Consider the following 144,179-nt stretch of genomic DNA (forward strand, 5'->3'; position numbering starts at 1 on the left):
TTAGATTTGCTGAGTATTTGAAGGCTACAATGTTATTGGGTGTAGTTCATAAAGCTTGATGTAAATTTATTACTAATAAGGATTTGCTTTTAAACCTTAATGATAAATGTAGAATGTCTCTGATTGTTGGATGAGGCGCCTATTAAAAAAAAGGATAAAGTTAGATACTGGTCTTTTGACCATAGTGTAATATCTTTAAACTATAACAAGTTTGTATTCTTCAGAATGTTACTGCCATGTGTAAATCTGCAGCTGTTTGTGGGCTTGATCAGCTCCTACTGAAGTCAATGATAAAGCTCCCATTGACTTCACTGTTGCCATATCAGGCACTATGTGTTTTACGTGACATTACTGCCATTGTGAAATCCACAAGGTTAAAGATTGAGATCAATAGTACAACTTAAGTGGGAAAGAACATTCAGAGACTAGGGCTATAAATATAAATACAGACTGGCAGCAGATGTATTCAATCTACTGTAGCTATTGCCTTGTGCCTCTGATTTTGTACTATCACCACAAATACATTGGTCATCAGCATTGGGTCATTTTTTCATGTACCAGGCCTTTAAGAGGAACATGTCCAACATTTTTTCATTACTTCATAGTGTCACATGGAAAAGCCAACATGGTGAACAATAAAAATAATGACTGTAGAAGGGAAATGGAGAGCAAAGGGAATGCAAAAGGGGCAGTCTTTATGAGGCTATTGTGTGACCTACTGTACCGTAAGCATATCATGTCACCTAACGCCCACAGTCTCCTTATAAAAATAAGAACAGGTCCCTCACTACAAGACTCTTGCATTTTTTCCATTAGTAAACATTATTCTGTTTTGCAAATCTTGATTTTTGCTGCATTTGTATTTTTTCTGTTCATTTGCATTTATCTAATGAAGTGCTCTGGTTGGTTGCAACTCTTCCTGTAGCATTCTGGGGAACTGCAATAGGTTGGACTAGTGAAGGGAAATGCGAGACTGGAAGGAGATTTCTTCTTCTACCAGAAGAGATTCTGTTTTTTAACACTTTTTCTGTCATTGTTTTCCTATTTCATTATTCATCATTAAATGATGAATTTTTCCTTTTCCTTCTAGGGGTAAGATAGCAAGTGGGCAAGTATGGTGGGCTGCCTCCACAATACTGTCTATATCGCAAACGCACTGACTGTCAATATGGCAATGGTAAAGAATCAAAGAAAGAGTTGTATTTTTCTATCAAAGAACTTTATTAGAATAAGAAAAATAATAATATCCCTAAAGCTCCTCTGCCCACTTGACTGTAGACCTTCTGCCTAGGCCTTCCTCAACCTCTCCTGTCATGTTTCCAGATTTAAAGAAAGAGTGCACATATGCTCAGAGTGACCAGCAAGGCATACTTTAAGAACAAAGCAGAAGACTCTCAGCCCCAGAGCCCAAAGTCAATGTCCTTTCCAGACTGCTGCTAAGTGGGATGGGACTCCATTTCAGAATTCTGACCTTTTGTATGTTACTGAAATGTCCTACTCCAACAAGTAATGTAAATTAAGTTTTATAATACTTCAGTTACATAGCATCATGTGGCTTAGATAACTGCCTATTATCCATAGTCATTTACAAATCAAGATGTTCAGGAGCTATAATAATGCATTTTGGAATTTCATAGGCCCAAAGAGAAGATGATGACCATTTACTGGACTCCGCTTTATTAATATGAAACCATTTTGTCAATGTCAGTGGTCTTTTTATTGTCATCCTTTGTTCTAAGCCTCTTAGTTATTAGCAGAGCTCTCACGTATACATAGTTTTGTGGATCACTCTACTTTAGAATGGAATCCAGCTGTAGAATTGTTTGGAAATTTTCCAGTCTAATGGTTTTTTGTCAGAAAATGCCAATTCATCAAAAGAGAAATGTTCCACAGGAATGTGTCAATTTCAACAAACATTTTGAAGGACACTAGGGAGGCTTCATGTGGAAACCTGAATAGTTTCCTGTCATCTCACCTGCCTCTCTCCCTAGTTCCTGGTGGGCTGCCGAGGAGCTGGGGCTTCCTGGGCTCCCAGGCTCCAGGCTCTTCAGCAGCTCAAGCTCCCGGGCTCTTAGTAGCCAAGTAGTCAAGGAGCATATTTCATTTTGGAAACACCAAAACATTCCCATTGTAGGGAAGTTTTGGGGTTTCTGAAATGAAATATTGAGAATGTAACTTCTGCAAAAACTTTGAGGCTGTGGCTTTTCATCCTGATTTGGGTCAATTCCCTCCCTCCCCCAATCTCAACATTTTTAATGGAAATTAAATTCACTTTCCCAGACCATCCTGTCCAGCTGCCTGTTCTACTGCACCATCACATCAAGTAACATTCTGCAAGCATGTGTGCTTCTCATGAAAATACCCTGTAGTCTAGGGGAAGGTGTACTGAGCTGGAAGTAAGGAGATCATATACTCTGGTCTTATCTCTACTGACTGCCATTTATATTTCTGTGCATTATGACAAATCCAAGTCTCATCCTTCAGTCACACTGCCTTTCGGAACAATTGGACCAAATTTACATATGTTGATTATCCTATCACCAACTGCTGCTGTGATCACTTGACAATACTCCCCTCCCAGAGCCAGGGGGAGAACACAGGATTCCTGTTCTCCAGTATTACTGTTGTGTAGCAAATAGTGTGTAACACCCTTGCAGAGTGTATCTCAAGTCTCCTTTTAGTGACATCCACATAGAGGCTAGCAATTATTCTTGCAACTCAAGTGGTAGATGTCTGTGCTACAAATTTGAAACTCCAGGATTCATCTATGCTAATAACCCATGTAGGGAATGCCTTGTGGTTGCACATTACTGAATATATTTTCCAGTTTTCTTTTTAAAACAACTTGTTTAATTCACACACTGAGAAAATATCCTTTATAATTCATTTAACTATAATAATTTTTTTAATCTGTCTGCTATTTTGATTGCTGGTGTCACACAATGGTGACAACTTCAAAGGTTGAGTTCAGTGCAGTACACATGAAGGAAAAGAAAGATGTTGGATCCAAAAATCAACCAAAATATTGTCAACAACAAAATACTAAAATAACTATATGTGGATTTAAATGTTTTATGAGCTTGAAATAAACTGACAAGCCCCCCATATCTAGCAGTTAAAGAGAAGAAATTACATTAGTATATCCATGCTATTGCTACAGACCTTTGGTTCATTTCATGCTCCTCTATTCTTATATTTCACAATCCTTTCTGTTCATTTGAGGTGGCGTTGTCTAGTGATCTAGCATGTAGATGGGAGGCAGGAACTCCTGTGTTCCACTCCTGGTTTTGCTATTGATTCTGTGTATGACCATGGACAAGTCAGTGATGAGTTGATTTTCAGAGGTACGAAGCCCCCACAACTTCCATTGATTCTATGGGAGCTATGAATGCTCAGCACCTCTGAAAAACAGGTCATTAACCTTTCTAGGTCAAATCTGCCACAAGCAAAAGGTGGGTAGAATACATTAACTTCGAGGAATTGTACCTTCTTAGGCCAGTGGTGACTTTCTCCGCTGTAGCTTCATTTCCACATTTATAAACTGGGGATAACAATATGTCCCTATTTTAAGGGACTATAGCAGTAGGGATATACTATCGACCACTTGACCAGGATAGTGATGGTGACTGTGAAATGCTGAAGGAGATTAGAGAGGCTATACAAATAGAAAATTCAATAATAGTGGGTGATTTTAACTATCCCCATATTGACTGGATACGTGTTACCTCCGGACAGGACGCGGAGATAAAGTTTCTTGACACGATTCTTGGAGCAGCTAGTCCTGGAACCCACAAGAGGAGAGACAATTCTTGATTTAGTTCTAAGTGGAGCACAAGATCTGGTCCAAGAGGTGAATATAGCTGAACCACTTGGTAATAGCAACCATAATAATTAATTTAACATCCCTGTGGAGAGGGGATACCAAAGAAGCCCATTTTAAATTTAAATTCAGAAAGGGGGACTACACAAAAATGAGGAAGCTAGTTAGCAGGCATTCGTCCAGGTATGGGAAAATCAATATTCTCTGCCTGTGCAATTGCGCTGCTACCACCATTAGGGCTTTAGTAAAAGCTTGTGGAGCTGTTGATAGTCTGAATGGCAATACTCTGTATTGGAAGTCTTGTCCCACTGTGAATCATAGGAATCAACTGTGAGCGGGATGGATGGTAATGTGAAAATATGCATCTTGTAGGTCGACGGCTGAGAACCAGTCCCCCTCTTCCAGAGCTGGGATGATTGAGCTCAGTGTGACCATTTTGAATCTGTGGGTATGGACAAATTTGTTGAGTTTTCTTAGATCTAGAATGGGTCTCCAACCTCCAATTTTCTTTTGAGTCAGGAAATAAAGGGAATAAAACCCTTTTCCTCTGTGTTGCGTTGGGACTTGTTCCACGGTCCCTACTTGTAGAAGGTGATATACTTCTTTTCTCAAAAGGTGCTCATGAGAAGGGTCCCTGAATAGGGACGGGGAAGAGGAGTGGGTCAGTGGGATGGCGGTAAAGGGGATGGTATAACCCATCTGAATGATTTCTAAAAATCACTGGTCTGTGGTGATAGAAGTCCACGTATGGTAAAATAGTCAAAGCTGATGACCAAAGGTTGTGATACTCGTCTTATTGGCACTGGTGGTCAGGAGAAATCAGTCAGACCCTCAACCAACGTTTCAAAATTGCATCTTGTTTGGTGGTGCTTGGGACGTAGCAGCCTGAGATTAGCTCTGTGGTCTGTGCCTTTGGTCTCTGATAGCACTGTGTCGTGTTGTCTCTGCTATGATTGTAAGGTTGGTATTTGCGTCTCCTATTAGGGTGTGTGTAGATCCCGAGGGTCCTCAGTGTCGATCTAGAGTCCTTCATGGAATGGAGGACTTCATCCGTCTTAGCGGAGAAGAGCTTGTCCCCTGTTGAAGGGGAGGTCCTCTACTTTGTTCTGAAGTTCCCTTGGGATACCCGATGAGTGTAATCAAGATGCTCCGCACATGACAATGGCTGTCGCTGTCGTGCATGCCGCTGTGTCTGCCACGTTGAGGGATGCCTGGAGTGCCGTTCTAGCAATAAGTTGGCCCTCGTTTATGATGCCTCAGAATTGCTCTCTTTTTTTCTCTGGAATTTCCTGGACAAAATCATTCATTTTGGTATAATTGTCATGATCATAGTTAGCGAGTAATCCCATTTAATTGATCGTGCGGAATTGAAGAGTCGCTGACGAGTAAACTTTTCGCCCCAAGAGGTCTAATGTCTTCCAATCTTTGTCTTGGTGCGTGGATCTGAATTGAGGTTGTTTGCCCTGTTGGTTGACCGCATCCACCATTAAGGAATTAGGTTGCGGGTGTGAGAAGAGGAATCCCATGCCTTTATTTGGCATTTAGTATTTCCTGTCCATATGCTTATTGGTTGGAGGGATGGTAGCAGGTGTTTGCCACACTGTTTCTGCAGGTTCCATCAAAGGGTCATTTATAGGGAATGCTATTTTTGTTGTAGAAGTAGTATGTAAGATCTTGAGGAGTTGGTGTTGCGTCTCTGATACCTTCTCAAGAGTAATATTTTGGCTCTGTGCCACCTGCCTGAATAACTCCTGAAAGTGTTTGAAGTCATCTGTAGTAGTGGAAGGTGGGGGCATTACTGCCTCATCAGGGGAGGAAGAGGAGTTGTGATCAGGGGATGTTTCATGTTCCATGGTCTCAGTCCTGTCTTCCCCCACCTCCACTGTTGCCTCAGAGGGCTTGGGTACTGATCTCATTGCGGAGCGTATAGGTTTCCTGTGAGAAGTGGGAGGTCTGTGGAATTGAGACCTGTAGGCTGCCCATGGGTCCCATTGTGGCCATTGAATGGGGAATGGCATGGGAGGGCACATCCAAGGGTTAGCGAGCTATGGGGGCATGTCCCTGGTGCTCTGTTCCCTGGATCTATGAGATTCTGTGCCTGATGGAGAGCAGTGTCCAGATGAGAAAACTGCCTTCTCCATGTCGTCCTCCTCATCACTTGAAAAAGGTGGAGCACTGGGGGACTCTGGTTGGTCCAGTGCTGTCAGAACCGGCAAGCAGGCGGTGCCGAGCAGTGGAGATCTGGGAGCAGAGGACACTTCCATATCTGATGTGTGCATAAGGGGGATCAGTGCCATCGTATGCAGTACCGTATCCTTCTGCGCTGCCACCTTCGGTGGAAGTGTGGCTGGTGGCGACCCTTCGTTTGTAGTCTTCTTTGGTGCCGGTCTTAGCGGTTCTGCGGTTGGTGCCGATGAGTTCGGTGCTAGAAGGGGAGGCATCACAGGTGGTTGAGGTTGCAGTACAGTGCCCTTTGTAGGGGTAGTCGATGCCATGGAGGAGCAGGGTGCTTTATGCCTGCTACTCGACTCCTTTCTTCTGCCAGCAGAGGTCCTGGAGTGGACGGTGCAAGAGGTGCCCAGTGCATCAAAGGTGCTCACTCTGGAGGAGGTCGGCACCGCGGGCAGCAATCTTGCCGGAGACCATTTCTTTTTCAATGGCTCTTGGCTTGGTGGAGACATGGCCCTTTTCCTTGATTTTTTAGAGGAGTTCGCACTTCATCTGTCCCTGGAAGATGTGCCCAAGAAGTCCCTTGTCGGGTCTGGGGTCCGATGTTGGAGTGAAGGATTTCTCCATTAAAATGAGTTTAAGGTGAAGATCCCTGTCTCTCCTTGCTCTTGTTTTAAGATTGTTGCAGTGAGTGCACTACTGCGGTATGTGTGACTCACCTAAGCATTGGATACATAAGGAATGGCCATCAGAGACTGGCATTGCGTCCTTGCACGAAGTGCATCTTTTAAAGCTGGGGAGCCAGACATATTTGAGGCATCCCTTTTGTGAAAAATGGGGGACGGGGAAAACAAAAGGTTGTTTTTTTAAACAGCTATCTAACTAGGTTTAACGAACACTAACTAGACTAAGTAAAGTAACAAACTGTTAATAAACAAGGGTAAAAACTAAGCTATCTAACTTAACCTAATCTTATTTTAAGGTTTTCAGTGACACTGCTAATGGACTCCATCTCAAGCCGAGGCTGGTTGAGAAGGAAGTGAAAGGTTCGGGCCACGCACATGCTATATGAGGCACCAGTGGCGCCATGAGACTGCTACTGCGCATGCGCACCCCGACCAGACACTGCTACCGAAAATCTCCGATTGATGGTGCTGGGACGCACTGACTCTTGAAGTGGAGCACCCACAGGGACAGCATTTGAAGAATATTCCCTCTCTCATTTCCTCATTAGAGTAAGGCTTGGAGAAATGCTGCTCTCATTAAATGCCTGCAGGATTCTCAGAGAGCTCAGAGAAGTCGTAACAGCCCATATTTGAGAATTATTTTCCTTCAAGACAGCACAAGGTTTAGCTAAACAACTGATTACTAACTGGGGACCTGAAATGATTTCTATAAGGGACAGAAGGCAATTTAGATCCTCACTATAAACAATGGATTAAGAAGCTTAGTTATAAATTAAAAATGTGAAACAAATTATACTAGCCTCATAAAACAATTAAATCATTACCAAAGTATGGGATATGACAGTATCGATGGGCTGTTATAGCACACACCGGGCAGAGCGAGATCAGGAGTCTGTCAGGAATCCTTTCCTAGGCCCAGGACTATCTCCCCATTTCCACTGCTCTTTTTCCCTTTATCAGTTTTTCAAGATAGTTTCTCCTCTCTGTCGTGCCCGCCCCCGCCCCCCCAAAAAAGCAGATGCAAAAACAAACATCACAGCTGCACTGCTCTCAGATCAGTACATTCAAATCATATGGGCGGCTGGCTTGCAGCTGCTGCTAACACTACTTCTCAACCAGAAGTCCATGATTGTTCCAACCATTCATCCGATGTTTTAAGATTCTTATCCATTCAGCAACTCTTGAGTGATATTGACTTTTTTAGACAATGGGCTGGGACTGTTATGTAAACTTCTGTAGCTGCTATGAGCTGTTATCTGCTTGAGTTTTAGAAGGGTCCTTGGGTTCCTTCACTTTAAAAGATCTCTCTGTTCCACAGGGACACATGAGCGTGGATTCAGATTCTCTCTGACATGCTGCAAGCTGTGTGACTGTAGCAGGAGCAGGAGGTATCCATGTACAATAATAACCCCAGGATCCAGATCGAGACTCTGAAAGATCATATGTACCTCTCTGAGCACCAGTGCCAGACTTCACACTCCCAGTGCAATCTCCATTGGGCAGACAGCATACTTCTCTTTACAGTGGCCTCTCTCAGTCTATAAACTAAGCTGTAATGCTAACCCAAGGGCTGCCTCCTTCAGTGGGGAAGAAAGAAAAGAACTGAGTGTGATTTTTCCTAGTAGATTTTGTACAGTTTTGCTGGTAATAACATTGTTGTTTTCCATGTGCTGTGAGAGATGCTGCCAGTTGGATGAGTGGGCCCTGCAGCCCTTGGATAGATCGATCCGATCGATCCCAGAGGCTCCATGGCATGTCCAGGGGATTTGCTAAAGAATCTACTTATGTCCCTTTTTCATTTTCACCAACTCATTACCAGCTGCTGCTGCTTCATGCAATTCAGCAACACCTGCAGGAATGAAACCCTCCCCACCCCACTTCACCCTTTCTAGCCAATTCTGGTTTAGATAACTTTCTTCATAATTAAAAACAAGACAACATTAAAATAACTGATCAGACCCAAAAACTGAAGCCAGGTCACATCAGCACACAAGGTTGGTTCCCCCCACCCTATTTTTTTTAAAGGGCAGCCCAGCTCCAGACTAAGCAACTGATCCCTGGCTTAACTTTTAAATTAAGACCATTGTAAATTTGGGAACTTGAGAAGAGATAGAGAGGACACCCATAATCCTTTGCAAATGTCAAGTGGCTCTCAATATTGGTTACTTTTCAAAGGTAGCTAGGTTACAATGTACTGCAGTAATGAAAAAGCCCTGTCAGGACCACTCCATAGGGTTTCAGTCAATATGCATAATATTATTGGGCTTTGAAAGGATTAAAGATTGTTTCTCCTGCTTCCTCATAATATGGTGATCTCTTGAGCTCCAGGCACAGAAGGTGCCTCCTTGTTTAAAGAGGTACACAGGGAACTTTAGCATTAGACAGGAGGTCAGGATGCCCCTATCAATTGCTCCCCCTGGTGGCGAGATTGTTTATACAGACAATATTTTTCCATTCAAATATTTGTCTCATTGGTTTAAATAGTTTACCTAAACTGCTCTGATTGCTGTTATTGATAGTTTATTTATTCCATTTATTAAGTGATCTTGATGTAAAGAAATTCCACCTGAATCCCTTTATTGAGTGCTTTCCATAGTCTTAAAGGAGAAATGAAATGTTCTTAAAGTAAATTTTAAAAGATGTTTAAGATTCTAATTTAGTAACAGAATATGGGGATGGATTTAGAAATTAAAAATAAATTCTTGAACAAAATATCTGAAAAATCATTTCCATTTTACATAGCTGTCTGAAGCTGAATTCAGGACTGAGTTTCCCCTCCAAGTGTTTATTTCTTGACAAACACCTGATGCAGAATAAGGAATTATAATACTTAGCACTTACATAGTGATTTATATTTTCAGAGACTGATCTCTTCACCTCCATGGAAGTTTTGTCTGAGGAAGGGGTATAGGATCAAGCCCTCAAAGCAATGTAAATATGTATTGTTATGAGCTCTTTGTTCTCTGTGTTAAGCGATTTTGAAGACATCATCTCTTGCAGAAGACACATGAACTGCTGAATTCAGATCGGAATTCTGTCAGATATAATAAAATTCAGTAAAAAATTCACTTCCCCTTCAAGTTTGTATTACCTTGTTCTGGTATTAAATACAATTTCAACTAATCCTGTAACATTTAGCTCCTCAACTGCCTTCTGAATTTTACAGACTTTGGTGATGTTCCCTCTGAATCTACTTTTTACGAATACATATATAGAAATTGTGGGCAAAATTCTGCTCTCACTTACACTGACATAACTCCACTCAAGTCAATGAAATTACTTCAGATTTACCCCAGGATAATGAAGAGCAGAAATTGGTCTATTTGGATAACAATGCTTCTTGAATCTCTGAAGCACGCTGGCTGTACTTTCTCCAGTTCTAAAATATGCTTTTTATATTGTAATGACAGTGGTTCATGATATCTAAATGTGGCCTTACTACTACATTGTATTAGAGTTGGAATCACCCCTCATATTGACTTGATATCTTGAGAACTGCAAAGCACAACTATTTTCTCAGAAGATGATAGTTCTAAAATATCATTGTTTCTCTCTTATTAATTTTATTATCTTTACTGTATACAAAGAAAATGAGACGATAGGAAACCAGAACCTATAAATTTATGTAAGTAAACAGGCAATATCTTTAGCTCAGCCCAGTGAAATATTACAGCCAAAAATGATTGTGTGTTGCAAAAAAATGACATATAATGTCTGTCCTTCACAATGCAAATTGAGCAAAGGCCTTGATCCAATCAAATATGTAGCAAAATCTCCCAATCGGATGTTTCTGGCCATATTCACACCAGCAAAACTTGTGTCATAACCCATGACCTGGAGGTACAGACTGAAAATAACCTGGGAAAGTATAAATTTTCAGTTAATCACAAAATAGTGACAATAGGAAGAGAAGCCTCAGGAAGTATCAAAAGCCTGAATTCTGTTTTAGAATCCCCAGTCCTCCAGTAAGTGCTAAGAGCCAATCCTAACACAGGTGCTTACCCAAATTTCAATACATCAGTCCTACCCCAGGTCACTTCTTCCTTAAGGGCTCATTAAAAGCCCACTAATAACATATCAAAATACTGTCAGGGCCTAAAAATAAGCAATTTTCTTGAGAATAAATATTAAATATTTTATTAAATTAAAAAAGATCAGTTTAGATATATTTCTTTAGTCGCATCGATTTAGCAGGTCTGGTGAAAACGTGATAAGTCGATGGGAGAGTGCTCTCCCTTTGACATCAATACTCTACCTCCTTCAGAGGCAGAAGCTATGTTGACGTAGTGCGATGTAGACACTGCTGTAAGTCGACCTAAGCTAAATCGACTTAAGTTACATAACTTACATCGCTTGACCAACCTCATTAGTGTAAACCAGGCCTGAGAGAGTGCAATGAAATTGTTTTCCAGATCGTTTTTCTTAGCTCAACATGAACTTTTGTATTATAAACAAAATTAAAAATAAATTAAGAAATAAAAGGGTTTTATTTCTGTTTTTTCTGTAGTGTCTTAATATTGTGGAGACACTAGGCCTAGTTTTTCTCCTGTGTTGCAGCTGCTTTATGATGCATCACCCGTGGATACTGGATGTAAACGCTGGCATAGCTGGGCTCAGGAGCATCACACAAGCATAGGAGTGGTATAGAATTAGGGTAGCAGCACCAATAGCCTATTTCCCATCTACTGACACAAAGCTGGCTAGCCGTTTTTGCACACAGCCTCCTGAGTTGTGACTAAGGCTAAGGCTTGCCATATGTAGTGAAAGTAACTGTCCATTTTTAGTGTGAGTTTGGCAGCTCTACAATATCACCAAGACTAAACCAATCAACACAATTTCATAGTTGTGTCCTTATGCCACGGTAGACTTTTGCTAGAAAATCAGGGAGAAATCGGACAAAGGACTAGTGAGATATGAGGGTTCAAAACATAAGATGGCCTGACTTTTTGAACACTGTCTTAAGTTATGCCATGCGTCAAACTTGATCTTGGAGAAAATCCCAGTCTCAGTCAAAGCTAATGCTGTTATGTTGTGGTGGGTTTCTACTGGTTAGAAATCTATCAGCTGCTCCCCAATATTTTCTGGAGGAAAGCCGACAGGTGCGGAGGAACATGTAGTTCGGACAGAGACATCCCTTAAGGGGGGAATCTATTAATGGAGATGCTCTATGTCCTAATAAGGAGGAGAGGATGGAAAATGATAAAATACGGGTAGGATCTAACGAGAAACAGTCAAATGAAAAAAAGTCCCATTCAATTATATCATGTAATGGCAGACAGCTAAAAAGTGACAAGTTTTTAAAGTGCTTATATACAAATACTAGAAATCTAAATAATAAGATGGGTGAATTAGAGTGCCTCGTATTAAATGAGGATATTGATAAAATAGGCATTACAGAAACTTGGTGGATGAGGATTATCAATGGGACACAGTAATACCAGGGTACAAAATATATCGGAAGGACAGAACAGGTCGTGCTGGTGGGGGAGTGGCACTATATGCGAAAGAAAGCATAGAATCAAATGAAGTAAAAATCTTAAATGAACTAGACTGTACCATAGAATCTCTTTGGATAGTAATTCCATGCTCTAATAATAAGAATATAGCAGTAGGGATATATTACCGACCACCTGACCAAGATGGTGATCGTGACTGTGAAATGTTCAGGGAGATCAGAGGGGCTATAAAAATAAAAAAATCAATAATAATGGGGGATTTCAACTATCCCCATATTGACTGGGTACATGTCACCGCAGGATGGGATGCAGAGATAAAGTTTCTTGACACTGTAAATGACTGCTTCTTGGAGCAGCTAGTCCTGGAACCCACCAGAGGAGAGGCAATTCTTGATTTAGTCCTAAGTGGAACACAGGATCACATCCAAGAGGTGAATATAGTTGGACCGCTTGGTAATAGTGACCATAATATAATTAAATTTAAAATCCCTGTGGCAGGGAAAACACTATAGCAGCCCAACACTGTAGCATTTAATTTCGGAAAGGGGGACTATACAAAAATTAGGAAGTTAGTTAAACAGAAATTAAAAGGTACAGCACAAAGAGTGAAATCCCTGCAAGCTGCATGGAAACTTTTTAAAAACACCATAATAGAGGCTCAACTTAAATGTATACCGCAAATTAAAAAGCATAGTAAGAAAACCAAAAAAGTGCCACCGTGGCTAAACAAAAATAAAAGAAGCAGTGAGAGGCAAAGAGGGATCCTTTAAAAAGTGGAAGTCAAATCCTAGTGAGGAAAATAGAAAGGAGCATAAACTCTGGCAAATGAAGTGTAAAATTATAATTAGGAAGGCCAAAAAAGATTTTGAAGAACAGCTGGCCAAAGACTCAAAAAGTAATAGCAAAATAATTTTTAAGTACTTCAGAAACAGGAAACCTGCTAAACAACCAGTGGGGCCACTGGACGATCGAGATGCTAAAGGAGCACTCAAGGACGATAAGGCCCTTGCAGAGAAACTAAATGAATTATTTGCATCGGTCTTCACCAGTGGTGGGCAACCTGCGGCAGGCCGCATGAGACCCATCAGGGTAATCTGATTGCAGGCCGCGAGACATTTTGCTGATGTTTACCATCCTCAGGCATGGCCCCCCTGCAGCTCCCAGTGGCCGCAGTTTGCCATTACTGGACAATGGGAGCTGTGGGAATCGGCGGACAGCACATCCCTGTGGTGAACAGAGAACCGCGGCCATTGGGAGCTGCGGGGGGCCGTGCCTGCAGACGGTCAACGTCAGCAACATGTCTCACAGCGCACAGATTACCCTCATGGTCCACATGCGGGCCACAGGCTGCCTACCACTGCTCTTCACAGCTGAGGATGTGAGGGAAATTCCCAAACCTGAGCCATTCATTTTAGGTGACAAATCTGAGGCACTGACCCAGATTGAGGTGTCATTAGAGGAGGTTTTGGAACAAATTGATAAACTAAACAGTAATAAGTCACCAGGACCAGATGGTATTCACTCAAGAGTTCTGAAGGAACTCAAATGTCAAATTGCAGAACTACTAACTATGGTGTATAACCTATCATTTAAATCAGCTTCTGTGTCAAATGATTGGAGAATAGCTAATGTGACACCAGTTTTAAAAAGGGCTCCAGAGGTGATCCTGGCAATTACAGGCCGGTAAGCCCAACCTCAGTACCAGGCAAACTGGTTGAAACTATAGTAAAGAACAAAATTATCAGACACATAGATGAACGTAATTTGTTGGGGGGAGAGTCAACATGGTTTTTGTAAAGGGAAATCATGCCTCACCAAACTACTAGAATTCTTTGAGGGGGTCAACAAGCATGTGGACCAGGGGGATCCAGTGGATACAGTGTACTTAGATTTTCAGAAAGCCTTTGACAAGGTCCCTCACCAAAGGTTCTTAAGCAAAGTAAGATGTAATGGGATTAGAGGGAAGGTCCTCTTATGGATTGATAACTGGCTAAAAGATAGGAAATGAAGGGTAGGAATAAATGGTTAGTTTTCAGAATGGAGTGTAGTAAATAGTGGTGTCCCCCAGGGGTCTGTAGTGGGCCCAGTCCTATTCAACATATTCATAAATGATCTGGAAAAAGGGGTAAACAGTGAGGTGGCAAAATTTGCAGATGATACAAAACTACTCAAGATAGTTAAGTCCCAGGTAGACTGTGAAGAGCTACAAAAGGAGCTCTCAAAACTGGGTGACTGGGCAACAAAATGGCAGATGAAATTCAATGTTGATAAATGCAAAGGAATGCACATTGGAAAACATAATTCCAACTATACATATAAAATGATGGGGTCTAAATTAGTTGTTACCACTCAAGAAAGAGATCTTGGAGTAATTGTGGATAGTTCTCTGAAAACATCCACCCAATGTGCAGCGGCAGTCAAAAAAGCGAACAGAATGTTGGGAATCATTAAGAAAGAGATACATAATAAGACAGAAAATAACATATTGCATCTATATAAATCCATGGTACGCCCACATCTTGACTATTGCGTGCAGATGTGGTTGCCCCATCTCAAAAAAGATATATTGGAATTGGAAAAGGTTCAGAAAATGGCGACAAAAATTATTAGGGGTATGGAACAGCTGCCATATGAGGAGGGATTAATAAAACTGGGACTTTTCAGCTTGGAAAAGAGATGACGAAGGGGGCATATGATAGGGGTCTATAAAATCATGACTGGTGTTGAGAAAGTAAATAAGGAAGTGTTATTTACTCCTTCTCATAACACAAGAACTAGGGGGCACCAAATGAAATTAGGAGGCAGATTTAAAACAAACAAAAGGAAGTATTTTTTCATACAACGCACAGTCAACCTGTGGAACTCCTTTCCAGAGGATGTTGTGAAGGCCAAGACTATAACAGGGTTCAAAAAAGAACTAGATAAGTTCATGGAGGATAGGTCCATCAATGGCTATTAGCCAGGATGGGCAGGAATGGTGTCCCTAGCCTCTGTTTGCCAGAAGCTGGGAATGGGTGACAGGGGACGGATCACTTGATGATTACCTGTTCTGTTCATTCCCTTTGGGACACCTGGCATTGGCCATTGTAGGAAGACAGAATACTGGGCAAGATGAACCTTTGGTCTGACCCAGTACGGCCGTTCTTATGTTCCCCCACCATACTACCTCTCAAGAACTCTGCCCTTGTAACTGAAGATGAATTTTTATATTTTGAAATGATAGGGAACCATGTATACATTGTGCTGGGAATGGTGACAGCAAGGAGCAGAGGGGGCTGTCTGTTAGCCCTTGTATGACTAAGGCATAGCTTTGCCAATAAAATGTTTCATGTTGCAGAAGTCCATGGGACAGTGCAGGATGGTTAAGTCATTCATCACATATATTTAAAGTTGAATTTGCCGATATTTTATGGTATTGGATATTATTTCTATTAACATTTTATGCTGAAATTACAGAATGATTCGTGAGTACTGAATTTTTGATTGCTTTTACACTTGCTGGGACACTATTAAAGTTGATTTACGTTAATAGCACTGTAAGAAGATATTAACAATGAAATTTCCAAAAGCACTTAGCATCCAATAATTGGAGTTAAATGACAAAAAAAAATGAGTGGATAATAAAGTAAAAAGAGAGAGAGAGAGAGAGAGAGAGAGAGAGAGATTTGACAATCTCCCCTCTAACCTGTGTTTTCAGAAAGAATTCATGCAGGACTGTTTTATAAAAGAATAAAATCACTAATCAGGAAAGGGAACACTAGTTTACTGATTGAGCAATATGATAGCAAATTGAGATATGGGTCAAGGTGAAGGGTTCAAGATTTGGCTCACTAGGCTACTGGAGACATAATGGAGAATTAAGAGGGAGATGCTGATTGTATGTTCCTCCTCCATCTGGCAGCTGCCAATCTGTTTTAAAACGGGGTGCTTATTGGGTAGAAATCTAGGGTGTAGCCATGACAGACTGATGAAAACACCTAGAGATACAGAAATTAAAACTAAACAAATATATGAAGAAAAAGCACCGAAAAAGATTTTCTCTTCCATTTTCCTGGGCAAATCTCAGCATAATTGATCTTTTCAGACCACAATTCAGATGGAGACCAGTACTTTGCTTCATCTAGGGAAGCCAAATTCAAACACTAAAGACAGAAGCACAGAAATTAGAAAGAGAAAAAATATATTAAGTTCTATCTAATCCACCCCCCTAAAGGACAATGCAAGATTGTTCTCTACAGTATATGTACAAGTGCAGGACATATAAGTTTTATTTTTAGTATCATTCCTGAGTCTCTGTGAATCATGTTAGGCCTGTGTCTCTTGTCACTGCAACTAAACCATAAGCTTAGCTGCACTCTTACTGCAGCAACAGGCTAGCCTTATCTGTGTCAGCTATGGAGGCTGCTGATTCTAGTCAACAAATGGAAGCAATAATAATAATAATAATAATAATAATAATAATAATAATAATAACCACGATTCCATGTTTTACTAAAACAACAACAGAATGAAGCCCCTCTAAGGATATGGCCATGAGAGAAATTGATCTGCTTGAGCTAGCACACTAAAAATATGGCACAGGCAATGGCATCAGCTAACTGCCCAAGTATAAACCCACCTGACCCCTGGGTCCATGCTTGCATGGTTAGCTCATGTCACCACCAGTGCTGCAACATCCACACTGCTGTTTTTCATGTGCTAACTCAAACGGAGCTAGTGCATGTCTGTCTATCCAGGCAGGAGAGCACACTCCCAGCGGCAGTGTAGACATACCCCAGAAGTCTTCTCCATATGCCACTTTCTGTACAAAGGTAAAGAGATGAAGCCCCATAGTATACTGGAAAATATTTGCTGTTATTCATTCATCTCCAAGGTCTTTCTTGCCCCCCTTCTACTTTATCAATTTATGTTAGCATTTGGACATCATCAGATCTCACCAGGGGTAAATTTTCAACAAGCTTGAAGAATTAGCTCTTGGTGGCTAAAAACACCCTAAGGAAAAGAAACAGGAGAGAGCATGATGGATGTTTTCAATTTCCCTGTATAAAATCTCTGTAAAAATTGAGTAGTTTTCACATTCCTCTTTCAAATATGTTTGCATCTCAGTATATTCTCTCAATTAAATAATTTAAAAAATAGAATTGGCTCAATGGCATCCAATAGGTTTCAACGTCAGTTGAGGGTGGGTTGCCTGCATGTCAGCCAAGGCCTTTTTTAAGGGAGCATCTGGACAATAAGGAAGATATGAAAAGAAACAACTGTGAATCAGAATGATGAGAGAAGGATGAGAGTTTTTTTAAAACACTTTTTTGGTTTCTTCCTTCAATCACCAGCAAGGAAGAAAAAAACCCCAAAGTTTTCCCCAAAATCCTGCACTGGCATCATCCCATGTTCTACTAAAAAAGGGATAGGAAAGTCATATTGGCAACTAAACTTCACAGCAATTTAATGAATAGTTCCTGTTAAACCTAGATAAACCTAGCTTACATTAAGTTGGAAGTGTGAAATAGAAAGACCAAAGCCAAAGGAGTCTGACATTGGGCCAGATACAACCTAAGTGTAAATCCATTAATTAATTTTAACTGCAATCTAAAAGTTTCATGGGGCAATTTCTGCCTCAGGTCCATGTCTTGTGGTTGAGTTGGAACATATTTGTTTAGAAGAACATAAATCTTAATTTGAAGAATTCAAATAATGAAGAATCCACCATATCACTTGGTAAGTTGTTCCAATGGTTACTTACCCTAACTATTAAAATGTGTACTTTATCTTTAGCCTGAATTTATCTAGCTTCAGCTTCCAGCCACTGGATCTTTGGAGTTGAGAGTAGGAGTGAAGAGTGGCTTCAGCTGATACTAAACAACAAACAATGTTATTTTGAAAATGTCATTTTCTTTTGAAAGAGGGATATACCTTTCATAAGTAGGGAAGACTTGTGGCTGAACATGTTTCTATAGTTAAAAAATATTTTTATCCGGTTGAGACTGTTTCCTTACACAGGGTGTTTGATAGGAGACCACAGTGAATCAAATGGAGCTGATGTACCATGTATCTCAAGTAAACAGAAATTTTGATATGTGGCCTCATTTTGAAATTATTTACCTAATGAACATTTTAATTTTAACAATAGATCTCTATATAAATTGATAGAAACCTAATGACAAATACATTTTTGATTGATGAATGAATGGAGAGATACATGAATGGATAGGCTGATGAGCTGATTAAAAATTGAGAGATGGATAATAGAGATGAATGGTTAAATTAATACATGATTGATAAAAAGATAGATCAGACAAATAAAGAAAAATTAATAGATTAATAGATGATGGATACATACATGGATATACAGCTAGACAGAGAGATATGAATAGACAAATGGATAGCTGAATAAATAGTTGATATATAAACAAATGGATAGATGACAATGCCAATGAGATGAATGGATATATACTGCAGCTTGATGGAGAAATAGAGAGATTTAGAAATAGATAATGGTAGACAGGATATGACGATACAAAATATTCTCTGTATCCATTTGGATGTTCTCCTATTTCCAACTTGCTGTAGCATCATTTCAGGAAATACCATCTCTAGAGGGACTCACAATATATCTCCAGGAAATCAACATCAGAAGTACTATCTCAAGAGAGCAGCATTTCCAGGAATGATACTATGACACCTGTAAATTACCATTTCAGGAGCAGAAATGTCAGTTGCAGGAAAATTATCTTCTAGAAGGCATAGCTTCTGGGAAAGACACAAACAAAGAATAAGGAGGACGCCACTGTAGTCAAACAGTGATTTCAGTAACACAGAATACATTCTGCCCAAGATCAGTGCCCATCTCTGTGTTGTGACGTCCATCACTGGGTGGGGTATGCACTATCTCAAGCAGAAAAAAAATTAAGGTTTCATCTAGCATCACTTTCAGCACTCAAACATAAGGATAAATTTAAAATTAACATTTTCTTAATAAAACCACAGGTACAGAATTCATAATATACTCCTAATCCCCCAGCCAGCTTCTATGTATTTCTATTTGTCAAAATAATGTGCACATCTAGTTCACCTGACACCCTTATCCTCTTCTGAACAATCCACAGGTGCCCTAGCACATCATCAGTGAATCCTTCATGCACACAAAACTCATTCGGTTTTTCTCCTCTTTAATTCTGATATTCATGTGCATCTTCATTTGCAAACCTTCTCTTGAAGGCCCAGAGCTGTAATTAATCCATGTCACAAGGAAGATGTAGTGTCGGCAGAATTTATGACTGGGTCTGAGCTTCTGTGATGAGCAGGGGCACCTCAGCCCCTTGTGATATAAATGCCTCTGCTAATTGGATTGCTGGAACTAATCAGAAGCCAGGGAGAAAATAAAAAATCAGCCTCCCTCCTGCTGGTGCTGGCTGATAAAGCGGACAGCTCCTCTCAGGAAAGGAGACATTGGAATTGAATCCTCACATGGAGGTCTCACTCAAGATTGCTATCTCAAAGGTTACTCATACTTCTGTCATGAAACCAGCAGCAGTGTACATGCATAGGAAAGGAAGCAATGGGAGAGGGTACTGTAATCATACAAAAAAGATTTTACTACCCAATGAGAGAGAGAGAGAGAGAGAGGCAGAGAGAGGCGTGTATGTGTGTGAAAGAAAAATGCCAGACCAATAAGCTATCTGAAGCCAGAGTTTTTTAGATAAATGATGGTGCACCCCACTGGGTCACTTTTGGAAATGACACCAAACACAACAAGCAAAACTGAGGAAGTGCACACTAGGTCCAATGAAATGGCAGCTTGATTTATCAGACATAGCCACAACAACACAAGGAATTAAGGAGACATTCTTCGCTCCCACCCTCAATATTTTTTTCATGAGTTATGTTGCCCACCTCAAGCCTTTAAAAGACTTTGAATAATCAGTGGCCCTGATACTCTAACAGTCAGTATTTTAAACTTGGTTGTTCCATTTCCCAGAAAGACAGAAAATGGGAGAGATAAAGGTGGAAAAAAAGAGAAGGAGAAAATTCCATACAAATAGTGACACTTCCTCACAAAAAAGGGGTAGGGGTGTCAGCTGCACTCAGAGAAATTCAAATGTGTGTCACCAACAGCTTGCCCCCAGATACTCTGGGACCATAGAAACATTTTCATTTAGAGGTATGTCTATGAGGGAATGGTGCCCCAAGAGGGTTTTAGGGTGTTCTCTCAAATCTCACTGACTACAATCTTTTCAGCAAGTTTCTTTCCCTTAATAGTATCATCTCTCAGTTAGAATGGATCAACTCAGCTGAGCTGAAATAGATGGGGGAATAGATATGATTCAAGTAGTTGGGTCTTTTTCATTTCGTATCTCTATCTACCCCCTGAAAAAAGTCCACAGATTTCCCATTGCAGAATTTATGTTTGCAACCTCAGATTCTTCCAGACATTTAATACCCTTCACTTCTCCCTAACTCTTCTTATTGCCACTTTTCTGTATCCCTTTCATCAAGTGCATGGATTCGGAAGTAAATCCTCAGCACTGATAATTAGATAGCAAACCCTCTTTCATATAATAATTTTCTGTGTTTTAAAAATCTTTTTGGCAACATGATAAAATATAACCCAGTATTTATGCAAATTTAAGAGTAGCATGTGATGATGGAAACAAAGCAGTGTTGGCCTGCAGCCAAGGCCTGGCACTGATGGGGCCTATGAACCATTTGCCTCCTGATTCTTCAGAGAAAGCAGCTGTAGAGAAATGAAAATACAGAACCTCACCCCCGCCACCATACGTGCACGCGCACACATATACATTCCAGTACCCGTCACCTCGGAGCCAGCAAGACTCGGGATCTGAATAAGGTTCTGCCTCCAGCTGCTGGTAGAATCACCCTGTCGTCCCCTACGAGCCTCCCCGTCCCCCATTCATGATTCCTTTTTAGGAATTTATAAACATTTCCCACAGATCAATATCTGTATTGATTATTCATTGTGAGCGAGTTGTGTGTCTTTGGTGATCCAACCTGGCAGAGAGAGCAGCCAAAGGCTGCTGCAGTAAAAAATAACAGAAGGCGAGAGGGATCCAGCTCTTGCTGGGTTTGCTGCTGCCGGCAACACAGAGACAGAGAGGAAGAAAGAAAGAAAAGGAAAAAGCATAAAAAAGAATGAAGAGAGGAGGGAGCCAGAGAGAGAGAGACAGCGATAGCAAGAAAGACAAAGTCACGCTGGAAAACTGGTTCCGGGGCATGTTGGTAGCTTGGGGAAATTTCCAGCCTTGTGTCTGCCATTACATACACAGATGCAGTGGACTTATTGCTCTGGGAGTGAAAAGTGACTCACAGATTTGGTATCTGCTACGTAAGAGCTTTGGGGGGATTCCTTGGCTCGCTGACAGGAAAGGAAGAAAGCAGCAGCAGTGAGGTAAAACACGATTCCTTTCTACTGCCTTCCTGGGAATATGCAGTCGACTGGTCTGACTTGAGCAGCTTGCTGCTCTCTTATGGTACGTGAAAGGAGAATAATTAAAAGGGCCAGCATCACTTACAAAGTGAGTAAACACAAAGCCTTTCAAAACGTACTCTCCAGCTAATGAGAAGCTGTAATTCCTTAAACTTAAGGGCAAAACAAGACAGTGATGGGACTCACTGGAGAGAGAGAGAGAGAGAGAGAGAGTGTGTGTGTGTGTGTGTGTGTGTGTGTGTGCATGGAGATGGGGGAGGGGAGATCAGCTAATTGTTGGTGATGTTTAAAAAAGGGATTACGAGAAAAGACAGTGAAACGATGACAGGAAAACGTCTTGGACCAGAGCCAAAATAAAAAAAAAACCCCAAGGACAAGCAAATCTGCAGCTTCAGAGAAAGCGCTGGTTGCTGCCGTCAGGGACTTGGGACAGAATATCCCGGTGCTTCTGAGCTGCGAACGGAATACACTCCTGGCACTAAGGGACAGAACCGAAAGAAGCAATGTGCCAGGAGAGTGGAACAACTGAAGAAAAAACTACAGTTGTGCTGTAATTCAGAGCAGAAAAAGATGTTTCTTTCCTTTTAATTGGAGCCTCATGCCTGCTCACAACTGATTTGGTCTATAAAATAAACAACTTTCAAAATCTGCTAAATGAAAGTAGAAGCTGATGATTCTCCACTTGTCTCTTGGGAACTGCTGCGACACTACAGATACATACGGAAAGGGAGGTTTGGGAAATTAAGTTCTCCTTTGGTTAGAGATCCAGAAAACATACCAGGTTATCATCTGTACCAGCTGGACCTGATCGCATGAACTGGTTCTGGATTGAAACCCTTTTCTAATTCTGTGAACCCCAACCTCCCAAGAATGGGAACTGCAATTCAGGTGCTCCAAAGCTACTTGAAAAAATGGCAACCCCCTGGAATAATAGGAGCTGGCTTTTCTTCAGGGTGTATGTTTGATTTTCATACAAAACAAATGGAACACAGGGCTCTTTTTCACCTGCAGCTGAGGGGTGGGGGGAGAAATCTTCTAAGGATTTTTAGGGTGGGAGGTGTTTACAAAAGGTGTCATTCTTCGGTTTGGGATTTTAACCTCTATGTTACTTCACTATTGCTGAATTTTGGCCCATTACATTGTGAGCTTCTTCAGCAGAAGGAATACATTGTCTGCACAAGTGACCGCCTTTAGGGACACAGAGGAGGAGGAATTAGCCAATCACAGATGGCTTTTTCACATTTAATGTTTTCAGCATTTATAGAAAGCTGCTTGGATGGTATATATTTTGTGTGTGGGGGGGTGGCTAAGAGGGGGAGAGAGAGCACAGCAGGAGCAGACAGAATGTTTGGGTATTTATGTAATTCATGCACAGAATGTTCAATGCTGCTAGGCAGACACCCATTCCTGAGCTCCAGAGCTCTGGAGAGTCTGCCCAGACCTGATCTGAATGTTAAATGCAGAAGAATAAATTAGCATACTAACCAAGTCATGTCAACCACAGGCAATCAGCAAAAGGCCATCTCCTCTCTAAGGCTGGTGCAGCAGAGTCTGCCAGCTACTTAACAATGTCCTTTGTCAGATCTCTTTTTGTGTTTGTATTTTATTTTTCAATCAGAGCCTGGAAATTAATTAATGAGAAGGGAAGGTAGAACTTCAAAGAGCTACAATGAAAAAAAAAAAAAAAGAGAGATCCCTTTAAACACTGTGATGGCCAAAAGGAGGGGACTTGCAGCACTGGGACCAGAAGAAAAGAAAACCCTGCAGACTGGAAAATGTCTGGACATCCAGAGTGTCCATTCCAGCATGAGGGTTCAAAACAGACAGTCAGTAGAATGCCAGGGCTTGAGCATACAGCATTGCCTTCCTGAAAATAACACAGAAGGGAATGGCATCACTCTGCCAAGAGGGAAACTCAATTGTTCCTATTCTGGCTATTATTATTATTACTCAAGCTTTAATCTGAAAACCTTTTAAACTCCTCCAAATGTAGGAAGATTCCTTTTAGATCATCTGACCACACTCACATTTTCCCTTTGGTTTTGAAATAACAAGCATTTGTTTTGTGGTCTAAACGGTCAGGACATCTGCTTTTATTTTGATCTGTACCACACAAGAAAGCACCAGGTAAAGGGCATTGATCCCATACTGATGTACTTCAGTGAGCTTAGATTGCCCACCAGCCATGATTCTGGCCCTGGCTCAGTGAAATCTTTATCTTGTGTGTGTGGTGTATTTTTTTAAACAAATTAAGTCACAAAAATTAAATTGTCCCCTTAACTACCACATTGTGGTGGAGAATAAATAAGTTAAATTCCAGATGGCCTTTTGATAAGAAACATTCAAGAAGGGGACAAACCCAAAGAAAAGCTAAATGTGAGATTTTCTTAAAATAGTGGGGGTTGAATGGTCAAGGAGGCAGGATCTATATTTTTGCAAGGAGAGTGGCTAATACAAAACATTAATGTGAGGAAGGGAGTGATCAGCTCAAAGCTCCTCTTGTAGTTTATGTCTCTATATAAGCTTTGGGTTCTGTCCCTCTAGTTCACTGAGGGACAGAAACACCCTATGCACAACCCAGGGATACGCTCCCTGCTGGTCACCTCTGAGTAAAGGAATCTGAATACCGCATCACAAAAAATAAAACACTGTCTGGAGAATCTTGTGAGTTCAAAATACCTGGATAATTTATATTTAGTGGTAGCAGGGGAGAGAAAGAAAATGTGTGTTCCACCTAAATCACAGCACTCCTATTATTTTCAGGTCCCCCCATTAGATGCTTTTCCTTTGTCCTTATTGATAAAGGTGGCTAAAATGGGTGAAAGTGAACATAAATGAGCAAGGTCCTCATGTGGTGCAACACCCATTTACACGAGCTAAAGATCTGTGTTTTAAATATTTTAAATACTCAGTGACTGATATGTTTTATCTGTTGCATAAATCGATGCATCCTGATTTCCAAGGCCAAAGAAAAAAGCTTAGGTTGAGTAAAACTCCCTGATGCCCATCTAAGCATCTTCCACATGCCCATGCCTTCAGTAGGGCAAAATAACAAGAGCATAAAAGGTGCTGCACTGATATTTAAAAAAAAACAACAACTCTATTTAATATGTGGTCTGGACACAGATGACCTTACTCAGTATTTAGTATTGTTTTACCTGTCTTGGCACTTTCATTAACAGACTGAAAGGTTATCTACTTTCACTGTGGCTTCTGTCCTTGTATCATTTTCCAAAATGATATTTTATAAAATTCCTACAGCACTATGCTTCAGCGATTCCCAACACATACCACTATGCATCTCACAGCAGCCGTACACCACAAAGACGATATGTTCTCCTTTTTCAGTAGTGGAAAAGTCACTAACAGCAGACATCTATCTTTTATACTGATGCCAGTGGACTCTGAAGTACTTAAATTGCAGACCCAAAATGAAAGGACCCAATTTTAGATGGGCTGTGGGTGTGGAGAGAAATGTTTCATTTGAGATGTTCACATTTGTTTAGGTCATCTCTTACTGCTGAATAGCCAAATCAGGTCTTAGGGAAAATTCACCACCTCTGAAATAAATGATGATCTTCCAGGCCTCTACTTTGCTCTCAATGAGATATGGGAAAAGAGAATATTTGCTTTACTGGAACAAACTATTTCATTACATTTATTGGACTAGATTAATATAACCCAGGGCTTAGTTTCTTTGCATAACGCATGGGTCAGAAAGTCCAACCAGAGGATGGTGATGGTACAACCTCCCATCTGCCAGGAATCCTTCAGATGACTAGTGCAGCCCCAACATTGGGTGATGATGGCAAAGCAGGGAGACTGGCCAGGTCAGTCAAAGGGCAAGTTACTTAAGAACATACTCTGGGCCACAGTCTCCACTGTCAGGGCACTTCTAGAAAGCCATGACTGCAAATTAAAACTGTGTTATCATGTTGGAACTCCTGAGGGAAAGTAGCAGTGCAAACATCATCTGCAAGTGGGGGAAGCGAAGGGGAGGGTGAAATCTCCTCTCCACCCTGCCGCCGGTGCAGCAGTCACTGGTTCAGGAAGGTACAAACTGTGCTAGTGGAAGTGAACCAAATCTACCTCTGTAAAACCACAGGAATTATGTCATAGTAGTTCAGAGTAGCAAAGCCATGTGTTGAAAATAGAACACAAGGTCTTATTGAAATGTAGTCAGACAATGTAGTGTCAACTCTTTCTTCTGGGCAGCAGAAGCAGTCTCTAAGATGATTCAATTTATTTCTATCATATTGTTTTCATTCTCATTCAATATGGATCTCCCAAAATAGATTTTTATACAGGTGCTTATCTTTTTAAAAATGTATTTATATTTTATTGTTCCCCTCCTCCCCCCACATAGGGGAGAACAGAAAAAAAAAGACAAAAGAACAAAAAAGGCAAGGGAGAGAGAGGAAACGAAGGGTGGGGCCAGGGAAAGGAAAGGAGTGACATCTCCATGTCCCTCTGCTAGGAATTAATCAAAGGTTCTAAAAAGTTAGACCAAACCTTTTCAAATTTGTCTGAGGTCCCTCTTCTCTGAAACGTTATCCACTCTTCGTGCTTCTCTGAAACATTTCAGTGAAATAGTATCCAACCCACCAACGTTTATGAAACCTTACAGTTACAAGCATTACTAACAAAAGCTACCTTGTACACTTTCTGATTTATATTTGCCTTCTACACTCCCTTAATGCTTGTTCAGCTCCAATAATCGCGTAATTATTTCTATACAATACAACATATGACAACTCTAGCAGAGAATAAAATCAGGAATTTTCCTCCCTTTTTGGCAACTTCAGGTTCTGTCTGGAAAGTCAATGCATGTTAAGCCTTCAGTTAATAATCAAGTCTGTTCAGATCCCAGGAGGAAAAAGAAAAAAAGAATAAAATACCAGAAATCAACAGTATATATTTACAGCTGGAACATAACCCAGTCTTATTGTATCCTCAGCTACTGTTGGATGTTCAGAAAGCTAAAACACTTTTTTCTATTTGCATTCAGCTATGAGATTATGTCCATTCCTGTCAGAGGAGGCCCACACCATGCCCAGTTACCTGAGACCTTGTCATTTCTAGACTGGGTTACTGCTATGTGCTCTATGCAAGACTACACTTGAAGACCATTCAAACTTCACTTAGTGCAGAATGCAAATTACTTTTCAGAATCCCTCAAACCATCGGCCTCTAATGAACTCTCTTTAAGCAATACTTTAAAAAAGTAATTACATTAAGCTCACCCATGCACCCCAACTCCCCTATCCACTCCAGAAATTAACATGATGCATGCTGTATTACCTAAGCAATCACATAACTTTATTCTGTTTAACTCTTTCACCCCATCCTCACCCTCTTGCCCATTTTTTTTTTTAATCTCACCTCGCATCCTGTTCTGGTACAAACAATTTAGATTGTCAGTTCTTCTGGAAAGGCCCACATGAGCTCTGACTGTATAAGCAACATGCACACTGAGGGCTCTAAATACGTAGTCCATTGAAAAAAACCCTACTTCAAAAGAACATCATGCTTGCATGGATAAGCACTCAATAATCATGAAATGCCAGAGTTAAGGTACATTTATTCCCCCTGTATGAGGCTTCATTAAATAATTTTTTTGAGGTGCAGGGAATTATTAAGGCAAGTCAGTGGAAGTGAATTTATCTGCTAGGCCTATGTACTTTCCCCTAGACTTAGGAGGCATTTTACTGAAGAATGAGGCTGGATGAATGAGGATTCCTTCTAGCACAGCCTATGTTTCACTAAAACATTTGAAAGTTGGTTCTAGTCAGTTTTGCGGTAATTTAGGGAACTCAGGAGTTGAGTTTATTGTGTAGCAAAATTCAGACATGTGCTATACAGCTTACCTGTGCTTAGAGATTTGGTAAAATGAATTTAAAACTGTACCAAACACAATTTTCACCAGGACATTCAGAGACACTTCTCTTCTATTAGGGTATTTTTCCTGTCAAATTTCAATCCAGCCAGTTTAGCATTAGAACAGCTTTGAGAAAGTCAAAACAATTGTTTTTGATAATGGAACTGTATATTTCTTCTCTGTCATTCGCAAATATAGCCAAGCCAGTTTTGATCATACTTAAAGAGTAAATCACCCTCAGGCAGTGACCAAATGTCAAAAATCATAGCCTAAAATGAACATTTCCAAGAGTTATGAAAAACTGAAAACAACAGGCTATAATGGAAATGCTTGGGAGCAGCCTTAATTATAGCAGTTGCTCCAGCTTCTGCTATAAGTTAAATATAATATTATTAGTAGTAGTAACAACAAAGACAGAGTTACCTACTTGCTTAGTGGCGCTTATTGCATAAAGCACATTATACCTGTGAACCACAAATTGAACAGGCTTCTATTGGTCTGACTTCTACTGTGTATATATTGCATATGTCTCTTTACCACTATTATAACCTAGCAGTTGAAATAAATGGACACACTCAAGCCAACAGTCATCACCATCATATCTAGCTTTATATACTGCTGTTCATCCACAGATTTCTATGTGCTTTACAAGGAGGTCAGTATCATCAGACCTATTTGACAGATAGGAAAACTGAGATCTGTACAGGATGTTCATTCACCCATCTGTATGTTCACGCACTCCCTTTTCAGACTTCACTCTCTCTCAACTCAACATACAACTCTGTTCTGTGGTCAATTATTTCCACAATACAAAAATATAGGGAGGTTCATATTAAGAACATAAGAACAGCCATACTGGGTCAGACTAAAGGTCCATCTAGTCCAGTATCCTGTCTTGGAGCCCCAGAGGGAATGGGTCTATCCTCCATGAACGTATCTAGTTCTCTTTTGAACCCTGTTATAGTCTTCGCCTTCACAACATCCTCTAGCAAGGAGTTCCACTGGTTGACTGTGCGTTGTGTGAAAAAATAGTTCCTTTTGTTTGTTTTAAACCTACTGCCTATTATTTCATTTGGTGACCCCTTGTTCTTGTGTTATGAGGAGGAGTAAATAACACTTCCTTATTTACTTTCTCCACACCAGTCATGATTTTATAGAACTCTATTATATGCCCCCTTAGTTGTCTCTTTTCCAAGCTGAAAAATCCCAGTCTTATTAATTACTCCCCATATGGAAGCCATTACATAACCCTAATAATTTTTGTTGCCCTTCTCTGAACTTTTTCCAATTCCAATATATCTTTTTTGAGATGGGGCGACCACATCTGCACACAGTATTCAAGATGTGGATGCACCATGGATTTATACAGAGGAAATATGATATTTTATGTCTTATTGTCTATCCCTTTCTTAATGATTCCCAACATTCTGTTCACTTTTTTGATTGCCTCTGCACATTGAGTGGATGTTTTCAGAGAACTATCCACAATGACTCCAAGATCTCTTTCTTGAGTGGTAACAACTAATTTAGACCCCATCATTTTATATGTATAGTTGGGATTATGTTTTCCAATGTGCATTACTTTACATTTATCAACATTGAATTTCATCTGCCATTTTGTTGCCTAGTCACCCAGTTTTGTGAGATCCTTTTGTAGCTCTTCGCAGGCTGCTTGAGACTTAACTATCTTGAGTAGTTTTGTATCATCTGCAAATTTTGCCACCTCACTTTTAACCCATTTTTCCAGATCATTTATGAATATGTTGAATAGGACTGGGCCCAGTACAGACCCCTGGGGGACACCACTATTTATCGCACTCCATTCTGAAAACTGACCATTTATTCCTACCCTTTGTTTCCTATATTTTAACAAGTTACCAGTCCATGAGAGGACGTTCTCTCTTATCCGATGACAGCTTACTTTGCTTAAGAGCCTTTGGTGAGGGACCTCGTCAAAGGCTTTCTGAAAATCTAAGTACACTATATCCACTGGATCCCCTTTATCCACATCCTTGTTGACCTCCTCAAAGAATTCTAGCAGAGTGGTGAGGCATGATTTCCCTTTACAAAAACCATGTTGACTCTCCCCCCAACAAATTACGTTCATCTATGTGTCTGACAATTTTGTTCTTTACTATAGTTTCAACCAGTTTGCCCGGTACTGGAGTCAGGCTTACCAGCCTGTAATTGCTGGGATCATCTCAGGAGCCCTTTTAAAAATTGGCGTCACATTATCTATCCTCCAGTCATTTGATACAGAAGCTGATTTAAATGATAGGTTATACACCAAAGTTAGTAGTTCTGCAATTTCACATTTCAGTTCCTTCAGAACTCTTGGGTGAATACCAGGTGGTCCTATATATACTGCTTACTGTATTTTTCACTCCATGCATCTGATGAAGTGGGTTTTAGCCCACGAAAGCTTATGCCCAAATACATTTGTTAGTCTCTAAGGTAAGGTGCCACAAGGACTCCTTGTTGTTTTTGCTGATACAGACTAACATGGCTACCATTCTGAAACAGGTGGTCCTGGTGACTTATTACTGTTTAGTTTATCAGTTTGTTCCAAAACCTCCTCTAATGACACCTCAATCTGCGACTGTTCCTCAGATTTGTCACCTAAAAAGAATGGCTCAGGTTTGGGAATTTTCCTCATATCCTCAACTGTGAAGACCAATGCAAAGAATCCATTTAGTTTCTCTGCAATGGCCTTATTGGCCTTGAGTGCTCCTTTAGAATCTCAATCGTCCAGTGGCTCCACTGGTTGTTTAGCAGGCTTCCTGCTTCTGATGTACTTAAAAATTTTTTGCTATTACTTTTTGAGTCTTTGGCTAGCTGTTCTTCAAATTCTTTTTTGGCCTTCCTAATTATATTTTTACACTTCATTTGCAAAAGTTTATGCTCCTTTCTATTTTCCTCACTAGGATTTAACTTCCACTTTTTAAAGGATGCCTTTTTTACTTTGTTGTTTAGCCACAGTGGCACTTTTTTGGTTCTCTGTGTTTTGAATTTTGAATTTTAATTTTTAATGTAATATACATTTAAGTTGAGCCTCTATTATAGTGTCTTTAAAAAGTTTCCATGCAGTTTTCAGGGATTTCACTTTTGACGCCGTACCTTTTAATTTCTATTTAACTAACCACCTCATTTTTGTGTAGTCTCCCTTTCTGAAATTAAATGCTACCGTGTTGGGCTGCTGTGGTGTTTTCCCCACCACAGGGATGTTAAATTTAATTATATTTTGGTCACTATTACCAAGCGGTCCAGCTATATTTACCTCTTGGACCAGATCCTGTGATCCACTTAGGACTAAATCAAGAATTGCCTCTCCTCTGGTGGGTTCCAGGACTAGCTGCTCCAAGAAGCAGTCATTTAAGGTATCCAGAAACTTTATTTCTGCATCCTGTCCTGAGGTGACATGTACCCAGTCAATATGGGGATAGTTGAAATCCCCCATTATTATTGAGTTTTTTATTTTTATAGCCCCTCTAATCTCCCTGAACATTTCACAGTCACTATCACCATCTTGGTCAGGCGGTCAGTAATATATTCCTACTGCTATATTCTTATTAATAGAGCTTGGAATTACTATCCATAAAGATTCTATGGTACAGTTTGGTTCATTTAAGGTTTTTACTTAATTTGATTCTACGCTTTCTTTCACACATAGTGCCACTCCCCCACCAGCACGACCTGTTCTGTCCTTCCAATATATTTTGTACCCAGGTATTACTGTGGGCCATTGATTATCCTCATTCCACCAAGTTTCTGTAATGCTTATTATATCAAAATCCTCATTTTATACGAGGCACTCTAGTTCACCCATCTTATTATTCAGACTTCTAGCATTTGTATATAAGCACTTTAAAAACTTGTCACTTTTTAGCTGTCTGCCTTACATGTTGTAATTGAATGGGACTTTTTTTCATTTGACTGTTTCTCATCAGATTCTACCCATATTTTATCATCTTCCATTCTCTCCTCTTCACTAGGACATATTGTAATATGACAAGTACACAACAGAAGCACTACAATGCAAGATAATAACTCAGTATTTCAAGGGAACACTGATTGATTAATACCTAGAAGATGGTGGCAGAATATTCTCAATGGAAAGTCCTCATGTCGCTCCTCTGCCCCATTAGAGCCTCTTTGCATTGCTACCATAATAGTCAGTTTGACTGATTTCCTGGGAAATCTCCCAGCACAGTGAACCCCCACAGGAGGTGTAGGGCTAGCATAGCTGACTCTATATTATCCTGCTCACAGTCCCTTCTATGTCCTGGACACGACTGGGGAAAGGGGCATAACTGGATCACAGTTGTCTTCCAACTCCTTGTAGGGTGTTGCTCTTGGACACAATATAGAACAGGTTTGAGACAGCTTGGAGGCGAAGCTAGACCCATAACAGGTTGACTTAAAGTGCTGCTCAGTTACAGCTAAGGATTGAGCCCCTCAGCTCTGAAATTCACTTCCCTACTACCGAATTCTAACCGAATTTGAATTTGTTGAATTCCATGGAGCACAGCAAAGCATATTTAGTATCCAGGATTTATAAGAGGAGGTGGTTGAGTGAGGAAGGTCTCTGAGGAGTCTTTGAGTTGACATTCTGCCATCTTAAGTATATTTTGTTTTGATTTTTAAATAGTGATTTTTTGAAAGAACAAATAAAATTTACAAAATATCAGAATTAGACAAACTGCAACATAGAGGTCACTGCCAAACACATTCAGACTGTAACCCCGTGCAAATCTTTCAAAAACTCTAAAATATTAAACTCTTCACTTCTTTCTCCATTCCAGCATTTTTTCTTCCTCTCTCTGCCCCATCTCTCCTATCTTCTGTCTCCCTCTTTCTGTTCTTCCTGTTTCATCAGTCTCTCTCTCAGATCAAGGTCAAACATGTTAATTCAAGCTTGGGGAAGGTAAGATTTCCATGTCAATATCCCTTCCTCAAAAGTTTCAATGTTTACAAAGTTTCAGTTTACAAAATTCTTAAAGATTCATATACAACAGATAAAAGGATACAAGGGTTTGAAAAAGTTTACAACATCAATGGGAAAAATGTAGAAGCCTTATTTTGGATTCTGTGGGATATTCAGAAAAAACTTTTGTCCAACACAGAATTTCCCAAGGATTCCATTTATTTAATTAATAGGATGAATCTCAGGAAGCTGGAGTGTGCATCTGATGTTAGATAAAAATATATAAAGGCCTCATTGAAAGTTTTCTTGAGGTGTAACCCTCAACCCCAGTAAAATAAGTTAATAAAATTAAAAAACAAAACCAAACCAAAATCCTTAACCCAGCAGAGATTTTACCGTGAAGAGGGAGAAACTTCAGAGACTTGCACTACTAACTGCTTTTGTTATTGATTTTACATGGAAGGTGCTTGGATGCAACATGGATAGATGGCAGAATAAAACTCCAAGATATATAGATAGATTAAAAGCAGGAAGTTTGGGAGGACACAGGCAACTCCAGAAGCACTGTATCAAGAATAATGAACTGTGGGTGGAACACTGAACTTGGAGAATAGGGGCTTTGTGTTGGAAGTGTAAAACCCTGGACAAATTGCTTTAGAAACTAGAAATAAAGAAAACAGATATATTAACAAAATCAAATAAACTCAGTCCCCAAGCCTAGCTGGAAGTATTGTAAGTATTGTCTAGGGTGATGGTCTTTGAAGCAGAATGGCAGATTCTTTAAAGGAGTGCAAATTTAATGCAGGGCCTGGCTGATTATACACTATGTAGCTGCCATTACTGTAAAGAAGTGTTCTATGTATTCTGCATGGTAATGGCATTGAGAAGCAGCTCACACAACTGAAGGCCAAATTCGCCACTGGCATTAGTAGGTGCACCTCCATTTAATTACACCCGCTTACACAAGTGGTGAATTTGGCCCTGAACTTCTTAATTTACTGCCAAAGAGCAAACTCTGTATCACCACTGAAGAAGAACAGCAACAACATGCACTGGCCAGTAAGGCTAATCCCATAAACTAGCTACTGAAGGCAAAAATCCAATACACTCTTGTATTTCTAAATTAACAGGCACTCTTCAGATGAGAATCACCTCCATGCAAGGATCATCATGGCCCTGAAGGGAATTCCTACGGGGCTTGGCATAGAATTCTGAGGAGCTTGGTCACAGCTTCCTGATAGATGGAAGGTGCTACACTGACATCTCTGGAAACCAAACTCCTCTATTTATCCACAGCAAGTGCAGCAAAAATGTAGGCTATCCCACACATACCTGAGGGAAGAAAATACTTTTTAAGAGCGAGAGATTTGTTAAGTTTGCCCACTCAATATTTAGCCTCTCTGCTGATATTGCCAATCAGGATGCTAAATAACTTCTTTCGTAAGGTTGTGTTTATGAAATTGACTCTGCCACTGAGATGATCAAATTACTGTGTACAGGCCAGAGAAGAGCTACACTCTTGGGCATTACCCATCTGAGCTGGACTGAAACTGGTAACTGACATTGTGGTGAAAGGCTAAGAACCCCATTCTTAATCATCTGAGCTAGCTAAGTCCACCCAAAAGCTCTGGCTTTTATAATGAATCATAGAATCATAGAATATCAGGGTTGGAAGGGACCTCAGGAGGTCATCTAGTCCAACCCCCTGCTCAAAGCAGGACCAATTCCCAACTAAATCATCCCAGCCAGGGCTTTGTCAAGCCGGGCCTTAAAAACCTCCAAGGAAGGAGATTCCACCACCTCCCTAGGTAAAGCATTCCAGTGCTTCACCACCCTCCTAGTGAAATAGTGTTTCCTAATATCCAACCTAGACCTCCCCCACTGCAACTTGAGACCATTGCTCCTTGTTCTGTCATCTGCCACCACTGAGAACAGCCGAGCTCCATCCTCTTTGGAACCCCCCCTCAGGTAGTTGAAAGCAGCTATCAAATCCCCCCTCATTCTTCTCTTCTGAAGACTAAACAATCCCAGTTCCCTCAGCCTCTCCTCATAAGTCATGTGCTCCAGACCCCTAATCATTTTTGTTGCCCTCCGCTGGACTCTTTCCAATATTTCCACATCCTTCTTGTAGTGTGGGGCCCAAAACTGGACACGGTACTCCAGATGAGGCCTCACTAATGTCGCATAAAGGGGAACGATCACGTCCCTCGATCTGCTGGCAATGCCCCTACTTATACAGCCCAAAATGCCATTAGCCTTCTTGGCAACAAGAGCACACTGTTGACTCATATCTAGCTTCTCGTCCACTGTGACCCCCTAGGTCCTTTTCTGCAGAACTGCTACCTGGCCATTCAGTCCCTAGTCTGTAGCAGTGCATAGGATTCTTCCGTCCTAAGTGCAGGACTCTGCACTTGTCCTTGTTGAACCTCATCAGGTTTCTTTTGGCCCAATCCTCCAATTTGTCTAGGTCCCTCTGTATCTGAGCCCTACCCTCCAGTGTATCTACCACTCCTCCCAGTTTAGTGTCATCTGCAAACTTGCTGAGAGTGCAGTCACACCATCCTCCAGATCATTAATAAAGATATTAAACAAAACCGGCCCCAGGACCGACCCTTGGGGCACTCCGCTTGAAACCGGCTGCCAACTAGACATGGAGCCATTGATCACTACCCGTTGAGCCCGACGATCTAGCCAGCTTTCTATCCACCTTACAGTCCAGTCATCCAGCCCATACTTCTTTAACTTGGCGGCAAGAATACTGTGGGAGACCGTATCAAAAGCTTTGCTAAAGTCAAGGAATAACACATCCACTGCTTTCCCCTCATCCACAGAGCCATTTATCTCCTCATAGAAGGCAATTAGGTTAGTCAGGCACGACTTCCCCTTGGTGAATCCATGCTGACTGTTCCTGATCACTTTCCTCTCCTCTAAGTGTTTCATAATTGATTCCTTGAGGACCTGCTCCATGATTTTTCCAGGGACTGAGGTGAGGCTGACTGGCCTGTAGTTCCCCGGATCCTCCTTCTTCCCTTTTTTAAAGATGGGCACTACATTAGCCTTTTTCCAGTCATCCGGGACCTCCCCCGATCGCCATGAGTTTTCAAAGACGATGGCCAATGGCTCCGCAATCACATCCACCAACTCCTTTAGCACCCTCGGATGCAGCGCATCCGGCCCCATGGATTTGTGCTCATCCAGTTTTTCTAAATAGTCCCGAACCACTTCTTTCTCCACGGAGGGCTGGTCACCTCCTCCCCATACTGTGCTGCCCAGTCCAACAGTCTGGGAGCTGACCTTGTTTGTGAAGACAGAGGCAAAAAAAGCATCGAGTACATTAGCTTTTTCCACATCCTCTGTCACTAGGTTGCCTCCCTCATTCAGTAAGGGGCCCACACTTTCCTTGACTTTCTTCTTGTTGCTAACATACCTGAAGAAACCCTTCTTGTTACTCTTAACATCTCTTGCTAGCTGCAACTCCAAGTGCGATTTGGCCTTCCTGATTTCACTCTTGCATGCCTGAGCGATATTTTTATACTCCTCCCTGGTCATTTGTCCAATCTTCCACTTCTTGTAAGCTTCTTTTTTGCGTTTAAGGTCAGCAATGATTTCACTGTTAAGCCAAGCTGGTCGCCTGCCATATTTACTATTCTTTCTACACGTCGGGATGGTTTGTTCCTGCAACCACAATAAGGATTCTTTAAAATACAGCCAGCTCTCCTGGACCCCTTTGCCCTTCATGTTATTCTCCCAGGGGATCCTGCCCATCTGTTCCCTGAGGGAGTCAAAGTCTGCTTTTCTGAAGTCTAGGGTCCGTATTCTGCTGCTCTCCTTTCTTCCTTGTGTCAGGATCCTGAACTCGACCATCTCATGGTCACTGCCTCCCAGGTTCCCATCCACTTTTGCTTCCCCTACTAATTCTTCCCTGTTTGTGAGCAGCAGGTCAAGAAAAGCTCTGCCCCTAGTTGGTTCCTCCAGCACTTGCACCAGGAAATTGTCCCCTACACTTTACAAAAACTTCCTGGATTTTCTGTGCACCGCTGTATTGCTCTCCCAGCAGATTTTAAGTTAAAATCCATATAATAAATAGAATCAATTATCTCTTTGCTTTTTTAGTCCTCTCTCTCTCGTGTGTGTTTGTGTGTGTGTGTATTCTCTCCAGATCCTTGGTTGGGACCTTTCACCTCTATTACAAATCTCTATGGGCCTTATAATCCTTTGCTGTATTAGTCTTGAGTTACTCATCCATCTGTGTATTCACTCACTCCCCTTTTAGCCTACACTTATAGTTTCACTCTCTCCTAACACTATCACTCTTTATCATGGCAAGGGACCTGTGGTCTGTGGTCTCTTACATCCAGCAATTCAAGGGAACAACTATTGATTAATAACCCCATCATGACCTACTAGCCTCAAACCCAGGTCTGCAGGAGAAGCCATGTTCCAACCCTCCATTTTGCAGCCTGCTGACAACTGCTTATACAGGACCCATGAAGCCCAGCCACAGCCTGAGACTCTGCCCAGGAGGTCCCATTGGCGGAATCACAGAGCAGCCAATTGGCAACAGGAAGAGAAAGCTGTCTGAATAACTGGGATCCACCCTGCTCTCTGAACAACTGTGTTTCCTGCTCCCCTTAATTCCTGGCATCCCAACCCAGCTTGACTCCCAGCATTTGACTTATGGTTCTTATCTCCAGTTTGTCTCTTGCCTCTGCCTCCTTGGTATCCTGACCCAGCCTAACTCTGGTTACCGACTTGTGGTTCTGATCTCAAGTTTGTCTCCTGCTTCTGATCTTCCAGTATCCCAACCCAGCTGACTCTCAACTCCTGTCTCATGACTGTGGACTCTGGCTCTGACTGCTAGGTGTGGCTGCCCATCACCTGGCCATGACAGCTTGTTCAGATCACAATAACCCGATGAGACCAAGCCCAGCGTGAGAAGGGTGGACCCAGCTGTACTGCCATAGCTACAGGAAGCACTGACTTGCCCGAATGGGCCCTCTGTCTCCAGGCAGATAATCAAGCACTGCAGCCCAAGTTGTGCAACTGATTGGGGAAAACCAGCAGCTGCAGTAGCAAGTGAGGCAGCTTAGTGCTGAGAAATACTGTGCTGTGAGCATTTCAGGCAGTGCCTTGCCCCAAATAGGGGCATGCAATATCTTTGCCTGAATGGTTTATGCAGAACTGCTGGTAGTTTCAGGGCTTTGTGAACCAATGCCACCTTCTGTTCCTGATGTGTCCCAGAATCTGTTCCTCTGACCTGTCCGAGGTGTCCTTGGTAATCAGCCTGCTGACAGGAGATGCATTAGACTGGGCCTCCCCCCTGCTGTAAGGCCATAGCCTGGTGCTGTCAAACTGGGATTCCTATCTCCAGTCTGCATCAACCATCTTCAATGAACCACACCAAGCTCGACTGGCTGAAGCCACCCTGGGGGAACTCTGGTAGGGGCAAGACATGGCTTCCTACATGGCACACTTCTGCCACCTCGCAGCAGATACAGAGTAGAACAGAGAAGCATAGCTCTACCTGTTCCGGTGGGGCATGCAGGAAGAAATCAAAGATGGACTGGCCTGCATAGAGATGCCCACGAGCCTAGATGCCCTTGGGGAGCTTGCCATCCACATAGACGAGTAGCTATGAGAACAAAGAGAGGAGAAAAGCGGTCCCCTGCAGTCCCTCTATCAGTGTACTGGGACTGCACCTTCTGCATTGCCCACCGAAACCATGCAAGCCAATCTGGCTTGTCAGTGGCTCAACCCTGAAGAAAAAGAACAGTGCTGTCAGCACCACCTGTGCTTCTACTGTGGTAAACTTTGCCACACCATCTCGGCTTGCCCAGTACCAATGCTGAGGAGCTTGGGGAAACAAACTGGTCCAGACATAGTGGGGGGAACTGGCCTGCTCCTTGAGAGAAGAGAATTTCACTGGACCCTCATCCTCATTGAGATGCACCCTGAGCTCCATGTAGGGGCTTCCCATTTACAGGTGCTTATCCAGCTGCAAATCCTGGGGGACCCCCAGCAGGTCCCCTCCAAGAGGACCTCATCAATTCATGAGCAGCGGACAATTTTATGGATGCAGCTATAGCTCGGGCCCTACAGATTCCTCTGTGACACAAGGCCACACTGGACATGATTGAAATTATTGATGGCTCCCCACTGTCTTTGGATCTGGTTGTGGAGGAGACTGTCTCCCTGGAGGCCATTATTCAGGGACACAGAGAAATAATTCAATCTGGCATCATCCATTCCCTGCATTTCCCCCTGAACCTTGGCATTTCCTGGCTAGCCCTTCATGATCCCCTCATCCATGGGTGAGAACAGATCACTTTCCTGTCAGAATTCTGCCAATGGCATGGCAAGGGACCTGTAAGAGTTGCACCCAGGCCCAAGAAATTGCAAGTAGGTCTAGTCACTCGCATTGAAACACTTACTGAGGGAACTATGGAACCCCCCCCCCGCCCCAAGTACTGTGACTATGGTGTTGTCTTTGAAAAGAAAAATGCAGAAAGCCTCCCCCCACATCAGGACTATGACTGCCCCATAGAACTCCAGTCAGGGATAAAGATACCGTTTGGGTGGATATATGCAATGTCAGAGCTGGAACTGGTGGCACTGCAAGAATACCTCCAAGACAACCTGGCCAGGGTTCATCCGCAGGTCAACCTCACCAGCCAGTGTCCCAGTCCTTCTTGTAAAGAAGAATGACAGCCTCCACCACTGTGTTGATTACCAAGCCCTAAATCAGGTAACAATCTGGAACCGTTACCCACTACTCTAATCCCTGCGTTGTTGGACCTGTGACGTTGCGCAGTCTATATGGTTTTATAAAAACTTGATAATAAGTCAATATAATGTAACTGTATAGAGAAAGGAGGGTCAGGACAAAACTGGGAGGAAAGATCAAACCAGTATCTTAGATGCCTATATACAAATGCGAGAAGTATGGGTAATAAGCAGGAAGAACTGGAAGTGCTAATAAATAAATACAACTATGACATTGTTGGCATCACTGAAACTTGGTGGGATAATACACATGATTGGAATGTTGGTGTGGATGGATAAAGCTTGCTCAGGAAGGATAGACAGGGGAAAAAGGGAGGAGGTGTTGCCTTATATATTAAAAATGTACACACTTGGACTGAGGTAGAGATGGACATAGGAGATGGAAGTGTTGAGAGTCTCTGGGTTAGGCTAAAAGGGGTAAAAAACAAGGGTGATGTCATGCTAGGAGTCTACTACAGGCCACCTAACCAGGTGGAAGAGGTGGATGAGGCTTTTTTTAAACAACTAACAAAATCATCCAAAGCCCAAGATTTGGTGGTGATGGGGGACTTCAACTATCTGGATATATGTTGGGAAAATAACACAGCGGGGCACAGACTATCCAACAAATTCTTGGACTGCATTGCAGACAACTTTTTATTTCAGAAGGTTGAAAAAGCTACTAGGGGGGAAGCTGTTCTAGACTTGATTTTAACAAATAGGGAGGAACTCGTTGAGAATTTGAAAGTAGAAGGCAGCTTGGGTGAAAGTGATCATGAAATCATAGAGTTTGCAATTCTAAGGAAGGGTAGAAGGGAGAACAGCAAAATAGAGACAATGGATTTCAGGAAGGCGGATTTTGGTAAGCTCAGAGAGCTGATAGGTAAGGTCCCATGGGAATCAAGACTGAGGGGAAAAACAACTGAGGAGAGTTGGCAGTTTTTCAAAGGGACACTATTAAGGGCCCAAAAGCAAGCTATTCCGCTGGTTAGGAAAGATAGAAAATGTGGCAAAAGACCACCTTGGCTTAACCACGAGATCTTGCATGATCTAAAAAATAAAAAGGAGTCATACAAAAAATGGAAACTAGGACAGATTACAAAGGATGAATATAGGCAAACAACACAGGAATGCAGGGGCAAGATTAGAAAGGCAAAGGCACAAAATGAGCTCAAACTAGCTACAGGAATAAAGGGAAACAAGAAGACTTTTTATCAATACATTAGAAGCAAGAGGAAGACCAAAGACAGGGTAGGCCCACTGCTTAGTGAAGAGGGAGAAACAGTAACAGGAAACTTGGAAATGGCAGAGATGTTTAATGACTTCTTTGTTTCGGTCTTCACCGAGAAGTCTGAAGGAATGCCTAACATAGTGAATGCTAATGGGAAGGGGGTAGGTTTAGCAGATAAAATAAAAAAAGAACAAGTTAAAAATCACTTAGAAAAGTTAGATGCCTGCAAGTCACCAGGGCCTGATGAATGCATCCTAGAATACTCAAGGAGCTAATAGAGGAGGTATCTGAGCCTCTAGCTATTATCTTTGGAAAATCATGGGAGACGGGAGAGATTCCAGAAGACTGGAAAAGGGCAAATATAGTGCCCATCTATAAAAAGGGAAATAAAAACAACCCAGGAAACTACAGACCAGTTAGTTTAACTTCTGTGCCAGGGAAGATAATGGAGCAAGTAATTAAGGAAATCATCTGCAAACACTTGGAAGGTGGTAAGGTGATAGGGAACAGCCAGCATGGATTTGTAAAGAACAAATCATGTCAAACCAATCTGATAGCTTTCTTTGATAGGATAACGAGTCTTGTGGATAAGGGAGAAGCTGTGGATGTGGTATACCTAGACTTTAGTAAGGCATTTGATACGGTCTCGCATGATATTCTTATCGACAAACTAGGCAAATACAATTTAGATGGGGCTACTATAAGGTGGGTGCATAACTGGCTGGATAACCGTACTCAGAGAGTTGTTATTAATGGTTCCCAATCCTGCTGGAAAGGCATAACGAGTGGGGTTCCGCAGGGGTCTGTTTTGGGACCGGCTCTGTTCAATATCTTCATTAACGACTTAGATATTGGCATAGAAAGTACGCTTATTAAGTTTGCGGATGATACCAAACTGGGAGGGATTGCAACTGCTTTGGAGGACAGGGTCATAATTCAAAATGATCTGGACAAATTGGAGAAATGGTCTGAGTTAAACAGGATGAAGTTTAACAAAGACAAATGCAAAGTGCTCCACTTAGGAAGAAAAAATCAGTTTCACACATACAGAATGGGAAGAGACTGTCTAGGAAGGAGTACGGCAGAAAGGGATCTAGGGGTTATAGTGGACCACAAGCTAAATATGAGTCAACAGTGTGATGCTGTTGCAAAAAAAGCAAACATGATTCTGGGATGTATTAACAGGTGTGTTGTGAGCAAGACACGAGAAATCATTCTTCCGCTCTACTCTGCTCTGGTTAGGCCTCAGCTGGAGTATTGTGTCCAGTTCTGGGCACCGCATTTCAAGAAAGATGTGGAGAAATTGGAAAGGGTCCAGAGAAGAGCAACAAGAATGATTAAAGGTCTTCAGAACATGACCTATGAAGGAAGGCTGAAAGAATTGGGTTTGTTTAGTTTGGAAAAGAGAAGACTGAGAGGGGACATGATAGCAGTTTTCAGGTATCTAAAAGGGTGTCATAAGGAGGAGGGAGAAAACTTGTTCACCTTAGCCTCTGAGGATAGAACAAGAAGCAATGGGCTTAAACTGCAGCAAGGGAGGTCTAGGTTGGACATTAGGAAAAAGTTCCTAACTATCAGGGTGGTTAAACACTGGAATAAATTGCCTAGGGAGGTTGTGGAATCTCCATCTCTGGAGGTATTTAAGAGTAGGTTAAATAAATGTCTATCAGGGATGGTCTAGACAGTATTTGGTCCTGCCATGCGGGCAGGGGACTGGACTCGATGACCTCTCGAGGTCCCTTCCAGTCCTAGAATCTATGAATCTATAAACTGGGATAGTTTTAGAGAAAATACGGTAATAAGTGAATGTAACGTAACTGGGATATGCTTCATGCAAAAGGTCTCTTGTAAGGTATCATTACAAAGCTTATAATCTACTGAGTATGATCATCTGATATGTATAAATGTACCACTCTTTTATCTAAAACTAGAAATATAAAATGTAACTCTGAGGGCCTATTGTAATTATGTAAAGTGTGGGCCATTAATGATGGTTTGGAATCTTTATGACTCCCATTGTCTGCAGATGGCAGTTTACCTGTGAGTCTCCCTGTATATGTGTGTGCTGGCAAGTGAGTAATGAAGTCTTGCAGTGACATGTGATCATGTCACCTGAACTGGAATCCATCTCTAACCTGGTGCTTTTCCACTGAGGGGGGGGGGTGGAAACCCAGAGGGACAAAGGGTTCCCGCCTTATGCAAAAGATATATAAAGGGGAGGAACAGAAGAGAGGGGGAGAGGAGCCATCATGAAGAATCCCCTAGCTATCACCTGAGCTGCAACAAGAGCTGTACCAGGGGAAAGAATTGTGCCCAGGCCTGGAAGGTGTCCAGTCTGAGAAAAACTTACTGAAGCATCTCTGAGGGTGAGATTATCTGTATTCAGTTTGATTAGACATAGATTTGCGCATTTTATTTTATTTTGCTTGGTGACTTACTTTGTTCTGTCTGTTACTACTTTGAACCACTTAAATCCTACTGTCTGTATTTAATAAAATCACTTTTTATTTAGTAATTTACTCAGAGTATGTATTAATACCTGGGGGAGCAAACAACTGTGCATATCTCTTTATCAGTGTTATAGAGGGCGAACAATTTATGAGTTTACTCTGCATAAGCTTTATGCAGGGTAAAACGGATTTATTTGGGTTTAGACCCCATTGGGAGTTGAGCATCTGAGTGCTAAAGACAAGCACACTACTGTAAGCTGTTTTCAGGTAAACTTGCAGCTTTGGGGCAAGTGATTCAGACCCTGGGTCGGTGTTGCAGCAGATTGGAGTGTCTGGCTCAGCAAGACAGGGTACTGGAGTCCTGAGCTGGCAGGGAAAACAGAAGCAGGGGTAGTCTTTGCACATTAGGTGGCAGCTCCCAAGGGGGTTTCTGTGAGCCAACCCGTCACAGGACTGTGTGATGCTGCTCACATATATACTAAACTGGATTTCTGGGGAGCTTACAATCTCGTTCATATCTGAGAGGGGAACGAAAGTGTCACGCTGTCTGGAGTGGCTCACAACTGTGAGTGCCAAACTCAGGTCAGACTGTCAGAAAACAGGACAAACACCCCAAATTGGTGGTATATTCTATAATTAGATTTCACCAAGCCAGTAACAAATGTGCACTCCTAGACCACTATGCCAGTATTACCACAAAGTCACAGACAGTCCCCTTAGGCTCTCTAGCTTATCTTGCCACCCAGACAAACTGGATGTTGTAATAAAAGGTTATATAAACCAAAAATCACATCACATTAGGTTACACCCAATCCCAAAGGATCAGTCACGTACCCCAAATCAACTGATACGTTGCATCTTACACCAAAAACAATGTTGGTAGCCAATTCTCTAGTAAACTAACTAAAGATTTATTAGCTAAGAAAAAGATATGAGAGTTATTGAGAGGTTAAAACAAGTAAAATATATTAATAGGTGAGTCAAAGTTTGTAAATCCAAATGTTAGCAGAGATTCAGTAATCTGCCAATCTCCAAAAGTTTTCAGGGTTACTCAGGATAACTCTGGGGATCTCTGTTCACTCGCTCAGTATTTCCACCCTGCTGGAATCCAAACAGTCCAGAGATGCAGGATCATTCCATGAATCCATATTTATAGCTTTTCCACACAGAAAGCAATCTGATAAGTGTTTTTACTCCTCCATGACTCCTTGCTTTGAAATTAGCATTTTCTGTTACAGCCATTAAGTCCTTTGTTAGCATTTCCAAGGTTCCATTCATGTTTGATGAGTTTAGTGACAGGGATATTCACAATGTAAAAGGTAATGTAATAGCAAACAACAATCTTTCATTAGTTTTCATGAAGTTTTAACACCTGACCACAATCTTACATTAACACACCTTTGATCTAGGATTATTTAATTATAGGATATACATAATGTAGTAGTAATGTAATAGCAAACTACAGCATATAGACAGATGAAAACAATACAATCAACATCTTCTTTGATATTCACATGTAAGTGAATTGTCCTGAGAATCTGGCATGCACTGGCACATGGCCTGTCAGTGTCACAGAATGGAAGACTGCCTTTTGGACCCAGTATGGCTACTCTGAATATTTAGACATGCCATTTGGATTGCCAATGCCCCGCAATAGTCCAGCACTTAATTAACAATGAGCTACGAAACCTACTGGACCAGTTTGTAGTGATATACTTAGACCAGAGGTTTTCAAACTGTGGTCCGTGGACCACCAGTGGCTTGTGAGTTCCTTTCAGGTAGTCCACGGATAGTTCCCTCTAAGGTGCGTGCCTGGGTGGCCGCACACAAGAGAATGAAGGGCCACCCACCTAACTAGTGGAGCCGCGCAGTCGTGCCTCCACTAATTAGGTGCCTGGACCCTGGAGAAGACGCACATATAAGGTGAGGTGGTGGCCTTGGGGGAAATAGGGGGTAGGTGGGAGGGGGCACTGGGGTGAGAAGAGGGGGTGGGAGGAATTTGGGACGTGCAGGGCTGTGGCGGCCAGAGAAAGAGGTGACTTTCCCCAGCTCCAGGGCTGCAGCTGGCAGGGAGAGACAGCCCTCATTCCCAGCCTCAGCTATGTGGCTGCTGTGGCGGGGGAGAGACCCCCCTCCTTCCCAGCCCCAGCTCGGGGGCTGCCGCGGCAGGGGAGAGAGGGAGAGATCCCCCTCCTTCCCAGCCCCAGCACATCCATTGCATTAGAAAGGTAAGACTACTGATATTAAAATATGAGTCGTGTGCTTTTATTTGTAGAACAAAAAAACGTTAATTATTATTAAGGGTTTTTTTAATATTGCGCTTTTATCCAAATCACTTTACAATAGTTAGCTAACAGTACAAACAACATTTGAAAAGATCATTATGTGGTCTGCCAAGACCCTCAGTAAATTTTCAAGTGGTTCGCGAAAAAAAAAGTTTGAGAACCACTGAGTTAGACAATATATTGATCTTCTCAGACAATCTGGACGAACACACATCACTCACATCCGCACAGTCCCGGAGAGACTACAACAATACAGTCTCTACTCTAAACTTGAAAAGTACACGATTGAACAGACCTCAACCGAGTTCCTGGGTTCCATCCTGTCCCTGGAAGGAATCAAGATGAATCGGTGCAAGGTCCAGGCTGTCTGCAACTGGGCAACTCCCCGCAATGTGCACAACCTACAACATTTTGTAGGCTTTGCAAACTTTTACCAGAGGTTCATTTAAAACATGCCAAGCACCTCACTGTCCTACTCTGGAAGAATGACCACTTTCAGTGGTTGCCCGAGACCCAGCATGCATTTGAACAAATAATGCTCACCTTCATCACTGCTCCAGTATTGGCCCACCTGGATATGGCACAAGTTTTCATTGTGGAACCTGATGCCTCAAGAAGAGTGGTTGGGCGGTCCTCTCCCAGAGGCATGTACTCAAGCAAATACTGCACTCCACTGCCTACTACTCGAGGAAACTTGCCTCTACTGAGTGAAACTATGAGGTCTTGGACAAAGAGCTCTTGGCAATTAAGACTGCCTTTGAAGAGTGGCCATGTGACTTGGAAAGGGCCCATCATCTGCTCCAGGTATTTACTGATCACAAGATCCTGCAGTACCTGTGCAGGGCCAAAACCCTAAACCAACGGACAGCTCCGGTAAGCCTGATTCTTCTCCCAGTTCAACTACCTTGACCTACCGCCCTAGAACTAGAAATGGCAAAACTGATGCCTTGTCCTGAAGTTATGGCTCTGACTCATGAGGCCCCAGTCTGGAACCAGCCCACAATCTCAAGTCCCATTATTTTCTCAATGCAACCCCCCTCCAATACCTGCTGATGCTCATCCCTCTGCCTCTGTCTCTGGAATTCCACCGGATGAGGTGGCAATTATTGATCGAGAACCACACGACAGCCGGGTGGGGATCACATTCATAAGGGACCATTTCTGTGTTCCCCCCGGACATGCGAGAGTGGCGGTTCTTCAGGACACGGGCCGATATAAAACCCAACAATTAATGTCCCAATACTTCTGCATGTGCCCCATAATAGAGACCTTTGTTGCTTCCTGTCAGGTGTGTGCAGCACCAAGATCCCCCGCCAGAAGCCCTGCTGTCTCCTCCAATCTCTGGAAACCCTATCTTGGTCCTTGGACTTTGTGGTAAAACTACCAGAATCCAGTGGTTTCAGGACAATCCTGACAGTGGTGGATTGCTTTTCAAAAATAGCCCACTTCACTTCCTCTGCAGGAGAAACCACCTGGCTCTGGATAAACAATGTAGTCCATCTTCATTGCCTCCCAGCTCACGTCACTTCTGACGGGGGCCCCAATTCACTGCCTGCTTCTGGCAGGAGGCCCTACGTCTATTAGGAATCTACAAGCACCTGTCCTCTGCCTACCATCCTCAGTCAAATGGCCAAACAGAAAGAATCAACCAGATCCTAGAGCAGTATTTACGATGCTACACCAACTACCACTAGGACAACTGGTCTACACTATTACCACATGCCAGGTTCTTGTACAATAATGCAGACCATGCATCCACAGGCCACAGCCCCTTCTTTGTCTACTATGGGTACCACGCCCAATTTCACCCACAGCTACTGACATCCTCCACGAACCCATCGGTATTGGCCCTAGTACAATATATCCATCACATCCAGGAGGAGGTGAAGGGACACCTTGAGAAGGCAAAGGAGGATTACAAAAAGCATGCAAATGAACATAGGCAACAAGGCCCCCACCTACTCTGTAGGACAAAAGGTATGGCTTTCTACAGAACACTTCTGCACGGACAGACCCTCTCGGAAACTAGACTACTGGTCCTTGGCCCATACTAGATTTGGTGACAAATCAACCTAGTCAACTTTGAAACCCAGCTCCCTTGATCCCCTAGAGTCCATCCTGTGTTCCATGTCTCAGTCCTAAAACCCTACACTGAGAGCACATTACTCCATACAGCCCAATCACTGCCCCCACCAGTGCAAGTGCAAGGTGAGGAGGAATACATTGTCAACAAAGTCCTTGATTCCAAGGTCAAGTGGGATAAATTGTGGTACCCGATTGAGAGGGAAGGTTATGGCCCAAAAGAGCACAGTAGGAAGCCAGCTGAGAATGTTCATGGTCCCGTCCTGGTTTGGGCCTTCCATAGGAGCCATCCCGAGAAACCTGGCCCCATGTTGCCCAGAGGGCACCCCAAGGCGAGGGAGGTGATGTCATGCCCCCATGGCCTCAAACCTGGGTACACAGGAGCAGCCATGCTCCAACCCTCCACTTGGCAGCCTGCTGACAGCTGCTTACCTAGGACCCACGAAGCTCAGCCCCAGTATAAGAATCCACCTATGAGCATGCCTTGGCCATGACTCTCCCTCTCATAGATGGCTACAGCTTTTAATAAAGCCCTTTTCTATTTTAGTCCCTGTAATAGGGTGTAATACCAGGTCTCCAATAAGTAAGGGGTTAATTCCAACTTCCCTTTCCTCTGTCCTTGCACAAGTGCTGAGAAGACATTTTATAGGTAATCATATCCCATGCTAATAGGTGTAGTGTAAGACCCTAGGTAGACTAGAGAGAAGAATGGCTATTGGGGAACCAAACAGGAGAAGTTGCCTGTGAAAAGACAAGCCTGATTCTGAAGATTGGAATGTATACCAGGCTGCATCTTTTTTGTTATGCTTGTTTTTGCTTATGGTAACTTGTTCTGATTTATAGATATAAAGCTTTACTTCAGCTAGATAAAAAACTTGCTGATTACAAACCTTGCTGATTACTGCTTTCTTATTTCTATGAATCACCTCTTCAGTTAGCAGTTCTCTAGTTCCAGGGAGCCCACAATGAAACTTATGAGAATTAAATTTTAAGAAAGAAAGAATTTGTGCTCTCAGCATGGTCAGAGTGCTATAATTAAAGACAAGGTAAAATAATACCAGGATGTATCTACTCAGACATTCAGATGATGGAACCCTCCCCATTTCAGAGCTGAGCTCAAGAGAGCAAGTGGAGAGGTCCCACAAGCAGTGAAACCCCAAATAAAGAGAGGGGTCATATTTTCTCATGTTTGGGAATACTTTCCTTCTGCCAAGTGCCTCAGTTATCATAACCTTTGTGAATATCCAAGTATTAAATGGCCTGTTCAGAAATGATTTAATTCCAATAATCCACATGCAAAAATTAAACAGACTGGAAGCCCTGTTCTCCCTTTCTCACCTCTCCCCGTTAGCAGTTAGACTGTGACAGAGATGAGAAGGTCCAGCTTTCCAACTTCAAATAAAGTAAAGAGGCAACAATCATTTGGCCCATCCTCTAAGGCCAGGAACTACCAGACAATGCTATCGTGAATAAAGAAATAGTGGAGACTTTAAAGTTACTCACCACTTCACACAGCTAGACCCTGACAAGATCTCACCTGGAAGACACCAGGGAAAAAAAACATCATCTCAAGGAAGATCTTATTCAAGAAAAATTTACACTCATTTTATCACAGTCAAAGCATGGAGAATTAAAAGACTCCTATCCAACTGAGATGAGGATGTGGCAGCTTAGGTGCTCAGAGGTACCTTATGCAAATGGTGCTTGTAAAGAGATATAATCAGGAGATAAAATATTAATCAAACATTGATGTTGTTAACCAGCATACAGTATAAATGCAACAAAGAATTCCTTGAAATGAGCGTGGCTGTTCTACCTATATGTGCATTTCTCTGATTGTGTATTATTGACATTACATGTCCTGGGAGGGTTATCAACATAAAAAATCATTTTTACAAGGCTTAAGGCATGTAGGTCACAGAGGAAGATTTCCCTACCTCAGCAAGCAAATGTGACAATAATGTGGTAAGATCAGGGCACTGCCAAAGACGGGAGCAAGGACTCTGGTTCCTATCCAGCCAAGCGAGAGTTGGTATAGATTCTCCAGATCAGCACCTGCAAATTAAAAAAAAATAAAATGAAGCGTGCTGAGATATCTGAAGAAATTGGGATAATTCATGGAAAGAACACACTGGCAGTGCCACTCTCAAAATCAGACCATAAGTCTAGTTATCTAATTCTTACCTTCTGGAAAATCAAAGTTAAAAACTGACATATTTACGCAATGTCCTTTCCAAGATTGTGTAGTTTAGACAAGGACTTAGGAAGGCAATACAGGCTGTGTTTAGTTTGTCTCAGAGCAAGAGAAAATCTTGGGGGGTCTCTCTTTATTCAGTTACCTCAATAAGAACCATCTGTATTGGCACTAAGCACAGATAACAGTCCTATGGTCTTACTCTTCCCTTTATATCCCTTACAGCTGAGTCCTGTTTCTTGTTTGCCACAAGGGACACTAGACATGCGAGTTGGGAGAACAAGTGAATTGTGGAGTTAAAAGAATGATGGGGGTTCAAGGCCAGTTTTAGTCTCCCCAACATCTGGCCTGTGTGAGTGAAGAGCATCATTCTCCAGCACCATTTAATGTAGAATTTAGGAGGCTCAAATAATCACTCAATGAGAGGTGTGATGTGACAATGCAGCTGCATTCAAAAGAAGTAGAAGGGGTGGGACCCTCTCTGCTCTGGGGCTCCCCACTGCCACTCTCACATGAGCAGGACTTAACTTGATAAACAACCCCCCTTCCCCATCCAGAAACATAACAAAAGAAATATTACTCATGAAAGAATGTTTTTCCTTCTACCCATTTTGTCAGCCCCCCTGCTCTCCCTTCCCTATGTTAGGATGTATTTACTGGTTTTATCTCTGTGTGACGTTGTGTTTCGTATACTTGCAAAATGCCATGTACATCCACGATGGAGTTTCTAAATAATAATGTGAGGATAATTATAACAGGAAAAACAAGATTAGCCAACATGGGTGGGTAAATGCCACAAATCCCACACCGGGAAAGACCACGATCCTTAAGTCCTTGCCTCAGAGATGAGGCACCCAACCAGGTACACACAAGCACAAATTAACTTGCACAAACAGCCCCAACCAGGAGTGACGAAAATAGAGGCAGAATTTCTGCCAGACTATCTTCTTTCAACACCAGTATTAAAAAAAATACAGAATATGATTAATTCATTTCAGAGCTCACTAGTTCAAACTGTTAGTGCACAGATAAAAAACTGATGGTAGTCAGGTGTCCGCATCATTAACCCAACAAAATGACTGGCATGACTAGTACCGTTGTCGCAACAGTGGTCCAAGACACGAACTGGCCAACAAGACCAGATTCATTGCATTACTGGTGTTTCCCCCAGTAAAATGATGAAGAACATTGTCAGGACAGTGCATAGAGAAATCAGGCACTGTCAATGCCATGCTACTTCTCTTCAGTCAGAAAACAGAGAACTTCAGTTTCCAGGACTCAGTAACTTCCTAGATATGTACATTCAAATAGAAACGAAAAAGTAGGAAGTAACACTGTGCTAATATGCAGGCCAGGTTTATAGGGCACCATGGGTAGGAAGAAAATAGCACCAGTCTATAGGTCAGGGTATCAGAGCTCTGGTGGGGCAGTCAGCAAGAGGAGTAGATTGCCAGTCTGCAGGTCAAGGTTATGGAGCACAGATATAGTAGTGAGAAGTGAATAGTGTGTTTCTCTGTGGGCCATAGCTAGCTTGTAAATGACAGGTGCAGAGTGATTATCAGGGTTATGGGGCAGGGATATGCTAGTACTTGCAAAATGGTTGGTGAAATCTTACACTACTCACTGGATCGGCCGGCAGCGATTGATCCAGCAGGGGTTGAATTATTGCGTCTATAAATCGACCCCTGAGCGCTCTCCCGTCGACTCCTGTACTCCACCGCCGCGAGAGGCACAGGCAGAGTCGACGGGGGAGCGGCAGCAGTCAACGCACCACAGTGAAGACACCGCGGTGAGTAGGTCTAAGTACATCGACTTCAGCTACGTTATTCACATAGCTGAAGTTGCATAACTTAGATCGATTCCCCTCCCCGCCCCCCCCAGTGTAGACCAGGCCTTAGTTCCTTTCACCCACTGTAACAAAATCATTACCCTTGTGATCTCTCCTAAATCCCTTTTCCAAATTTAATTTGCTACTGAACCTCTCTAGAGTTACTTGTCCTTCCAGCCTTTTCACTACCTCATCACTGCTGCACACTGTTTAAATCTTAGCTCTATGGGGCAGGGATTCTTTTTGTTACTTGTTTGTACAGCACCTAGTACCATGGGGCCCTAATTCCGGTTCAGAATCCTTGAGCACTGCCACAATAGAATTTAATATTAAATAGTTCTTATTAATATCTTTAAATAACCCATTTAGAAAAAAATGCATTTTCCCAACTTTCTGACTCTCTAACTTTAACCCCTGAATATTCCCTTAAGAAATACCTTCTTCCAAGGGCTTTGTGTCCTGGACACACTGAATCACTGTGTTTGTTATCCTCCATTGTTGCCTTTTCTGGTACTTTCTCATAGTCATTACTCTGAAATTTCATTGTCCCTTGCGTGTTCCCTTTGCCTCAAGATGCTCCTCTCCAGGGATAAATCTCTTTGCAAGGAGAGAGGATAAACAGCTCCAAATGCCTCCACAATCTTAAATGGTGTGAAATTGCCCCTTTGTAGTATGCTACAAAGGAGGGTTAATTTGCAAGCTCTAGCAGACCCTGTGGTATGAGGGGTAAATCAATACACCTCTATCAACTGGGAAGACTGAATCCCCCCATATCTGGCAGATTTTCTGTAGGGAGCTAGGGCGAGCAAAGACTAAATCTGTCCATTTGGGGGCATATTACTGGGAAGAGGATTAATTCCTCTGTGTCTGGCAGATAATTTGGGGATAAATCCCCTCAGGATCCAGAATATTATTGGAGACTGGGGTGGGGGGGGGGATAATCATATTGTCCCTGTCAGATTATTGAGAGAAGAATAAATCATCACACGCCCTGGCAGATTAGATTGAAGGGAGGAGTAAATCATCCCCATTTCTGACAGATTACTGAGGGGGCTGTTCCCTCATATTTCTGGCAGACTATGAGAGGTCAATCCCGCCTTGGTTCTAGCAACTTCCCCCATCTCTGGCAGACTAATGGAAGAGGGGTGAATCACCCCCACATCTCTGACAGATTATAAAGTATTATAATCCCTTCCCCCATATCTGTGGTGGGGGAAGGGCAGCGAGATTACGGGGGTAAATCCCGTTCCCCTGTCTCCAGGGGATTATGGGGAGTAAATCCTGCTTTTCCTCAGGTCTGGCGTTGAGACACAAGAGAGTCTTGATTACACTCTGCTCTTTCCCACTCTCTCCAACTGTCACTCCTAACTGCCGTGGAACTTTCCGGCACCAACATTCCATCCGCCTCCTGAAGGGGCCAACACTCTCAATCTTATTTTTCTGTTAATTCAGACATCTTGTTTTCAAATAGACCGTCACTTTAGGGGGAGGTGGCAGGGCTGGGGGCACAGCATACCCCTTTACATTGTACCTATCCCTTGCATGACAACTAGGGTGACCAGATAGCAAGCGTGAAATCGGGACAGGGAGTGGGGGATAATAGGAGCCTATATATAAAAAAAGCCCCAAATATCGGGACTGTCCCTACAAAATCGGGACATCTGGTCACCCTAATGGCAACATACATTCGTCTTGCCTCCCACCGCAGGTCCAAGGGGTGACTGAGCAGTAACCCTGCCAGCAGCACAACTCAGGGAAAGGACAAAGAGCATAGGGAAATGGCCTCTGCTCTCCCTGCTCCTGGGAGGGAGGGAAGGAGTAGTAGTGCTGGCTCTTTCTGGGGTATATACTTGTCTCCAGCAGCCTTCCACAGGCAGACCTGACTGCCCCTGCATCTTTCTCTCTCTCTGGCAAAGGTGGCATGGGGGGAAGGGACGAGGCGTCAGTATTGTGTGTGTGTGTGTGGGGGGGGTGTTTCAGCTGATCCTCCTCTTTCCCATCACTGTTTAACCTGGGAGGTAAGGAATTGCTTGAGCCTGCCTCTTGCCCTCAGGCTTGCTGTAGGGAGCCTTGGGTCTGAGTCCTCACTGCCACTGTAGCTGCTGAAGAGCATCTTTCTTCATGAGAAGGGGTTTCTCCCTCGCTGGTGCCCTAAGACTTCTGATTTCAGCACAGGGTCTTACTTAGTTAAATTCAGGCATACAGCAATGTCTAACAATTTGTAATTGAAAATAAAATGAAGACCTGGATATTGTAGTGCAGAGAGAAAATGGACCTCAGACATCCTGTGACTACTAGAGAAATAGGGAAGAGCGAGAGGGAACCCATGGTTGCCCAGATACGCTTCTGTCTCTCTCCCCTGTCTGCTCTGCCCACTGGAGTCTGACATGCAGAAAACCCACCCCCAGCTGTCTTTGTGCATAGGGCTGTCTGGCAGCTCTTATTGTGGAGCACTGCTCTGAAAAGCTTAGGCATCTGTTTTGTCTTGCTGCATGCCCACATACTGAGGATGCTTGTTTTCATCTGATCACAATTAGCACCGTGCTAAATTCCTTGTGCCCTGCACTAATTCAGGAGGATGAGCATGTCACACCCCACCAAGAATTACAACTAATCACAGAGGACTCTGGGGGCATGCCAACCCTTTCATTATGCTTTTGTTTCAAAAGAGAGAGACGGTGGAAGTTTTAATCTGTGTTTTTTTTGTTGTTGGAAATAACCGTGGAGGCATTGGAGGGTACAGATGCCATCAAGAATGGCCTAGGGGTGCATGTGTGTGCGTGTGGGAAACGCAGCAAGCCAGTTGGTTGCATTTAGACCTCATCCCTTCACCCCAATGGCTGACTGACAGGTTAGAAAACATCCATGTTGGAAATCCCCCAAAACACCCATGCTACAAGCCTGGATTACAGTGTTGTCCGACTGCAAGGCAACTAAAAAACTAGTCTAGCAAGAGCATTACAAGCTGAGGAAAAATATGCAACCAAATGTTATTGCCCTTCTCCACTTTTCTGAAATGGCATGTATGTTTAAAACAAACGTTCTCAGGGCAGGAATGTTCCCAGATTACACTTGTTTGACTATATAAAACAACTTCAAATAAGAGAAAAGAAGACAACCAGTACTGTTAGAGTTTAGTATTTAATGGCATAGATACCTGATACCCACTCCTTTAAACACAGAGAATGTCTCCAACTGTGCAGCTCACCAATGGAGCCATCATTTCTCAGTGCAGAAGAGTGGCCACTGGAGGGAGGGAGAGTCCTCTGACTACCAACTCAGTCACAATGATACTATCACCCATTGTGTGTAGGTATTAGAGAGGTCTCAGAACACTGGGTGAATTTGACACACCTTGAATATACACATAGGTTCACGGGGGCACGGAAAGGACAAATCCTTTATTTTAACTTAACATTTGTTGGCTTTGGTTGTTTTTAATCACCAGTTTATTGTAGTTCATTATGGGAACCTTATGAAATTGCAGAAGATGTGACTCTGGCAAGAATGCAACCCCCAAACTCTGTATGTTAAACTAGCATAATTCCTTATGCTTCTGAGTGGTGATTCCCATAAGCTTGATGACACAGTCACCATCTGACACAGATTCAATGGGATGCTATTTCAAGCTTTTTCAAGCCAATCCAGGGACCTTTCATTTAAATGGATCCTTGCTGGCCTAGTTTCAACATTCAGAAGCCTCCGATTGTTGAATCCCTTATTTTTATAATGTCCCTCAGTAATTCACACTAGTGATGAGGAGATTATTGTGAATTACTGAATTTATCAGATTAGCAAGTATGCAGACAAACATTATATAAAAAAGGCCGAATAATGCATCACAAAATGTACTTTGTGAATTTATTTTGCTAACCACAGTTTACTTATGACAATTCATAATGTAATAGTAAATGTACAATAGTATACTTCTTGGTAAAAATAACGACTTCTTAGTAATACTAGAGACTCGCATATTTCATTGTTTATGTAAGATGCGCTTTGCTCTCCGCTAGGCCCTTGCCCCACTATGACAGACAGACATGTCATTGAGTTTGAGTACAGGGCTTTACTTTACTTGGCCAGTGAAGCCTCATTATTGTATCCTGGGATTAAATCTTTGCTGAAAAGTGGGAAATATATAAATTTTCTGTGCAAGCTATAAAGTGCAACATATAGCAAGATACTGCTATACTTAATCAAGTCTTCTGTAAAATGTCACTCTCTACTCTCCAGTAGACCTGGGAACCTGACAGGTATCATATGGATTGTATCATCTGCTGCTCCATGACAATATTGTGATGTCAGAAATATGTGAGGAGGACACATTGGTAGAGGTACTCAGATAGTGATTACTTAGGAGAAATAAATAGAGAATATCAGAATCTCCAGGAGGAAAGTTACTACAACACAACATTAAATCAGGACATCTAAATGGTAATTTTTACATCCCAGTTTCTATCTCATTAGTCTGTATAATTTATATTCCTTAGACTAGTGAGAGCAGTTTGGTTGTACAGTTTGATTAAAAGAACTGGGCATTTGATCTGTAATTGTTTTTCCAATGGCTGTATCTTTTTCTGTATTATTGCTTTACACGGCTTGGGTTTGTACAATATTGAAAATCAATAAAATGCATGAAAAAAAGTATTTTTTTCCTTAAAAGTGAAATGATCTTGTTAGGATTCTCGTGCAGTCATTCTAAATTGGATAGCCAAATTTTCTTCTTCTTGTGCTCTTATATACCTGTAGATCAGATCTGTAGGTACGAGTGTTAAGGCCAAATGTTGAAGGAGCTCATTGGAAACAGACCATCACCTACACACTACATGAAGATCTGGGGGTTACAGTGGATCACAAATTGAATGAGTCAACAATGTGATGCAGTTGCAAAAAAGGCTAATATCATTCTGTGGTATATTAACATGAGTGTCACATGTAAGACGCATGAGAACTGTCCCTCTCTATTTAGCACTGGTGAGGTCACAGCTGGAATATTGTGTCCAGTTCTGGGTGTCACACTTTAGGAAACATGTGGACAAATTGGAGAGATTCTAGAGGAAAGCAACAAAAATGACAAAAGGTTTAGAAAACTTGATATATGAGGAAAAGTTAAAAAAAAAAAAGGGCATATTTAGTCTTGAGAAAAGAAGCTGGGGGAAGGGGGGAATCTTCATTTATGTTAAGGGATGATATAAAGAGGACTGTGATCAATTGTTCTCCATGTCCATTGAAGGTAGGACAAGCCATAATGGGCTTAATCTGCAGCAAGGGAGATCTACTCTTGATATATACTTTCTAACTGTATGGGTAGTTAAGATCTGGAATAGCCTTTCAAGGAGGCTGTGGAATCCCTAGCATTGGAGGTTTTTAAGAACAGGTTAGACAAATACCTGTCAGGAATGGTCCTGCCTCAGTGCAAGGGGCTGGATTAGATGACTTCTCAATGTCCCTTCCAGCCCTACATCTCTATGGTTCTAAAATACTATGTCCCCATGTCACAGGGTACTAGGCAGGAACTCCTAAGCCAGCCCTCTGTCACGCCAGCTCCAATTAAGGGAGGTAAATTGGAGCTGGCTAGAGAAACCTGCACCAGACTGGCGAATGGGAACAGCTGCCAGACTAATTAGCCTGGGGATACATACAGACCCAGAGCCTGGCCGGGGGATGGGGCTGGCCGCTGGAGCCAGCGCCGCATACACAGCATGCAGCTGCCTAGGGCACCATGAAATTTGGTGCCTCAAATTATGTGGTGCCCTACACAGCTGCGTATTCTGCGTATGCCTAAGGACAGCCCTGACTAAACTACACTAAGGGAACTAAGAATTAACAAGTTTCTAACAAGTATTTACAACAAAGTTCACAACTAGCAGTTGAGAAGAAGTAAGCTTGCCAAGGCAAGGAGACGTTCCAGCACCGTCGCTGGTATTAAGAAGGAACTGAGGGTGGGGAGAGTGGCATATGCGCCAGAGACGATCCCCTATGGATACTGCTGAGGGAAAAACTTCTGGCACCAGTGAATGTGGCGAGCACACATACCTACAATGGAATGGACATGAGCAAGCACTCGAAGAAGAAGAGTTTCTACAGGGCCTTCCCGAGAACATACAAGTATGGGTTAGGCGGCATCAACCGAGTACGGTGGAGGGGGCCGTGAAACTGACGGAGGAGTATCCGGAGGCAGACTTTCCCAGGAAAGAGGGATGGCCGTATAAAGACTTGGAGTCCAGGAGAAAGCCCAGAGAACTCCCACCCAGAAAGGGCCCAGAAAGGAAAAGGGAAGACACCCAAGGAGCTCCCCCAGGTGCCCGACCGATCATTTGCTGGCAGTGTGAGCGACCGGGACATAAAAAGGGGGACAGCCCGTACATGGAGTGTGGCTGTGCCGAGTTTTGCGGCTGGACTAACGCTGGAGGGCAGGGGAAGGGGCAGAAACTGTCCACAGTTCCGGTGGTGGTGGGGAGGAAACCCCAGAGGGGCCTGGTAGATACAGCCTCAGCCTACTCTCTTGTCCAGAGTGGGCTGGTAAAGCCACACTGGATGATTTCCAGAGCCAAGATGAACCTCAAATGTGTCCACAGGGATAGGAGGCAGTATCCTATGGCCCAGGTGCCCCTCAAGGTCCGGGGCAGGTTTCGCTGGAAACGGGTTGGGGTAGTGGAGGGGCTGCCTTATCCACTGGTGTTGGACACGGACTGGGACCCCTTCCCAGGAGGGAAAGGAGGTGGTGGGAGGAAGACTACGGTGGGGAAAAGGGGAGGTCCCCCGAAGAAGGGAGTGGAAATGCCTAAACCACGAAGCCCCAGTAAGGAGGGAGACCAACGTCCTCAGGAGATTACAGTGAAAAGCCCTAGACAACAGAGCCTGAGTCGGGAAGGAAGTGAGGAAGGAGGGATGGGGGAGACATCTGGCCCAGGGCCCTTAGCGGAGGAGAAAGGCCCAACGGAGCTCTCTACAAGGAGACCCCCAGGAGAAGAGACCCAAGCCCTGCTTGCTGGGTTTGAGGAACCTGAAGCCCTGGGTGTCCAGGGGGAATTAGGGACCAACCCTGAACGCCTGCCAGAAGGGAAGGGGGAAAAGGAGGGGAGACCCACCCGGGGGTGCGAATGGTGTGAGGACCTGTGCGTTGCAGTGGAGCTATGGGGGCATCCACCCCCCACACAGTGTAATTTCTGAAGGTGGGGGATAAATGACCCTACAAGGAGGACCCCGGTGGTCACACGAAGGAGGGGGGAGAACTCCCCATAGTGCCCCACCAGTAGAGGGAGGAGAGGATGGGGAAAGATGAACCTGGCGGTTCCTGAGCCAGCCCTCTGTCACGCCAGCTCCAATTAAGGGAGGTAAATTGGAGCTGGCTAGAGAAACCTGCACCAGACTGGCAAATGGGAAACAGCTGCCAGTCTAATTAGCCTGGGGCTACATACAGGCCCAGAGGAAGGCAGCCAGTGGGGGGAGCCAGAGAGTGGAAGGAGAGCGGTAGCGCTTCAATCCTGGGTACAGAAGCTGAGAAGTCCTTAAGGCTAAAAACCCAAGCTGTATATGGTGAGAAGGTGGTGGGAGCACACACTGTAAATAAACTGCACCGGTGATTGCTGAGCCCCAGGGTCTCAGTGGTTTGTGAACGCAGCAGACACAGGAGCAAAGGGGCCCTGCTACATCCCAGTTGAGCAAAACAGTTAACCATGTACTTAATCCCATCCCTATTCTAGTCTAAGGTACTTATGTGACCCACCATTGCCATAGTATCTGAGTACCTCATAATGTTTAATATATTTATCCTCACACCATCCCTGTGAGGTAGGGCTGTACAATTATTTCCATTTTACAGATGTGGAAGTGAGGCACACAGAGAACAAGTGACTCACCCAAGGCCACATACGAAGTCTGTAGCAGAGCAGATAATTGAATAATGCCCCTTGCCAGTACAATACCATTTCTTGTACATTCTGCTCATCACCCTGGCCTGCCTGATTTCTCACTGACAGAGAACACGCTTAGGTCTTAAAAAGGAGCATGACTGAAGCCACTGACCAGAGCAGTGCCCTCTTTTTTTGTGGCTTCCTCTGGGGTTGTTCAGCAGAATCATATAAAATAAAAGTACAACATTCACTATTTACCCGTCAACCCCAGATTAGGATTAGGATATAGATGTTATGTGAGGTAATGACCATGAGGAGATGAGAAAAGTGTAGCTACTTAAAGAGATTAAGGGATTCACTGCTCAGTAATTGAAAGGCCCAGCAGTCTCACTGTGACCATTAATATCTAAAAGGAAAGGAGACCAGTCCGTTATAGCATTAAACAACAAAATCAACACAGCGATAATGTGCAGGGTGTGACACAAATTGACAAAAGGCAGGACATTCGTAGGCAAGGGTGACAACTTGGCACTAACACACGATGATACAAAATGACCCAACATGGTAAATCAAGGACAGGATGTCAGCCCGACTCTGCTACCATTTGTGAGCATATGTCTCAGCATAATGTTATTAGACCTTTGTATGGAAGGCTGTAAAATGTATATTGTTTACATGTCAGTAGAGCTGGGCTAAATTTTTCAACCAAAACTTTTGTTGGCATAAAACAGAGATTTGGCAACACAAACATTTTGCAAAGTCATATTAAGTTCACCAAATTGTTTCGGTCGAAAAACCAACCAAACAAAAAAAATCCAAAAATATTGAAATCTTTAGTTCAGACATTTTCAGAACAGAATGTTTTGATACAAAATGACTTTTCATTTAAAATTTTCCTTTCATTTACAAACATTTTGTAATGTTAAAAATGCTCATAATTGAAACAAAATATTTTGTTTGACCCAATTGTTTTTTGTTAGTTTATTTACTGGATTTTTTAAAAATTGGTTTTGGTTTTACCTGAAAAGTCCATTATTCTCACATCTCTGCTAGTGAGGCTTTTGTAGCTGTACCAGACCATTAAAGAAATATGTATTTAGGAAGAGTTTGATATATTTTCCATATTTACATTTTTTGGGGAACTCAATATTATTTCCCTGAGATTCTGAAATAAGAAAGGTTCTAGAGAAATAGATATACTTGGGAATCTAGGATTTTTCTTTTACTTGTAAGATCCTTCTACAGACTAGTCTCAAGTCACTACAGATTTATATCATACTTTGCACGTATAGGCCAAGTTCTCATCTGGTGTAAATCAGTGTAGCTCCTTTGAAGTGAATGGAGTTATACCAATTTATACCACCCAAGGATCTGGCCAAGTCTTTGGGATTCTTCAGAAATGAAAGATACCACATAAATATCTTACTTAGTTAACTTTAGTATTGTATTATAAGATTTTAAATACCTTTTTAATGTGTACTGTCGTCTTTTTTAATGCACTCTAATCACAGACTTTTACAGCTATATTTATTCTGTTGCAGTGCATCACAGCAATAGATATGTAGATAAACAAAATAGTATAGAGTGCTATGTGGCACCTTTCCCAGGTTCATAACTCACTTTCCAAACTGCCAGCTGCAGTGAAGACATGCAGAATGAATTGTGGGACAACTTATATATTTTTTAAACTACAATATTTTTCAGTTAAAGTATCTGAGTTTAAAACACAGCATAATTATTTATTCATTTGTAGTTCCCTTTAAGTAGTTGGAAAATGTCTACATTAACTGCTTTGAAAAGTTTTCCAAAATTTCCCCCTAGCTGTGACCTTGTGGCTAAGTTAAGTCTAAAAGCAAATTCAAAAGAAGCGTTTATAACCAAAATGTCAATTGGCAGTAAACACTTAGCTTTAGAGGATTGACTTATTCTTTTGCAAACTAGGGTTAACAGCCAATTTGAGGTCTTTGGCCTGAGTTTCAAACATGGGCTCTTCACCAGGATGCCAAATTTGGTGTTACCAACTCTCAATGTTTTATTGCAAGTTTTGTGATATTTGGTGATTTTCTTAAAGTCCTGGCTCCTGGAGTCATGTGACAATGTCAGAATCTTAGCTTTTGTTAAAAACAGAAAAGGAAGTTTCTAGACTGCACAGTTGTGGAGAAAAGCTTGAAAATGTGTGTAATAAAAGCTCAGAAACCAGAAGGCAAATAAAAAGGATACAAAATTTAATTTCTTTTTATATCAAACTTGAGATTTTTTTGGGGGGGGGGAGGGGTCCAACATGATTTTTGAACACTTGGTGTTGGCAATACTGCAAATCCCACATCACATTGGAACTTGTGTGCAGAAAATGGACATTTACACACCAATCCGCTGTACACAGGGCTGTCCCTGGGGGGGGGGGGTGTGCAGGGCCTGAGGTGGAAGTGACTGATTCATCTCGTCCGGGACTGACCGTGGCAGCCAATTGCACCAGCCTGCGGGGCCCCCCAAAGCGTAAGACCCAGGTCCTTAGAGCGGGGGGGCCCGGGGCAGAAGTGACAGATTCATCTCTTCCAGGACCGAGCGCGCTGGCCAATCGCACCAGGCTGTGGGGTCCTCCAAAGCGCGGGGCCCGGAGCAGTCAACCTGATTCGCCCTACCCAAGGGACAGCTCTGGCTGTACGTCTTGGGGTAAGCTGTAAGTGATCTTTCCTTCCTCTGCCACCACCAACCTGGTTTCTGCTTATACACTGAGGACTAAGACATTTCATCACACTTTTCAGTGTGAGAAGCAATGCTGCAATTAGAGATGTGATGAAATGCCTGTGCCACACTACTGATCTGAACCTTTGCATTAGCCCAGTGTATTCAATCTCAGCAAGAAGGGGATATGCTTGGAGCTAGTGAGAATGATGGATGTTCTGACTGTATCCCTGCTAACAGTCATCCCTCCATCATCCCACAAGGGAGAGTAGGGGAAGGCTTCCTATGGTCTTTGCCTGTTGATACAGCCCTTCATTTTTGGTTTTTATCTTGTTTAAAAATTTCTGGGAATTTATAAGTGCTTATTGTAAACATTTTAAAATGGGTGAAAGATTGGTGCAATTGGTGCAAAAACATCACAGTTTTCTGGGTAAATATGGGGGTTAAAATTGGGGGACATGAGGACAGAAAAAAGCAACAAATAGAGAAAAGTAAGAGTACTGGAAGTAAAAGCAGTTTAATGCTGTGGTTTATTTTAACAGTACACACACATGTGTGTATCTTCCACTACATTGCCTTACTTTAACAGACAGCCTTGCATTTACATTTAGACTAATTTATTATTAACATAAACACATTTACCTAATTCAGTATATTGGATTTTCTTAACATAATGAGTATTTTCATACACTTGAGTGGCCCCAAAATCAGCAGAAAATAGGTAAAAACCAAACAATAGTAGTTGTAAAACCTGGGATTTTTTTTTTATAAAAATCAGTAAAAACAAAAAATGAAGTCCCTTAAATATAGAGAATAAAATGAGGGAAAGAGAGATAAAAGGGGGTCATTAAACATGGAGCAAAGTAAAGGAATCAGAAGTCTCCAGCCACCTGCCCTCTCCTGGAATGGAAACTGGGTTAATGAAGAAACCAGGTAGATTTGTTTTGTTTGCTATTTCTTTAACCAGGGGAAATGTGTAGGTAGGATTCCAAGTCTCTGAGACTGGGCTCCCCATTTTATTCTCCATTCACGCATTCTTATACATACAGCTCTGGTGAACTAACTAGAACTTGCCATCTGCCTACCTGAATCCTCCCTCTCTTTCTCTCTGCAGACATTTATTGCCGTCATCTTAATATTGCCAAACTCTAGGATTTTTTCACTACCTCAATCCACACAGCTTCATGGACTGACTTGTGGGTTGTGCATGTCTCTACAGCAGCAGCAGCAGCAGCAGCAGCAGCAGCAGGGGTATTGCTGTACAAAAGGAAGCACCAAGAGCCAAGATTATGTCTTCAGCATTTTACGGGCTCATGCAGTGCGTCTATATCTTCTGTAAATAACCTCAGTTTTCACATGGATTATTTAGAATTTCTGATGAAACTGCAGAAATGTCAATGCAGAGTGTGAGCAACCAATCAGGGAGCAGCTTTCTGACCTTTGCCCTTCTCTTCTTCAGCACGACTGCTATTATCTTCAAGGGGAAAAAACCCTCCTTGTCTCTTGTTATACCTTTTTATGATCTAGGATTCTCTTAATAATGACTCCATGTTACATAAAACAGCTACATTAATGTCACCAAGTCCCAAAAGTACTGAATCAACCCGACTCCTTCAGAAAGGAAGAAAGTAACAGATATACGGAAGGCAAAGCCTTAATAAAGGCTCGGATCCTAAAGAAGAGAAGAACTCCACCAGACCGCTTTTTCCTTCCTATTTGAAATGGGATATTTAAAGGGCCATGTGGCCAAAGAAGATCAGAGTCTTCGCAAGATAACTGTGTCTGACTGAATGCACCATCAAAGTGAACAAATCAAATGTGTGATTTTAGCTGGTGCTGTAAAGAGCTGCTCACCCTCTTACACTTGCATGCTCCAGTCCCAGCTACTAATGGGGAAAGGAGAGGGGGAGGCTGGGTGGCTCAGTAAGCAGGCATTCACCTTTCATCTCTGCAATGTGAATGCTGGGTCAGACCAGCATCTTCAGTGAAATGAATTGTTTGGTCTCAGTTTAGTGACAAAAGTAACTCAACTTTCAGCCTTGTGCATCTTGCCACAACTGTTTTTGGTTCTATCCAGTTGGGAGAAAAAGCAAAGCCCAATATATTGGTAGCACTACACAAATAACTAATAATAATAATCATAATAATTTCTTTGCTTTAGAGGAATGAAGAACTTCAAGTGCTAGTCTGTTAATATCCACAAGCATCAGATCTCTTAACAGCCAACCCAGGCTAGTCTGGTCAAGGACATTTGCTATAGAATGCAACACTAATGCCTGATGTGAGCAAAAAGAAAAGGTAACGGCTCACAGTCCCAACCCATCCGCATTACATATCTGGATGTGAATGTGAAATTTAAGTCAGAAGAGTTGTGAATTGTGTTTGGGGGGAATGAAAGTGAATTAACACATTTGTAAGTGGTCAGATCATAAAGCCTAAACACAGAGAAAAAGCTGCATGTTAGGTTTGCTGAATTCCTGATGAACATGGCATCTTTTCTTCCCACCTTCCCGATTCTGGGACTTGGCAAAGTCCAAGGGCCAAACTAATATGTGCTATAAGCAGGTGGAACATCCCTTATGGAGTCACACCCACTCACAAAAGAGCTAAATCTGGTAGAGTGGGAGCAGAAGAAGGAAAAGGACACGCACACTTTGTGGATAAAGAAGTAATCTAAAATAGGAGGGGGAATCGCACAGCACCTTGAACTTGTATTTCTGAATAATTGTGTTCCATTGATGAGGGAGTGTGAACTAAAAATTTGCTGAAAGTTGAATTTGTCCCCTAGTTGGAGGTTTATTAGCTTCTCATTGGTTGAGAGATTATATTCCAGTTCTCCAGGGATACCAGGTTGAGATCATATAAATCCTGTATTCTGGCAGCAGCCAAAAACTACTAATTTTTATATTAGCAACATCTCAACATGGAGCTGGTTGGAAAAGCATCTGTTATCTCCTGATTAGGCACTCAGAAATATGGCTGACATATGCTCTTCTCACCTCTTCCCCTCTCTCTCACACAAAGGGTTCAAAACCTCCAGCAAACAGGTATGTCAGTCCTGTTGCCTTTAACAGTTTACTTGCTGGGACTCCGTGCACAAGCAGGTATTGGTATTCATGCCAATACAAGGAGCCATTGCTTATTTTCCAAAGTAAATCTGCATTTACGACATCTGACTGTACCGAACTTTGTCAGTGCCCTGTCAATGTATTCAGATACTGTCCCTGGAGACAAAGCCAAGAAATCAGCTTTGTGGGGAAAACTTTCAGGACGTGGTGATCGGTGGAGTTCTCTCATTTTTTTATTGTAATACCATCAGCTATGGAGCTCAATAGCCTCTCACCTTCCATTCTGGGTCAGCATGGAGTATGTTTGGAAATCAAGCAGTTACCCATTAATCCAAATGGATCGGGACACAGTGGTGCTGTTTAATGATCAGTTCAACATGTTACTTCTCTGACAGAAAGCTGGGCGGCTTTGAAAAATATGCCCATTGCCATTTGTAAAGCTAGAAGGGAAAAGGAATCTATTATTAATGGCAGAAAGAGAGGTTAAATCAGGGCAGGGAAATAACATTAGCCATGGTTAGTGTGGACATGCATATAGAACAGGACAAAAGGTAAAGTAATTTCAAGGGTCTGAAGCCAGGAAATTCTATCCTTCACCTGCCCTGTAGCGCCTGGATACTGTAGCCCATATGCTAGCTAATAACACTCATTAAGCAAAGGCAGGCATAACAGGGTGATGGGTTATGGATGAAAAGTCATCATTTCCGGGAAGTATCCTGGAAGTTGTGGTTTATGATCACCTTTGCTTTGATTCCAGAACTTATAGGAGTTTAAGTCTCTCTTTTCTAATATGATGCTATCCAAATAAAAGGTGGAGGGTGTAGCCCATAGGGCTAGCCTGCTTGCTTGCTTATATATATTTTCTTATGGGTTTGATTTGTTGTTTTATTATAATAGATTTATAGATTTGTACTAGAGTATTTTTGGCGATAACGCAAGGAACCTATGGGCCACATCTTGTATGTTGAGCTAAAGCAGGTTAGCATACATATGCTCAGGACCTTTAGCCTAGATAAGTGATGATGAGCTAAAGCATAAAGTTAGCATATATATGTTCGGGATCTTTAGCATAGATAAGTGAGGATGAGTTAAAGCACGTTAGAATTTTGGCATAGATAGATGGCTACCTCAGTTCATGCCCTCTTTAAACTTAACAGGCACACCACAAAGAACATGGAAATAAGGGGTTAGTTCAGAAACAACAGATGTGAGAATGAGCTAATGGTCATTAATACGTATGAATATGCCAACCTATAAATTAAGGAAACCCTGATATTTTGTGGGTGAGGAACTCCTTGCAAACACTGTGTAGCCTGATTCTGGGACAAGAACCTTGTTATCTTTTGATCAGATTAATGGGCAAGCCTATAACCCATATTATATAAACAATAATATTAATCCCCTAAAATCAGGCAATGGGGAGGAGGTAGTAACAAAATGATGAGTGGAAATTCCATTGGTAACAGGCTTGGGGATGGAAGTCCCTTCAAATCTGACATCCTTCTAAACCCCGAGAGTGAATTCTGCAATTCACAGCATCTATCCACAGCATCCTCTAGAGCATCCACACACGTACCCATACTTTTCATATTATTAGGGATTCATAGTATTATGATAACTACTTAATGACAACTCTTCTGGAAAATCCTCATTGCCTATGCACAGTAGCCATCTTGAAACTTCAGTATCTACAGCTTTGTACAGCCTGATATGGAAATGGCATAACCAGCTGGGTCATATTACAGGCAAAACACCTACAACATTTCATTTGAAAAAACACAGCTATAGAAACACAGAAAGGCACAATAATTCTCATGCCCCCACCTTCCCAGTCAAGCAGAAACTTTGTATGCTAAGTTTAGCTCAGAATGAACTGTTATTATGAACATCTCAGAAAGAAGTTCAAAGAGAAAGAGCTCACAGACTGCACCATAATGATGCTGATATAAACACTACATGGAAAATTTGCTTCAACAGAAGTTATGTTACTCAACCTCCATGCTGCACAGTGAACAATACATCTCTGATTTGCATGATATATGCTAGATATCATTGTATATTCACAGTATTCTGATAAATGGCCAGACTTTAGATGCCCAAAGTTGAAAGTTTTGGGTAATTCTATCTAAATAAGAATTTAGCCAAGAGACCAAACAACACATCATTTATTATATTCCATGATTTTTAAAAATATAAACAAGCAAACATGAATACCTAAAACAACAGTTGTAATATAAACGGAGAAAGCCAAGAAATTCTAAGGTAAGTCTGCCACAGCCCAAACTCCCACCAAATAATGGTTTTCATCGCAAAGGCAGACAAACTACTAGTACAAAGAGTGTGTATGTTTGCTTGTGTCCCCACATATGAGTTGCCCACCCAAATGGGATTATTTCATCCACAATAAATATGCATCCATCGTTGGGGCAGAAAATGAAAGTTGATGTGCACAACAGTTTACACACACGTAACATGACAAGGCCCCTGTCCTGAGGATCTGACAACCTAAATAAGACAAATAAGACACAAAGAATAAGAGTGTTGGGTGGGAGAGGAGATGAAGGACAAAAGGTTGGAAGCTGGTCTCTGGGGAGCCTTATTTAGGGCCTGTTTAGACAGCAACTTTTAAAGCACTGAGGGCTTGTGTTCGAACACAACAGACCCCTTCCAACCAAGACTGTGGAAAGATTTTGTAACAGGTTTGAAGCACATTTTAGTCCTGTCTGCCCAGGCAAGCCCAAACAGTGATAACACATTCAAGGGAACACCATTCCTCTGACAGGGATCTTCACGTGAAGTAGATCCATTAATTAATGTTTTTCAGTTTCTTCAGTTTGCCCTGTTATTTATTTATATTTTATTTTTAAATTACATGGATAGAGCATTAGGCTTCACTTGAAATTCTCTGGTTTGGTTATGTTGTATCACAGTTTTTATGTTCTTTAAAAATGTAATACAATAATCATTTACTTTGATTGGTTTGGTACAGTGTAGGTCAGCTCACTAAACGTCTATTAATGGAGCAGAAATCTGGCTTAATAAACAGAAGGGGGAGACAAGTAACACTCATTCTTCTGACAAAGATCCTTTTAAGAGCTACAGCAAATCTTGCTGACTTCTCAATTACATTAAAAGCCTGTGAGATGAAGGCAAGGTAGTGTGATCTGTTGGACTGAGCATGTGTTTGGGAGCCAAGGGCTCCTGAATTCTAATTCTGCTGTTATTGCCAACTCCCTTCATTGCCTCAGATGAATCATTTAATATCTCCATGTCTCAGTTTCCTGATCTGTAAAATGGAGCTACTACTACTGACCTCATGGGGCATATGGGATTGATTTGTGAATAGCTGTAAGCATTTTATAAGTGTAGGTATTTTATTATGAAGCCAGTTGGGAGTGAGATAGGATTGGACTGTGGTTTTATTATTTTTATTATTTAGACCGGGGTATCACTCAAAGTGTGCTAGGCATTTTCCAAACACAAAGGAAGATACAGTCCTTTCCTTGAGAGCAAATAGTTTACAAAGAGAAAGACGAGAAGAAGGGGAAAGGGATACAACATAGAAAGGTATCAGCAAGCCACAGATTATTGTTTTAATTAAAATATACTAAATTCCCCCCTCCATCCTCTCACCACAAGTCAGACTACTTATCTTTTCCATCCCTACTCCAGTTTGCAGCTTCAGTCCAGTGTCCTTATGCCTCTCCCTTCTATCATCCAACTCTCTCCCTCCACATAAAGGAGCAGTTCACTCATGAGATAAATCAATGAAATACACAAGCAGAGGACAGTAAACTTCCTCATAGTAACAATGTGGGTAGGACAAAAGACCTTCCAGTCTGGGCATCAAACTGCTCCAGCTCAAACACAATTCACTAACCTCCCAAGAGAACAACGCAAGTCGCTGGTGCCCTGCTGGCAGCACCCCTTGAATTCAGGGAGCTTTTGTGACTCACAATGGCAAACGAAAGAAGTGGACATTGTAGAAAAAAATATCAATATTTGATTCCTGATTAGGAAACTAACTGGGAATCAGGCTCTCTCACAGCCCATCCTTAGCACAAGAGAGAGAGTCCTGCTCACTCTCACAGACATATAGTCTTCTTGCTTACACATGCAAACACCATATCACCTTCCACCCCATAAGTATGCACAACTGCACACACACACACGAAGTATCAAACACACCCTTCTTTTCCCAGATGATGCAGACCTGTCCTCAAGTGGACCTTCAAATCTCCTGAGCGAGATAAATAAAAGTGCTCTTTTATTAATGATAGGAGAGTGAAACAAAAGTGCCATGCTGGTCTAATTCCTTCAAGAGTTTTACTGGGGGTAAGAGCTTTTCTTTCCTTTCTTTCTTTCTTTCTCTGTTTCTCTCTGTCTTTTTTAATCCTTTCTATTGGCTTGCCCGGCAACCTTATGGAAACTTCTCTCAAGTGCAGCCTATTGAGTTCGGCACTCAAATTGCTCCCAGAGCCTACTGGATATTCCTTCAGATGTCTAACAAGCGTCGAACACAACTGAGGTTTACAGAGACACAGAAATCAATAACGCGGCTTCCACCAGTCACGCTGAGGAATTAGTCATCCCAAGGAAAAGCACAGACAGTTGAATAACAGAATCATGACTCCGAATAACCTAAGAGGTTTATGAAGCTAGAAAGCAGCCTATGGCCTTGATAACCTCCAGTTGGCCTGGAAAAAAAGGAGACAGAGAAAACATTCACTTAGCTTCCTCCTCTTTGGTATCAATGAGGGCAAGTGCTAGACCTCAAGGGGTCAACAACAGCTCTCTCAGGAGGCCCGGTGAAGTGTAATGAGCAGAGTGACCATTTGGATTCTATGCTGTCACAATGAAGAATATAAAGTTGTCAATGTCCTTCAGACTTATAGCATGTTCTATGGCTTCATGCCACAGGTTTAAGTTACGCGACATATTCCAGCTCTGAAACCTGAAAAGGGACAATTTCTACAATCATAGTTACTATAAAAGGTGACGGGAACCAGCCAGATACACAGGGGAAAAATTGAATCATTGGACTCCTAACTGTATTTGTAACAATGTGGGAAGAGAGGGAGAGGAAGAGAGATGTGCTGCTAGGCTCTTGCCATTAAGACGGGGCCTCCTTGGATGAAACGGAACCCAAAAATCTCCAGTGAAGAAAGAGAAATACTGGAATCTTAATTACTGCTATCAAGTAGCTTTTCTTCTGAAATATCCCAAATCTTTTGATCTTCAGGGCATGCTGCAAAGACCATCTGTTTGGGAGGTCTAAGGGTATGGCTGAGACGGGGAGTTAGGATGGAATATATTTTGTTGTTTGAATTACTGCCTGGTTAACATCATTTAATTTTTGTTGTTGGGGGAGTGGATTTGCTTCTTGCTGACCATTACTCTTTGTCAGGCTTGTTTACGGATAAGGAGTCTTCTTTGTATATAAATTGCAATGATTAAATAAAATAATGAACAGGAGTGGGGAGGCTGTGTTCAGAATACTTGCAAGGTGCAATGGGGCAGTTGTCATATATTTAGATAGTTTGAGAGAAAAACAGGTATGCATCTTTAATGTCTTTAATGTCTCTACAGTTTAAAACCCAGCATAAGGAGTTAGGAATATTGTGAAGTCAGAATGTCTTCCTGAGCAAGGATGTTCTCAAACCCATCCCCAAGCCTCTACGCAACAACAAAGTCACACAGTTTGCTTCACTGCTCGGGAAACAACACTGATTGTCAATGGAACTTGCAATTAAATTCTGTGAATGCAAATGAATTCCCTAGAGTCCAACACTCACCCATGGTGAGGAACAAGCTCTGAGATAGATGACATTGCAGAAAACACTGGGATGGTAGACTCAAATTAAACAATAGAATGCTCCCAGGTAGCCTTTGCTTTAAGTGGTCACAGGCCTCCAGGAGTGACTATTCTATTTTGTAGTCTTCTTATTTTTTAAAATGAAAGATTCCAGGATGACAGCCATGATGACTGAATTTCTTAGTTTATTCACAGAACAGGCATAGAATGGTAGGACTGTGCAAGCTGCCCATACACATCATTCCCTGCAATGTGTCCCATCTCTGACCTGCACCCCTAGACGGTTTCAGTATCCATATCTATTCATACGGCCCTTCGTTTTCAGTTTTTATTTTATTTTATTTTTACTGGGAATTTATCAGTGTTTATTACCACCACAACAAAACAGGTGAAAATAATTGCAACAAACTATTAATAATTTATCTGGATAAATATCAGGATTTATTCTGGTGGATGGAAAGGCAGGGGGGAAAAGTATTCAGTAGATTAAGGCTTTGAATTCCATTCATCAGTGTGCTGCAGACCTGAAACAGAACTCAAAACACAATGCCACCTCTGAATTGAAGAAAACAATATATCTCTAATCCCCATATAAAACTTTTCATTTGAATAAACAGTTTACTATTAGCTTATAGAACTATTAGCTTATAAATATTTTCATTTAATAATTGGGCCACGCCATTTGTAGTGCATACACTCAACTTCATCCTTTTCTCCTGTTTTTTTTAACTTTCGAATACTTCCTTGTGTTTTGAAATGTATTCTGATACAGGTTTTTGGTTTCTTCCCCTTTTAGTGTGCCAAATCTTTAAACTGTTATCTGGTAACAGTTTGAAATGTGTATGTGGTGGGCGTGAGATTCATCAGTATGTTCAGATCTGCATGCACTTCAGAGCTTGCGTGCGTGCCTGTTTATTGTGTGTATCTTCTAGACTAATACATAGCCTTACTTCAACTGGCAGCTTTGCACATACACACAGACTCATGTATTATCATAATACAGTCATCTCATGCAATGGATTGTATTTTCCTACTAAAACAAGTTATTTTTATATATTTGAATGATACAAAAGTAGGGTGAAAATCAGAAAAAAAAATTAATAAAACTTTTTGTAAAACCTGGGAATTTTTCAGTAAAGATTGGTTTAAACTGAAAACGAAGGGGCTTACCTATTCAGTATTGTCCTCTCTCCTGACACATCCAGTCAATAAGAGCCAGCTGTGGTGGTGGTTTCTGAGGTGAACACCTATGGTACTCTATGGGGTGCTTTATGCTCTGAGAGCCTCCCTCCAAATTTCATTTCACATAGGTCATTAAACATCATTAGATGGTAAACTTGTATTCGCTACCAGCATACATGAGATTCAAGTTAGTGGCTTAGAAGAGAGAGGCCCTGTATCCCATTGCTCAGTCACCTATGACCTTTAAGAGATGAGTTCTGAGCTTCATCTCAAACCTTCCCAATTGCTTTAGCCCTAGTTTAGGAAAATCCAACAGTTTTCTATCTAATCCTTCTCAGTGGAGACCCAGAACACCAGCCTGTAGACAAGGTGGAAGCCATGCCAGAACTACAGCTGCCCATCAATACAACTGACACCATAAGGAAGGAGTTCAGGCCTTCACTCATATGATATCAGCCTTCTGCTACTGAGGTTACGTTGAAATTTTACACCGTTAACTGTGCGGTGGATCCTACTTACCCTGATCCTCTGTTGCAGAAGCTGTCCTGAAGCCCTGGCTCAATGTGCTGTCAGCCCAGTCACCCCATGGGCACCACATTTATAAGGCTGGTTAACCCTGATGCTTGGTGGAATAACACGATTTTAATCTTGCTGATGACAAGCTTATTAAATACCTGCTCAAGCCTGCAGGGTTTGTAAGTAAAAGTCTCTTCTCTTCCCTATTTTAGACAACAGTGAGGTCAAATTGGTCAGGTTAGGTCTTAGCATATTATTCTGTGCTGAGATCAGTGTGTGTGTGTGTGTTTCCCCCCTGCCCTCTGGCCCGGTGAGTATGGCTTTCCCTCACAAGATTATCTATCTGTCCCTGTCCCCATCCCCTACATTAACCTCAAATATGAGCACATACTCTAGTCCCCAGTGTTTCTGCTCCCAGAACTCTCCCTGCCCCCTCTCTCCAGCACTCCTTATCTAAGGCAGTATGTCACTGCAATTTTATGGTCAACATTACCAGCTAAAGTCCTCCTTTGAACCAATCAAACTGCACTGAATGCGTCAGAGAGAAGCCAGGCTTTCAGCAAGAAGCTTGTTTCCTGCATTGTGCTGCCTGACCCCCTCCACCAGCAGCCATCATAAATCTGCCTTACCTGATGGGAGATGGGCTTTTTAGGATCTCTCAGGGTGCTTTGAGGTAGCACTTCTATGAACTCTGTCCACAATAAATAATGCTACCTGCAATATGTCTTTGGGAACGTGTCAGCAGCTGCTGTCCTGCCATGAATTTTTATTCTTTTGCCGTCTGGAAGATAGATTCCAGATACAGCATTTCCCCGCACTTAGTGTCAGATCTCTTTACCCCTTTGCCCCGGCAGAATGACAGGGACCACAAATAAAATAAAATAATAAAAAAGCAACATAGAAAAAATGGCCTGAGAGTAGAGGGAAAGCACTGAACTCACTTCTCCCCACAGCTGAGCAGCTTCAGAGATGACAGCAATGTCTGCATGACAGGAACAAAGTTGGATGGGAAGAAGGTATTTTTTGTATCATACAGAATTCAGATTTTCTCAAGGGGCTTCTACAGAAAAGGATCTGAAGAGAAACCTGACAGAGAAAGAGTAATATACACACACTTTCAGGAAAACACAGAAAGGGGGGTTCAAATGCCATCATCCCAACTTCATGAACTGTTGTGCCAGTGATGTGGAAAGCATAACACTGGTCCAACTGAAGGTTGTCTTGGTGAGATAAGAGCCTATGCCAACAGAGAGGGAGAACATAATACAGAAACACTAGTCTCATTGATCTAAAAACTGAAGATTGGCAAAAACTGAAATGAGCAGGAAGGGGATGAAGTGAAGTATATGAAATCAATTTACAATGTGAGGTCCACTCTCTCCAGCAGAAATTAACTGGCCTGAGACTTTTGTAATCCACTCAAGCTAACTCATATCACTTTAATTTATAGTAGTCAGCACATATAGTAAATGGGGATATCATTGGTGGGACTAAAGAACAGGTTCTCGGCTCCTTTTACTCTTTTACAAGTAGGTGAGATATTACCAGTTGTAGCAATATACCCAGTTTGGAATATGAGAAATACCTGCTCAAACAGCAATAACTTACCTATCCATAAAAACTGCACCCACTGTGGTCCATCTCTGTACAAGATTTAAAATGGCAATTCCAGCTAAATAGGACATCATCATGTACCTGGAATTTCTCATCCTGTCTATTCCTTTTTTCCAGCTCAGTGACTTATATAAAGATAAAATACTGCCCAGCCCGCTTTCCCCCACTGAATGCTGCCTGAATGGTTATTTGAGAGTAGCAGCTCACCTTATTTCAAAGGATTATTTTTTCTTCTTCTTTTACCTTTATGAAAGTACCAGGATTCACATTCCCAACATCTCAGCTGTATTGGGATCCACGCTTTAATGTCAAGATTCACACCCCCTAGCCTTGAAATGTAGTAGGATCTGCGCATCAGTGTTCTAGCAGGAGGATTCACAAGGCAGTCATCAAGCACTTTGTAATGTATCAATGACCCAGTGCCAGGTCTGTTCCCTTAGCTTCTGAGTGTAGTATAATCAGCTCACCAACACACCTATACCCTAATTCACATTATAAAGCACTACTGTTGTGGTTAGAATATGATTATACGGCAACCTTAGCTAAACCACCTTGCCTGATCCCTCTCTTTTTATAATTGCACTTTCAACAGTTGAACTGAGCCCTCACTAAATGCACATTGCTGAACAGCAGGGGGTCTGGAACACCCCGCCCCGAACCTATCTTACCCCAGAGACTTCAGAAGCTGCTTTTGCCACACAGCAGAGTTAAAGTGTAGATGATTTACAAGGTCGTTGACAAATGCAAGTATTGATCGGGTATTAAAGTGTCTTGTGATTAATATAGCCTTCGAAGTAATTAGTGCAGAAGATCTCATATCTCAACACGTTTAAATAATGTATCTGAGAACACACAGGTCCCCTGTCAATCATGCTGACTGAGGCCAAACATTATATCACCTGATAACTAATTTGGCAATTGGGCTTCCTGCCTGCTGCATATCTTTCAAAAACAGGAACTCTCTCCTAATTGCCTGGGGTGACCTATATTTAGAGTCTTGCAATTCACGTGGGGGGGTGGGGGGGGGGGGAGAAAGGGCGGTGAAAGCCGGGGAAGAGGCTGCAATTCTGACAGTGGCAGTGAACCCCAGGAGGAAAACTAGAGGCACTGGAGAGAGTTGGTGAAGGACTCCTTAGACATTACATGCAAACAACTTGCACTCCATCAAAATGGCCTGAATGGTGGCACCTGCTGCATTCTGTTCCCATATCTGATCGAGCCATGCGATCCATGACCCGCCCCTCCATAGGAGCCCTATTCTTTTCATGCAATGTCCTAGCTTTGCTAAAACTGCTCATCTTGGAAACAGTATTTTCTTAATTATAAAGAAAGGCACAAGCTGAGCTGGAAGCAATTTCTCCAGAGTCCCCCATACATTAAGTTGTGGGAGGGTCTGTTTGAAGTTAACACCAGCTGAAATAACTTCTGAGTCTGACACTAACAAGCTGGTGTTCACTCCATCTAGCAGTATCCCAGACTTTAAAGGCAGTACAGATTGGTCTAATGGGAGGATGATTTTGGATACCTCCTAATTTATTCAGATTTGCAATTATTCTGTTCTGCACCAGCCCACCTCGCTTCTGCAACTTGTGTTACACGAAGTCACAGAAAACGGTGAGTCCCTTCCTCTCTACAAAAGTGGGTATTCACCCAGGAAAGCTTATGCTCCAATACATCTGTTAGTCTTAAAGGTGCCACAGGACTCTGTTGCTTTTTACAGATTCAGACTAACACGGCTACCCCCTGATACTTGACCTTCCTCTCTACAGTTGCACAGGGTCAGTTATGCCTTCCTTGGACCCTCTTGCTCCCATAGAATATCAGGGTTGGAAGAGACCTCAGGAGGTCATCTAGTCCAACCCCCTGCTCAGAGCAGGACCAACCCCAACTAAATCATCCCAGCCAGGGCTTTGTCAAGCCGGGCCATAAAAACCTCTAAGGAAGGAGATTCCACCACCTCCCTAGGTAACCTATTCCAGTGCTTCACCACCCTCCTAGTGAAATAGAGTTTCCTAATATCCAACCTAGACCTCCCCCACTGCAACTTGAGACCACGCTTCTTGTTCTGTCATCTGCCACCACTGAGAACAGCCGAGCTCCATCCTCTTTGGAACCCCCCTTCAGGTAGTTGAAAGCTGCTATCACTTTCCCCCTCACTATTCTCTTCTGCAGACTAAATAACCCCAGTTCCCTCAGCCTCTCCTCGTAAGTCATGTGCCCCAGCCCCCTAATCATTTTCGTTGCCCTCCGCTGGACTCTCTCCAATTTGTCCACATCCCTTCTGTAGTGGGGGGGCCCAAAACTGGACACAATACTACAGGTGTGGCCTCACCAGTGCTAAATAGAGGGGAATAATAAATTCCCTCGATCTGCTAGCAATGCTCCTATTAATACAGCCCAATATACTGTTGGCTTTCTTGGCAATGAGGACACATGGCTGACTCATATCCAGCTTCTCGTCCACTGTAATCCCCAGGTCCTTTTCTGCAGAAATGCTGCTTAGCCAGTCGGTCCCCAGCCTGTAGCGGTACATGGGATTCTTCCTTCCTAAGTGCAGGACTCTGCACTTGTCCTTGTTGAACCTCATCAGATTTCTTTTGGCCCAATCCTCCAATTTGTCTAGGTCACTCTGGACCCTATCCCTACCCTCCAGTGTATCTACCTCTCCCCCCAGCTTAGTGTCATCTGCGAACTTACTGAGGGTGCAATTCATCCCATCATCCAGATCATTAATAAAGATGTTGAACAAAACTGGCCCCAGGACCGACCCCGGGGCACTCCGCTTGATACCGGCAAGAACAATTTAAACTCAGGAGAGCTGTTCAATTGCCATAATCACTATGGCTTGGAAGTTCTTAGTTTGAATATTTCTCAAAGGACAGACTCTCTGTTCCAGTTTTCACAGAAAACCAGAGTAACAAATTATGTTTCCTTCAGGATGGAAGGACAACAATCTCGATGTTGAAATCATAGCAACTGGAGATGGCGAAGGTCTATTTGCTCACTAGGTCCATGGCCTGCAAATGTATGATTGTTCTCTCCAGCGTATTCTCCAATATTTTGTCTAGTCATTTTAAATTACTCAGAGGTAAAATTTCTACCTTGTCTCTTGTGAGACTATTCTACAACCTAATAGACCTAAGTGTTAGGAAATGTTCGGCCTACATTTTCATTGGCCCAATTTCATATTTAAGCTTAGTTATCCAGTCTTGGACCATCTTAAACAATTCCTCTGCTCTTTGGCAAACCTCTATTAGGGAACCAAAACAAAAATATTAAAGAAAAAGGAGACTAGAAATGGAGCACAAGGTTTAATCTTAAAAACAAGTTGAACTGAAAGATAAAAGAACATTTCTGTGGAAAATCTTTCAGAACAAATAGTAAAATAAAAAGTAGAATTAGTGGTGAGAGAGAAAGGAGAGGTATATAAAAATACACAGGTGATATGGAAACATCAGGGAAGAGGATGCAATACCAATACTAAAAATGATCCTTTGCTGTATACATCAACCTACTGCTGAAGAAGACTGCATTGTGGAAGGCGATGGCTCATCTTATTTCCTATTTTCCTATTTTAAGTGAGATCACTTTAGTTCCACATTCTGTCCTTGTACACTGAGGCACCAAGCCTGGATTTTAATTTTTTTGGGGGAAGAGTGTGTTACCAATTAATTAAGAGATGGGAGGATTGTAGGAACATTCACGAGGGCTCACTCTGTTCCTCCGCTCCTGAGGTATTGACCCAGTGAAATTAAAGAAGCTGTTTATTATTAAGCGCATGTTCTTCAGACATACTAGCATCTACTTGCCTTCCACAGTGGGAATTTCACACTCCAAAGCACATCGGAAATGATAGAAAATCCTGGGAATTCAGGGAATTTCCTGTTCTTTTCTCATATGCTCTGACACAAGGTTGAGAATAAGAAGTGAAAGTTTCCAATAGGTTCTACTGTACTAAAGAAGAAAGGTCGGAGAAAGGCAAAATTCTCTCAAATACTGGGAAGGAACCTCAATCCACTGGAAAGAGCTTGGTTAGTAGCTCCTTTCCAAACCCTTGCAATGGAATTATGACCTCCCTGGTGTCTGCTGCAGAACAGGAATTTGGGGAAGGAACGTTCCTTTCTGTGGCAGAGAGATATCTCACATTGAAAGAGAATTCAAGAGTACAGAAGAAACGTACCATTTATAGGAACGTCTGTGGATTCTTTGAGCTTAGGCAAACCAGAGCTTATGAACATCTAAGTGTGAAGCTGTAAAAGAGTCCTCAGTGAGTCAGGTGGTCTAGTGGTTAGCATCTTTAGTGCCACCTTCCTGTGGGTAGGTCTTGCAGACCAGGCCCTCTTTTACTCAGAGGTGCAGTGAGGTGGGCAGGAGATTTATGTTCCTCCTGTAATAGGGGCAGTTGATAGGGGAGCCCAGGCCTGCCCACTGTGACCCAGGGCCCTAGGAGGGTCAACAGTGTCTGGCCCCCAAAGGTGCCCTCCAAGTTACCCTCCCCGGGCCACTTCCTACCATCTGCTTTTCTCCACCAGCCTCCAGTCCTATCTAAGGTAAAAAGAAAAAAGAAAAGGCAACCAAACCATCAGCCCCAAGTAGGCTCAGCATATGGTCTTATTCCCTCGGGAAGGCTTCTGCAACATCCTTCGCAGGAGCCCTCAGAATAGTCTGTCCTCCTCCCCAGCCTCCCCGCTTCTGAGCTGAGTCGCTCCCTTTTCAACCCTTTCGCTAGTTGAAGCATGCTCTGCAGGGCTGGAGGAGTGGGGTACCTGGGCCCACTACTGTCCTTTAACCCCTTCAGGCCTAGTGTGGGGTCTGTACATCCCATCACAGAAGCCTACACATTGTACAGCTGCCATTGTATAGCTACTTTCATTCATACAGAATTACTAGCCTGGAGCCAAACAGAGCCCAGTGTTTAAACCTGAGAGTACACATTGGGATGACCAGCAGAAAATTTGTTTGTTTGTTTCTTTGTTTTTTTAAGAGACATCAGGAATTTTTGTTTGTGAAAAATGTGTTTTTCCCCCCCTTCTTCATCCTCTTCCCCCATTTTCAGTCAACCCCTTTGGGTGCTTACACTGTATACCAGCACCAAAATGTCAGTTTGAGCACCCAAACAACACAGAACTGAGCAAATACCTTAAATACCCAAGCTTGAAAACTGGACCCAAGGCACAGATTCATGTGGCATAATTTTAGATTCACTGGATGTTAGAAAGGCAGATTTGTGTGTTTGGCATAGAAGACTATTCTGTGTTGAAGAGAAACAGAGATGAGACTCTCTTAAAAGGAAATTGCCGATTGTTTTGTGGGGAGAGAATCACTCCAGGATTAATAAATGCTTGTATGTGCAGGGGAATAAGGAACCCCCTTGCTTGCCTGTGCCAGCTTCCTGCATGGCAGAGGTGAGAAGCAGCTTCAGGAGAACTGCTACAGCCCCTCCTGCATACATGAGAGGTTTGGGCAGGCAAAGGGTGAAGCTTTGGCTCCAGCCCCCTCCCTCCATTATGCCAAGCAGCATAACTGTGCTGTCATGCCAGGGAACGTATGCACCTGGTACAGGATATGCTCTTCCCCTTCTCCTCCCCACCCCACAAGAAGGAACAGGAAACCAGGAGGCAGACTGTGACTTTCTGATTCACAATGTGCTTCTTGGGCTGCGCCCATACATGGGGCTTCTGGAAAAGTCACAATTCTGCCTAAATTTCTAAAACACACACTGTCAGTCTGATCCTGAAATAGTTCTGCATTTGGAAACCCTGTTTAAGATGATGTGTTTAATGTCTGGAAAACTGGGTCCTATCTTCAGTTTAACAAAAGAAAAGTGTCATGGGATGAATAAACTACCCCCTTTTTACAATTTACATTTAAGTGGTTACAGAGACAAAATATGTAGAGTTTAACCTCTCTGCTGCTCAATAAAATTAAAATGGTTCTTAAGATGCACAAAGAACAATAGAAAAATACTGATTTGACAATTTTTCTGACTGAATTGGTTGATGGTGAAAGAAATCCCGATTTAAGGGTAGTGTTCAGTGTAGCTGTACTTTAAAAAGAAGCTGGGAATATTCAGCTGCATTCAGTGTTAATCTCATTTTCCTTCCTCTTGCACCTGCTAATGTTACCTAACAGAGTCATACGACTTTCTTCCCCTCCCCCTTCCAAGTTTATTTATTGTGGCTATTTTACCAGCTATTGGCTCAACACACTCCACTCAAATATTCATAATTTAGTTCTCTGGGTAAATCGTATTTAATCAGCACAGGAGAGAAAATAGCATAATTATATATGCCGGATGCCATTACACTCAGAAGAAATTAAACCTTGTCTTAAGCCGTCCAGTGGTGCCTCTGATGAAAACAAGCAGATTGCATTACCAGTGGGGTTACTGAGAGGTTAGTGGCCATACAAAGCCAAATGCACCTTGTAGGATCTCTGACCCTGATGAGTATTGGGGGGGGGAGGGGGAGTGAGAGGAGAGAAAGAAACACACACACACACACACACACACGCACACAGCATCAAAAACATCAAATTGCAGCCAGTAAATGAATCTTTTATTGTTTTGAGAATGTGATAAATGATAGAGTAATAAAGCAAGGTTAATACACAGAGATGTAACAATTGTAAATAAACTGTGTCCACAGAATCTAAGCCTCAAGTGCCAACAGACAGAATTCCAATTCCCAGCCTATTTTTAGAGTACAGTGTTTTTCAGCCAGTTGACTCATGGTAACATAAGATATTGAAAGAGGAAAAATTGAGAGCCTGTGTCATGTTCCAGGCTGGGAAAACCATTAATGTGGGTTTTTTAGATCTTGCAAGCAATATGCTGAGTTCCCATTTCTTAATCTACTTCCCTAAATACATACCCCAAAGGATGTAAGGAGAACTCCAAACCAAGTTAACCTAGTCAGGGCCTGGTTCAGCAAAGCATTTAGGTGCTTAACTTTAAACACAAGCTTATGTCTAATTAATTTCAGTGTGATTTAAGCATGTGTTGAAGTGTTTTGCTGAATCAGGACCTTGATGTTTATTTACAATAATTAAAAACATATTAATATGTTTATAATGGACATATTTTGAGTGTCTACATATCTCTCATCCCTCATACATTGCTTACCTTGCAAGAGGGTAAACTCTTTGGGGAGGAACTTTGTCTTCTTGTTGGTTTGTTTATTTGTTCAGTACCTAGTACACTGTGAACAATATTGGAATACCAATAAAAATAACAACAAAGAATGGAAGATGGACAGACATACAAATCACCAGCATGGGAGCAGCCCCAACTCATTCTTCAGCCAATTACAACATCTCTATTTGATGTTACAGTTTCTTATATGTAAATGCTTCCATTTTAGTAATGTTAATAGAGAAATTTATTTACTGATCAATAAGGTACTAACAAAGAACAAAGAAGTTATTAAAAGAAAAGTCAGAGCTGAAAATAGACAGCGTAAGTCACCCAAGGGAAGGAGTGGGATAGTTTTCTGTCAGTTCATATCAAACCACTCGAAACTTGGCATTACTTTTGTATTTAAAATATCCAGATTAACCTAGGCTCTATGGTATATCACAGCAAGAGCATCCGTTCATCCAGGGACATTACTGTTTCACCAGAACCTGCTTGGCACAAATGCTCACTGAGCGCTGCAACTCTCATCTTCAGAAAAATCAACCACCACCAGAAAGGCAGTATACTGTATTTTATTTATTATTTTGCTGCTAATAATACTTCTGAGGTTTGGATAAGTAACTAAGAGGAAGGAGAGCTCCTTCTAGTCCATCCTGCTGCCGACAATTAAGAAACCTCAAAGTAATTTTTGAAAATGTCAGTGTCTCATTTAGCAAAAGGATAAATAATGAATGAAGCATAATCACTGTCCTGTGCTGGTGGTACAGCTTCGCGGTGTCATTAGTAAACTAACGGTATAATATCTTTGTGTCACAGTTTAATTATATCTTGTAATTAGTTTCAGCAATGGATTGCACAGAGTCAGGCCCCCTGAGCTAAACAAAAGGTAATAGAACTTTCAGAGCCCCTGCATAAATCAATTATGAAAGTGTCCTGCGTTATTTGAGGCTTGTTTGCTGTAATTTTATGCACAAAGCAGAACTGATTTCTGCTGCCTGTGGAGGGCGAGTCACCTTACCAAATACTTGCCTGTACGAGTACATGTACTGTGTGAACACAAGCCCAACCTGTCCTATGCGTCTGTCAGTGCACATTCAGCTGTGACTGTCAAGAATGGTTGCTGTGTGTGTGTGTGTGGGGGGGGGGAATGGGGCAGTGTGAATAATGATGTTCATGCCCTCACACATGGTACAAACACAGAAACACTATAACCAAAAGGGTAAGACTGCACTATGATATGGTTTTACAATGTGCTATTGGATTGTAAAAAAATTGTATGTTTCTGTCATGAAATTTCAATTTACATTCATGATTTGTTAGATATTTCTGGTTTAAGTACACCAGAAGTTTATCCAAACTGGAGGGTATATGCTTCCTTTAGCATCAAAAGGTATGAGAAGGAAGATCATGGATAATTTATTTCTAGTCACTATATTATGGGGACACTCAGTTCAACTTTAGAACACAGAGGATGAGGACATACATTTTCAGTACCTTTCACTCTTCTCCCCAAATAGGTAGTTCACCAATCCACCTCCTTCCTCCCTTCTGCTCCATCCACAGAGCAAAATAAGTCTCCTTGCACTTGCACATCATCTTCCCCATCTCCCCTCACAGCCTGCCTGACCGGTGAGCTGCCAGCATCACATTCTCTGCCTACTGACTTTGCCTTCCTACACAGAAACATTCTGTATTTGTTCTCATATCCCAAGCTATAACACTGGAAATGAGATAGTTTCAAGGGAGAATGGTTGACTTACTTCGAGTTAAATGTATAAAGGAACAGAATAACATTTTACGTTCAGATTTTGTATTTTTATTTTACTTGCTTATTTCTTGTTAGTTTTATAGTTTCAATGATCATTCTCAATTACCATCTATTCTCCTACCATCCCTCTTTCGATCTGTCTCTCTAGCTAGGTACTTGTATGGCTTCCATAACTCCAATGTCTGAATGCCTGAATCATCTGTCCTTCAATGCCCTTTGTCTCCCCAGCTGGTTGGTGCTGGTAGCTGCACAAGTAATGTTGATCTGTGGGATGGACAAGGAGAATCTAATCAGTCAATGTGTCTAATTTTGACCCAAGCAAGATCTCAAATAGCAAAATGTGGCTCAGAGCCAAGGTAAGGTGATAGCCGTAGGTCACCCAATCTGTGTGTGAGAGTCTGGGATCCCTACTGTGGGCAACAGAGCGGAAGTGTGGGGCAGAATCTGAAAGGCGCCAAGACATGTCATCGTCTCAGTTCTGTCAAACTGTAAGGCACGCTGGGGTCTTGGTTCAAAGCCCTCTCATCAAGTCTGCCTTGAAAGTGAGTCTAGTGGCATGCTGGCTTTTCTGTTTATACAACAACTTACAGGTTTAAATGAAAAACTGCTTGAAAATCAGCCTGAATCCTCCCATTGTGAGCCCTTCAGCAAATTTAACAAAAGAAAAAGCCCAGGCTAGGGGGGAAAAAAGAAAAAAGTCCACTCCTCAGACTGGTGTGCTGCAATCTGGCTGGTTGCTATGGAGACATGATGACTTGTTCACATGGCAACATACCTTAGGTCCACTATTAAAATGATGAGAATGAACTGGGTTGCATTAAGGATAGCACCCTGTATGCTAACAAAAGTCATTCTCTGCAGCAGGAGCTGGGCCAGGCACTGGCATAGAGGACAAATGAAGACGAGAACAAGGCTAAAGACTTCACTATGTGGAGAATAAGGGGGGAAATGAGCCAAAGGATGCAATAAGCACAAATATAACTCTGGCTCTGTATCTGAAATGAGGGAACAAGATGCATGGAGGGCAGCTGAAGTTTTATTTTGATACATTTGCCTTCAGAAGCTGGAGGACGGTATCAATGCTCAATAACACAGATAAGAAAGTGCTGGACTCTTGACAAATAAACCCTGCAAAACAGTACAAAATAAAACAAAATAAAAAAAACCCAACCGCCCCCCAAAATCTACCAAATGCATCCACAGGAGCTTCCCTCTATGCAAAACCAATAGTGTTAAAAATAAAAATTTAAAATAGCCATTGCAGCAGTTAGGTGCAATCAAGTAGTTTGCCACTTTCCTTCAAGCCTAACAACTACACAGAGCAGTAGATCGTGCAGCATTTATTTAGGGGACTGGAAGTCCAAGATTGCAATATATGCATCATCACAGCGATACCATTGGGGAGTTTTCTGTGACGCTCTTATTTTAACTTTAAAATATTGAAAACCTGTCTTTCCTGATGCTGCTGCAAATGGCTTTAATTGTGAGAAAACACCATTCTGGTGTCCATCATGGTGCTAAGATGACAGGATGAATCACTTTGGTTTATGTACCATGTAAGTTATACAACAGACAGCTGAGGGTCTCTCTTGATATCATATTCCATAAGATTGAATTTTGGGTTACCAGTGTCCCTTTTATGTTAAACTTGCCTGTTTGCCTAACTATTCAGGTTTTTATATGGGAGCCAGCAACAAAGTATCTTCCCCTTTCCCACAGATTTAAATATTATTTTAAACTCAAAATGAATATAAGGCTCACAAACAAGGTCTGGTGATTTGAAGTTGCCAAACACAACCTACTGTATGCTTGTTTCACTATTCATGAAGAACACAATAAAGTCATATTCATAATGTCACCAGAACACATATACATGTACACTCACTCTTCCGATTTATGTCAGTAGATACTGTCTCAGCTCACTGTTCTGCACTTTGCTAATGAATATTTTATACTGCCTGCTCTGGGGGTCTCTAAGTTCCTTTTAAGAATATGGTACAGCTTCTGTATCCCTTATTCTTAAACTTCCTCTGCAAGGTGGATGTGCACCCAGCCCATCCCTCAAGAAGTGATCTATTACAGATTTGGCATCGTTATATGAGTCATTGCTAAATATCTGGCTCTGGAGGCTGCTGAAGGCTCGTAGGCCTGAGGGTATGAAGCCCCCATGTTTCCACGAGATGTCACAACTGCAGTGGGATGTTTTTATCTTTACTACTGCCAAAATCTCAGCTTTGTCCCACTCCCTGAAACACAGTGGGCAGTAATGGGCTCATAAGGACGGGAAATTGTATGTGGAAAAAAGGAAACATTCTGGCATCTATCTAGCTATCAAGACAGCTGCTCTCATGTTCCCTCCTGAGGACCAAAATAACTACAAAGTTTATGAAATTGTTAAGCACATAAAAATCCCTGAGGTGGGCTGAGACAAAAACTCATGATTTTCCACCCAAGAGGCACCAACGCACCACACCTCACAGTTCATTTGCTGCTTCCCTTCACTCTGCACGTAGCAGCCATGGTGAAGTTTGACTTTGCTGGGTAAGCAAGAAGCATTAACTCTGTGTACACGTCTCTCTAAAAGGAGAAGGGCTGACCTGCCCATCCTACTAGTCGAGGATGTATAATGATGGTATGTGGGGGATGGGCAGGTTAACAGGAGAAAAGGATGACATCAGTCAGAAAGCTCAAAATGGAACAGAACTCATCAGAAACCTCACAAATGCATTTGTGCATTCCCAGCTTGTAGTGGCTTTCCACACAGTGAAGGGCAACAACCACTTTAATGCAAATACTGTAGAATGATATGACAATCACATAACAGGGATAGAGACGCTATAGACATGCTGGCTTGACGGGGTATCAAAATCCAAATACACAGGTGAAATTTGTATTCTGAGGATGAAGCAGAGGGTAAAACATAAGATTCTGTACTCACTAATATCCTAGGCTCCCTGCTCTGCACTGGCTGTCAGTTATTAGGGATGTACACAGATACTAGTATTTGTCATTCTTGTATTTGTGTCTCCTTGTATTTTATTTAATTTCCCCCCCAAAAGGCTTTTTAACCATTTAGGAACCTGATATAACAAGAGATGCAGTGTAAGCACAGTATTCCATTTCCTGGCGGCTGGAAATACTATGAGAAGGCCATATCTTTTATTATTTCAGTTCCCTAAATGGCTCCCTGAGGGAAAACACCAGCGAAAAACAAATGCAGATACTGAGATTCATAGATTCACAGACTCCAAAGGCAGAAGGGACCATTGTAATCATCTAGTCTGACCTCCAGTATAACACAGGCCAGAGAACTCCTCCAAAATAATTCCTACAATCTATCTTTTAGAAAAACATCCAATCTTGCTTTAAAAATTACCAGTGATAGAGAATTTACCATGACCCTTGGTATATTGTTCCAATGGTTAATTACCCTCACTGTCACAAATTTATGCCTTATTTCCAGTCTGAATTTTTCTAGCTTCCAGATTGTTATATCTTTCTCTGCTAGCCTGAAGAGCCCATTATTAAATGTTTGTTTCCTATGTAGCTACTTACAGACTGTGATCAAGTCACCCCTTAACCTTCTCTTTGTTAAGCTAAATAGATTGAGCTCCTTGAGTCCATCACTATAAGGAAGGTTTTTGAATCCTTTAATCATTCTTGGGGCTCTTCTCTGAGCCCTCTACAATTTATCAACCTCCTTCTTGAATTGTGGACTCCTGCACTGGACACAGTATTCCAGCAGCATCGCACCAGTGCCAAATTCAGAGGTAAAACTACTTCGCTACTCCTACTCGAGATTTCCCTGTTTATGCATCCCAGGATCGCATTAGCTCTTTTCACTATAATGTCGTACAGGGAGCTCATGTTCAGCTGATTATCCACCACGACTCCCAAATCTTTTTCGGAGTCACTGCTTCCCAGGATAGATTCCCCCATTCTGTAAGTGTGGCCTGCATTCTTTCTTCTTAGATGTATACATCTAGACTTAACCAAATTACAAAGTATATTGTTTGCTTGTGCCCAGTTTATCGAGCAATCCAGATCGCTCTGTATTGGTGATCTGTCCTCTTCATTATTTACCACTCCCCCAACTTTGGGGTTATCTAAAAACTTTACCAGTGATGATTTTATGTTTTGGAGTCATGTTTGGGGTTATCTATGTTTGTGTCGAAGCTGAAGTCAAAGCTTCACTGTTATTCAGGGAGTGATCATCAAGGTTTAATATAAATATTTAAAACTGTCAATATAAATAATACAGAATCTCTCCAACAGAAGGCACCTTAGCAGCGTTGGAAGTGCTGAATGTCAAAGGAACAATCTTAAGAGCACAGAGGAGCAGGACCTTCTTGGCTGAGGGCACAGAGTTCCCTCACCCCTCAACATGGGGAAATGCATCTGTGACAACTGTCAGGGTGAGGGCTCCAGAATTTGTGTTTCCTTTTTTGTTTCCACAACAGATGAGTGTCTTGGATGGTGTGTTGGAGCTTTTCATACTCTGTTGGCTTTAACCTGACCTGTTGCCTACTTACTGTAAATTATGCTTTCAGTTTATGTTTGTTAAGATGCCCAGAGGCCGCTGGCCATTGGCATTAAACACCACTATTATTTTATTAACAAAAAGTGAATGTAAAGAAGGAAGCAAATAAAAAATGAAAGATGAGGCAGGCAGTTTTCTACTGTCAAGAAACACCCAACTCATCCACTTTTCCCCCATCAAGATGTCTTCACTGAAAATGGCCAGCCTCGGATTAACTCGACCTAGGAACTGGAGAAATTGTTCCAGAGATTCTGGAAGTGGGGCATAACTTTCAATCTGCCCTGGCCTAAAATGAGACAAAGACCCTGCAAGAGGGGCCCAGGAAAAACCATATCACTACTTAAAAATATTCATACTGTATTCGAGCAATTAGTCTGTTGTGATGATGAAAGGCATGATTTATACCGGAGAAAATCACTATCATTAATATGCCACCTTTTAATAATCACCCTATATATATGCATGTCAATATTGTTACAAAGAAACATAAAAAACTCACAAAAGTGGAAATAGATATTTACCTTGCACATCTGCAACCAATTCCTTACTCACTGTATGTTCTCTATAGAGAAGTAATTCAAGATAGCCACTGCCATGCGGTAATTTTTAAGGTAGATGGTTAAGATGCATTTCTTCTTCAATGGGAAACCACACAGATGACAAGACACAATGATTCAAGTTGATTTTTGGAGTAAATCCACTGACGTGTGGAATTGTTACCTGGGATAAATTTGGTGGAGTAGGTGCTGACATCTTTAATCTGAACCTTCTTTATGACCAACTCAGACATGGCAGACACAGGCAACCAGTGCTGGAAAATACTTAGCTGTTGCTAAATGAAAATGTTTTAAATAACTGCCATGTCAGTATCTTATATTCTCTTTGCTTGATTTCGCCAAAGTTAGTTTATTATAGACATTTTGTTTTCTTGTACTGTTATTAGAAGTAGATTTTCAAACTACTGACATGACCACAGTTGTGTGAGTACATCACAAACCCACTGAAGTGTTATCAGTAGGGTAGTAATTTAACTGAAGTATTATTATAATTCTTGCTGAAATGAAAATTAAAACTATTAATATATCCAAATTATAGTGAAAGGTTTTGAGGAATTTATTTTGTTCTGTCTGTGTAACACTGGGGTTGGTTCATAACAAAAATGACATGTAGCTCTTATACAGTATTTTTATTCAAGGATCTCAAAGTGCTTTTCAAAAGGCAGGAAGTACCATTTCCCCTAGTTTGCAGATGGGGAAATGGAGGCACCGCTCTAAGGAGATTTGCAGTAGAGTAACTACACGGATGTAGTTACACTGATGCAAATATCCTCAATGTAGTGAGAAGCCTCAGTTGTTACTTGTGACAATAGGGCAAAATGTTCAGATGGACATAGGATTTTTCAAGGTGGATGCCCTTTAATCAGCCAAACGTTTCAGAGTCTGATACAGAAGGGTAGAGGGCAGAGCTTGTGCCCTCTGTGCCAAGTAGAAGATTTTGCAACAGAATTAAAACCATAAGACCATAACAGCCAAAATCAGAACAGATCCATGATTGTGCCACAAACTTCACTTTTCCCTCAGCAAAGCAAAGAGTGAGGCATAGAGGAAAAATGATTCTCAGTGGCATTTCAGTTGCCTGATATACACAGACACCACTACAGTAGAAACAGATAACCCAGTTATGATTCTTTCCCTCCTTTTCCCAATGAATTAACAGGTGACTTCTTTAGTTAACACTTTTCACTGGTGACAATGACAGGTAATTACAGACAGTCCTTCTGTGCAGACCTACCTAATCGCTTTTTAAAAATGGTTACAACCAATGAATAATCATAATATTAAAAAAATAATGCCTACAAAAGGGTGGAATAGTGGGATAGAGTTTGCTGGTGCTTTGATTCTTATACTTAATCATGATAAACTCTGTTATCAATAGGTCCCTTTTGGGGGAATTTCAACTCAACACACTTGTAGCAAGTTCACACCTGTGAAGGGAAACTATGAGTTTCCAGGTGAAAAAAAAAAGTGTTTAAACAATCCCTTCTCACTCCACTCACATGTGGACTTTATTTTCAAGTTTCACTCAATGATGGAGTTGTTTCTTAGCTTCTTGTGTGCTTAGCCATTTAATTAAAACAATCCATATTGAATTCATGTCCAGATGCCTTGACCGGCAGAGCTAGATCCTCATTGGCATGCCAGCTGCTCAAAGAACAACACAGCCCCTTGCATACTAATCAGAGGAGAAGGCAGTGATTCATCAGCCTACGATACTGCTCCAGCATCTACAAGCACTTATGACATGTAATTGGTGGTGCATAAGCAAGCCAGGCCACATTAAAAACCCTACAGATAGTCAGAGATAAAAATTAATGACTTTTGCTTTGTGTAATCCTGCATGCATTGGTGGGAAAAAGAGGGGGGTTGGGATTAATGGGCAAATCTAAGTAGGCACAAAGGAACAAAGGCTTTTCTGGCCTTGTTTACATACCGAACAATAAAAAAACCCACAAGTGACAAGTTATGGGAAAGGCAAGTGAGAATTTTCGGCACGAGTGAGTTGGAAGACTGCTTGCAGTTCATTATGAATGCAGAATTTCCATACTCATTATTCTGAAACAAACCTCCTTAGCAGGCTCTTCTGGGACCAACGGCAGCAGTTCTTATTATTCATCTTTCACTAGTATTGAGGTTGTCATTATTAGGGTTGCACAGAGCTGGCTGCATGGCATGCAGGACAAGGAGACAACAGCCACATCAGGAGCAGCAGCCAATCTTTAATGAAACCAGAGCAACTGGAGGGGGGAGTGTCAGGGTCACAGTGGGCCAGGGCTGTAAAAACAGGGAGGGAGAAGAGGAAGGTAAATCAAAGAAAAAAGAGAAATACTTACATAATGTGTTGCATTTATTACTGCAGCTTTTGCAGATCCAGTTCCCTCCACAGCATCCTAACAACAACTGACTTCTGTAGGCAATGTGTCATGTGAAGCCTCTTAATGTCATAAATCCCCCATGCTGCCCAATAATGGTTACAAACATTTGAACACATTTTTAAAGAAAATTATAACTTTTCTATTTCTTATGCTTTCTTGGGAATTCTGTAATCTCTGTGGGTTACATCTATCAAGGAACAATAATGCAATCAGAGTTACCCCGAGTCTTCCTTCTACTCAGGGTTTATCCACGTGACAGAGACAGGAAGGCAATGAACGAGCATGGGATTTTAATGGTAATACTCATATTCTGACAGAGGTTACTGCAGTACTTTTCTAAAAGCTTTTCCTTTCTTATACAGCTCCCATACCTGTTGAAAGTTAAGCCCAGTTAATGTATTTCTCCAGGCGTCTGGTACCAAAACCTTTTAGTTTTTTCCATTTTTCCCTTAAGGGAGACAGAAGGCTAACTTCTCTGCTTGTGTAAATGGGCAAAGTTGATTAATTAATGATCTGGAGGATGGCGTGGACTGCACCCTCAGCAAGTTTGCGGATCACACTAAACTGGGAGGAGTGGTAGATACACTAGAGGGTAGATATGCTCGAGGGTAGGGGTAGGATACAGAGGGACCTAGACAAATTAGAGGATTGGGCCAAAATAAACCTGATGAGGTTCAACAAGGACAAGTGCAGAGTCCTGCACTTAGGACGAAAGAATCCCATGCACTGCTACAGACTAGGGACCGAGTGGTTAGGCAGCAGTTCTGCAGAAAAGGACCTAGGGGTTAGAGTGGACGAGAAGCTGGATATGAGTCAACAGTGTGCCCTTGTTGCCAAGAAGGCTAACGGCATTTTGGGCTGTATAAGTAGGAGCATTGCCAGCAGATGGAGGGACGTGATCATTCCCCTCTATTTGGCATTGGTGAGGCCTCATCTGGAGTACTGTGTCCAGGTTTGGGTCCCACACTACAAGAAGGATAAGGAAAAATTGGAAACAGTCCAGCGGAGGGCAACAAAAATGATTAGGGGGCTGGAGCACATGTCTTATGAGGAGAGGCTGAGGGAACTGGGATTGTTTAGTCTGCAGAATAGAAAAATGAAGGGGGATTTGATAGCTGCTTTCAACTACCTGAAAGGGGGTTCTAAAGAGGATGGATCTAGACTGTTCTCAGTGGTAGCAGATGACAGAACAAGGAGTAATGGTCTCAAGTTGCAGTGGAGGAGGTTTAGATTGGATATTAGGAAAAACTTTTTCACTAGGAGGGTGATGAAGCACTGGAATGGGTTACCTAGGGAGGTGGTGGAATCTCCTTCCTTAGAGGTTTTTAAGGTCAGGCTTGACGAAGCCCTGGCTGGGATGATTTAGTTGGGGATTGGTCCTGCTTTGAGCAGGGGGTTGGACTAGATGACTCCTGCGGTCCCTTCCAACCCTGATATTTTATGATTCTATGAAAGTTCTAATTACTTCAATGGAATTCAGCACATTTCACTGGCAGAGAATTTGGCCCATGATGTTTCTCTCTGTGATATAGTGGAGCAATCATAAAGACAGCATTAGTATGTTCTCTGTTATAGAAACTGGTACCTACAGTTTCCATATCTAAAGGTACATGCTGGCTCCACCTGGCCTCCCCTTTTGTTCTCTTCCACTCACCACACTCAGCCAATCAAGGAAATGTGTGTGTAGCCACCACTTGAATGGAAGTTTCTTGTCTGTGATTGTGGAAGGCTCTTTTAGGAAATATACTCTTCCCTAACTGTATCAGTCTGTGGCTGAGAAATATTGCCATCAGTGATGGAGCACGAAGTGGACTCTGGGCTTTCCTCGTTGGCTTTGAAACAATTATCTTTATCCAAGCACCGTGTTGATTCTAAACCAGTAGATCTCAATCATTTTCTAAAATGAATACTGTGATCACTACAGGATTTTAAAATGACAACAAATGATGCAGGCCCTGATTCTATATACATCTGAAACAGGACACCAGCCTCACAACAGATATTGACACTGACGCAGAGAGAGAGGGCTCCTCTACCCTCTTTTCCTGGAACAGGTGAGTTTTCCTTGGAGGTCTCTCTGATAGATACAAATCAGACCCAAACCTTCCTAGTTTCCAAGTTCTGACAAGATCCCAGACTGAGTTAAGATCCACGTTCACAAGCAGCATTTAGTCTTCACTGGGGCTCAGGGAAATAGACCCCACTGAAGACCGGGGTTAAAAGTGACAGAAAGACAAGATTCTGTTTATCCTGAAAATATACTAAATCAGGTTAGGAGTCAGAGAAAAAACATCTATCAGCACACAGTACCAGGTGAATTCATTATATAAGATCACTAACTTTTAAGATGCAATGTTTTCTCTGCTAGTCAATGTCACCAACACTGAAACAGATAAGGGGCAATTTCTACATACTAGCCAAAATTTTCAAATACTTGGGTAGGTGCATATAGCCACCTGATCTCCACCTAGGGGCTTGAGGGGCACTGGGCACCCATGGATTGTTCAAAGCTAGAGTTTGGCTGGGCATGAGTTACCTGAGAACTCACTGTTAGTGGGATTTCCAAAAGGTCTTAGGCAAATTTCCTGAGTGCTAAGGGCTGAGCATATATATTCACTAACTTCATATTAGCATACTTAAATTGTGTGTTTACATATGCTAATCAGGCCTGGATGTCCCGTAATGATAGGTGTAAAAGCAAGCTATTTTCAGACACCACTGGAGAGCTGCCAGACCTCAGAATTGGGGGCAGATGTGCGTGATGAGGGAGATGGCAGAGAAGTCGAGGGCATGACAGGATGAACTGTGAGTGAGCACTCGCAAACCCTCTCTGCCCACACAGAACAGGGTGATGGGCTCATGGTGCAAATCAGTTACATGTTATGGGGACCACTGGTGCTGGGGCTGCCCATCCATAGGGAAGTTCATGGGCTCTGTAACCTTGAGGATAATAGCCTTTAGGAAGCTCTTTCACCACACAGGGGTAGCAGAGTGACTGATGCCGGTAGCATCCCCAATGATCCTTTGAAAGGACGCGTAGCAAAGATGCCAAGTGCAACAACAATGCTGTTTGGTAGGGACAGAGCATAGCTCTTCTGGGTTGCCCTACAGCTCCCTCCAGTCCTCAGCAAGCCTACTTCCCTGTAGAACCTGTCTCTCCAGGAGGGTCTTCGGAGCTTCAAAGGTCCCAGTGAAGGGACCAGTTTCTCTCTCTCAGTCACTGTATTCCTTAGGCTGCTACGGACACCTTTAGCACACTCATTTGGAAAACTGGAACATAGTGGCAGCTGAAGAAAAGACTTAGCATTTCCCCAAACACATTTTAAGAAGGAAGTAATGAAAAAAACCACTAACTCATTCTCAAAAACATCTCTTGGTCATCTGCAAATAATTATTCTTCCAAACACTAAATAATGCTGAGCACTGTCTAGCAACTCCACCCTGCACGGTTTCATCAAGAAGGGGAACTAAACCTTTTCTTTCCTCTCGCTAACATTTGGCTAAAAGGCAACTTTAACCAGATTAAAGTTAGCTTCCAAGGGTCCAGCACTAAGTAGGCATCCTAGTCTAAAACATTGTTCCTAAAGGTTATCAACCCCGTACACTAAGATCTGTAGTGAAAATACCCATTGCTCTTCAATGACAGAAACCTCTTCTGTGAGGAGACGAAGCTGCAGTAATGTGAGCGGGCTAGATGGACACCAGAGGAAATGAAAATTCTTTCTGCCAGGAATGGCAGAGGGAGAGGCTTGAAGATGATGAATATAGTAAGAATACCTAGATATCTGCAGTAGGCCAGAAAGGGGCTTCAGCCCTACTGCCCCCCAGGCCTATATGGCCTTTATGGTTTTCAAGATGGAGGTTGGCTCCAGTGACATAACTCAGGGACCTGTGCATAACATGCTCATAGTACAGACACACTCTAGAACAGGGATCGGCAACGTTTGGCACGTGGCTCGCCAGGGTAAGCACCCTAGCGGGCCGGGCCATGTTATTTACTTGCTGACACGGCAGGTTCGGCCGATCGCGGCCCCCACTGGCCGCGGTTCGCCGTCCCGGGCCAATGGGGGCGGTGGGAAGCGGCGTGGGCGCGGGATGTGCTGGCCGCGGCTTCCCGCCGCCCCCATTGGCCAGGGACGGCGAACCGCGGCCAGTGGGGGCCGCGATCGGCCGCACCTGCCGCGTCAGCAGGTAAATAACATGGCCCGGCCCGCTAGGGTGCTTACCCTGGCGAGCCACGTGCCAAACGTTGCCGATCCCTGCTCTAGAACTTGCAGGTGATTGCAGGCAGCAGAAGGTGTTAATCAGATTCTCTACAGATTAGAAATTGATATATTGGAATCAGTCAGGTTTAATTTGAAGTATAATTTAACTCCATTACTTCCAAAACGAGGTTCAATCCCATCCCTGAAACTAAAGATTGTAAAGCTAGCTGAGAGGGTTTTTTAGCTTTCCCAACCCTTTATGCACTCAGACAACAGAAGGGCAGGTGCTGGGACTCATGAAAACAGAAAATCATTCCGATTGGCAGGCAGCTGAGCAGAAACTCTGAGTGATCAGTTGTGTTTAAGCCCAATTGCTGTGTTACCACATTGGCTTTGCAAACCCTGCTCTCTATTTATCTGTTACAGTAGTTAATTTTATCTGTTTTGCAGAAATATTTACTAAGGGTGGGCAACAGAAGGAAAAGTTGTGGCTGTATCCGCTCTTAACCGCATGGTTTATTTAAAGCTGGGGCTCTGTGGAGCAGCTAGCAAAAAGAGGATTCAATTACACTTTGTAGATTAAGGGCCTGAACACTAGAAAACTCATAAGCCTGTGTATGCTAAGCAAGACCTTTAACTGTCATAGGGGCTTTCATTAGATATTTTGCAAAGACACAAAAAAGACTTAAAACTTCCGATATTTAAGTGTTGGTTTTTCACAAGCTGACATATTATCAAACTTGTTTCTGAGGCATGGGACTGATATAAAAAGATTAATAAACTGCATCTTAAATGGTCAGTATGTTTCTTCTATCTAGCCATCTATCTCTAATGTACCTTTCATTGTGATGTCCAGGCACAATTCCCAATTACACACAATTACTATTGCCATTTTACTAGACTGCTCTCACTAGAGGAACTCTGTCTTAGTTCCTTACAAAGTTATTTTCCCATTTGCTGGGAATGGACGTAACACCCTCCACCTTACTACATCCCAACAGCAACTACTTCGTTCACAAGGTATCTTTGCTTGTATCTTTAGCCACAACATAAGTTCAAAACAAGGAGCACCAGCACTGTCTATTCCAAGTGAAGGTGAAAGAAGCTCAAGTAGAGGCTGCATCTGGTTTCACAACAGGATCAGAGCTAGAGTGGGAGGGTTTTTCACATTTCCCTCTAAGTTGGAGACAATTTTCTGATGATCCAACTCATTCAATCCTTTCTCAAGTTTATTTTCCAGTCTCTCTAGCCTTAAAGAAAAAAACAAAAAATTCAGTCTGATGTAAAACAAGAAATATCCCCTGTAGTCAAATGTAGATGCTCCAAGGTGACCTGCTTCACTCAGAGAGTTTTAGTACTTATCAAATTTAAGAAACCACTGACAGCTGTTGCTGGATTTTAAAAATGCAACAAGAAAGTTTTCTTCGGAACACAGTTCTTGAAAGCTGGGATTTGCTTCATCTCGTGCAGTGTCCAATCCCTAAGACAAGTGCTTGGGAATCACCAATCAGGGAGGAGGGTCTAGAAGATTGATTCTAAATGACTGCTGGCTCAGATGATCATTTCTGAAGATACTGGGCCTAGGTCTCCACTGCTTGCACATTGTGTAACTATTTAACACTGTACAAAGTGAGGGAAAAATGCTATTGTACCAGAGAGGTAGTATTTTACGTCCACTTTGCATGGGCATAATTGACTAAACAAGATGCAAGGCAGTGGTGAATCTTAAACATTGTTCCTTCTTTCACAAAGCACACTGGTTTGGATTTTACATATGTCCAGGTTTCGACTGGCAGACGGTTCATTGTGCCATTACGTCTTAAAACCTATATGCCCTTTTTCTGGTTTCTCTCTATATTTTGATTGAGATACCTTTTCTCACATGGTGGTTCCCTTCCCAGCCAGCATATTAGCTAATTAACAAATGATACTGCTCATTCTGGTGAACAGTGGGTGAACAGGAGCTAGCAAACAGGAGTAGCAAACAAGGGAGTTTTACAAGGGAGTTCTCCAGCTGAAGGAGGAGTGACTAAGTGACCCTTAGGGTGAATTTGTTGTCTGTTTGTTGTGTGCTTGCTTCCTTGAAGTTTATAGTGCGGTCTGTTTGGGGGGGCTATGTGCTGAGCCTAGCTACCTGCTAGACAAGACTAAGGCCTGGTCTACACTACCCGCCTGAATCGGCGGGTAGAAATCGACCTCTCGGGGATCGATTTATCGCATCCCGTCAGGACGCGACAATCGATCCCCGAATCGACGCTCTTACTCCACCAGCGAAGGTGGGAGTAAGCGCCGTCGACGGGAAGCCGCGGAGGTCGATTTCGCCACCGTCCTCACAGCGGGGTAAGTCGGCTGCGATACGTCGAATTCAGCTACGCGAAGCTGAATTTGCGTATCTTAAATCGACCCCCCCCTGTAGTGTAGATGTAGCCTGAGAGCTTCCTAACAAGGCTCTAGCCTGCCATCCTTTGATCCTAATCCCTTTAGGATCTCTCAAGGAGGGAGAGGGGCTAACCCAAGGAGCAGAGCCAGCTCCTAAGTTATCAGAGGAGCTAGCAAACAGGAGAGTTGCAAGAGAGTTTAGAGAGGGAGCATGAGAGCCAGACCCACCTAACAAACATTCTCTGAACTAAGGCCAATAAATGCTTCCCCACCACAAACAAAAAACAAACAACCACCCTGCAAGAGTCAAAATAATGCAGGCAGAAGTCCAGCAGCAGCGTGGGGTCTATCCAGTTTATTGCACTGAATGCAGCATGTACAATTATCTGACTTGTGGACAGGTGGCGTATGTGTGCACTCAGTGCAAGCCGCTTATGGCCCTTAGAGACCAAGTACGGACTTTTGAGACCAGAGTGGCTGAACTAGAGGAGCTAAGGGAAACAGAAAAGACTTTCTGGGACACACCAGAGCAATCCCAACCCCAGTCTGACACCCTCTGTGCTGTTGAGGAGGATGAAAGTTTCAAGGAAGGAGAACCTCAAGCTGGAGAAGAGGGAAACAATCCCAGAGTTGGGATCCTCCTTCCAGATGATGGCACAGTATGCTCTTGCACCAAGGATACCTCTCCAGGGAAGGGGACCCTGGTTATTAGGAAGAAAAGGCAATCGTAATGGGGATTTGCTTCTTAGAAATATAGATAGTTGGGTTTGTTATGACCGGGAGAACCGCATGGTGACTTGCCTGCTGGGTGTGAAGGTGTGACGCAGTAGGGAGCGGGGCAGATTGACCTGAAAATGTTGTCTAGTTTTACTGGGACTGTCTGCATGGGGGATGGGATAGCAGGGGATAACTTCACTTGAGGGACAATACCTGAGCCTGTAACCTAAGCTGGGCGGGGGGGAATAAGACGGCTGCAGCGGAATTTCAGTTTGGAGCTGGCTGGGAAAATAACAGACAAACCTCCTGGCCTCCCCTGGTCCCCCAAAATGGACCTAAGGGGGTCCTGTTGCCATGCTGATGATGGGTTCTGCTCAATAACAATCCAAAGCAGTGCAGAAACATGTTCATTTTCATTATTTGAGTCAGATGCCACAACCAGAAGGTTGATTTTCTTTTTTGATGGTTCGGGTTCTGTAGTTTCCACATCAGAATGTTGCTCTTTTAAGACTTCTGAAAGCATGCTCCACACCTCGTCCCTCTCACATTTTGGCGGGCACTTCAGACTCTTAAACCTTGGGTCGAGTGCTGTAGCTATCTTTAGAAATCTCACATTGGTACTTTCTTTGCATTTTGTGAAATCTGCAGTCAAAGTGTTCTTAAAATGAACAACATGTGCTGGGTCATCATCTGAGACTGCTATAATATGAGGTATATGGCAGAATGCAGGTAAAACAGAGCAGGAGACATACAATTCTCTCCCAAGGAGTTGAGTCACAAATTTAATTAACACATTATTTTTTTAACAAGCTTAATCAGCATGTCCTCTGAAATGGTGGCTGAAGCATGAAGGGGCATACGAATGTTTAGCATATCTGGCATGTAAATACCTTGCAATGCCAGCTACAAAAGTGCCTTGCGAATGCCTGTTCTCATTTTCTGGTGAGATTGTAAATAAGAAGTGGGCAGTAGTATCTCCCGTAAATATAACCAAACTTGTTTGTCTGAGCGATTGCCTGAACAAGAAGTAGGACTGAGTGGACTTGTAGGCTCTGAAGTTTTACATTGTTTTGTTACGGAGTGCAGTTATGTAACAAAAAAAAATCTATATTTGTAAGTTGCACTTTCACAACAAAGAGATTGCACTACAGTACTTGTTTGAGGTGAATTGAAAAATACTATTTCTTTTATCATTTTTACAGTGCAAATATTTGTAATAAAATATATACTTTGATTTCAATTACAACACAGAATACAATATATATAAAAATGTAGAAAAACATCCAAAATATTAAATAAATTTCAATTGGTATTCTATTGTTTAACAGTGCAATTAAAACTGCGATTAATCACGATTAATTTTTTTAATCGTGATTAATTTTTTTGAGTTAATCGCGTGAGTTAACTGCAAGTAATCGACAGTCCTAGTAGGAATATACTACAGATCATCTGACCAGGATGGTGGTGATGATGGTGAAATGCTCAGGGAGATTAGAGAGACTACAAAAACAGAAAACCTAATAATAATGGGGGATTTCAACTATCCCCATGTTGACTGGGAATGTCACCCTAGGACAGGATGCAGAGATAAAATTTCTTGACACCATTAATGACTGCTTCTTGGAGTAACAGGTCCAGGAAGCCACAAGGGGAGAGGCAATTCTTGATTAATCCTAAGTGGGTCACAGTGACTAAACAGCTTAATAATGGTTACTATAATGTAGAAGGGAAAACAACCAAAGAAACCCACCACAGTAACATTTAATTTCAAAAAGGCGAACTACACAAAAATGAGGAGGCTAGTTAAATGAACATAAAAAGGAACAGCCACAAAAGTTAAATGCCTGCAAACTGCATGGGAACTTTTAAAAACACCATAATAGAGTCTCAAACTATATTTATACCCCAAAATTAAAAAAACCAAACAAAAAACAGAGGAGCAAAAAATAAAAAACCCGGCATCATGGCTAAACAACAGAGTAAAAGAAGTGGTTAGAGATAAAAAGACATCTTTTAAAAACTGAAAGTCAAACCCTACTGAGGAAAATTGAAAGGAATATAAACTCTGTCAAGTCAAGTGTAAAAGTATAGTTATGCAGGCCAAAAAAGAATTTGAAATTCAACTAGCAAAAGACACAAAAACAATCAGCAACATTATTTTAAGTATATCGGAAGCAGGAACATAAGAATGGCCACACTGGGTCAGACCAAAGTTCCATCTAGCCCATTATCCTGTCTTCCGACACTGGCCAATGCCAGGTGCCCCAGAGGGAATGAATAGAACAGGCAATCAAGTCATCCATCCCCTGTCGCCCATTTCCAGCTTCTTGCAAACAGAGAGGCTAGGGACACAATCCCTGCCCATCCTGGCTAATAGCCATTGATGGACCTATCCTCCATGAATTTATCTAGTTCTTTTTGAACCCTGTTATAGTCTTGGCCTTCACATTATCGCCTGGAAAGGAGTTCCACAGGTTGACTGTGCATTGTGTGAAAAAATACTTCCTTTTGTTTGTTTTAAACCTGCTGCCTATTAATTTCATTTGGTGACCCCTAGTTCTTGTGTTATGAGAAGGAGTAAATAACACTTCCTTATTTAGTTTCTCCACACCAATCATGATTTTATAGACCTCTATCATATCCCCCCTTAGCTGTCTCTTTTCCAAGCTGAAAAGTCCCAGTTTTATTAATCTCTCCTCATTTGGAAGCCATTCCATACCCCTAATAATTTTTGTTGCCCTTTTCTGAACCTTTTCCAATTCCAATATATCTTTTTTGAGAAGAGGCAACCACATCTGCACTCAGTATTCAAGATGTGGGCGTATCATGGATTTATATAGAGGCAATATGATATTTTCTGTCTTATTGTCTATCCCTTTCTTAATGATTCCCAACATTCAGTTTGCTTTTATGACTGCCGCTGCACATTGAGTGGATGTTTTCAGAGAACTATCCACAATGACTCCAAGATCTCTTTCTTGGGTGTAATAGCTAATTTAGACCCCATCATTTTATATGTATAGTTGGGATTATGTTTTCCAATGTGCATTCCTTTGCATTTATCAACACTGAAATTCATCTGCCATTTTGTTGCCTAGTCACCCAGTTTTGAGAGATCCTTTTGTAGCTCTTCGCAGTCTTTGGCAGGAAGCCTGCCAAAAAATCAGTGGGGCCACAGACTGTTGGGGTGCTAAAGGAGTACTCAAGGAAGACAAAGCTGTTGTGGAGAAGGTAAATGAGTTTGTATCGGTCTTCACTGCAGAGGATGTGAGGGAGTGCCTCACATCTGAGCTATTCTTTTTAAGTGACAAGTCTGAGGAACTGTCCCAGATTGAGGTGTCAATACAGGAAGTTTTGGAACAAATTGAGAAATTAAACAGTAATAAGTCACCAGGACCAGATGGTATTCACCAGAAGTTCTGAAGGAACTCAGATATGAAATTGCAGAACTAACTGGGTTATGTAATCTATCACTTAAATCAGCATCTATACAAGATGACTGGCAGGTAACTAATGTGATGCTGACTTTCAAAAAAGGCTCCAGAAGTGATCCTGGCAATTAAGGGCCAGTAAACCTGACTTCAGAACAAGGCAAACTGGGTGAGACTATAGTGAGGAACAGCATTATCAGACACAGAGATGCACACGATATGTTGGGGAAGAGTCAACATGGCATTTGTAAAGGGAAATCACACCTCACCAATCTGCTAGAAGTCTAAGAGGGCTCAACAAACATGTGGACAAGGGTGATCCAGCAGATATAGTGTACTTGGACTTTCAGAAAGCCTTTGACAAGCTCTCTTAAAGTAAGCTGTCAAGGGATAAGAAGGAAGGTCCTCTCATAGATCAGTAACTGCTTAAAAGATAGGAAACAAAGGGTAGGAATAAATGGCCAGTTTTCATGGTGGAGAGAGGTAAATAGGTGGGTCCCCCAAGGATCTATACTGGGACCATTGCTGTTCCACATATTCATAAATGATCTGGAAAAAGTGGTAAAACCCTTCCTCCAAGCCCCATCCCACCTCTTCCCACCACCGCTCCGCCCCTGGCCCTGCCCACACTCCACCCCTTCCTCCAAGCTCCCACCCCCACCCTGCCTCTTCCCACCCCCACACCGCCCCTGGCTCGCCTCTTCCCGCCACATCCGCTGAACGCACCTTGTCCCTGCTCCTCCCTCTCCCTCCCAGTGCCTCCTGCACGCTGCAGAACAGCTGTTCTGTGGCGTGCAGGAGGCCCTGGAGGGCGGGGGAGGAGTTGATCACCAGGGCCACTAGCGGGCGGGAGGCGCTGGGGGTACGGGAGGAGCTTGGCTGCCGGTGGGTGCTAAGCACCCACAAATTTTTTTCCGTGGGTGCTCCAGGATCCATGAAGTTGGCGCCTATGCAAGAAAGAGATTTTGGAGTCATTGTGGCTAGTTCTCTGAAAACATCCACTCAAAGTGCAGCAGCAGTCTAAAAAGCAAACAGAATGCTAGGAACCATTAGGAAAGAAACAGATAGTGAAATAGAAAATATCCGACTGGTACTATAATAATCCATTGTATGCCTATATCTTGAATAATTTGCACAATTCTGGTGGCCCCATCTCAAAAAAGATTGATTAGGATTGGAAAAGGTACAGAGAAGGGAAACAAAAATGATTAGGGGTATGGAACAGCTTCCATATGAGGAGAGACTAAAAAGACTGGGACTGTTCAACTTGGAAAAGAGATGACTCAGGGGAGATATGATAGAGGGCTATAAATCATGAATGGTGTGCAGAAAGTGAATAGGGAAGTTTTATTTACCCCCTTCATATAACAAAAGACCCAGGGGTCACCCAATACAATTAATAGGCAGCAGGTTTAAAACAAACATAAGGAAGTACTTCTTCACACAACACACAGTCAACCTGTGGAACTCGTTGCCAGGGGATGTTATGAAGGCTAAAAGTATAACTGGGTTCAAAAAATAATTATCTTTGTTTCTGGAGGCTAGGTCCATCAATGGCTATTAGCCAAGATGGTCAGTGATGCAACCTCATGCTTTGGGTGTCCCTAAACCTCTGAAAGACAGGAACTGGGATTGGATGACAGAAGATGGATCACTTAATCAATTGTGCTGTTCTATTCACTACCTCTGAGGCCTCTGGCACCGGCCACTGTCAGAAGACAGGATACTGGGCTAGATGGTCTGACCCAGTATGGCTGTACTTGGGTTCTTATATGCTTTCATTCTGGCTGGTTGAGAGAGTTTTGAAAACAGGTTTGTAATTTACTAGCAAGCACCAACACTTCTACTTTAATCCCAATGAAAGTATCACTTGAAACACAGTGCTGTGCTCCAGAAGTTTCCTTGAGCTGGAGTAGTGTCCACATAGGATGTTACGGAGTGGCAAGTTTGTGCATTGCAGATTCACACAGTGGTTTGATGCTCAGTAACTTGCTGTGTATACAAGCCATTAGTGTAATTAAAAATACACGAATTCCAGCACAAAGTCTTTCCAAGGTTCTTGAGCAGGTCTAGCACAGGATCCATACAGTCTCTTTCATGTCTTCTCAATAAGCCCTTACTGAGATGTGGGTAGGTCTCTTTATGGGAAAAGACTTAGATCAGAGAAAGCGCACATTTTCACAGCCTGCTGCAATCACGAGTAGTTTGTAGATGCAAGGCAACTCCTTATTTACAATCAGCAGCTTCCTTTCCCCCCCCTTCACCTTCTCACAAATGCAATAGAAAGAAGTTTCATCACTGGTAGCTGGTATGAGGCTATCAGGGTACGGTATCCATTTTTAGCTATGACAGGGTTCCAGCTCTGAGGATGCTTAGTGATCTGTGAAGGACTTCTAGAAGATACATGTTTTCAATAAAATGAGAACTCTTGACAGTGGATACTTTTTCCAATGCACAACCTGTAAGGGAAGGTGCTTTTCTTTGCTAAGACCCAAACCTCAGCTTCAGAAACTCTGCTGTGCAGTCCATAACAAGCTATTCTGCAAAGAAAGGTGCAAGGATAAACAGCTCTTGAACATTTAGGCTGTAGTATAAGACAGTGTTGCTCCACGTAAGGAAGGAAGAGCTAGTGGTGGCATTAAGTGTTAACTGTCCAGGAATAGCATTAAACATTAAACAGTAATCACTAGGTAACCATCTCAGACAGACAGAAAGAGAAGGAAAAAACCTGGCATAGCTATCTTTAAAGAGAACAAGCAGATCTGAGTAATCCAATTTAGGGGAGATAAGAGTCTGCTGGTAGTATTGTCCTTTACCTGGACAAATGCCTTCGTTCAAGTGTCAACCCCAATCCTGGAGAGGTCAGCGCAATGGGCCTGCAGCCTAATGTACTCCTGAATTGGCTGAGTGGATTTCCGAACAAACACACTGGTCCAACAGAATTGATTTTCAACAGACCGTATTGGTCCCTAACGTAATTATCCTGCAGTAAGTCAGTTCACAGCAGCCCCTGCGTTTAAAAGCTGCTGGTCAGCTGAGAGAAGAGGTTACAGCCAGTGCCTTAGCTTCTCCTCTAAACACAGCTCCCTCTTCAATCGTTTAAAGAGCAATGGAATTTCTTTTGCTCTTTCTCAACTAAGAGTCGTTATGTCCCTGTTTAAAGAGGCCTACAGGGATATCCGAAGAAACTTTCCCTTCAGCTTTGTGTGCCAATGAAAATCAAGTCATAGCTCTGTGATAGGTGAATTCCATTTACAAGAAACAAACAAATACAATCATCACAAAGCTGCTGCTACACCACAACAAAGGTTAACCTCTTCCACTCCACATAGGTTCCTGCTAAAGACAAACTCATACACAGCCCAGGTTAATTACACATAACACACACAACCTATCTGCAGCTTCCTGAAGTAACATCATAATACAGCCCACCTTTTAGTAAAGCTAACACACTCTTAAGACTATCCACACAACCGTTAGGCTTTCAGACAAATACAAACTTTTTAGTCTTCTGGCTAGCTGAAACAAAACACTGTCCTAACAGCACTATGGCCTTCAGTTTCTTTGCTTGCCTGTTATTTACACAGACAACCAAACCTTAAATCTACCCTGTTCAAACATAGTATAACATAACACACCTTTTGGCCTATAAACTCATAGAGCAAATCAAAACAACCAGTGCGGGCTACCTGAACGGAAAAATCATTTCAAAGTACTTTAGTACATGGTACAACATACCACCCTCTATGAGATCAGCACACAATTCCCTCCTAAGAGACTCTCAGCTCAGCCAGTCCATGTCTAAGGAATAATGTGGGACAGAAAAGCTCAGACTGAATCTCTCACTGACCAAGAACTGTCTGATTTATATACCAATCAGATCACAGCAAGCTGTTTGTTGAAAAGGCATTATATATATACACATTTCTCTGTCTTGAAGGGGTGTGGGTCCAAATATGAATGCTGGAAGCCACTACAGGAGGAGACCCAAAGAGTCTGTAATTCTGAAACATGTGCAGAAATAAAAGAAAAAGAAATGCATGATCTTTACCAAAGGACATTCTCCAGTGGCATTTCCAACACATACTCATGTCAAGTAGCAACCCATAAATGATCTCCCCAAGATTTCCTCTATTTTACCAGCACAGGATGTTTGGAGAAATTGTAGGGGAGTCTTTCAAAACCCATTTTTCTAGTTTTAACTAAGAGGTACCATGCTGACACTACACACCCAGCAAGTGCTGCGAGTCACTGTTTCTCCCGGAGCTTCATTCAGGGGCAGTCTGGCCCAACACAATATAGTGCTTTAAAGACATGATAGAGCCCAAAAGCAGCACAGTACAGGCCCCAGACATGCTTATACACTATGTCCCAGCAAGATGCTTCAACCCTGTTCTGCAGGGACCATCCCTAGGACGGAACGGGAAATTCAATCTAACTGAGTCTATTTAGTCTCTGGTCACTGTGATGAGATGGTTAACAAGGGGGGCAGTTACTGACAATGGTGGTATTTTTGTAATGTGGACATCTCTTCTCTAAGAACTGAAGTAAAAACCAGCAACTGATTTCACACACATACTGAACCGACATTACATGAAAATTGCTTTTGCTTATTACTGAGCTGGGGCATTATTAAATCAGGGACCTAGAGATGAAGAGCTCTGTATGCCACTAGCAAACTGAGTCACTTAGTTTCTGTGTTTCAACATTTTCAAACATGTCCTAAGATTCAACTTCCTTTCCTGGGCCGTACACTTTTTTTTTTATAAGCAAATACTTTTCATCAGCGTGGAAGTGCCAAAAAGGCCTTAACAACTCCCCAGTATTTTACAAGGTTCATATTTCTCTTGGTGCTCCCAGGACTTTCCTTTTAAATTAGAGCTTCACATACACAAAGTTGGAAGTCTGGTCTTGTACTGGGCAAATCAATGCAGATGCAAACTGTTTCCAGCTAGGTCACGGGCTGAAAGTCCCAAGTGGAAAGATAGAATTCAATTGCAGAGTATTTTCTTGGATTAAATTATCTGTATTTGGACGCAGCAAGATTTTCACCACCTCTGAGCTGGCTACACCCATATTTCATCCTGTGACTCAGATGCTGCCTGTAACATCACTTCCCTGCTGCAAGTCTTATTTCCCTTTGCCTGTTTTCTCCCCAAAGTAGGAGTGAATGGGGCCAGATTCCAGCTGCATTTTTCAGCCTCCAATTAGCAGGCTCCAATTCATCACCCTGAGTATCTCCTGGCATCAGTGCTGAGATTCCCTCCTCGCGCCTGGTAAATCGGTCTTCATTTAAAACCCTCTCTCTTACCCCTAAATGGAAATCAATTCTGCAAGTTTAGCAAATAGTTAATTACTCCACAAAGAGGATTGATTGGCCTTTGATCACCAGAAAGCTCTGTAGTGCTATTAGTCTCTTTCATCTGTGATTAAACCAGAGAGAGAAAGAAACAAAAACTAAATTAGGCTTCTCCTGTTATCCTACAAATATTTAATGATGGGATAATCTCGTAGAGGTGTGTTCAGGGGATACACGTACCATCAGGAGCCAGCTTCAATTCAACCTTGAACCCAAATTCTGTCTCTGTGAAGAGACTGGCAGAGAACTTTATAGAGGAACAGAGCTTAGCTCAAAGAGTCGCTTTGTAGTACACACTCGTTGGCCTTTTCTTCTTTCCTCTTCATATGTATGTTTTAATGCAGATAAAGGTTTTCCCAATGGACTTCTGACATGAATAATAACAACAACAAAGCTTTTTTCATTCAGTTTTGGCTCCACTGACTCTCTCAGCAGGATCAGTCTGTGTCCTGTTGATTTACAGTATTGTATAGAGCTGTTTCCCCAAATGACAGGATCCTCCCACTTCAGACAAGCCTCTCACTGTTAATCCCCCCAAAATACACAGACCCGAAACAAAGTGGAAAGATTTGCTGTGCAGCAGTCTGTCTGCGCTGCAGCAGAAGCCATGGCAGGAAGGTCACAGAACTGACCCCCAAAACTGATCTGCATTTCTCATAGGTGAACAGTGTTCCAGGTGAATTGAAGGCCTAGGGAATCTTCCCCCGTGTGATGCTAGTGTCGACCTCATTAGATAATGACCAGCAAAATAGCAAATTGCAGTCTGTGCTTGCCATCTCCTAACTATTCACTCTATAAATAGCCAAGCCTCATAGGTATTGTTATTATTACCTGAGACTGTATTCCACTAATGCCCAGAGGCCCCAATCAGGCCCAGCGCCCCATTTTGCTAGATGCTGTACATACACATATTAAAGGATAGCGTCTGCCCCAGAGTTTATACTTCCAAGGAAACTGTGGAAATAAGAAATCACTTCTCTTTTTCTGCATTCAGAGAGTGGTTATCAATGGTTCAGTCAAGCTGGGAGGGCATATCGAGTGGGATCCTGCAGGATCTGTCCTGGGTCTGGTTCTGTTCAATATCTTCATAAATGATTTAGGTAATAGGATAGAGAGTACACGTATAAAGTTTTCAGATACCAAGCTGGGAGGGGTTGCAAGTACTTTGGAGGCCAGAATTAGAATTCAAAATGACTTGACGAACTGGTGAAATGGTCTGAAATACACAGGATGAAATTCAGTAAGGACAAATTCAAAATACTGCACTCAGGAAAGAATAATCAACAGCACAAATACTGAATGGGAAATGACTGCTTCGGAAGGAGGATTGCCAAAAAGGATCTGGGGATTATAGTGGATCACAAACTAAATATGAGTCAACATCGCAATACTGTTGCAAAAAAGCAAACATCATTCTGGGATGTATTAGGAGTGTTGTAAGCAAGACATGAGAAGTAATTCTTCTGCTCTGTTCAGCGCTGATAAGGCCTCTACTGATTGTGTCCTGTTCTGGGTACCATACTTTGGGAAAGATATGGACAAATTTGAGAAGTCCTGAGGAGAGGAACAAAAAAGATGAAAGGTCTAGAAAACATGACCCATGAGGAAAGATTGAAAAAATGTGGGTTTGTTTAGTCTGGAGAAGAGAAGATAGTTGGGGTGGGGTGGGGGGGACATAACAGCCTTCAAGTACATAAAAGGCTGTAATGAAGAAGAGGGTGATAAATTGTTCTCCTTAACCACTGAGCACAGGACAAGAAGCAATGGGCTTACATTGACGGTTTAGATCAGACATTAGGAAAAAATTCCTACCTGTCAGGGTAGTTAAGAACTGGAACAAATTACCTAGGGAGGCTGTGGAATCTGTCACTGTAGATCAGTGGCTCTCAAACTTTTTTACTGGTGACCCCTTTCACATAGCAAGCCTCTGAGTGCGACCTCCCTTATAAATTAAAAACACTTTTTTATATATTTAACACCATTATAAAGCTGGAGGCAAAGCGGGGCTTGGGGTGGAGGTTGACAGCTCATGACCCCCCCCATGTAATAACCTCACGACCCCTTGAGGGGTCCCGACCCCCAGTTTGAGAACCACTGTTGTAGGTTTTTAAGAACAGGTTAGACACACCTCTCAGGGATGGTCTAGAAGGAGCTTCATGGTGATGGTATATGCCAAACTGAAGAAGATTGGATTGGGTACAAGTGAAACCTTGGGAAGTGAAGAATGGAGCCTGATAAAATTGATACTCAACAAATTTTACAACTTTTGGGGAAAACTCAGAACGTTCTCAGAACTTTTTTGCACTAAAATGTCATAAAATTCCTCATGCAAAAGGAACAAAGGAGCCTCCTGACATGTTTTCAACTCCCAAATGGCAAGGAGTCCTTGAGGGGCCATGGCACATATCAGGCAACAGCGGGCGTTAATTAGCCTACATTTTCTATTGAATTGTTTTGTGTGTGTGGCTTTTTTTCCCGGGTGTCTCATTTGCAGGATGTTCAATCATCTTCCTCTGATGCTGCAGTCATGTGTATTTCTGTGTGACTGTTGAGTCTCGACACCTGTCAAACAGTGCCACAGTAAATTGGACGTGTCAGCCCCAGCATGCTGGTGCCAAGGTGCGAATTAGATAGAGTCTCTCACTGCTGTTCTTCTGACCTCTTTACTCCATTACCAGGACATCCTGAGACACACCAACCCTCAGGGTACCAAAAAGAATCAAACCCATTGCAAGCAGGGGTAGACAGTTAAGAATGTAAAACAACATTCTCCTCCCGTCTGATGGCATTCCAAGATAAACAGAATTTGTAAACATGCTGACTGCATTTACAAGCTGTGCTAGAAATGCTGGGCTGCTCGTTTCTGTCTGATACCTTGTGTCCCATGCCTGGGAGGAGGCCAGAAAATGAAGGGGAGCAAGTATATGGTTAGGATGGGAGAGCTGCAGAGTTTTAGCTGAAGAGCTTCTTACAGGTGTAACCCTTCCGCACATGGTGCTGGCAGGAACAAGGACCGGGTTCAATATCTAGGAGTTCCTCTTAACAACACAGCACAGAACTGGCTCCGGGAGAATTAAACACCACCCTGGGTGCCTCCAAGAGGCAACACTTCCCCAGTTGCAAGCACTGAGTCTGTATACAAAGGGGACCCAGCATTAATTTGGGAAAACACCACAACTATGATTCAAAAGCATGTAACCTTAAGCAAACACTCTCCCCACAGTACACTGGGCAGTGTCCGTTGCCTCTGTTTCCCACCTTGCAGTGTGAAGGTTTGACAAGTGAGTGTCCCTTAATCATGCCACTCCTCTTCCCTTTGCTGCACTCCACTCATAGCTGTTTGTCCTTAGTGAAGTCTCAGAGCTCAGACTGGTGTTCATGTGGGTTCACCTCCCTCCCCTTTAAGCAGTGTCCACAGCACCACATAGAAACACCCATCCACACCTCCTCTGACTTTCACTGGAATTTGGCATCCCTACCCCTTAGCAAGTGAGGTTCAGTTTAGGGTGAACCCTTCAATCAGACATGCATCTGACGAAGTGGGCATTCACCCACGAAAGCTTATGCTCCAATACATCTGTTAGTCTTAAAGGTGCCACAGGACTCTCTGTTGCTTTTTACAGATCCAGACTAACACGGCTACCCCTCTGATACCTTCAATCAGGGCATCCTAAATACAGTTCTGCTACCCTTTACTCATACAATAAGGATAATGACATTTCATTACCCCTGCATTCAACCCAAAACCAGCCAAACCTGATCACTTTGGCAAAGCAGCTCTGTCTGCTGACCACCTAGGCAGACTAAATGTGTGTATGCAAATACTGTCGTCTCCTGAAGTCTTTTCCCCCAGTTCACCACCAGATGTTGAGGGGAAAGCTCATTCAGACCCTGCTTACATAAATCTGAGTCATTTTGCACAGCAGAATGTTTGGCCATGTAGTGTCTACCACAGTAATATGTGATTGCCAGAAAACACTATGCAAAGAAACAATCACTATGTGGAACTGGAATCTCCTTGTTCCACTCTTACCTCGTTAGAGTGTAATTTTTTTTTAAAACAAAACAAGTCCCCGAACAAAAGGCTTATTTGTGCAGCAGGCAGTTCCAGAGACCACCTATTGGACCGCACTTTGGACACACATGGTGCTACACAATAATAAATAAGAACAATAACTGTAAAGAAAACAGCACCCACTTTGCTCAGTGCCGTTCACAAAGTTATACCGTAAGAAGCAATTCTCATTCTGAAGTGGCAATTTGATTTGAAAATAACATTTAAATTAAAATGGGCATTTCAGGGCCTCCTGCTGAAGAGTGACATGGATTGTTCAGGAGTCCACTGTCACTATGTCAGCTGTCACATTCTATCCTCTGCTAAATGGGTGCAGTTTGCCTTTACCCTTTACCCTGTCTCTCAAAAATGCTATGTGCTAAGTGGGACTGCATCTCTGACAGCTGTTTCAGCCTGGAGTCTGTGAAAGTAGTTAGATGTATGCTATCTTTTCTGCTAACCATTTGGAAAGATAACAGAAGCTGGGGGAAGAAGAATGAATGAAGCAGGGGACAGTGAAAGAACAAAGAGCCTTTCACCTCCGGGTCCCATGTTCAAATCCAGTCTGTGTTAATAGTGATCAAAAGTCATTTTTCATCTGAAGACAGTTTGGTGGCTTATGTGAAATGAGTTGGGGGTCTTAGGGCAGTGGAGTTCCCAGTAGCCAGATGTCCATACTACTAAAACGCTATCACAGCTGGAGCAATATGCCTCCTTCACGTTAGCTTTCTTGGCGAGGGCGGAGAAGAACAGCTGGTATTCCCACCCCAAGCACTGAGAGCTACTGACCATCAAATGACTGCAGTTGTGGGGGGTGGCTGAAAGCTTGATCTGTGGCTCTTAAATAATGCAGTGTTCTGATTTCATTATTCGAATTTGGCAGATTTAGTTTTTACCAATATTTGTTTCATCATTAACAAACCCCATCTAACAAGATCTGCCCCATAATCAATGCACATCCATGCAGAATCTTTAATACTCTAACTTACCAAATTTACAGCTCCTGCAATAATTGTGTGTGGAGATCAATGTTCTCCCGACCTTAAAATACACTAATTTTCAGACACGTACTTTCTGGCGCCCCCATATACACAGATACCCACCCTCCATCAGACACATATACCTAAAGAGTATGGCACACAGCAGAGATCCCCCTTGTCCCTATCCAGCCCTGCACACCACACGCACTCCATCACACACACAGAGGAAATCCTCCTCCACTCCCACAACCAGAACTAAGGGTAGTACTGATCTGCTAGGGGAATTACCTTGAGTTTCTGCAGTAAAGACACTCCCCTTGCCAGAACTAAACATCCTTTTCCCACCCTCCCCCACACAGAATACCCATGAGGCACATTGAACCTGGTCCTTGAAAGGCCGTTGGCATAAACCTTCCCTGCTTTTGTCTTCTGTGCAGTGGCCAGACACACTTACAGACCCTGCACTGTCCTGAACACCCTGTCTTCCCTTTGGTACCTGCCAGCAGAGCTGGCCTGCTGCAAAGGGGCGAGCCTACTGTAAGCGCCTAAGGGCCAGCGTAGCAGGTGCGCTCCCTTTGTGCACCAGGGAGCTCTGGAGGCACTGTGCCTCCCTGCCATTCAGCTGCCATGCTGGATGGATGACATAGAGGCACAAGGCCTCCCAGAGCTCCCCAGGGGGCAGTGCAACGTCGCATTCCCTACAAGGGGCTGAGACTTAAAGGTACAATCTGGCTCAGTGTCTTCACACATGTGTACTCTCTCTGTGAGACCTACAGCTGGGGACATGGCACATGGGTGTACATCCTTTGACACATACATAGAGAACCCTGGAACAGGAATGGCACACGAGTACATCCTCCCCAAGGCATATACAAATGCAGCACCTAGTTACGAATCACAACAGGGCTGCCGTCACCTACAAATTTACGTGTGCATACCTTGATATGCAACGCTGCAGAGTGATGGTGCCCTATGCAAACATGGAGGAACAATGCTCAGAATGAACACGTACCAGCATTTTTATCAATCTATTAATCTAATTCGGCAGCGTCCCATAATATTATCTAAAAACATCTGCACAGCCATCAAATGTGAAATGGCCTGTTCAATTTCCTATTTCTTTGGTAATGGTAATGAGTGGTGACCTTTGACCTCTTCCATATATACATTAAGCTTTAATGGCACCATCTTTTGCTCCATACTGATAAATACTGCATTCACTCTTCCTCACCAAGTAACACAACAGGATATGAGAAATAAATAAGAAGAAGACAGACAGAACAGTTCCTTTGGGAGGCTCAGACACGTACAAGCCAATCCCAGCAGCAGGGCATTTCAATGGATTCAAACTTTATGAAAGTTTCCATATACCATGGGCCTGGTTCCTTTACACTCCCAGTTCACGGATACTTCATGACACTGCACAGTAGCAAAAATGCACCCTAGTGGCAATGCAAAGTATTGCAGCCGGTACTCTATCTTCCTCTTGGTGAATGGCTTCATCATAGAAATGGTGTTTAATGAGTACTGGCATCACGTAATATTGATCGGCGAGATTGCAGGATCGATACTGGGGGCAGGTTGGTTCCAGGAAGCAGAAAAGGGAATTGTTCAGTATCAGTGAAATGGGCCAGAGAGCGAATGGCTCCAATAACCCACACTAATGGCCCCCACTGTTGCACCAGATGATCAGTGAGCACAGGGACTGATCAGAAGGCAGAAGAGTCTCCCGCCACACTTCTGTCAGTGCAGTCTGAGTGGAACTGCTTAACACAACATGCTGACAATAGAGATGATCATTTCTCATTTGTACCATACCCCTTGCATCCTCACTCCGAAGCTCCCCTTCCCCTGCCCCACCCCTCTCCTGGCCTCAGGACCGGCTCTTGGCACCAGCAAAGCAAGCACGTGCTTGGGGCGGCACATTTCCAGGGGCGGCTTTCCGCCCTGCGGAGGGTTTGCATTCCCACCTGACCTGCTGCCAAGAGGCTCGCTTGGCTGACGGAGGCGGCATGGCAGGCAGGCAGGTGAGCAGCAGCGTTGGGGAGGGGGAGAGACCTGAGCTGCAGGGGGCAATTGGACGACCAGCCTTCGGAGCCAGGTGACTGCTCTGGAGCAGGGGGAGTCCCTCCTCCGCCCTGCTCCACGTGTGCAGCTGCTGCTGTTCCTGTCCCCCCTTCCCCACAGTCCTCCGTTCATCCCTGGAGTCGCCCCTGACCACTCCAAACTGGGAGCATCTCCTGTCTGCTCTGGGGGGGGGGGGGAGGCGCTGATTAATGGTGGGGTGTCCCCCTCTCCCCCAACCGTGTACCCGATTTCCACTAAGCTGGGGTGACGGGACAGGGTGAATCTGTGTGTGCTGCTGCCTCTCTGGGTCCAGAGTTGCTGGCAGCTGCTTGTGTCTGAACCAGACATAGCTTTATCTGAGCTAATAAGTCCTAAAACTTCTCCTCTAAAAGTATTAGAATTTATAGCAAGAAATGATTTTTTCACTCCAAACACTGCTATAGCATTATGCATTCCTTTAACATTACCAGTATCTGTGATTTTTGTTAAAATTAAATTTCCTACTAGTGTATTCATTTAATTTTAACAAAATCACAGTTACAAACTGTGTTTGTAACTGTGATTTTGTTAAAATTAAATGAATACACTAGTAGGAAATTGTTTTATTTCACTAACTACAAATTCTCTGTTTTCATTTTTTTTTAATTTTAAACAGTCCAACCCCCCCACCCCAAAACCATTGCAAAGTGCAGATATGTGTAAAAGCCAAAAAAAAAAAAGGGGGGGGGGGGCGGCCAAAATTTTTTTTGCTTGAGGCGGCAAAAAACCTAGAGCCGGCCCTGCCTGGCCTTGCACCTTACTTTCCCCTCTATTCCCAAGACTATAGATATCGACTCGACTCCAGACCCTCTTTTGCCTCCCGTATTTTCATGGTCTGTAAATCTGCTTTAACATCGTATCTGAGCATTTTCTTCCTCTGGGGTTCTCTCAGGTGCTGCTCTGCTCAAATGTCTGCTCCTTTGCTGTTCAGGGCTCCTCTCTTCATCTCCGACTTCTCTAACTTTCCCCCTTCATGGGCTCCCTGCACCTCCACTCTCCAGACAGCAGCAGCTAGTCTCCTTCCTTGCTACGGCAAGCGGGTAATATCAGCCTCATCCTCAGAAATCCCCCTGGCCACAGCAGAGTTGGGGATGGAATCTTCCCCATCCCAGCATCCAGGAGCCCCAGAGATTTCCTCATAATTTCTTATCTCTGTGTCCTTAAATCTTTCTCTTTTCCAGTGTCTTGCCTGTGTTTATCAAATACCAGACTCCCGTCTCTTCTTTCTGTCTGTCCACAGTGGACAAATTACCCTCACAAATGGACTGCCTCCATGTCTCTGATTCCTGGATTCTGTTCATACCCCATCTCAGGACTCATCTCTTCGCTCCTGTCTATGTCTCCTAACACTGTAATCTCACTGTAAACAAAATCCAAAACCCTCATCCCCATTTTCCTTGGGCTTAGCCAGTCTTGCCGAAACTTGACCTTTGCATCAGCTTTCTCTTGTCCTTCCACATCTACAGATGCAACCTGTATGATGATGTATATTTTTAACCTGCTTACATTAAATTTAATTATTTCAACCTACTTACTTAAACTGTAGTTACAATGCATAGACTAAGAAGTGTCTCTCTGTGTGACTGATGCTGCATAAAAATAATTTGCATTGATTTCATGACTGTAAATTTGCCATATTTATTTATTGAGAGAGAAAATACTTGGAAATAACTCTATAGTCCCGATGACTCCTCTTTGTCTTCTAATAGGATTAATATGGCCTCTTTCTTTTCAAATTATATGTCACAGGTCAGAGTTCCCCAGCAACTCACTTTTGTGCCAAAATATATCCAGTACCTTGGCAGTACAACCTTCTGTAGCACTGGACTCTGTACTGAGCCTTGCACCAAAATGACCTGATTTCCTTATTGACCACCCACACACTGTCTAAATGAACTATCACCACTTCTCTTGCTTGCCACAACATAACACCTATTGAAGAGTCGTAGCATGGAGCAAAACTCCTTTTAGTGGTCTGTGATACCATTTCTTTAAGAAATGTTCTTATTGCAGTATACAGCAAGTAACTAAAGCCAGTTAGAAACCTGAATTTCCAACATTTGGACAATTTTTTCCATTCCAATTTGGAATGAAAAGCTGAAATTTCATATGCAATGAAAATTGTGAGTTGGGCCCATTGACTTGAGCGCAGGATAGCTGCCTGCTTAAGTACTGAGGGTCCTGGGCCTGCGCTGGAGACTGTGCTGCTGCAGGGTCACTGCTATTGATAGCAGAAGGAGCTTGATTAAAGCTAGCATGGGTATGTCTACACATGCTGCAATCACACCTCAACTGCAGTGCGGATATACCCTAAGTGACTTGCTCACAGGAAGTCTGTGGTGGAACAGGAACCCAACCCACTGGACCATCCTTCCTCTTGCGTTGAATACTATGAAGAAGTTAGTAACAATGGACTGGCTCTAACTAGATTAAAGCTAGCTCAGGTATGCCTAGACGTGCTGCAATCCGATTCCCTGATTGCACGGCAGACATACTCTTAGTCTCTCTGGGCCTCGGTTCCCATCTGTAAATTGGGGATAATAATGTTACCCTACTTCACAGGAATGTTGTCAGGATAAGTACATTAAAGACAGTGAGGTGCTCAGATACTACAGTAAGGGGGGGGGAAGTGAGTACTCAGAATAGATAGAAAATACCCTATGTCTTGGGCTCTTAGACTATAATGTTTATTCTGTGTCTGTATGTGATATCCAGCAAATATCTACACAGGCTTCCTTTTGAATACTTGCTCCAGCTCCTAGCTGAGAGAGACCATGTTGAATGTCATGGCTAGCAGCACACAGAAGTCAAAGTAATTATTAAACAGAGAAACAGCTTGCTTTTCATAATGCTGTCCAGCCTTCCAAAGATTCTGCATCTAGCCATGATTTTTCACTTCTCAGGTTGGCATAACATACCTCAGTTAAGACCACAGAACATAGCCCATTCCTTACTGTGGTCTTTTCTCCATGCTTGAATTAAAAGGAATGCTGGTCTTCTGCATCTTTTTCTTCAGTCCGCTTACCTCATTTATCCAGTTCCCTGATGACTTCCTCAAGGCTCTTAAAAGTTTCAGCAAAGATGACAATGTTATCTGCAAGTCTGAGGTGGTTCAGTAACTTGTCCAATAATTTGAATAGTGTCTGTCTTTCTCTCCCCCCTCTTCCCTTTTTTTCCCAAAGGAAGAGCAAGAAACACCTCTGGGACAGCCAATTTCTTCAGTTCTCTACTGCTCAACCTCTTCCCACTCTCTCAACTTCTACCCTATTCTTGTTTAAGAAAAAAAGCTTACTTCACCACTGTTGCTCAAAGAAGTCTGAAAGCTAATGACTGCCAACACCCCTAAAACTAGATCTTGATGGCTTTTTCTGCCCATTCACAGTTTCTACTTTCCAAAGCAATTCTCCAGGCAGGAGAAGAAGAGTTGTGGAGACAATATGTCCATTTGCCTAGCTCTACACTATTTGTTAAGTGTAAATATTGCTATCCTGTTTGTGTGGCAGTGCTTCAGGATTTTGTATCTATCACTCTCACTTTCCACTTCCAAGATTTCTATTTCCATGGAGTCAAAGGCTTTTTGGTAGCCTACAAAAAATTATGTAAAAAATGGCATTTTTTTTTCTTATGAGTCTTCTTCAGAACCTTTTCCCATGTCTGCAGGAGATCTACAGTGAAGAAATGACTTCTAAATCCCACCTGCTCTCATTGCTGATTAAAGTTAAGAAGAAAAGTGTCTGTAGTTTGCTCCCTAGTACTTTGTAAGATCTCACGTACCGACAATAGTTTAACGTATTATCTGATCTATTAGGCTACGTATTTTTAAGAGGAGGTAAAAGTCTTAAACCCAACACATTAAACATGAAAGTGGTGTCTGGTTTTACTTGTTCAAAGTAAGAAATTTACTCCCAGGAGTGACACTTCTATTACTAATTACACAATTAATTTATTATGCAACACTTGCAGAAAATATCAGATTTGAAGTCTGAAAAAATAACTACTGAAGATCAGAAAATAATATGGATACAGATAATGATGTGCATGATTTTTCTTTAAACTGGAATTTACTGAATGCAATTCAAGTGTTGTATTCCCAGAGCTAAATAATGGCCATTGTGTCACTGGAAATGCATAGCCAATGAACAAATAAAATGTATCCCTCCGCTTCAGGAGTGCCTGTTTCTGAGTCATTTTACAGCCTTTTAAAATATATATGGAGAAGAGGCTTCCCCCTTACAGTCTCAAATGAATTATGGTCTATGATTAGCCTTAGGATTGAAAGATTCTCTGTCACAGTCTATTCAAACAGAGAACACTGTTTGACTTGTGACAGGGTGTATAAACCCTGCATTGGTGGTGAAGGGCTTAAGAAGCTGCTGGGGGCAAAGTTGCCTTCCCCTCCAGCCCAGTTAATTATGTCAGGGTGGAAGAAAGGCATAAAAGAGGAAGTTCCCAACATTTGCTTTGTTGGGCATCTCTGGGGGAGAGCAGATGGCGGGGCTCTACTGCTCCCAAGGGAGACCCCTGGAAACAGCTAACAGGAACCGCAAGCCGGAGTTCTCCACTGAAGGAGGAGTGACTATGTGACCTGTGGAGCGAGCCTGTGGGCTGTTTGTTTGTTATTGTGTTGCTCACTGCTAACTGCCCACTGTGTGCCTGCTTGACTGCAGTTCACAGGGCAGTCTGTTTGGGGCTGGGGGCTGAGCCTAGCAACTGGCTAGGCAAGACTGAGAACTTGAGAATGAGGTACCCAATTTCCACTAAACGTCAGTGGGATTTGGGCAACTTAATTCCTTAGGCGCCTTTGAAAATGCCATGCTAGGCCATGCTAAGGCTCAGTCTGGATCCAGGATTTAGAAAGTCTTGATAAAGTCTGCTGGTGGGAAACCAGCTTATTTTATGTAGTCACCTTTTACCCACTAGTCAGCCCGTCCGCCCAACATGAGATGCGCTGGACCCATCGCAAAATTTCAGAGCTAGAAATGGAGTTCCTCAGAATCTCCCACCACTACCACAAACATGCCAGGCAGGCTCCTCTCCTGCCTTCCCTTCACCCCTTGCACTCAGGCACTAATCCAGAAACGACAAGGGTCATTTTTTATTTTTCAAAGACAACACTGCTCAGTGTGTGATTATGTAACTCACCCCTTTCTCCACCACCAAATAAAGCAGTAATACTAGGGTTACCATATTTAACAAATAAAAAAAGAGGACCCTCCACGGGGCCCTGGCCCCGCCCATTTCCCACCCCCAGCCCCACCCCAACTCCGCCCCTTCCCCGCCCCAACCCCGCCCTAACTCCGCCCCTCCTCCCTCCCACTCCCAGCCACGCGAAAAGGGCTGCCCGAGCGCTACCGGCTTCACGGTTTGCCGGGCAGCCCCCAGACCCTGCGCCCCCAGCCGGTGCTTCCCCAGCGCAGCTGGAGCCCGGGAGGGGAAGCGCCCAGCCGGGGGCGCAGGGTCTGGAGGCTGCCCGGCAAACCGTGAAGCCAGTAGCGCTCGGGCTTCGGGCAGCCCCCATGCCTCCGGATCCTGCGCCCCCGGCCGGGCACTTCCCCTCCCGTGCTCCGGCGGCGCAGGGTCCGGAGGCATGGGGGCTGCCCGAAGCCCATAGCGCTCGGCTCTTAAACAGAGCCCAAGAGTCAGGGGAGGAGCAGAGCCGCCGCGGCCGGAGGCTCTGCTCCTCCCCTGACTCTTCGGCTCTGTTTAAGAGCCGAGCTGCCCGAGCGCTACCGGCTTCGGGCAGCCCCCATGCCTCCGGACCCTGCGCCGCCGGAGCCCGGGAGGGGAAGTGCCCGGCCGGCTGCTGGGGTCCGGAGGCAAGGGGGCTGCCTGAAGCCCATAGCGCTCGGGCGGCTCAGCTCTTAAACAGAGCCGAAGAGTCAGGGGAGGAGCAGAGCAGCCGCGGGAGGGGAAGTGCCCGGCCGGCATTTTTCCCGGACATGTTCGACTTTTTGGCAATTCCTCCCGGACGGGGGTTTGATTGCCGAAAAGCCGGACATGTCCGGGAAAAGCCGGACGTATGGTAACCCTAAGTAATACCCTCAAAATCAATTCTGTCAGCAGCACTGTGAAGGGCCAGTTAGTCAGAAGACGTCTAAGTACTCGAACAACCAGCCTTACAGGGATTATTGGTTAACTGACAGGAACTGCATTTTCCATTGTACCAGACACCAGATTAGATGTAATTGCAGAAATCTGTTTTTCTGGCATACTAATAACACATTTACATATGCAGTAAAATACTTAAACTGTAGCAAATATTTAGTTTTTAATGTTAAAATATGTTAACACAAGTCATACAGTTGCTAGGATAGGGCCTTGGAAACACGTGTGGAACTTGTCAGTTATACATCAAACTTGGTGTTTTTCTGGTTTCAGTCTCCCACAGAACTGAAAACGGATGGTTTAAAAATTTAAAAATGGATGCCAAATAATGTTCTATTAGTGAGAGGGTAGCAGAGTAGAGAATAAGAGAAAAAAGTCTTAGCAAAAACGACCAAAAAGAACATGACTGAAAAAAATTACACTTAAATATTAGTGCAGAGAACTAACATCCTCTCACACTCTCTCTCTAATAAGTGTGAGTGTATATATGTGAATGTGTGTCTATATATCAACTATGATGCAGTGTATAGATATATATATATATGTGTGTGTTTTTATATATACACATGTAACGCTACATATCTACACACATTGATACGCAGTATATACTGTATATGAATGTTTGTTGGGTATAGTACTAAGTCTTAAGAATGCAGCAGAAAAACTGTTTTTTACATCAGAAATCACTTATATGACAGCCCTATCTCTTCTGTAAAAAGTCATCTCTCAGCAGAAGAGGAGTGAGCCGAGCTAAAGAGACACCAATTTTTTAAGCACTTTGCCAAGCAGAAGAGAGATGTCAGATTTCAAATTCAGAGCACACTTATTGCTTGCTTGGGTGCTGAGCTGGTAGAAGAGACAGAAAAACCTCTATTTAGAGATGATTGGAAAAAATCAGTACCACACACTACACTTCAGAGATACTCTGGAACACTCTGCTTTCTTTCTGCTCGGGTGTGACAAAATGGCTACGACATAGGCTCTAAAGAGCAGCACAGTAAATGGCACCAGGTATGCCACTTGGCTGCTTGAGAAGGTTTACTACTACAGGCCAAAAGCAGAGGGAACAGTGCTTATATTTTCCTCATGATTTCTTGACCAATTCACCAGAGAGATGGAGAAAGTGGTCATTTGAATTGAGGGAGCAGAAAGAGAAAGACGTGAACCTCAATGTGAGTGTCCTAGACATCCTTCTAGGAAATGGTTGATTTAGTTATAATGAATGTGATTGCATTTGCAGTATGAACATTGTTACAACCTGGCCCAAACCTCTCTGTACATATATCAGTATGTTGCAAGTGGACCCAACTGCTGGGTCCCACATGCTTCTAAGCCAGCTGGGTCTAGTTAGAGTCTAATCAGTGGTTCTAGTTCTGGGTCTATGGGGCACCCCCCCAGGCTCATCCTTCTTGTCTGAGACTTCCTTGGGATGTTGGACTCTGCAGGCCAACTGTCCTAGTCCCCATTAACAGTACCTCAGACTTCCTGAGCCCCGACTTGCTTACACACGCTTCTGCAGAGTTCCTTCTAACTGTGAGCACTCTGGCTTCTAGTTTCTCCTCTTTGGAGACAACATGGCAGGAAAGCAACAAACACCGGTTTAGCAAAGGAATTTCTTAACCACAATCACTTTACTCTTAAAAAACACTAGTGAGTTACAGACCTTTGCAAAATGACAAATGTCCTGAGATGTTCACTGCCTCGTCTAATCTCATCTCTTCTCTGAGTCAGCATTTAGGAGTACGTAGAGTCCCTCCTGCCTTCTCTCTCTCCAACCAGTTCTTGCATTTGGCAAAAAATGGCACCCCTTTCTCAGAGAAGCACTGCCTCTTAAATACAGTCTTTCCCATTTTGGCCATGTGCCCAGACTGGGATGCAGCAGATCCACAAGTCATGCTTGTTCCCCTGCAAAGAAAATCCATTGTTCCATGTAATTGGGCCAGTAGTTAAAAGACAATCCAAGTTGATGGTCCTAGATTGCTCTGTGATGGCTTCTCAGCTATTTTAGTCCTTTGGCAAAATGTCAAACACCCATTCCTGGGCAGGGGAGCTGTCTGGAACAGATCATAACCACCTTGCCTTGGGCAAGGTTAGCCATGTGTTTTTAGATCTGTGTTCTGCACATAACACAAAATGGTGGTTTACTATGCTATTAGAATGGGAAGAGACACAGAGAAAGGCAATACGAATTATTAAGGGCATAGAACACCTTGCATATTAGGAGAGATTAAAAAAATGAGACTATTCCGTTTAGAAAAAGTGACAACTCAGGGGAGATATGACAGAGGGCTATAAAATCATGACTGGTGTGGAGAAAGTGAATAATGAAGTGTTATTTACCCCTTCACATAACACAAGAACCAGGGGTCACCCAACCAATTAATAGGCAGCAGGTTTAAAACAAACAAGGAAGTACTTCTTCACACAATGCACAGTCAACCTATGGAACTTGTTCCCAGGGAATGTTGTGAAGGCCGAAAGTATAACTGGGTTCAAAAAGAATTAGGTAAGTTCATGGACGATAGGCCCATCAATGGCTATTAGCCAAGATGGTCAAGGATGCAACCCCATGCTGTGTGTGCCCCTAAATCTCTGATTGCCAGAAGCTGGGACTGGATGACAAGGGATGGATCACACAATAATTGCCCTGTTCTGTTCACTCTCTCTGAAGTACCTGGCATTGGACAATCTTGGAAGACAGGATACTGGTCTAGATGGACCATTGGTCTGACCCAGTATAGCCGTTCTTTTGCTCTTCTACAAAATAGAATTCATAATTTGACACAACCATATCCCACTCTGCCCAAAAATTATTCATATAGCACAATAAGTGAGCATGGTGTTTTATAGAAAAACACAACACAGTTCCTGTTCTGAGGAGTTTACAATCCTGTGACACCAGGATAGATGACATGAGGCAAGAAGGCCAAGAGGTAACTTAGTTTTCTGTGCATTGTGTTACTTCCAGTTTTTAAAATATTTTGTATAAATTTGGTGCAAAATAGGTCAGGGTAGGAAAAAAGTCAAAAGAAATGGGTTTTAAGAAGGGGTTTGACACAGGGAAGGAGGCTGTATGGCACACAGGATCCAGGATCTTAATGAAGAGAAAGGAGGGAAAATAGAGAAGGTGTCTGTAGGAGTAGCAGACAGTGGGGCTGAGGAATCACTGGGGAGTGTGGGAGATGGGACAGAGGCAGAGTTGTGTAGGATTTTGAAGATGGGGATAAGAAGTTGAGAAAAAGCCAGTGAAAGAACTGGAGCAGAGGAGCGAAATGGGCACTGGCACACAATAAAGTTGATTTTAGGGACAGTGGTCTGGCTTTTGAGAGAGTGCACGGTGGATATGCCAGAGTAGCGTAAAACATTTTCCTAATAATACTATCAATATTTTGATGGGCATATGAAATGATGGCAACTGGGGCTGGTTGGCTCTGCACAAAATGGCACTGGCATGGCTTTGTGCACACTACCCTTAGCATGGGTTGGCACAAAATGGGGCCAGATGGTTTGGCATACACAAGCTCTGGAATCTGGCATGGGGTGGCACAGACTGGACCCGGATATATGGGCAATTTCATGGCTTCACACTTACCGCAAAGGTGTTTTATCACAGGAAGTAGCTTCGGACTTTTGAATTTGATTAGAAAATAATCAGAAAATGGGATCCCATGTTCATTGTGGGAAAAGCAGTACTTGAAATAAAGTCCTAAATGTGTTTTGTAGCTGCCTTAGATACGACTATTATTAGTGGCTTTAAGAGGCTCAAGAAATTTCTATAACTGAAAATCTAACAAAGGAACAGTATATTTGGTGAGAACAGTGGAAAATCAAGTTTTTTTCTTACATTTTAAAGGTTTCTTGTAATTTAAATTTACCACCAACCCCCACATCTTCTCCCCCAGTGCACCAATTCGGAGCTACTTAGAAGGAAAAATAGATTCATTAAACAACCCCCCCAAAAGAGGGCTCAATGAGGTTTCATTTCGTCGTAATGAGCTCCAATTTAACATGATCATTATTTCTGACATTAAAGGCCTGTGAATAGTGTCACATGCCCAGAAGCTATTTCTTTTACCCTCTCACGCCAGAAATAACAAGCTGCAGTTAAGGGACAGTGAATCAGGGCCTGTAAAATTGCATTGAAATAAGAATTTCACCAGCAATAGAATGACATGTATCTAGTCATTGTCATTCCTTTCGCAGGAAGATTGAGGCACGTGGCTATTGGAGATAAGGCTGGTACCTGCCATCCCCTGCACAGAAACAGGCTGAAGCACAAGACAGTCATTCAAATGTCAGAAGATCTCATGCTTCAGTGTAGAACTGCCTAGAAGTGTCGCCAGCAAAGCCTACAACAAAACATGTCCCCCAGCATGTTACTAATATTATTTAATATTTCTAACATGGTGAATGGTGCTTTATGGACAAAGGTGGCACTATCCGTGCCACGAAGTGCTTACAAGCTAAGAACTTGATTCTTCAAATACTTACTAACACGAGTAGGGTATTGATTGTAGTGGACAACACACAACTCGTATCCCTAGTCAGACAATACACAGACAGGGGGTGAAATCACGTAATTTGGATTGCAAAGGCGAGACAGCTTCTTGCTGCTTCCAGAGCTGTAGGGATTTTTGTATAACTTTAGTGTGTTCTAACTTTGATTTCATAGAAATGCAAACAGTTAGCAGTGGGAAGCAAGACAAGTGAGTTTTTAGGACTGTGAAGTGTCTCCCATGACATGACCATCCAAAGCCGGCCTGAAATGTTGCCACCAGTCACACTAGATCGCTAACTGAAAGAACAAAACAAAACCAGTTTTGGTGAATTCTCTTAGAAGGTGCTGCAGTGACACTAGGGGAGGGAGGACAGTTTGGTGCCGGAAGCACTGGAATGGGACTCCAGAGAACTGGTTTCAATTTCCAGCTTTGCCACGGATTCACTATGTGATTTGGGCAAATCACTTAAGCCCTAATCCCACAAGGATTTACATGTGTTTAAAATTAAGTATGTGAGTATATCCTGCCAGGGTTGGGCCTTAATCTCTCTGGTCCTCAGTTCCCAGCCTTTGGCTTGGATATTCCATCCCTTTCTCCCACCTTCTGTCTCTTGTCTCTTCAAGGAAGGGATTGGTTCTTACTATGTGTATGTACAGTGTCTGGCACAATGGGGCTCTAATGTTGGTTGGAGCCTCTAGACACCATTGTAATACAATGATCACAAACAATAATAATACAGAGCTTTTGGTTACTATTATGGCAAGATTTTTTATGAGGAGAATACTGTATTTCCAATGCTAGGTCAGTAGGGCCCTTTGCAATACATGTCTCCTCCCAAGCCCATGTCAGATACATGTTAGAATCATAGAATATCAGGGTTGGAAGGGACATCAGGAGGTCATCTAGTCCAACCCCCTGCTCAAAGCAGGATCAATTCCCAACTAAATCATCCCAGCCAGGACTTTGTCAAGCCTGACCTTAAAAACCTCTAAGGAAGGAGATTCCACCACCTCCCTAGGTAACCCATTCCAGTGCTTCACCACCCTCCTAGTGAAAAAGTTTTTCCTAATATCCAACCTAAACTTCCCCAACTGCAACTTGAGACCATTACTCCTTGTTCTGTCATCAGGAACCACTGAGAACAGTCTAGATCCATCCTCTTTGGAACCCCCTTTCAGGTAGTTGAAAGCAGCTATCAAATACCCCCTCATTCTTCTCTTCTGCAGACTAAACAATCCCAGTTCCCTCAACCTCTCCTCATAAGTCATGTGCTCCAGCCCCCTAATCATTTTTGTTGCCCTCCGCTGGACTCTTTCCAATTTTTCCACATCCTTCTTGTAGTGTGGGGCCCAAAACTGGACACAGTACTCCAGATGAGGCCTCACCAATGTGGAATAGAGGGGAACGATCACGTCCCTCGATCTGCTGGCAATGCCCCTACTTATACAGCCCAGAATGCCGTTAGCCTTCTTGGCAACAAGGGCACACATGTTAATTCTCTGTAAGCCTCTCCCATTCTTCGAGAAAAATGTAGAATATACAAGCACTATGAAAAGAGGCCAAAACAGAGGTACAGTCTATGGGAAAGCGATGGTTTTATTGGCTCTAAAATATTCCATGTCCTGGGGAGCGGGAGTGTTCTACCACTATGAGTCACAAAAGTTTTCATGATGACTGTAAATAGAGGTGACAGCAACCCCTCCCATCCTTCTTAGGCTACAGGAAAGAAGTGGGACTCCCCAGTATGCTCATAAGAAGGAGCAAGGCAGGTCCCCATATGCCGTTAAAAACAGACAAGCACACAGAATTGAGATTCTCTGTGTCGTGGGAGTGCCAGGCAGCAGGAATTTACTGTCAATGCCAACAAGTTAGGACAGGTTTCATAAGCTATAAGAATTCTGTTCAGATTCTGCCATTCTATAGTAGTGTACCTGTACTATTACGGACGTGATCCTGTAGCAAACTGCAGGAGATACCAATATATGCCCACAGCAGACAGCACCCCCCCACACAATTACCTATACACTGGCTAGGCCTACGTTATGAGCTAGGGGTGTGATTCCCAGCTCAAGTAAACATACTCGATGAGAGCTAGCATGAGTATAAGCACACGCGTAGCCACATTAGCATGGGCAGTGGCGGGGTGGCAAGGCTTAGCTGTGCCAAGTATGTATCCAGGAGATTCAAGCAGGTTTGGACTCACTGTACCACTGCCGCAAATGCTACCACAGTTATACCACTATATAGACTTGTGCTAACGCTCATTGAGCTCGCATGAATCTGTGTATGCGAGCTGGGAATCACACCCCTGGCTCGCAGTGTAGACATAAACAGACACAGACACACTATTTGTCTACCCACAAATACATACTTGCCCACAGCTGCTCTGTGTGTGCGTCTCTCACACACATGCACAACACCCTAATCTATAAGTCCCATAATGGAACATACATTTCACTATATTGGGAAGTAAACAGTTGTGCATTAGAATAAACCAATACTTCTGGCACTTTATAAACTCCCCAACTTTCCATTGAGCTGGTGTGGAAGAGTTCTGCAGAATCTCCCTCCTCCTCTTCTCCTGGTCATTTTTAAATATAAATACCATGGAGGAAGGAATGAAGCACCTCTCACTATTGACGGTTTCCTTCTACAGAGGAGCACAGGAGTCCAAGAGGATCACCTCTCAAAGGAATGGGTAAATACTGGTCCTAGAAAACACCAACTACTTCAGGCAAAGGGTAATTCCCCTTTAAACTGGGGGGCAGGTGGCAGTCTTGTGAGAGGACTCAGCCCAGAGAACAGGTGAAGGAACTAGATCAGTATCAGAGGAACAAACTAGGTACACTTGACCAGGTCAAAGTTAGCAGGGACATTTCTCACCCATGTTCAATATTTCACTAAAACACTGTACTTTTTAAAGCCTGTTCATTTAACTTTTTTTTAAAGAGGCTATTGGTTTGCTGTGCGCGCCCTCCCCACCATCTAAGCGCTTCTAAATTACGCTGACTGCATTGATTTCATTGACTCTGAAATGCATTTTCATAAAGGTGCAAAGGGGTTGATTAGTTTATTCAGGGGTATTGACAAGCTGTAATGCACTAGAGCATTCAGTCAGCCTCCTGCCATGCTTGAGTGAGTAGTGGCTACCTAGCACCGACTCCAACAGGAATTGAGTGCTGGTTTGCGTTGGAGGCTTCTGGGTCTGAGTAGTGTGTCACTACAGCATCAGCCTCATTAGGATTTTCAGAGGCTGCATCTGTGTGAATACAGCGGCAGATTACAGGGTTATCACTAGTGTGGAGGGAGAAGCAGTGAGAAACAGTGGACTGGAGACCCCTGGGGTCTGGCTGGGGAGAGATTCGCTGGAGCAGCTCACACATACACAGCAGGTTTCTTCAGTGAGGCCTGACGTCTCTCCAGGAATGTGATCCAACCAAGTGGAATTCTAGATTAGTGAATAAGGCCTTGTGTGACGAGCAGCTGTGAATATGGGATCAGCGCTTCCAGGGATATTTCGTCCAATGTTTGTGTTCCCTCGCTTGGCAGCAGTAATGGCTGAATAGTGAGTAGGTAGCTGCCCAGGGCCCTTAATGTTCAGCAGGCCTTGTAGGAAGACTTAGCTTTAAGACTAGGATACTAAGGGTCACATTTTCAAAAGCAGCCTCAAAAATTACATCTGCAGTTGCGTGTGCACAATTACATGTGGGTGCAAGTAACAGAGTTTAGGTACTTGACTACTTGAATTGTGGGAGCACCTAACATTGAGATTCTATTAATTGCACCTACAAATGAATGCCCACTGCAAGATCTGGTCCTACCTGTCAGTTTGACTTCCTCCCTTCAACCCTGAAGTTGCCAAATTTTCATATAGAAAATATTTTCCTTGGGCATAAACCAGGAATTAGTCAACGAAGGACTTCAGGTGATCACAGCTGCAAACTGTATCATCTCACAAAGTAACTGAAATACTTACTGTCACTATGAGACACACATTCTAAAAATGTTGAGGCCCATGTGCACCCTCCAAAAATGCACTCACCTGCATGCACCAACATATGCATATGCAAAACAGGTGGCCCTTTCCTTCAAAGGGTGCTAAGTGGTACCCATACGCACTGTATTCTGTGTGGCATGTGCACATTTTGATTGTACAAACCAGTTGGACAGACACCTATATGTCTCAGAGACATGCAGGCAGGAGGCTGCTTCAGAATGAAACAAAGGAAAAATCAGCACTGCTGAATGACACTAAATCTCCTAAATGTGTGTACATGTACAAGCACATGCAGGTAGATACATGCGTGTATTTTCCTGTGTGTGTCTGCAGTAGGAGTTTGCATATGAAGGTGTATAATTCTATGTATATGTATAAGTTTGCATGTAAAGATGTGTGTGTGTGAGAGAGAGTGAGAGAATATGTGTTTGTATGTGTCTGTGATTGATTTCATGGTAAGTAGAAGGCTGAAGGAGCATTTCTAGAAAAGGGGCCCAATTTGTATCTTTGGCGATAATTGGTTTGTTTGTGTGGAGTGAGCAGGCGGCTCAGGCAGAAAAGGCAGTGGAGGGAAGTGATGGAGTGAAACAGTGAGGGCTGCAATTCCCCTGCCTGATGTGTTGGAGAGAAATGGTTAGTAACTGAGGCTGGTCCCGCAGGGGTTCATTAAGTGACTGGCCCTCCACAATATCCTGTCACTTCTGACCTGGAAACATTAACATTAGGCCAGCTTTGCCATATGTACATGTGTGTTTGTGCACATGTGGGACAGTGAGCGAGCAAGAGCGAGTGGGTGAGCTCCTGCGTGAACGTGTGCCATGTGTGACTCTGCATATATGCATACACACCCCCATGCATGCGTTAATGTGAACAATTCTTTTGTCTTTTTGTTTTTAAAGAACCCCCAGTGTCCCTTGCAAAGTGGCTGCACTGTGAGCACTCATTAGCAAAGGTGCTTCCCCGATAGTGAAAAGAAATTGCTCTAACACTTAAAAGCACTGTGTAGCCGAACAATAGGAAACCTGACAAAGGAAATGAAACACGAGGAAGAAAAGAAAAGAGCAAGGGCATGCACACACAAAAGGAAAGTTGAGACCGAAAGCACAGGCAAATGGAAACTGCCCACCACAAGAGACCAACAATATCCACTTGGAGACACTGACATTTTGAGACTTCTACCATGATGCCTACTAAAAATCAGACAACTAATGTCAGCCAAGGGGAAGCTGGGGAGGGAAGGAGAGGAAGGATGGCAGGGGATGGGACAGGACAGACTGAAATGTATTCATATAATACAAAACTTTTTAAAAACCATAAACAAATATATTTGTACATAATAATGTACATCTACTTGGTGTATACTTCTCCCTCTCCCTTTGTATGTCTCTGGTCTTCTCAGACTCTAAACTCTTCAGGGCACACACCAGAACTCCTTTTGAGTTTGTACAGCACCTAAGCAAAATGGGTCCCCAGTTCTGGACAAGGCCTTTGAGGGGTTGGGTAAATTCCAGGCAGGACCAGTACAGGCTAAGCAGCCTTGAACGAGGAACCTCAAAAACAGCCTAGCCTGGGAAGAAGGCTTGGATTGGACTTGGTTGTTTTATTGTACATTTGTTAGTGAAATTGAAATCCAGGGAGGAGGTAAATTTGAACTCTGTGCAGGGTGTGTGGATTGTGTATTAGAGCAGATGGAAAGTCACTTGCTCACATGGCCTCTAAGCACCATCACAATATAAAGAGTAAATAATAATTAGTGTCAATACATATGAGAACTTGTTTAAAAGCATTGACGTGTATGTGCTGAAATGATCCAGAATGGCCACTAATCCTCTCCATTTTCTAGACGTATCATAAACATGGGGACCCTGAAAGAGTATTTCTTCAAGACCACACTTTTGTCTTTGGGAAAAAGAAATCCACCAAAAGCTACGAGACATCATAAGGGTGGGAGAGCCACATATTCTTATCCCAGTCTGGTATTCTTCCAGTCTCTTAAGAATGGGACAGGCCCAGCCATGTGTGCCTATATGATCTTGATTTTTATAAAAATCTAAAGGAAGAAAAGAGAACTGTACTGCAGAAAAACAATTCTCAGAAAGGGATTTTGAAGCTGTTAATATAGGACGTCCATCTGCTCAAAACCAAAGCCTTCTGTAGATATTTTCAGTGGACTGATCTATTCAAGGAACCAATTTATTAAAAGATACAGATGAAGAGAAGCAGGACTTGGTAATCATATATTAGTATTTTTAAAAATAAAAACTGACTCCAAGTTTTTTAGTCACTGAAATGGGCCCAGCACATCATGTATGTGATGTAATGACAGCTCAAGACTGGAAATGCTTTTGATGCATTATTAACCATAAAAAAGGCATTAAATACCAGGCCTGAATGCCATGGGGATGCATATTTCACTAGGAATTATTTTTCGATGTATGCTTAAAGTTTATTTGGGTAAACAGATGACTGTGGACTGTCAGAGTTGGAGTGAGATTTATGTTTATTTGGAACATTTTTGAAAGAGGAGGAAATGGCTGGACCCATTGAGCAGAGAGAGAAATGTAAATCTCTCCCTTAGCTCAGAACAGGGTTGGACGGTGCCTCACAAGCAATTTCATTTAGGGTGGAAGAGTTGGAAGCAATGCTCAGTGAGTATCAGCTAGAAGAAGATGAGTCTGGGATTCTTGAACATCTCCAGCATGAAGCAATAATAAGAAACTTCTAACGTTCATTATACTGATCTAATCCGTAAACAGAACCCAGACTAAACTTCCAACATATGCTTGATAAACGTAATGCCAGGGCCAGAGCACTCACAGATCCCAGCGGGAAACTTGCATTCTTCATCCAGGTTTTGACCTATGCAGAGTGGAACCCACCCCCATGCTGTAACCATCCACACACCAGCACGGGGAGAAAACTCAGGGCAAATGTCTCCGCTCAGATACATGCAGTGGTTCTGGACTCTGATATTTGATTAATAAAATCAAAACAAGAAATTAAAGCAATTAAAAGATGAAAAACCCTGATGAGGTAGCCCCAGATCATGTCCTTTCCACTGCAGGATTGCTACTTGTACATTTTCTAACATTTTTTCAGATTTGTTTTAAAAGTCCCAGACCATGAGGCTTCCATGCCTTCCCTCAAGAGATGACTTTACAGCTTACAGTCTCTCACTGCCACGTAGTTTTCCCTGATATTCACCCTCGTTTTTCCCTTTCTTAATTTCATTTTATTATTACTGGTTCCAATTCCTCTTTGTTCTTACTCACATCAAACGCCTATTGATGCAGTGGGAATTGTAGGAGAGCAAGATCTGCAGAATCAGCCTATTGTGTTTACATCCCTCAAATATCTGTAGCCTGTTATCATGTCTTCTTCACCCTCGTCTCTTTGCCAAGCTACACACATTTAGCTCTTTTAATCTTTTCTCATAAATCAATTCAGCCTCCAGACCCTTAATCCTTTTTGTTGCTCTTCTCTAATCTTCCTCGGGTTTGTCAATACCTTTCTGGTGCTGAGATGCCCAGGACTGCGCTCAGTGTTCTAGGTGCGGTGACACCCCAGATCAGTGGGGAGGGTCTCCTCCTGTCCTGGCAAGTGATGCCTTGATGGGTGCAGCCCCAAATTTCATTGGCTTTTTTTACTGCTGTTTCACACTGCAGACCCCTTCAGGTGCCCCCTCGAGATGTGGAATTCCCAGTGGGAGGGCAGGAGAACCTGCCTTACTGATTCCACAGCAAGTTCTGCTGTCAGCGACATTTAGAGCCAAGAAAAGAGAGAGGAGTTTCTTCCCTGATGGGTTTCACACCTACCTTCGAGCTGAATGTCTGACTGACTTTTTGGAGGTCCTCATTTACTTTCAGAGAGCCCTGCTTCACCAGCCCACACGGTTTGCCTGACTTTCCCCTTCATGTCCTCTCATGGCACCTGCTTCTGATTCAGACACTACTCAACTAATAAGTGCCCAGATCATCTTAACTCTCAGCTGACCCCCTCCAGTCTCTGTCTCCTCCTCCTGTTGTTCTTGTCTAAACACGGGGTTTGACCCTGCGCACACTTACTAACAGGGGTATCGTTTCTACTCTGCGTCGTCCCACTGAAGTCAGTGAAGGAAAAGAGGAATCAGAGAGAGCTCCCCCTGGAGAGTGAAAAATTAACTTCTTCAGCTGTGGAGTAAATAGTCTCTGTTTCTCATTGGTCTGCTAAATCCAAATGCTCCAATGGCAAGCAGTCAGAAGGGACCCTCCGCACCACATGCAGCTAACACTACCCTTAGTTTCATAGCTCATCTGCTAAAAGGACAGAACAAAGGAAGGCCTGCCCAGGCTGTCTTTTTATACAGTATCCGGCTGTTGATCCCAGGCTTGATAGGGGTTTGGACCTGAAGAGAGGAGGAGACCTCTAAGGTATTGCTGGTCTGTCTGCAGAGGAAAAAACACCCCTCCACCTCAGACATTCTGTTCCTGGGTGGAAAGCAACGTGTCCCTGTGAGCACAGCACCGGGCTGGGTGTCAGAGCACCCAAGTTCTAGTCCTGCTTCTGCCACTGACTCACTAGGTGACCTTGGTACAAGTTACTTTACCTCTCTGGGCTTGGGTCACCAGGTGCACAATGGGAACAATGATATTTACTCACATTTGGGAAACATTGTGAGATCCATGGATAAAGAGCTCTGCACAAATGTTAATTATGACTTCAGGCAGGCCAGACTTTTACACAACCTATATTGGGGCGGGGGATGAAATGGCATTTCTGGTCAAAAAGCGGTGGGTGTGTGCTTTCTACTCACACCCATTGTTTTGTATTAGCAATGCCATTTCACTACCAAAGAATGTTACAGAAAAAGAAAAATACAGGTTAAATTGCCTTTAATCTTTAATTCATACACAAGGACACACTGCACATGGTAAAATAAAAAGGAAGCTCCAAAGTCAGCGGGTTATGTAGACTCTGCCAGACCTTCCCTTTCAAAGAGACACAGCCTGGGGAATTACACAAATGGCTTTCCATTGCCCTCTTAGTTTCTTTTTATGGCAAAATGCTTTGCTTTTATCAATTCCTCCCCCCTCCTATGAGTCCCAGAGGCTCAGGCAAAACAAAGAGCAGATGAGTAAAATGCGTCCTTCTCCCCTGAATGGAATGGGAGACTCACTCCACGGGAAAGCGACCAAGGGACGGGGAAAAGCTCTAAAAGTAAAAGCCAGTAAATGTAGCTGATCTTTCTGCATGGGTGGAGGAATTTGGCCTAAGCCAAAAATATGGCTGCTCTTTCCAAGCTCTGACATGCACTGCTGCACAAAACTGTGTAGAATCAGAACAGACACAGAGGAATACGAGTCTAATGTTTGTAGCTACCATCAAAAATACATGGCAAGAGAAAATTATCCTACAGTAGGATTCTGACTGGGGAAGAAGGAATGAACCTACAACCAGATTCCAACTGTGGGGATTGGTGAACCTACAGCAGAATTTTAATCAGAATGGAGCTCAATGATCCCTCAAGCAAGTTTTTAACTATGGGGAAATGATCTGAGAGACATAGGCACAAAGGAATGTAACCCCAATCCTACAACTGATACCACCGGGGCAGATACTGTGCCATGCAGAGCCCTGGTGACTGACTTCAGTGGGCTTTGTATGAGTGCAGGATCCAGCCCCCAACGTGGATTCTGTTGCAGGTCTGGGGCCTTAATTTGATTCCTCTTAAGTAAGGGTCGAACTCCAAGGCGGAGGCAGGGTCAAGGAGGCAGAGAGCATCGTTCCCTTCTCTCCGTGTTATGGAAACTTTTGTTACTTTTCAGTCTACATAACTGGTATCCAGATCCCACAGTGACGACAGGAAGCATGGTGCTAACTACAGCTGTTCAGAAAAGCTTTGACAGAACCAGCTTCCCTCTGAAAATACAGTTCTGTTGAAATCAAAACACTTCTTGAAATCATGTTAATTTCACAGAAATTTTGTTTTGGGGGAAAAGTTCTGACAGTGTTGCAACATGTTTTTGGAATTAAATGTTTCAAAATGACTTTTTGTTATACTTTTTTATTTTGTATTACAGTTTAATTAAAAAGATAAAATCTAAATGAAACATTCCCACTGATTCAAAAAAAATGTTCAGAATTTTCCTTAGTGGAAAATTCAAAAATTGCAGTTTATAGTTAGATTTGAAATGAAACCAAATTTCAAAATTCTTCATGAGATAGAATTGCTATCCTTCAGCCAGCTCTAGTGCTGAGTGACCTCAGCTCCCATCAGCTTCTAAGGAGGCAATCAACATGCAGGGCCCAGGGGGAGTTAAAACTGTCTCGGATTCAATTAGAAGTAGATGAGGTCAATGGGTATAAACTTCTAATTTTAGGGTTTAAAACAACTGAGGTCAGGATGAAAGTCAGCAGAAAGGCCGTCAGCACCAGGGCGCATTTTTATTTTTAATTTTTAGATTTGGTGAAATCTGCGTTGCTGCTTTTGGAGTTAAAATGGCCAGGAGAGGAAAAGGGAAGTTTGTAAATTTAAAAGGTTTAATTCAAAATAAAATCAATTCATTTTCTCCAATACAGTTTAGTGACCATTAGACATTAACAGTCACGTTGCTTATTTTAAAATGAAACTGATTTAGTCTTTCAACAACAACAAAAATGAGTGTTGAAAATACACAGTGGGAATGGGAAATGGATGTGGAGCACCTTAGCCTAGGAGCTGGATTTTTGTTCACTCAGCCATATTTTAGACAGTGCACTAAATTATACTTGGGAGACTGAAAATAATCCAGAGATTATTTAATTACAAAACAAAGAAATTTGCCCACCAAGAATGACATTAAAATAACATTAGAGCTGGGATGCCAAACAAACAATACAAGTAAGAAATTCAGAGTTATGGGGGAAAGGTGCTATGTACCCCCCGACACCCAGACAGAAGGCTGGCTCCCCACTCGGAACTGCCAGTTCCTTCCTTCTCAACCTTAACATTCCATGACAAAGTCATTCGGGGGGAAGGGGGGAGGAAGAGAAATATCAGTGATATTATTAACTACACAGTATTTCTGTTTGAGACTCAAATAGATTATGGATTCCTCTTGAGAAAACAGGCTCTGTGTTGCATTCCACATCAGAGGAAGCATTTTCCTTTGCACAGAGCACAGTGGAAAAATATTTTGCCATTTCACCTAGAATTTTTTCACTGGTATGTTTGGTGGCTTTCACACGGACACCTTGCTATTTCGCAATGAAGACCTAGTTTGGGCTGCAAAAATAGGGCCTGATCCAAAGCACAATGAAGTAAATGGAAAGACTCCCACTGATTTCAATGGCTTTGGATCAGCCTATGGTGAATTGTCACCCAGACCAAATGTATAACAATTTGTTCTGTAGTCAGACTGTGATACCTTTTATTGTGAACAAAAATGACAAAGATCACATTGGCCAAATTGGCTGATTCTCATTAACAGACAAGCTGTCATACAGCCAGAGTCCTGTCGGCTGGACAGACACATTAAATTGCAGTGGTCAGTTAATAATAAATAATTTAGCTCTGATCTAGCACTTTCCTCTGAACAAGTCACAGTGTTTTACAAAAGGGTGTTGTCATCATCATCTCTGTTTCACATCAAAAAGATCTGGTTGTAGATGCAAACAAGCTTCAATTTTTGAAAAATAAAATTCAATGAGGATTTTGGGGCTATTTTAGGTTCACTCACCAATAAAAGCTCAAATGACAGGGGATGAAGCACCGTAACCCTGCATTTTCGATTTTACAGTGGGTGGAGAGAGAGATGTGAACGGACTAGAAAACAACCGCTATTGCAATGCATGCCTTCCTTTCATCTTACATATGGCGTTGCCCTGCACACAGCTCACTAAAGATTAAGCCAGTAATAATTCACTTGAAATCAAATGATCATGCAGGTTGGCTAAAGCACTAACTGCCTATTAATGCACCTTGGACCATTAACTAAGCAACAAGTTGTTAACTAATGGTAATAGCCAACTTCTTGGTGACTATTACTTCCATTTTTCTGCAAGGGGAAGTTATTGAAACATTGGATTAAACTTCCACACACACTGAAAGACTCCTTTGTAGCAGTTTATATACAGTGTCTCAATCAGGTCTGTAGCCTTTCAGCTTAAATTCGAAATCTTCTCAGCTGCCATTAATCGTCATGGTAGAGAACTGTCATTGCTTATAACACCTCCTTTTATCAATACAATGCTTTTGCAATCCCTGAGCAACTATGCTAGCTATCATCTAGCACTGAGGCTACAAGATGCAAAGAGAGGACCACCGGGCTCTCAGCAAGAATCTGCCCTACGAGAAACCATATTTGCTAAAAGGTGGGGAAAGGCTACTTGAAATTCTGGTGTCTCCTCTTTGTAAACATAAAATCTGGCAATAGGCCAACATAAAAATTTCCCGTAAAGATTTGTTTATAGATTTTGATTTATTTGGTTACAAATTACTCGAGGAAGATGTATATAACAAATAATTATTTGCACTCTAGAGTTTATCCATAGATCTCAAAGTGCTTTATGAAGGTGCATAAACATTCTCCTTGGTTTGGGCCCAATACAGAAAAGCACTTAAGCACATGCTTAAATCCATCCCTGTTGGGCCAGCACGTAAGCATGTGCTTAAGTTTAGGTGTGTGCTAAGGTCTCATTATCTGGCCTAACATTAAGCACATTCTGAAGTGCTGTCCTGAATAGAGATCCTTTCCTGAACTGGGGCCTTTACAAACAGGGCTGATCCTATCAGGACTTCTGGACACAAAGCGCTTGAGTCATATGAGCAGCTTCATTCAAGTCAATGCGGCTACTCACATGAGTGCTGGCAGAACAGGGCTCTATGTGAATTGTTCAAGGTCACCCAGTGAATTAATGGCAGGAATAGAACCAAGATCTCCTGACTTGCAAGTCCATGGTCATTCCACCAGACTATCCTGCCCTATTTACCTAATTAAACCTTAAAGAATTGTTTCAGCATTAAAAAACAAAACAACAAAACAAAGAATAGGACTAGCTTTTCTAAGAGTCCATTCCTGGAGAAGGTGGGAACATTCTTACTCCTGTAGGTGGCTAACATTATTAGGATAAGAAATGGATAGAAATTACCACTGCCCTCCAACGAATGCTGCTCTATGAACATTTTAACTGGGACACAAATGAACCTGATCACTCCTTGGGGACAGTAAGCAACATGCCTTCCAATGTTAATATCTTGCTTAACCAGGTAACTGATCTGCGGTCACTATTCTTTTGTATTTTCAAGGGTAATTTAACAAATACATGTTCAAATACTTACCCAGATTTAGCCAACCAACTGTTTAACTTTCCCCCCCAACTAATGTGTCTTGCTGCATTGTAATTGTTCTTGCATACATGTTACTCTTGCACTAATTTATCATAGTAAAGTTATAAAAATAGAACAGGCTTTTGTATAATATGCTTAACTGTTAATTTACTTAATTAAACTTAATCCATTTATATCTTTTTTATAAGACATCAACTAATACTAGTAGAGGAATGAATGGAGCAAAGTGAATCTCTTGTGCTGAAAAATTAAATGACTCTAGAAAATGCTGGGGGGGGGGGTTGCAGGGAGACATGATTAGTTATTTTTCTTAAACCAATGTTGTGTAGAGATTGGCATTTTAACATTGTTCATTTATTTTATAAGCAATATTTTAAAATACTATTCATATTTTCACATATTTAGTATGTTTATATTAGCTTTCATATTTGCATAAGATTAGTAAAACATGACGAGATACTGCCTATACATTTAAATGCCTAAGTTCTTTGGTTAAAGCCCAGAGAATGGTTTATTGCAACAATGTATAGATCTTAGGTTACATGTTTCTTTTACATAGATCATCTAAATGGCCCGCTCATTGTGATACACATTTAAAGGTGTAAAACATTCTATGGCAACAAAAATCAACTGGAAAAAAAGACAAGAAATTCTAACCTCGAGAGTTTAAATAAATTATCATCTTTGTAATTCTGCCATAAATCCCCCAGTTGGGATTTAATGATTTAGAGTTTGCTGATCTGGCAAAAATCCAAGTGCCTTAGGTTGCTTAATGGATAAAACATCGCCTTTTCGATCCTACTTTAACTTCAGTCTGAGGTGACAGCAGTGTCCTGGTTGCTGCTCAATTCTTGATGGACAATAGTAGGCCAAATGGTAAAAGTGCTTCTTACATCACTTAACCGCTTTGGGGGTCGGGGAGGGAGAATGATCTTTTCTTCCAGAGAGAGGGGCCTCTTGTCAGCATTAAGTCATTGATTAAGGAACAGCATTGTTGGTGGTTGTTTTTTTAAACTAGTGAATGAGGACTTTACCTTGCAGAATAAGGAAAAAACAAAACAAAACCCTCACCAACCAGCCAACTGTCCTGCAATCCAAGAGGAAAGCAGCCTGGACTCAGAATTCCAGAAGTCATAACAGGGATCAGATAAAACTGAATGCTTAGTTTCCCTAGCAGAAAAATACATTTGCTGTGCTGTGGTTCCATGAGAATAAGGCTATGTATTTTGCTCATAGGTGTTCCCCTTTTCAGTGTATTCTTATTTGGAATTCAAGGATTTAATTTCTTCATTCAGAGATCACAAGATAATACATGGAGTAATAATAATAACAACTTCTAGGAAGAAGCTTCTACTGCTTCATCCAGTAACCAGATCAGCTTCATATTTTCAGGCAGTTTTTAAAGATAAAAGTCTAAAAATAACCTCCGAGTTTGTTGTGTGTGTCTCTCTCTCTCTTTGGTAATACATATGGAGCTACCTGTACTTAATCATTAAATATTGAAGAATGCATTGGCTGGGATAACACTGGCCTACCAGAGTTTACTAAGTTGCTTTTCAGGAATGCTGCATTGTACACAAAGGCATCAGCCACTCCACTTACTGCTTTTTCTTCAATATTTTAAATATTGTCTGGCTTTTTAAAAGGTGATTTCAAGGCTATCTATTTGAGAAAGCAAATTCCTCTGCTAAACCATTTTTCATTAGAACATTTAAGGAGTAAATCTTGCAGCTCTTTGTTTATCTGGTTTGTCTAGCTTCCAACGGCCTGGAAAAATCTCATTTTAGGGGTTTAGGGGTACCAGCTAAAATGACAAGTCTCGCTGCCTGGGAGGGCACTTTTTACAGGGATCATTCCATTTTTAGCTTTCAGGTAGAGTCAGGAATTTTAAATGAAACAAATACTCCATGTTTCTCCTGTACCATGGGGTTAGATCTGTACTTACTGGCTACCAACTGGAAGTGTATGGGTAAGTACCAGCTGGCTAGCGCTTCAGCACATATCAGCCCTGAGCAACCTGGCTTAGAGAATAAAAACTAACATGTGACAAATCATAAAACTGTGTTTGCAATCTGGCTAGTTCAATTAATCACATTTCAGTCTCCGGTCTGCATATGTATGTAAGGGGAGGTCACCACTGACCTTTTCACATGACTAATGTAACTGAACTCCTCTTTCAATGGTCCTCCAGAGCAAAGGAGAGTGAATGAGAGAGAGAGACGGGTAGAGGAAGGTACAGAAAGAAACACAGGGAGAAACAGAGAAAGACAGCGCTGAGGGAGCAGAGGAAGAATCAGTTCTCTTCAGACTGAGGATATTACATGAAAAGAAAGTAGGTCAGACTGGAGAAAACTCTCTACACAATTAAGAGCCCAAATGTCTGATTGCAAACAGGGATCGCATGGAAACAAGTGATCTAAGGCAGGGCTAAGGAGTGTCTCTTATTCTTCAAATTTTATGATGTGTGTATATATGTATATGTTATAAATATTTACCTCTAGATGTAGGAGTTTAACAAACATGAAGTGTATGCAAGGTGAGCAGTTACATATTTTTACTACAGTATAAAGTATATATTATTACATATACACAGAAAAATATAACAGACACGTACACAGGAAATTATATGTATAAAATACATACAAGTATATAGATTTTGAAATATAATCTATCATCGATCACTGTATATGTGGGTGCACAGATCTGGAGACTTGGTCTGAGCCCAGCTCATTTTAGATACATGCAAACTTATATATGAATTACATCATAACACTCACACACACACACACACACAAATACAAGTTGAAAGAAGTCACTGCATAACAGAAATATTAGCAGTATTGTTCGTACCCTGAATCTCAATCAAAGCCCAGGAGTATACTCCTTCATCCACCCTTTTCTCTGGTGTAAGTGTCAATATTCAAATTTCAACTTATTATTATAAACTGTTTGTCGTTCAGAAACCTTGAGCACAAGGAAATAGAACAGGGACACACAAATATTTATTCTTAACAGAACAGACAAAAAAGTAGAATTGTGTATAGCAAGGCCTGTGTCTTTGTGTTTGCTCCAGGGCCCTCTCACTTTTCTTTTAAATACACTGTTAAAACTGCAAGTGGCTGGTAGTAAGTATCTGGCCACAATACACAGAGAGGAGCTTTGAAAAGTAAACTAATTCTAAAACTAACACTTCACAGAATACCTTACAGCTCGATGCTGTGCTCTAGACACAGACAGACAAAACTCTTGCTGACATCAATGTGCTGGGACTGCAGGACCAGTCCCAAAGGCGAGAGTGTGCTGCTATCAGAAATATCTCCACTCATTACTTTCTTCTGTCATTCCTAAATTATAAGGTTGCCCCATCTCACAGTCACCCCATCAGAGACCCGCTTGCTCTATGTATTTTACATAGTCTCAATACGGCCATGTTATACATGGTGCATCTCCGGGCATGCTTCACCCTCTCACAAAATCGGTGTCAGATCGGAAGATTCTGCCCTTCCCAAGGAAAGGTTGTCCCCTCACTCTTCATGCCTGTCCCAGGTTCAGTGAGAAATTCTGTTTGGTGCCCAGAAGGAGATTTTGAGCTTTAAGGTGGAAAGACTAGACCTCCAGTCTCCTCTGTTTGCTCAGCAGACGCAGCTCACATTAGTATTAATGGGAGACGCACATGTGCATGCAGAGAAGAGACCCCTGAGATTGTGTTTAGAAGTGTGAAGAAAGTGGTTCATTAGAACACAAAAAGCACCTAAATTTGAGGTCAGAAAAGCTAGTCATGTCAAGGAAGAAGGAGGGCAGAATGTATTTATAACACAGCAGTTGTGAGTTGAGATAGTAGAAATTTGTCCAGGGAACCAGGCTATTGTCTTCAGTGCCCTATAGATGTATGCTCTATCTGCCCATGACCCCCCTTCTTCACTGACCTGAGGGTCAGAGGCACACATGCTGGCCTTGAACTCTCCGTCTGTCTCTCTGCCATATTAATTACTATTCCTCTATGCCAGGGCCAGAAAACAACCTTCACTGCATTAGTGCTAATTAAGAAGAGTGAGCTTCCCATTCTGGCTGCCTTACTCGGTCTCCTCCACATATTCAGAACAGGAAGGAGTGCTGACAATCTTATTAACAGCAGAAGGAAACACCTCAGTAATGCTCCTATCTAACAAACAAGCCCTGCAAACGCAAGCCCCTTATGCAGAATACCATTCATCAAACTTGCCAGTGTCAGCAGTCTGGGAAGGATGGGGAAGGGGCTAGAAAAATGGAAAAGTTTCCAAGGCCTTTGAAGTCTCTGTCTCAGGCAGGGAGCATCTTCCTTTGGAAATATTCCCACACAACATCAATTTCTAGATTAAAATCCAAATCAGTTAATTTAGGATGCATCTTATTTCCACAAACATAACCAGTGTTCATTAAAGCTCATGGGACTAGAGCAGGGGTCGGCAACGTTCGGCACGCGGCTCGCCAGGGTAAGCACCCTAGCGGGCCGGGCCAGTTTATTTACCTGCTGACGCGGCAGGTTCAGCTGATCGCGGCCCCCACTCGCCGCGGTTCGCCGTCCCGGGCCAATGGGGGCGGCGGGAAGCGGCGCGGGCCGAGGGATGTGCTAGCCGCGGCTTCCCGCTGCCCCCATTGGCCCGGGACGGCGAACCGCGGCGAGTGGGGGCCGCGATCGGCCAAACCTGCCGCGTCAGCAGGTAAATAAACTGGCCCGGCCCGCTAGGGTGCTTACCCTGGCGAGCCGCGTGCCAAACGTTGCCGACCCCTGGACTAGAGCATCATCAGAATAATAGCTCTCTAAAGACTGTCACAGCTCTCTTCCCATCAGAACAGGATTTGGATTTACCTGAATAGTCTGAAGACGGAGCGAGGCCAATAACCATGTGCAGACATGTTCCAGTGAGTAGTACCCATTGAAATAAAGCCTTTCTACAGGCATTTTTACATCTGTATCACAGGAGGTCTCATGTCATTTAACACATACAAACTCATTCATGTATTTCTCAGTCTAACATATGGAACCTGTTTCCACTTCATAAGCCTGCCCTCCTTGGCCAAGGTATTTGCCTATTTTAATTAGTTGTGTAATAAAGAACAGGCTTCTACAGGGTCATAACGGAATGGGGAATGTGCATGTAGTAGTCAAATGCTGCAGTGCCCCTTATAGAAAGAATTACCACAATGAAGAATGTATGGACTATAGAAGCTCTATCAACTGGGCCAGTTCAGTGGCTTGGTAAGTAGCAGGACTCTACACAGCCATGCAAAAAGCCCAAGTATGATTTATCAGGCCTGATCTCACTTTTCTTTGGCTGGTAGCACTGGAAATGCTACAGAAGTCTTAATTGTGTCTTTCCTTCTTGGACAGCTAAACTCTGCACCCGGACCCACTTATGGGGGAAACCTGGAGTCTGTTTTCAAAAAATGCTAACCACAAGAAAAAAGAAAGCCTAATTGATTTATTACAGTGACATACTTCCTTGCCTCTCTGGCTTGTGGGTGTCCTGGTGTGACATACCCATAAGAACAATAGGCAGCTATAGAGCATGATACATTCCACTGGCAGAACCCAGGCTGTGGCCCCCAATGGAGGAAAATAAGCCTGGAGCAGGGAAGCAGCAGTGGAAGCCATCCATGATCATGATCTACTAGAGGCCACGAAGCCAGCAGTTGCAGCTCACAAATTGGATGCAGACAGCTAGGGAGAGGATGGAGGTAGAGAACTCAGAACCGCTCCTGGGAAGCCTGTCAGAAGGGATCCCATGGGACCTCTCGGGAGCGTAAAGCTGTTCCCGCAATGGATTGCCTGCCTTCTACCAGGGACGAATGCTTCTACTGGTACAGCTGCTCCTGTGCCGACGAATCAAACCCATTGATTCTAAAGAAGTGAAATATCAAAATATATGAATTCAGGAGGAAAATGAATACTGATCTTGACTGACTTCAGTCAATAACTGCAGGACCACAAAACTTGGTGCTCACCTAAATACAAAGTCTATTTTTTTTATTGTTACATACATTCTGAATGTCTTCACCAGTAATCTCTGGGCATCTCTCCACTGAAGCCTTGATTTTCACACGTTTAACTTGATTTCTTTTGTAATTACAATTTTAAGGCTAAACCATGTTCTAAAGGGCCAAGCTGCACAAGGAGGGAGCAGCGCATGGTCTGAGCAACATTTATTGACAATATTATCCCTTTAGAAGAAAAAGAAGTTTCCAGAGATGCTGCAAGGCGAGGGTGTTGTTACACATCTATGTCTTGCCAGAACGTCCAGTGCACAGGGACCTTGAACCACATCCCTTCTGGGGCCACTAGAAACACCCAGACTCCCTCAGAACCGTTCAGCACAGTCATTGAAATCGAGGCTGTTTTCTGAATGGGTGCTGCAGGAAACCTTACTTTGACCCTAACAAGGAGATGAAATTACAGGTCCAGAAAATACAGTTTGTCACCTGGGAGGTAAATGTCAGCAGCAATCAGGATCTGATTGGTTCACAGTGCACCAGACATCATGCTGGTTTTTTTTGCAAAGTTTCAGCAAAAACGATTCAGCCATTTCTGAGAACAAGGTTAAGGATTTGGCCAGTGTCTGTAAGCGAGCATGCTCCAGCACAAGACTGAACAAGAATTTCCCTGCAATTGCTGCTCCCAGCTGCCGTGGTGCAGGGCACCAGAACTGAGAGCAGGGAGACTGTAGCGTGGAGGAGGAGGA

This window comes from Emys orbicularis, chromosome 14 (genome assembly GCF_028017835.1).
Source record: "Emys orbicularis isolate rEmyOrb1 chromosome 14, rEmyOrb1.hap1, whole genome shotgun sequence".
In the NCBI taxonomy this organism is placed as follows: domain Eukaryota; kingdom Metazoa; phylum Chordata; order Testudines; family Emydidae; genus Emys; species Emys orbicularis.